Raw genomic sequence first — 144,179 nt, 5'->3', positions numbered from 1 at the left:
TCCTTAATCTGCCTTATTTCCTCGTCAAGTCTAGCCAATTTACTGGCCTTTCTTTCAAGAAGAAATCTCAGGAGACTAATGCCTGCTTCATTAAAATGCTTATACCAGCCTTCCAGGTCAATCTCTCCCTTTTGGGGACCCACATCCCACCTGAGACTCCGGGGTACCATATGTTTTTTAACATATGTTTCTAGAAAAGCGATATCCCATTGCGTGTGAATCTCAGAAACTAACAGATTCTTCAATCGTACAAACAACCCACCAATGTCACTATCGCCATTCTTAAAGGGTTCAAAGACACCTTCAGTATTAACCACCCTAGTGGCTCTGAATTAAAATATATCCATATCAATGGTTAGGTATTCAAATCCTCTTATTAGGAACCAACTACAATGTCGTTAGCAGCAATAAAAAGTATAGAACACGGAAATAAAAAAAATAAAATACTGCATTAACAATCATAAAATGTGTGAGCTGTGACTAAAGTGTTATACAGCACAATCAAATATAAAATAGTAAAAAAAGTCGCGCTAATGGTGTGATACAAGCAGCAAATAAATGCCTTAGGAACTTATACCAAAATATAAGTAAAAATATAAGCAATAATCAATATATACAATGAATGTGTACCTGGATTTTGCAAAGGCATTCGATACAGTTCCACATAAGTGCTTAATCTACAAGTTGGGGTCTGCAGGCATGAACCTTAAGGTTTGTTCTTGGTTAAAAAACTTGTTATGGGACGTGTCCTAAGGGTAGTGATAAATAACGTATACTCTGACAGATCTGGAGTGGTAAGTGGGGTACCCCAAGGTTCTGTCTTGGGACCAATTCTATTCAATTTATTCATAAATGATGTAGAAATGGGATAAATAGCTCAATCTCTGTTTTTGTGAATGACACAAAATTAAGCAGGGCAATAACTTCACATCAGGATATAGAATTTTTACAGAAAGACCTGAACAAAATAATGGCGTGGGCAAATACATGGCAAATGAAGTTTATTGTGGAAAAATGTAAAGTAATGCACTTGGGGGCAAAAAAACATAAATGCAATCTACTCACTAGGGAACCTCTAGGGAAATCAAGGATGGAGAAAGATCTGGGGGTCCTAGACAGATTGAGCAATAGCATGCAATGTCAAGATGCAGCTTCCAAAGCCGGCAGAATATTAGCATGCATAAAAAAGGGAATATAGTCCAGAGATAGAATGATAATGATGCCACTTTATTAAACTCTGGTTAGACCACATCTGGAGTATTCTGTCCAGTTCTGGTCACCCGTCCTCAGAAGGGATGTGCTGGAACTGGAGAGAGTCCAAAGAAGGGCAACAAAATAATAAGGGGAATAAATTGACTGAATACTCTGTGCTAAAAAAATTATATAGATTGTGGTGTACACTGAAACCATGTAAAATGATCAAATTAATAAAATTAATATAACTAATAAATGGATATGATATACACATAAAACCAATTTAAAGTACCTCGTGCATAACAGTGTTTAAAACCATAAACATAAACAAATAATATATAGGAAAACTGCTCCTGTGCAATATATAGTGTCCAAATATGTCGTAAATGACCATGCTGAAAGTAAACAACACTGCAGGGGATATGTGATTCAGGTCATAAGATAAAGTGCTCATGTGCATATAAATCGCAACCAAATCGCCTCCAACTGCGTCTCTAGTAACGTGATAAAAGTTTGTGTAATTCAGGGACAATAAAAAGTGTGATCCAAGACGTGCTGGGGTGTCTTCACTCAGGTGCCCTCCTTAAGTAGTAAACGCTCACCTTAGAACGTGCGACTTTGTGATTAAGCTAAAAGCACGTATGTGAACCACCTCTGGGCTCTTTAAAATGTCAGGCTCCTGGGTTCCTCAGCATAGTTATCTGGGATATGTGAAAGGAAAAACTCAATAGTGCAATGACGTTTTAAACAATTTATTTCACTAAAACAAAGATTCCCATCTGGGGTACTTACACCTATCAGGTGCGTCAGTGCACCACTCTATGATGAACATGTAGTAGATAATAACAGGGTGGTATCGAGCGTCCTCCTTAGCCTACAGGATGTCTTGTCGTGCCATCCTGACCCCTCCCCAATGCGTGTCGATACAGGGATATTGTATCTACTTCAGGGGGAAATATAACATATACTTCATATACTTCAACTTGTTCAATTAAGCTTTGACAATAAATCCTGGAAGCTGACTGATTTCTATGCAGAGATGCACCAGTTTTTGCGCACTCCAGTTTTAGTAAATCAACCACATTGACTAGAGGTTGGGTTATCCATTCCTTGTAAATTATTAGAGAAAGCAGGCAGTGAAATCTCATAACACCTGATGTACATTAACTTATGTTGGGTCATTGGTAGAAAAGAGTAGTGGAAAATCCAATCCACCTGGGATTCAGCAAGGTGGAGTCCATTACCTAGGGCAAATATTGAATTTATTATTGAACTGGTAAAAAGTGGTCCAAAGGATGCAAAGGTGCAGAGTGCAGGCTGGGCCCCCTTACAGAGAGGGACAATTCCCAAACAGCATGGCATTCTTCCTCCTAAAAGACTTTAGTTATTTCCCAGTGGGGATCCAACTTTTAAAACGTCAATGAGTTATGGGTCTGGATAGAACCTCCTGTGATGTCAATGGCCTAATAAGAAGGTTGTATACGTCTGTATTAGGTACAATCCTAAAAATGAAGTATTTACTTATTAGTCCTAGTGCTAATTCTAATAAATGAGGAAATTGTAACAAGGAATTTCTTCCTAATTAGGGCAGTGATGTGGACCTATCTTGCTCCATAACGTAGTTACATAGTTACATAGTAGGTGAGGTTGAAAAAAGACATAAGTCCATCAAGTCCAACCTATGTGTGTGATTATATGTCAGTATTACATTGTATATCTCTGTATGTTCTAGTCGTTCAGGTGCTTATCTAATAGTTTTTTTTTAAACTATCCATGCTCCCCGCTGAAACCACCGCCTGTAGAAGGGAATTCCACATCCTTGCCGCTCTTACAGTAAAGAACCCTCTACGCAGTCTAAGCTTAAACCTCTCTTCTTCTAATCCTAATGAGTGGCCATGTGTCTTATTAAACTCCCGTCCGCTGAAAAGTTTTATCCCTATTGTGGGGTCTCCGGTATGGTATTTGTAAATTGAAATCATATCCCCTCTCAAGCGTCTCTTCTCCAGAGAGAATAAGTTCAGTGCTCGTAACCTTTCTTCATAACTAATATCCTCCAGTCTATTTATTAGCTTTGTTGCCTTTCTCTGTACTTGCTCCATTTCCAGTACATCCTTCCTGAGGACTGGTGCCCAGAACTGGACAGCATACTCCAGGTGAGGTCGAACCAGAGTCTTGTAGAGTGGGAGAATTATCGCTTTATCCCTGGAGTTAATCCCCTTTTTAATGCATGCCAATATTCTGTTTGCTTCATTAGCCAATATTCTGTTTGCATGCCATTGCTGACCCTATCATCTACTAGGACCCCTAGGTCCTTTTTCATCCTTGATTCCCCCAGAGGTTCTCACCCCAGTAAGTAGATTGCATTTATATTTTTGCCACCCAAATGCATTATTTTACATTTTTCCACATTAAACCTCATTTGCCATGTAGTTGCCCACCCCATTAATTTGTTCAGATCTTCTTGCAAGGTTTCCACATCTTGTGGAGAAGTTATTGCTCTGCTAAGCTTAGTATTGTCCGCTAATACAGAGATTGAACTGTTTACCCCATCCTCCAGGTCGTTTATGAAAAAATTAAATAGGATTGGTCCCAGCACAGAACCCTGGGGGACTCCACTTTCCACCCCTGACCATTCCGAGTACTCTCCATTTATCACCACCCTCTGAACTCGACCTTGTAGCCAGTTTTCAATCCATGTACTCACCCTATGGTCCATGCCAACAGACCTTATCTTGTACAGTAAACGTTTATGCGGAACTGTGTCAAATGCTTTTGCTAAATCCAGATACACCACGTCTATGGGCCTTCCTTTATCTAGATGGCAGCTCACCTCCTCATATAATGTTAATAGATTGGTTTCCAATCCATGAATCCATGCTGATTACTGCTAATGATAACGTTTTCATTACTAAAATCTTGTATATAGTCCCTTATCATCCCCTCCAAGAGCTTGCATAGCTTTTGTTGTTAGGATAACTGATCTGTAATTCCCAGGGATGTATTTTGGCCCTTTTATAAATATTTTTTCCAATCAGCTGGTACCATTCCAGTCAGTAGACTCTCAGTTAAAATTAGGAACAATGGTCTGGCAATTACTTGACTGAGTTCCCTAAGGACCCTCGGGTGCAAGCTATCTAGTCCCGGTGACTTATTAATGTTAAGTTTTCCAAGTCTACTTCTAATTCTGTCCTCTTTTAGCCATAAGGGTGTTTCCAGTAATGTGTCATGAGGATAAACAGTTTTGGTTACTGAAGCCCCCCCGATTCTTTCGTGAAGACTGAGGAGAAAAATAAATTCAATACCTTTGCCATCTCCCCATCCTTTGTAACCAGATTTCTTTCCTCATTCTTTATGGGGCCAATATGGTTTGTCCTCCCTTTTTTACTGTTTATATACTTAAGTAGTTGCCGACCCGCCCCACCGTCATTTGATTTCATATGACGGCTTCCTCGCAGCCGCGGCTCTTTAACCATGTGATCGGCTGTGTCCAATCACAGCCGGTCACCTGTAAACATGGAGATGCCGGTAATCGTCTCTTCTCGCCTCACACTGACAGAGTGTTTGGCGAGGAGAGCTGATCAGCGGCATCTCCACGCAGGGGGACATCTAGGAATGTAATTAGGGCACTGATCATCAGAGCCCTGATTACAATATAGCAATATAGTGTCACCAATCAGTGCCCACCATTGCCCACCAATGCCAGCAATCAGTGTCCACCAGTGGCAGCAATCAGTGCCCACCACTGCCCACAAGTGCCACCAATCAGTGGCCATTAGCGAAGCTAGTCAGTGCTGGCTATCAGTGCCGCCTATCAGTGCTGCCCATCAATGCCCATCACTGCTGTCGATCACTGTCCATCAGTGTCGCCCATCAGTGCAACCCATCAGTACCCATCAGTACCACCTATCCGTGCCGCCTATCAGTGCCCACCAGTGCCGCCTATTAGTGCCCATCAGTGCCACCCAACTAGGGATGCACTGACACCATTTTTTTTACAATGAGTACAAGTACCGATACTTTTTTTTTTAGTACTCGCCGATACCAATTACCGATACCTACCGCAACTGTTTTGTTTTACCTTCAGCTGTCAGCAATGGTACAAAGCATTGAAAAGTTATTTACAAATGAAATAAATAGATTTTTTTTTTTAATTTTGCGCTTTTTCAATGTGAAATTTTCAGCTTTCAGTGCTGTTGCAAATTGAATGACCATTGCTTGGTCATGCTACACTGTACCCAAACAAGTTTTGTATCATTTTGTTCCCACAAATAGAGCTTTCTTTTGGTGTTATTTGATCACCTCTGTGATTTTTATTTTTTGCGCAACAAATAAAAAAAGACAGAAAAAAAAAAGTTTTTCTTTGTTTCTGTTAATATTTTTTGTAAATAAGTATGTTTTCTTCTTAAATGATGGGCACTGATATGGCTGCACTGATGGGCACTGATAAGGCAGCACTGATGGGCACCGATGAGGTGGCACCAATGAGGTGGCACTGATGAGGTGGCACTGATGGGCACTGATGATGGGCACTGATAGGCGGCACTGATGGGCACTGATAGGTGGCACTGATAGGCAATGATAGGTGGCACTGGTATGTGGCACTTATGGGCACTCATAGGTGGCACTGATGGGTACTTATGGGTGGCACTGATGGGTACTTATGGGTGGCACTGATAGGTGGCACGGATGGGCACTGATGGGTGGCACTGATGACACTGATGGGTGGCATTGCTGGACATCATTAATTTTTATTGTGTCATAGATGTGCCAGTCAGTGCCCATTTGTGGATCATTAATTTTCACATGTGGATGGCCATGGGGGATGTACCTGGCCATCAACGTTAGGAGCTTCCCTGGTGGTCCTAGCGGCTTCCCTGGAGGGCTAGTGTGGGCATCCGAGGGGGGGCTGCACTGATAAACAATCAGCGCAGACACCCCCTGTCAGGAGAGCCACCAATCGGCTCTCCTCTACTTGCGTCTGTCAGACGCGAGTGAGGAAAAACCAATCACCGGCTTTTCCTGTTTACATCGTGATTAGCCGTGACTGGACACGGCTGATCACATGATAAAGAGCTTCTGCTTGAGGCTCTTTACCGAGATCGGTGTAGCGGTGTGTCAGACTGACACACCGCACCACCGATCGCCACAATGCCCAGTGATATGACGCCCAGTCAGGATAACTGAACCACCGCCCGGCCCCGTTAAGGGGTTAAACAGAGGAACATTTGTTTATCCCTTTGATCTGCAGATGAAGAAACAGAAATATACAAAAAAGAAACAATGTTTCTTTTTATTTCTATCTTTCAGGGCTGAGCAATGTTGTTAATAAACATTGCCGGTTGCTTTTTTTTTGACAGCTCCAATTACCGGACTTCTTTAACACTGGGGAGACTCACTGACAGCTCAAAGAACCGAGCCTGAAAGTATCGGTTTCAGGTATCGGTGCATTTGCACGAGTACTGATACTTGTGCAAATACTTGGTATTGGCACCGATACCGATACTAGTATCGGTGCAACCCTACACCTAACAGTGCCCATCAGTGCCGCCTATCAGTGCTCATTAGTGCCACATGTCAGTGCCACCTATCAGTGCCCATAAGTGTGGCATGGGAGCTATTCCTTTCTTCCTGACTACTATTCTGGGACGGCTGTGAGTGGCGGGATGTGAGACGGAGAGCCAGATCCACGGATATCCCTCGGGGAAGGTGAATCGCTTCAGGAAACCCATCCTCTCTAACAGAGCATTATCTATCTGCCTGATTCGGCCCATTGGGGGCCGCTACTGGAGGTGAGAGGCTGGGGGAAACAATTGGTGTGTGCACCGGAATTGAAGTAGAAGAACAGCACAAGTCACCGTTATTTGCTCTTCATAATAGACTGTTTGGTGTGGACACCAGAAGTCACATCTGCATGACAATAACATTGGTGTGGACTGTATTGCACTATTGTCACTTTTTTTGGACCACAATATTTATTTTGGATGTTGGGTGTTTGATTGCATCTCAAGCTGCAGGGATGCGTGTATGACAATATTATTGCACAATTATCACTCTCTGTATAATAGTACTACTTATATGTTGATGCGGGGTTGTTCCTCGCATCCATAGTCGCAGATAATTACTTATGAGTATTTTGCTCATTGGGCTACTTTTGAATTTTGACTATTTTTTCATTAATTGTTATATTTTAGAGAGGAGTAGTACACATTCTATATTTTATAGCACGAGGAACCATACAATATTTTTTGCACTTTAGTAATTTCTTGGGCTGTATTTCCAGTCACATATTATGTCACTTATGATTATTTTGCACATTGACTTATCTTTATGTGTTTTGGTTATTGCATGAGGAATCGCACTCTGCACAAGGCACTTTATTAGTTTATGCATATTCAATATGTAGATTCACAAGTCTACTATTGTTACGCAGGGATTATACTGTGGCATATTTTAAGATCTAAGCACGGTGCACTTATTAGTAAGAAAGTCATATACTATTATTATTGTGATAGTAATCATAGTTTTTTCCGGTTTTTGGAGTGGTGGTAAGGTGTACTGCTACACACCTATATTTATAATAGGAGGACTGTACGTATACTGATTGTTACAGCATTGGTAATCTTGTTTTCTGCAGTTTGGTATTGGAGGATAGAGTAGCGCCACATACTATATCTGATTTTAATTACATATTTAATGGGGTGTGGGAGTGCACCCATCTATGTTGGCAGCTTCTTATCTAGTACCATTTTTAATGCTTAGGTTGGTTATTTCATTAATGAGGTTGTGGTTTTGCACATTAGTCCTTGTACTCTGGTTTTTGTTATAGTGCCCATAAGTGCCGCCTCATCAGTGCCCATAAGTGCCACCTCATCAATGCCCACCAGTTCAGCCTATCAGTGTCCACCAGTGCTGCCTCATCAGCGCACATCAGTGAAGGTGAAAAAATTACTTAGTTACAAAATTTACTGACAGAAAAAAAGTGAAAAACTTTTTTTTCAAAATTTTTGGTCTTTTTTTTTGTAAAGAATAAAAAACCCAGCAGTGATTAAATACCACCAAAAGAAAGCTATATTTGTGTGGAGAAAATGAAAAAGAAGTTGTTTGGGTACAGTGTAGCACGATCGCGCAATTGTCATTCAAAGTGTGACAGCGCTGAAAGCTGAAAAATGGCTTGGGCAGGAAGGGGGTGTAAGTGCCCTGTAGGCAAGTGGTTAAAGAATTTCTTTTTGCTCTCCTCCGCTATGTGTCTTTCATGTTCTATCTTAACTGCCCTAATTGCACCCTTACATTTCTTATTGCATTCTTTGTAACGTTGGAATGCTGATGATGATCGCGCAGCCTTGTATTTTTTGAAGGCCTTCTCCTTTGCTTTTAAATGCATTTTTACATTGGAGTTAAGCCATCCAAGACTTTTGCTCGCTCTTTTAAATTTATTTCCCAAGGGGATGCACTGGCTAATGCCCTTATTTAATATGCTCTTAAAGCAAACCCATCTCTCCTCCGTGTTCTTTGTTCCTAAGATTTTATCCCAATTTATATCTTCTAGCAAGGTTCATAGTTTAGGGAAATTTGCTCTTTAGAAATTCAGTGTCTTTGTATTCCCCTTATGTTTCCTATTTGTGTGATTTATACTAAAGCTAATTGACCTGTGATTGCTGTTTCTTAAATTGCCCCGTATTTCCACACCCGTGATAAGGTCTGTATTGTTGGTAATCAGTAGGTCTAGTAACACTTTCTTTCTAGTTGATGCATCTACCATCTGACCCATGAAATTGTCCTGCAAGACATTTAGGAACTGGCGAGCCTAAGATGAATGCGGGGTTCCCTCCGCCCAGTCTATGTCTGGATAATTAAAATCCCTCATTATGATGACACTTCCCATCCTTGCTGCTAATCCAAATTGTGATAGGAGGTCCGTCTCCCCCTCCCCCCCCAGGTTAGGGGGCCTATAGCATACTCCCAGTTTTATTTTCCCCTTAGTTTCATCCCTTTGGAGCTCTACCCATAAGGATTCCACCTCCTCCCTAGCTCCCTTAGTGATTTCATCTCTCACATTCACTTGTACATTATTCTTGATATACAGACAAAACCCCTCCCCGTTTTTTACCCTCTCTATCCCTGCGATAAAGGGAACACCCAGTCAATCATGAGAGCTGTTAAACCAAGTCTCTGAAATTCCCACAAAATCAAAATCCTCTTCGTGCAACAGTATCTCTAGTTCTCTCATCCTGTCTGCCAGGCTCCTGGCATTGGTGATCATGCCACATAGTTTAGACCGGTCGCATACTGTCCTCTTATTGGCTGCTCCGAGATTGCAAATAGGACTTATAACTGTACTTACTTGGGTTTATGTGCTTTAGTCAACCTACCACTAATGCCCCCAATACTACGCTCTGGAATATGTTCTGCGGTTACTATCTCTACCTCTGGACAATCCCCCATTGCCTAGTTTAAAAGCCCCTGTAACTTTTCGGCCATCTTCACTCCCAGCAGATCTGCACCCTCCTCATTTAGGTGCAGCCTGTCCCTTCTATAGAACTGGTGACCGACTGAGAAGTCGGCCCAGTTCTCCAGAAACCCAAACCCCTTCTTAATACACCAGCTCCTCAGCCACTTGTTTACTTCCCTAATCTCCCTCTGCCTGTCTGGTGTGGCTCGAGGTACCAGTAGCATTTCTGAGAATACTACCTTAGAGGTCCTTTTCCTCAATTTAGCTCCTAAGTCCCTAAAATCGTTCTTTAGGACACTGCATCTGCCTCTGACTTTATCATTTGTGCCAATGTACACCTTCTGCAGGGTTAAAAGCTGGATCACCCAAGGCGATTGGAGGTCACTCAGGTAGATTCCTGATTTGGAAACTGGATGCTTGCTCTGCTGGGGGTGAACTGGTATCTTCTTCTTAAGATTGCTTTACCAGTCCTCTAAATGCACCCGTCCATCTGAATTTATGTTTTGCATAACAGGTCTGATTCTCCTTGGACTTTGTGTGATGAAAACTTTATCAGTCATGCCTACTTAATAACTCTCCAAGTATTCCAAATTCTAAAAGTCAGAACTGTACACCGCCATATTTTTGTATTGACAGGCTCCTTCTGAGGGTGTCTAAACACACAAATTTCTGCAAAACTAAATGTTTTCTCAAGCAAAAACTTTTTTTTGTTAGATTTAAGTTAGATTAGGCAAGGTTTATAACCACTGTCGGGTTTGATTGCTGCCTGTGCCCCTGCTGGGAATATTCAACTCCTCTATTTGTACTGATGGCCATAACTGTATTTCTCTCAAAACAAGTTTATTTCAAAGTAAAGAAAAATAAAACTGTCAACTTTTATTAAAAACAGTTTGATGTCAAGATCGTATGATATAGAAGTTGGCATACAAACAAAATAACTGCACAATGGTATAGTGCTGGGATTTCTTCAACAGAATTGTGTTTATTGGCTAGTTCACCATCTGGAACTAGCAAAAGATGGCTCTACATTGTATGGAAAATTATGTTTATTACACCCAAAGCCTAAAAATAGAACAGCAAACAAGAATTTTTACTTTTGTCATTCATGACTGAATTCTATGTTTTACCTAGATGTCCCTTTTAACTAACCCTTACAGTAATTATTCAGTCCATGTATGTATTTAGGCATTTTCCATTCTTCTTCTCATACAATGATAAATAACACAACCTGAAACATAAGTTGCTGTAAAGGAAAAAAAAAAAACAGAGAATGAAATATGTTCCCACTAGTAAGGTATAAAACTCCCCAGACCTTGTTTTTTCATGAAGTATATAAATCTAGCCACGAGCGTTGTTCGTTTCCATGTTTTATGTACATTTATATGGCATATACAGAAGAAGACGGCGTAGATCAATCTGCCTATTGGATTTGTCCAGCCAGGCGTTTGATGTTACATGAACGTAAGCGATTGCAGAGGTTGTTAATTGCCCATTGTGCTGATCAGCTCTGTAACTCAATTGATTTAACAGGGATCAATGGGCTGATTTACTGTCTTACTAACTCCCGGTCTGGACACCTCATCAATAGATGGTTACTTAGGGATGATCAGCGCATTAAGTGAAGAACAGATGCTAAACATCACCTCTCTATACCTGCTCAGTGGCTTAAACTTTTCCAGCTGTTTTTTCTGCAGCTAGTGCTGAATTGTAAGGTATACTTCTGCAAAAATATCTCTTATTAAATCCCTGACAATATGCCCATAAGGGGGCCTTGCTCCACTGATCACCAATATAAGGTGATCCTCCTCCATTGACCACCAATGTAAGCCCTGATTTACATGGCAGTTGGCGCGTAGTAGAAATGCCCGATTGAACTGTGATTTACCCCCCCAACTGCTCTCACTTCTGTTGCAAAGGCAATGGACCCATGCCACAGCAGTACAGCCCACTGCATGCAACCCATTTACCTGAATGGGCCATACCACAACTGCCCTGCATTGGGTGACATAATGCCTTCTAACTTCCTGTCATATGCCCTATGAAAAGCAATCCACCATGTGTCACCCTGCAGCCAACACATGTATAAACCAGCCCTAATGAGCATTTTTCCATTGACAACCAATGTTAAGCAGCCATTTTCCCTTGACATTGAGGGAGTGGGGGGGTCTTCTCCCATTAACCACTAATGTAAAGGGTCCTTCTCCCAGTGGCCACCGATGTAAGGGAACACTTTTCTGCTGACCACCAGGACATTACACTTAAAGGATAACTTCACTTAAAAAAAATACATGTACATTTGTTTGCAGGTAGAAAAGAATGCATTTTCTTTTTTTTTGTAGAAGCCTAGCAAGCATTACACCCTTGATCAGCAGATCACAGGTGCCATGATGGATTCCTACAGACTATCAGCGTAAGCTGTCTGCCCATACATTGTAATGAACTACCTGAGTGCTCAAGAGTGCCCTGGTAGTTCATTGAGAACTACAAGCAAAAGCTGTCGACACTTGTAGTATATTCATTCATAGGGATCTGTTAATCAATGATGTGGCTATGTGGGACAAGCCCTGCACAACCGTGCTCTTTTAAAATAGTGACAGAAGGTATGGGGAGAGGATCCCCCGCCTGTTGTCACGGAGAGTGCGGGGTTCAGGGAGCGGCTGCAGGATTGGAAATGTTACATATTCCACCCCAAAAATGGGTGGAACATGTGACATGTTCCGGAAGGTGAATTTATTCTTTAACAGCAAATAAACAGCACAGGTTTCACACTGAAGAGGTTCATTTATGTATTTATTTTTTTAATTATATACATACAAGTTAATGCTCATGTAAATCATACTTTAAGCTGTAGATATAGTCATTTTTGTGCAGAGGTTTCTTTAGACCTGAAAATTACTTCAAGGATTCATTCAGGATAAAACAATTGGAAACTGTTGATTTCCAGTTTACATATAAGTCTTACCAAGGGCAACAGTTGGTTGTCATGCTTATAAATTACAGGCATACCCCACTTTTAAGTACACAATGGGGTTTATTTACTAAAGCTGGAAAGTGCAAAATCAGGCTCACTTCTGTATAGAAACCAATGAGCTGCTGACCCCAGCTTGTTCAATTAAGCTTTGGTAATAAAACCTGGAAGCTTATTGGTTTCTATGCAGAAGTGAACCTGATTTTGCACTTTCCAACTTTAGTAAATAAACCCCATTGCATACTTAAAAGTGGGGTATGCCTGTATCTTGTTATACGTCTAGGCCATTGAAAATGAGCATATCATTATAAAATGCTTACTGGGTTTGATTTACTAAAACTGGAGCACATAATATGTACTAAAGGAGTAAGAAGTCGGGGTTATTTACGAAAACTGCATGGTAAAAAATACGGTGCAGCTGTGCATGGTAGCCAATCAGCTTCCAACGCCAGCTTTTTCAGTTAATCTTTGACAAAAAACCTGGAAGCTGATTGGTTTCTATGCACAGCTCCACCAGATTTTTTACCATGCAGTTTTAGTAAATAACCCCGACTTCTTACTCCTTTAGTACAGATTATGTGTCAAAGCAACCAGTAGATCTTGAGTCAAGAAAAAGAATCTTTATGAAAATCATGACTTTTCTTGTAAAAGTTGCCCACATCCCCTACTGCCACCCAAGCTTCCATATAAGTCTTAATTTGATAGGCAGCCTTACTGGTTAATAAGTAGGTTTGGGGAAAAAATAATGGAGCTGAGGGTTTTTATATAAATTCAACTGCTAATATATCTCTGACTCTACAAATTTTTTTCATGTACAGTTTGCACCAAAAATAACCTCTACTAATGCATTTTAACTCACATCAGTTTGAAATCCCCAGAATCATGAGAATTTTACTTTAAGTGAGGTTGGAACTTAGATATGGCTTTGCCACGATGTACAACAGAAACCACAATCTGCAGAAAGGTCAGTTGACTGCTCCCAACATGCTGATTAGAGGCTGGTAGGTGTGATTGTCCTAAGACAGTGATGGTGAACCTTGGCACTCCAGATGTTTTGGAACTACATTTCCCATGATGCTCAACTACATTGCAGAGTACATGAGCATCATGGGAAATGTAGTTCCAAAACATCTGGAGTGCCAAGGTTCGCCACCACTGTCCTAAGATATAGTGAAGGAGTGTACATCACTGGAATGATTCTCTTTGTTGTGTACAGCATTGGAAACTGTGAGCCACAGTCTCTTGCAGGAAATTGGCTAATACACTTCCTCTTACTTTAGGGGTCAGAGGATTCTCACTTGAGAACACTCACTTGCCCAACACTCATATTTACAACCTGTGGAGTGTTCCCTAAGAGACTGAGCCCAGAAGAATGTAGTGAGATCAGTGCATATGTATATTACCCTTTATCTGTGCTATCCTGTGCTAAAGGAACTCAAGAAGTAGTTAGTTTTAGTTTATTTCGACCATATAAAAAAGAAAAACATAGAAAAAAAAATCATTTGGTAGTAGACAATCCCAAAACAACTAGTTACAAGATAAGACAAAAAGAGAACTATAAAAAATTATTTAGTTTACATATCCAAAAAGTAACATGCATATGCAATAAACGCCATCTGCGTTCCTCCCAAGATCTCCTGCTCTCTAGCTCCCTCATCACCTCCTCCCATATCCGCCTCCAGGACTTCTCCCGAGCCTCGCCCATCCTCTGGAATTCCCTACCCCAATCTGTCAGACTGTCTCCAAATTTATCCACTTTTAGGCGATCCCTGAAAACTTTCCTCTTCAGAGAAGCCTATCCTGCCTCCATCTAACAACTGCACTATTTTCTCTATTAGCTCATCCCCCACAGCTATTACCCTTTTGTATAACTTGACCCTCCCTCCTAGATTGTAAGCTCTAACGAGCAGGGCCCTCGTTAGAGCTACGTGGTACAGAGGTGAGGGGATGTAAGTGATCATCCTAAACTCAGACAACAAACCGCAACAAAAATGACAGTGATCTGTAATTGTAGTAATATGACTGAACAGAGGTGACTCCATTTTGGATTCATATATCTTAACTTGTATATTTAGACTCTATTTAAAGTCAACCAGTTAATAACAGGTTCTCTATAAATCACACAAATAAGAAAATATAGCTTACAGCAGCATCTTTGTTCTGTACTTTTCTATATAAAGCTTGTGTGATGAAGAAGCTGTCTGGAACACTTTCCTGTGTAAGGAGGAACACCAAAGGCATGACTATGAGTCATGGAAGCAGATGGCATGGTTACTATAGTTGCTATGTCAGCCATGTTTAAGGGGTTGGGCATTTGAGTATTAAAGATATGTAATGATATCTAATGATATGAAATGTACACCCCTGTATTGACCACCCCCTTGTTCCCTACTATGATTGGCTAATGATAACGTATATAAGTTGTATACCCGCCCAGAATTAAATCAGATAGCTTTGAACATAGATTCTCTCTCATCTCTTTTGTGTTCACCAAGAAGCTTTCTCCTCAGTACTGAGAGGGTTTTGTGAGTGTGGTAATTGCTGTGATTATACCTAGCTGGTCTTGTCAGGTACATGGAAGTACTATTTGATTCCACTTCAGTAATGACCTGCTTTTTTCCCCACAATACATTCTGATTGTTTTGCATATATTACTGAAAAACAAGAATGTTAAATTCAGATGTATGAAATTATAAAGTTGTTATTTTGCAAGTGGTATTTATTACTAGAAGAAAAAAAAAGAAAAATGTGTGGTCATCCCCACAACCCTTGCCCGGTGGTTGCGGGGGTCTACGGGCGGGGGGCTTATCGGAATCTGGAAGCCCCCTTTAACAAGGGGACCCCCAGATCCCGGCCCTCCCCCCTGTGTGAAATGGTAAGGGGGTACAAAAGTACCTCTACCATTTCACAAAAAAAAGTGTCAAAAATGTTAAAAATGACAAGAGACAATTTTTGACAATTCCTTTATTTAAATGCTTCTTCTTTCTTCTTTCTTCTATCTTCTTTCTTCTTTCTTGTATCTTCTATCTTCCTTCGGTTTCTTCCTCCATCTTCTTCTTCTTTTGGTTCTTCTGGTTCTTCCTCCAGTGTTTTCGTCCGGCATCTTCCTCCGTGGCGCCGGCGTCTTCTTCCCTTCATCTTCTGGGCCGCTCTGCATCCAGCATGATGGGAGGCTCCCGCTGTGTGACGCTTCTCCTCTTCTGACGGTTCTTAAATAACGGAGGGTGGGGCCACCCGGTGACCCCGCCCCCTCTGACGCAGGGTGACTTCCCTGTCCGCCCCCTCTGACGTCACAGGGAATGCCACAGGGAAGTCCCCATCAAGTCCCCGTGCGTCAGAGGGGGGCGGGGTCACCGGGTGGCCCCGCCCTCCATTATTTAAGAACCGCCAGAAGAGGAGAAGCGTCACACAGCGGGAGCCTCCCATCATGCTGGATGCGGAGCGGCCCAGAAGACGAAGGGAAGAAGACACCGGCGCCGTGGAGGAAGATGCCTGACGAGAACACCGGAGGAAGAACCAGAAGAACCAGAAGAAGATGGAGGAATAAACTGAAGGAAGATAGAAGATAGAAGAAAGAAGAAAGAAGAAAGAAGAAAGAAGAAGCATTTAAATAAAAGAATTGTCAAAAACTGTCTCTTGTCATTTTTAACATTTTTGACACTTTTTTTGTGAAATGGTAGGGGTACTTTTGTACCCCCTTACCATTTCACACAGGGGGGAGGGCCGGGATCTGGGGGTCTCCTCGTTAAAGGGGGCTTCCAGATTCCGATAAGTCCCCCGCCCGCAGACCCCCACAACCACTGGGCAAGGGTTGTGGGGATGAGGCCCTTGTCCCCATCAACATGGGGACAAGGTGTTTTGGGGGCTACCCCAAAGCACCCTCCCAATGTTGAGGGCATGTGGCCTGGTACGATTCAGGAGGGGGGGGCTCACTCGTCCCCCCCTCTTTTCCTGCGGCCTGCCAGGTTGTGTGCTCGGATGTGGGTCTGGTATGGATTTTTGGGGAGACCCCACGCCATTTAAAAAAAAAAAAATTCCCCTTAAAATCCATACCGGACCTGAAGAGTCTGGTATAAATTTTGAGGGGGGCCCATGCCATTTCTAAAAAAAAAATTTTGTCCAGGGTTCCCCTTAATATCCATACCAGACCTGAAGGGCCTGGTATGGAATTTAGAGGGACCCCCCACGTCATTTTTTTTTAAATTTTGGTTCGGGGTTCCCCCGTGGGGAATTCCCATGCCATTTTATTAATGAACTTTTATGTGTATTGTCGGACCGGCAATTCATTAATAGCCGCGAGTAGTTTTAAATGACTTTTTTTCCTTTGAAATGTCATTTTGCTGTCAGACTGTTCTAAACACGGGAAACATGCGCCCCTTTACAGGCATACTATAGACACCCCCCCAGGTACGAAATTTAAAGCAATATTACACGTTTATTGTTTCACTTTAAGCATTATTAAAATCACTGCTCCTGAAAAAACGGCAGTTTTTAAAACTTTTTTTTGCATTGATCCATGTCCCCTGGGGCAGGACCCAGGTCCCCAAACACTTTTTATGACAATAACTTGCATATAAGCCTTTAAAATTAGCACTTTTGATCTCTCCCATAGACTTTTAAAGGATGTTCCGCGGCTTTTGAATTTGCCGCGAAAACTCCAAATTGTTCGCTGTTCAGCGAACTCAAAGCTCATCCCTATTTATAAAATGTAAACTGAGGCATTGGCTTGCATTTACAGTAGATACAAGAAGAAGCAAGCACTGTTCTGCACAGATAGCACAGCATGTATACATTGATAGCACAAACGGCTGCATCCAATTCACACACAGTACCTAATTTCAAACTATAAATGCAATGTTCTTCATGCACTGGAATTATAAAGAGTCTACTTATTTAAAATAACAAAGTGATAGTATGCTTTGAACAGGTAGGTAGCACTTACACACCTCTATAAACTTTTATATGTCTACATTTCACAAAATACCAGTTTAAAGTTATTAATATATCAGTTTGCTTTTTTGTTTCTCTATGACCATTTGACTTTTGCTGAACTTTGTAGTTATGTATGCTCTTATGAACTGACTTACAGTGGGCCATTTCAAGTGGTGGACTATATAGACCAAAGGGTTACCATAATCAAAGCGTAGGCAATCAGCAAGGTAAGATACAATCGGAAGAATAATGTATCTAAAACATATGCAACACAGAGCCACTCATTATTTTCTTCTCCTGGCCTTTTCAGATGTTTCAACGTGGTCTCAATCTCCTTCACAATGCTGTTCATTGCTTCTATGGGGTCAGTATATCTCCTTGTCTCTTGTTCCAGCACATTGCAGTCATATGTTCTTTTGTTGCAGTAGGTAGACAGGCTGTCTGTGTACAGAGGAGTAAAGAATGAATAAAAATAGTTTTACGTGGAATTAGGAAGCCATGCATGGTGATGAATGCACACTTCTACGTATGAATTGATGCAATGTTTTTTCTAATGCCCCATACACACGATCGGCTTTTCCGACAACTAATGTTGGATGTGAGCTTGTTGGCTGAAAGTCCGACCCTGTGTATGCTCCATCGAACATTTGTTGTCGGACTTTCCGTCAACAAAGCTGAGTTGGACAATTCAGCAAATTAGAATTTGGATGAAAGGTTTAACACTGGGAAACACTTTTTAAAAGATATAAAAGTGCATTCATAGGCGTGCGCATGGGGTGTGCCGGGTGTGCCTGGGCACACCCTAATGCCCAGGCACACCCCAGGGCTTTTTTTGCAAGAAAGATCTCCATTCTGGCACCTCTACTGATGGACAATGGGAACGGTGCGACTATACGAGTGGGACTGTTTTTTATTTGGCTGTATAACTCCTGTGAGTACAGACACTGAAAGCAGAGTGAGCAGGCAAGCGGCCGCATTTTCTGATGCTACTTCTATAGTTCCGGCTACTGCATCCCTGACGGCTGAATATCTCTCCGCCGCCTGCTGTCAGGGATGCTATAGCCACAACTATAGAGGTAGCATCGGGCTGGATTAACCCCACTATTTTTAAACAAGACCTGCCCGCTGCCACCACGGGGCTTCCAGTCCACCACTGCCCTTTATCCGAAAAAAGTATTTGCCAGGACCGTCCCAGGCAGAGGAGGAGGAAGTAGCTTTTTCCTCCCTGCTACGCCTCCAAGTGCCCCGCCACCCAGCTTCCACCCTGCAGTGCCGACAACGCAACAACCTGGAGGTGAGGAGGATGCGCCAGGACTCAGGAAATGTCACTGGTAAGGGGGGAGTTGGGGGCACAGACTTTAGCAGTGTGTGAGTGCGCGGCTCTGCAGCAGGCAGGGAGAGAGGGGGTGTAGTGCTTTTCATCTATCCTCTGAATTCTTTCATTTGTTGTATTGAACAGCTAGTAAGAAGTGTGTATCACTGTTCACATGTTCAGGGATGTTCTTCTCATCACCTGAATATAAGCCAACATGCTCTTTGGTTCCCAGTCACTGTGCAATGTTCTGTACCTGAAGTCCAGGATATGTCATGGGTAACCTACCCATAGTACAGCCATGTTAACTTAATGGCATCCTATTGTAGTAATAGCCTTACAAGGGCCTAATTAGAGGGTATAAGTACATATCCTGTGTAAATATCATCACATCTCCTGCAGAGAATAAATATTGACCCCCCTGTCTTGAGGATTAGTAAGTCATTCTCTGGTAAATGTGGCTGCTAATTGCAGATTTATACTTTCTTGGGTTGAATTACTCAGTCGGCAGATGCTGCCAAGCACAACTGTACATTAAATATTTACCTGAACTTATATATTTATTTTTACAAAAAAAAAATTAAAAAAAAAAAAAAATATATATATATATATATATATATATACGCACTTTTTTGCTGACAAGCCGGGGTTCATATAGTTTTCATTGTATATGTAATATATATATATATATATATATATATATATTTTACACTATATTTATTTATATATATATATATATATATATATATATATATATATATATATATATATATATATATATATATACACACACACAGACACACGTGTGTTTGAGCATTGGTTTGAGGTGCACACCGTAATGCAATTGGCTATGAGTGCATTTTATATACAACTATATAGATCAGACCAAAATGAGGGACAAATGAGGAGGAAAGAGGGACAGAGGGACAAAATCAGGGACAGTCCCTTGAAATCAGGGACAGTTGGGAGCTATGTGTATAATAACAGTGGAAGCAGGTTGGAGGCGGCGGGCATGCACGCCCCAGACTCGGAAGTGTCAGATCACATACTAGGTACGTGATCCAGCACAGCAGGGCCACCTTCTCGCCACATAAGTAAGTTATAAGAGCGGCAAGTGGTTAAAGTGGTTGTATACCCAAATTTGACATTTTTACCTACAGGTAAGCCTATAATAAGGCTTACCTGTAGGTAAAATTAATATCTCCTAATCCTGTACGATTTAGGAGATATTCCCTTTGCATGCAGCCGCTGATGTCAGCGGTGCATGCGCTTTCAATGCCCGGCTAAAGGTCTGGCAGACGCTGCCGGACCTTGCCAAGAAGAAAACTCCCGCGCGCATGCGCAAGAGTGACGTCATCGCGGCTCCGGCCACTCAAAGCGCTGGAGCTGCGAACCCAGAAGACACGCTGAGGGCAAGATGCCAGCTCCCTCGGAGTGGACCGGGCTCCGATACGGGGGCTTTGTTCTGAGGTAAGTATTTCATAATGAGCTAGTATGCACTGCATACTAGCTCATTATGTCTTTGCCTTGCGGGGTTTTTTTTTTCTTTTAATGTGCGGGTATACAACCGCTTTAAGTGAGTTTTGCATGCCCATAGAACTGTATGGAAATGCAATTCTCATTTGAAGCGAACAAAAGCCCATAGACAAAGTCTCCAAAGATGAGTGAACACTTTCAAATCTAATCCCCAATGATCACCATAAAAGGTTATGTAGGAAGGTGAGGGGAGGGGCAGAGGAGCTTTGCCAGCACAGACACTAATATGACACTCACAGAAGAGGAGATTCTTCCTGAAGTAGTAAAATTTACGAGCAAGTTCAGAGGTCCAATAACCAACACTTATAGCAAGGAAAAACACTGCAAGTAAGCATTTAAAATACTTGATATTTGTGCTTTCATCTGCAATTTTAAGTTGGTGACAAGATCTCTTAAGAGTTTTTAGTGGCTGGATTTAAATCTACTTTAACAGCTACATTTTGATTTTGTGCTTACACACTGTAGTATGTATTCTAAATTAACTGTATAAGGGACAATGATTAATAATACTTGACCCTTTTAAAATGTCTATCCTCCCAAAATTGCTATTTTATTTTAGATCTTTACCTCTTTATGTATCCCGTTCAACAATAAAGGCGATTCAGGCCGAGCTGTTCAAATTTATCCGGCAGAATAAAAAGCCTCATATGGGCCACTTGCTGATGTATAGAGCCCAAGCTGGAGGAGGCCTTGGTTGTCCGAACCCTGGAAATACTTTTTGGCTGCACGACTGATACAATTACCACAATGGCACAATCCCCCACCCCACATACCATGGGTTCAATTTGAAAGGATTTCAATAACCCCATTTTACCTCCCGGGTCTCCTCTGGTCACGCTCTATTAGCCCAAGAGACATCATGCCACTTAATAGAATTGTAAGTCAATAACTTTGCCTTTGGACTCTCTATAAAGAGAACTTCAAGCTGCTTGGCCTCCTTTTTACGTGACTCGAAGTTCCCCCCAGCTTTTAACGCAGGGTTGGAATTTACCGGTTGGGCAGCACATGGCATGGTGACATTAGATTCACTACTACATGTCTTCAACATAATTATGCCTTCCCCGGTTCTGAATTTTATAAATATCTACAGATTTGCCACGTCTTTTCCAACATCCTCATACAGGATGGGGAAGAGGTCAAGTCACCATTTGAAAATCTATGTGGCGTGGGTTCTTGAGATAAGGGGACCATCTCAATCCTATATCTATATATATATAAGTACCTCAGTGACCATGATATTATAGCAAAGTCAACGGAAATGCAGGGCTGGGAAACAGAAACCGGTCAGGAACTTTCAGCAGAGGATTGGCATGACATGGTCTCTATCATGCATAAATGTACTCACTCTTGTCATCAAATAGACTGTGGTTAAGCTTCATAACCTCTAGTAGTACACCCCATTTAGGATACATATAATCTACCCATTAATATCGGATACATGCTTCGGGGGGTGTGGTGAGAGGGGTACACTCCTTCATACATTTTGGAGTTGCACAGTTCTACGGTCTCTATGGCAACAGACCATTATGAAGGTGTTGCAGATAATAGACATACCTATACAATTGTCCTGTCAGATGTGCATTTTGTTTACTGATATTTCAGATGTCCCACCACCCCCCGGTCAGAAATTGGCCAACACACTGTTCAGTGCTATTCAATGGGCTATAGCCCTTAACTGGCGTTCCCCATCAGTCCCATGGTCTCAGGTGCTTCTCTGAATGGTCTATTAAACTTATGGAGAGGATACATCATACTCTTATGGATTCCATGCGGATATTTGACCGCAAATGGGAATACTGGTCAGCCTATTCGGTAAACACTATGTTTGAGATTCTTCCCTATTTGAATTTACCAGCCATGTTGGAATGCCTGATAGCATAACCTTTTGTAAGATGCCAAACCTTCCATTATGCAGATGCAATATTGTCTTTTTCTATCCATGCTTTATTATTTTCTTTTCCTGTTATTATTATTTTTTTAGGTGCGATGTAGAGAGATGCTCACCAGAGAACTTTTAACTTGTTTTTTGGATGTAATTTTTGCAGTACTCTCTATGCTCATTATATTTTTGTATTTGTCCAAATACTTCAATAAAAACTTTAGTAAGCAAAAAAATAGCACTTGACCCTTTTGATGAATTATGGGATACTATTACATGACATGAGGCATTACTTGTGATGTGCAGTATAATGCCTTAAGTATCTGAATTTTCCTTGGCCACTTCTAGATGATTTTTTTTTGTAATTTCAAATGTGTGGCACGTTATGTTAAGTTTTTGGGAAAGTTTGTAAAGCTAACATTTTTCAGCAATTCTATAACATTTTTAATTTTAAAGGTACCTTACACTGGTAGATGATGTTGTGGTTTTCAGTTAGTCTTTTTAAGGGTGATTCTAAATGCATTTTTAAAATAACAAACATGGTATACTTACCTGCTCTGTGCAATGATTTTGCACAAAGCAGTCCTGATTCTTCTCAGGTCCCCCACCTGTGCCTCTGGCTCCTTCCCTCTGCTGACTGCTCCCCATAGCAAGTTACTTGCTCTGGGGGCACTCATGTGTGCTTGCTCCTGAGTCAGCTCTTTGTGTCTATTGACATACAGAGTGCAGCTCTGCCCCGCTCTCTCATCACTGGCTGTGATTGAAAGCAGCAGGAGCCAATGGCTTCCGCTGCTGCCTCTCTGCCCAATGAGGAGAGAGAGCCTCTACTGTCATGGACATCGCTGGATCGAGATTGGGCTCAAGTACTGTAAGTATTTAGGAAGATTTTTGTTGCCTTAATGCATAGAATGCTTTAGGGCAGGGATTTGCATTTAGCGGATCTCCATCTGTTGCAGAACTACAACTCCCATGAGGCATAGCAAAACTCTGACAGCCACAAGCATGACAACCAAAGGCGGGGGCATGATGGGACTTGTAGTTTTGCAACAGCTGGAGGTCTGCTAATTGCATATCCCTGCTTTAGGGTAAAAAAAAAACATTGAATCTTAAGAACCCTTTTAAAGTGATTGTAAAGCTTGATTGAAAAAAAAAGGCAACAAACATGTCATACTTACCAGCTCTGTGCAATGGTTTTTGCACAGAACAGCCAGTGTCCTCCTTTCTCAGGTGCCCCGCTGGTGCTCCTGGCTCCCCCACCCCCCCAGCTAGTGCCTAGGAAGCTGCTTACCATGGGGGCACTCGTTTGTCCTCGATCCCAAGATAAGCTGTTTGGGTTTGTTCAGACCCACAGCCTGGCTCAGCCCCACCTCTTGCTCTCTGCTCACAGGCTTTTATTGACAGCTGCAGGAGCCAATGGCTCATGTTGCTCTCAGCCAAGCCTGTGAGAGCTGGGAGAGAGTAGAAGAGCTGCTGCAGATGTGCACAGCGCTAAACCGAGATTGGGTTCAGGTGAGAATTTAGGGCGGCTGGTGAGGAAGCCACAATTAAAAGTTTTTTTTTTAAGGTAAAAAAAAAAAAAAACTCTTACCTTTAGAACCACTTTAAGCCTGTATAAAGCATCTGTTCTGTTTGAAATAATATGCCTGCTAGCTACAATTGGTACATGAGGTATACACATCATTCCTTTCTGCCCCTTGGTCAGCTGTACATCTTGAACCACTAGCTCAGAGCAGTCCAATATCATAGAGCCTTACGTCCAACCTACAGCTGTTTCCAGCTTATCATTACTATCTTGAACATGTATTGTAATCTAAAAACATGAATTGGATTCCCCTTGGGTTTGGAATTTAACAGCAACTTAAATTCATGTAACAATCATATTACATATGATTGTTACATGTATTTAAGTGCCATTAAAGTCCAAATTCTAGGGGAATCCAATTTTTGTTTCCAATTTAGGATGTTGTCACTATGAAGTAATCACTGATACCCTCCATATGTAATGTAATCTTACAATTTCTTCAGTGATATCTATGGAGTAGGGCTTGGGAAAAATTAAAAAGATTTATTATTTTTAACTTTATGGATCCTAAGATTGATTAGATATAGTTATACTTCAGGCTCTTGGAGTCTATACTGTACGTGTAACCAGGTATCATAGCAATATTTTTGTTAGCATTCCTCAACAATTTAGAATGGTCAATATTTACTGGCCAATAGCAGCAGATAAGAAATATATGTGCAAATTACAATCACAATGTGATGATGAGTGACAGTGCAGTGATTACCGATGAAGGTTCTGTACAGCACTGCTGAAACACATAGGAGATGTTGTGAGATGATGCTAAGGGAGAAAAAAATCACTAGTGAATGTTATGAACAGCTCTATTGATGTACTGAAGTCTGGTGGAAGTGATGCCTGAGCGTGTCATGTGATAACATGGTGCAAGGGAGCCAAGCGGAGCAGCAGAAGTTTTGTATGCGGATCTGTGGGATGGGAGCAAGGCAAGCTGGGAGTGGGACTGACAATGCTGTTTGGACTGGAGTGGACAGATGGGTCCTCCTGGCATGGGGAGAGACTGTCACTGTGACTCAGGAGGGGACGTGTCGTGTAGATGAGGTGTCATCATCATCATCATCTGTGCTGCTGCACACTGCTGGCAGTGTCACCGTGAGAGTCAATTTTATGCGTGTGTGCCACCCATTCTAATTTCTTGCCCTACTGAGTCCTGCCCCTAAGCTACTTACCTATTTTATCAAAAATTAAATCTATTTTGCCCTAATATCAACCTTAAATCACATTGTAAATTGCATATTGTACTTGTATGTTGCCTAAATACTGAAATTTGCACTTATAACTGTATTTTGTAACTTTTGGAAATGCCAGTAAAAACTTGGCTGTCCCTGTAAGTTCTGGGTATCATGTCAGTAAATTGCAATCTGGTAGGTTGTCAACACTGAAATGCTGATGACACAAATTCTCCTGATTGGCTTGTGGTTAGGGTGGAGAGGAAGGGGGAAAAAGAAGGATGACTGCATAGCAGGATAGAGGAGCTTACCACATGTCATCCCCAACATTAACAAAACTTTTGGCAAGAAATAATGTGATAATTGGCAGTCGTTTGGGAATATCCACCTTGTGCAAAATAGGTTGAGCTAGCTGATCCAGTCATCTATATTTACCCTTACCATTACTATCTTGACCTTGCTGATGTAATCTCACTATTTCTTACCAATATTTAGTTCCTCTGTCTTGCCAGATGTTTCACTTTTAATGCTGCACGATGCAGAAATCTTGTCTTTTATGTAGAGCGCTTGAGCCATCTTCTCTAGTACCATTTTTTTTAACCACTCTGGAACTTGTGGAAAGAGACTCTTCTTATGACAAATTCTGACTATAAAGATACTTTCTGCCAGACTTATCATTAGCAGCAGCATACACAATAAAAAGTAGATGCCTACAAGAACAGGACAAACTGTTTAGGCTTAATTTACTTAAGAAAAAAAACCTCATCAACATAACTAATACTCATCGTGTATTTAGCGCTATAACCATTAATAATAATCATAGTACATAAATTGTATCTGTATTTAACTAAAAGCATTCTGAACCACCACCTACTCTCACTTGGCAGGATGATCTCATTCATGGAAATGAATGGGTTTAGCTTACCAGAAATAGTCTAGGTTAAATAAGTATAGATGGATTGGAATGGCTTACAAATAATGAGAATGGTAAAACAGGCATTTTATGAAAACAACTGGATTTTTTTCTACTCACTGTAAAACTCCTTTCTTTGAATTCAATGCAGGACACAGCCCGGCAAGAATCATGACCATGGAGCTATAGCACCACATCCAGGAGTAGGACACTAAGCAGAAAATATAGCAAAGCACCACCTATGGGCAGCTCTTACCAGTGGGCAAACCCTCAATCTGCAATAGTCAGCTCAGTTAGTTACAAAGCAGTACAGAAAAAAATAACAGAGGGGTGAGAGCTGTGTCATTAAATGAACAGGATTTTACTGAAGAAGCCAAACCGTCAATCTTGTAAAACTTAGTAAAGGTATGAACAGATGATCAGGTAGCTTTGCACAACTGAGACACTCATGCCTGATGCCTTAAAGCCCAAGATGCACCAAAAGCCTTAGTGGAGTGTGCTGTGATGGGAATGGGAGGAGTCTGACCCCTGATGGCATAGGCCTGTCTAATTCAACAGGAAATAGTAGCAGAAGAGGCCACCAAACCTATACGCGGACCATCCGTAATCACAAAATAGGAGTCTATCTTTAAGTCTGCTTAAAGCTGCTGTAACAGATAGATACACATACATCGCCTGAACTACATCCAAGAAATGAAGCCCAATTTTCTTAGGGTGTGAAGGGCACAGACAGAAGGACTTAGGTGAAAATCAGATACCACCTTCAGTAATAAAGAAAGAAGAAGATGAAGAATTACCTTATCTTTTTGCAAGACCAAGTGGGGGGATTTGCAGGACGAAGCTGCCAGCTCTGACACCCAGGGCTCAGAGGTGATGACCACAAAAAAGGTGACCTTTGAGAAAAGTCACCAAAGGAAGATTCCTAATATTTTCAAACTGAAGCTTCTGCAGGACTGACAGAACTATGTTCAAATCTCACGGCGGCACAGAAAATGCATAGGAGAACCTACATGTCTAACACCTTGAATGAAGGTACCCACCATTAAATGCAAAACTAGTGTATATGAAAAGAAAACCATAAAGGCTGAAATCTGGCCCTTAATGGTACTCAAAGCAAGTCTCTGATCATCACCCTGCTGGAGAAAAGCTAAGATCCTAGCCACTGAGAAGATGCATGGGTAAAAACCTGTAGACTGTCACCATGAAATGTAGGCCTTCGGGGTACAATGGTAGATCTTCTACAAAATGGATTTACGTGCCTTCAACATGGTAGGAGTAGCAGAGGCTGACAACTCTCTGCTTCCTAAAACCTTTCAAAAGCCAGGCTATCAAAGCCAGCGATGGTAAAGCAGAGTGGAAGATTGGTCCTAGGGACAAAAGATCCTCTCTCAGAGGAAGATGCCAGGGGACAGCCACAATCAGTCACATCATGTTGGGAGCCAGGGTTGACAAGTCAAATCCAGAGCTACCAGAATGACTGCAATCCCCTCAGCTTCTGTCATTTGTAGCAGATGTGGGGGAAGATTTAAATGCAGAAAGGCATAAATGAGGCTCTATTGGCTCCACTACACCACAAGGGCATCCATTGCATCCACTCAAGGACCCCTCTTTCTTGCCACAAACTTTGACAACTTTCTGTTGAGATGTGACACCAAGTGATCCATGTCTGGGGTGCCCTACCATAGGTATATCTGCTGGAAAATCTTCTGATATACCTTGGTAAATACCTGGGGGGCAGAGGCCAGACCAAAGGAAAGGGGGACAGATTGTTAGTGATCTTCCCCTAAAACAAATCACAGTAAACGTTGGTGCCTTGCACAGTCTGGGACCTGCATGTGTACATCCTTAATGTCTATGGAGGCCAGGAGATGCCCCTGACTGAGAGAGGCCACAAAAGAATGAATAGATTACATCTTGAATTTTTGGACCTTCACAAAGATGTTGAGAGCGTTGAGATTTAGAATAGGTTGAACCCCTTCCTACTTCAACACTTTAAACAGATTAAAGTATAAAACCCTGAGGCCCCGTTTATACTTAGTGATAAGGAATTGCGTGCAGAATCGCCCACAATTCCAAATCACAGCAAATGTGCATTTGGGTGCCATTTATTCTGAATGGCACCCCAAACATGGTTCAATTTTGCAGCGATTGTCGCACGACAAAACACACGTGCAAAATCATGCCTAGCTGAGGGACAAAATTTGGTCCCGAGCTTCTTTGGCATGACAAGCACACATAGGCAATCCCATTGAAGTGAATCAAATCGCTAGTGTGAATTGGCAATTCGATTAAGTAATATCTGAACGGGGCCTTGGGGCCTGGGACCAGAGCTATCGTGCCCCAATGATGTAAGCCATCAACTGCTAGCTAAAGATCACATAGACTAGATTGCAAAAGGCTAAGATTGGAGGAAATGAATTTGGTGGATAGGAAAGAAACTCTATCCTGTAGCCCAACATAATCAGTTTGCGATTTATTTGTTGGAGAGGCGAGATTCTCAAAGATCTGCGAATCACTGAAGATGACCCCCCACCTTGGTGTTAACAGGTGGGGGCAAACCTCCATGCCTTGGAGGACTTTTCTGCAGGTTTAGAGGACTTGTCCTGCCAGAAGCATTTTGGACCACCAGTGGGGGCCTAAGAAGAATAAATCCCATGTCTGAGGTGCCAGCACATGTAGAAAGATGGTCCTTGCTTGCACAGTACTTCCTTGTCCTTCTGAGATTTGTGGAGGGAAGCTGCTCTTATTACCTGTGATTCTTGATAATGTTACCCAGAGTGACACCAAAGAGCCCCAGGAGTCCCAGGTAGGGCCGACCAGCCCTAGGGCCCGAACAAGGGACACAGAACAAGAAGACCTAAAAAGAGATTTCTGAGGCCCACTACCCACCTCTGGGGGGAGTTGGAGGGGTTAATACTTATCACACCACCTAAGAGAATGGGTACCTCTCCCTGGACAGTCTACCTTCCATTGAGGTGGGGAGCTGTCGGCCAAGGGGGGACAGGAACCATCAGAAAAAAAGGTCTGGTCATATGTGTCCTACGTAAGAATTCTCGCTGGCACCCCCACTGCTGGACGGGGCTGTTGCAGCTGACCCCAAACATAGCTAGGGGTCTGCATGCGCTCAGCTGGGATGACAACTTGGATCTACTGTATATTATCCAGCCTGTCACCCAGCTTGGCTGTTGAATGAAGATCATTCAACTAAAAAAAAAGATGTTAAACCTTCTAAAAAGGAGAAACTAATGGCCCCAGCAGAGAACTAGGTCTTTACTTCACATTCCTCACCAGTCAGCTAACCTCTAGTCTCTGCCCCCCAGCCATGCCGTGAACTGAATGGGTGGCTGCGAAGAGGCTGAGTGGGTGGCCGTGGGCTCCAGGAAAAGCCCAGCTGGGCAGCCACAGGCTGAAGGGACAGCCCTGCTGGGCAGCCGCGAAAAAGGCTGGGAGAGCGGTGCGGGATTCAGGAACAGCCCAGGATTTGGTGACCCCTGGAAAATTGTCATTCGACCCCCAGGTTGAGAACCACTGCTCTAGAGGATGTAGCATACCAGAAATAAGCCAATAAAACTAGGATGTCCTCTTGCCAGTTAACAGAGACATACTGGGAACATATAAAGTGTGTTCAGTGTCAGGATTTGCAGTGTCAGGAGAAAACACCAATAAGGCCAATAACACTTGTAAGTGGCACAGGAAGGTGAATTTGGGGATATTAAACACAACCACATGATCTTGCTGAGAATATTGCCGGACTCTCTATATCATTCAGCTTATTCTTTGTGCATTATTCAGTGGTGATTTATATTGTGTTAATAGTTTTAATAATTTAATTTGTTTTTGTTTTTAAGCAGCAATTGTGGGCAAAATGGTGACTAGAGCCCAAGACTGCAGATTGGGATGGCTAAGAAAACATGCCCTATGACCCAGGATGACCCACAAAGATTCCTGGCAGAAAGGAGGAGCATCACATTGATGTTTGGCCCAGATTTGAGGAACAATGATGCCTTAAAAATGTTATTCCAGTTTTTTTTTCTTTTATATATACAGTATAATATCCTAAATATTTGACCTTACCTATTAACGGTGCCCCAACTGCTGGTAATGTCTCTGAAGCAATTACAAGGAAGACAGAGTAACCCAGAAGCAGTGTGATTTTGAAAGATATTCTCTCGCCACTCTCAGGCGGTATGAAGAAACCAATTGTGTCCATGATCATAAGAATGGCACTGGGAAAAATAACATTCACAACATAGAACATAGGTTTTCTTTTGAGGATAATCTGTTGAAAGAAAGTTGCGCATATCTGAGTTTTGGTAATCTTATATAACTTATTCATATAACTATATTATATAGCTAATGTCATATAGCTTATTCTAAAGCTCATAAATGCAGCATTGGATAAGGCAGACTGGGTGGGTTTATGCATTGCATTTTGCAAGATTAAAGCCTTATACACTTGGGTAGCAGCTTGTATTGGAATAGCAAGCTTTAACGGGGCATTTCCAAAGCTTTCAACATACTTCCAGTTGCTTTCTTGGATTCCTTTAAAGCACCTTTTTGTTCCAGTTTGGAATGTTAATTGCAGATCCTAATTGTGCTGCTGACTGTCACTTGCAGTAAGCAAGCTACTAACAGATTTCATGGAATTTTCAGTCACTGAAGCCTACTAACAGCCTGTTTAAAGTGATAGCTCAGCACTCCCATTAGCTAATAGCAAATAAACAACTGTTTTAGCTGCCAATGAGTTTGTTACTCTGTGCAATGAGGCCTGTGATTGGCACACCCTTGTCACATTGCATTGCCAGGCAGATGTTACCTCTATTTCTTGCTCCAGTCTTACCTCTTACAATGTTATGTCTTCCTTTCCAGCCTGCGCATTGAACAATGAATCAACATTATCATCACCTCTGTCCAATAAGAAGGCAGGTGATCAAAAAAGCTGTAAAGCTGTACAGCTGTAAAGCTGAACTAGAAGTACAATTGTAGTAGAAAGATGCCCCTGGCTATATTGTGTTGTGTGAATTAGGACTCACTACCACATTGCCCTGTGTGTTACTGCAATGTGCGGTAGCACACCATGCACACGTTAGTGCATTAAGGTTCCATTTAATATGATTTCATTTCATTTTTGAATGGCGCTTTAAACTCATCCAGAACGCAGCTTTGTTACTGCACACAGAAACACACCACAACAAATGACGTGCATGGTGCACTGTGATGTAAAAAACAAACAGCATGACCTATATTTTATTGTGCATTAAGCTGAATTACAGCCCATTTATTTTGAATTGGTTGTGTAATGCAGTGCGCCGCAATGAACCTCCGTTTGCAAACACTGGATTGTGTTGTGACTAGGACTCTGCACATTATTATTATTATTATGCAGGATTTATGTAGTACCAACAGTTTACGCAGCGCTTTACAATAAAAAGTGGGACAGTACAATTTCAATACAGTTAAATACAGAAGGTCCCTGCTCGTGGAGCTTACAATCTAAAGGGAGGGGGAGGTAGTACAAAAGGTAATGACTGCAGGGGATTATCTGATGAAGGGAACTCAAGTACAGTTCTTAGGTGGAGGTAGGGTAGGTTTCCTTATATAAGCGAGTTTTCAAGGATCGCCTAAAGGCGGACAGGGTAGGAGCTGACCGGACATACTGGGACAGGGAGTTCCAGAGGATGGGAGAGGCTCTGGAGAAGCAGAAAACAAACATTCCTGCGCACAAGTGGATGACCAGACAGTCTATATATCGTGATGATGAATGTCACAGGCCTTGCTGCCCTCAAGGATAGGGATATCCTAATAGTCAAAAAGAAAAGAAAAACAAGGGCGCACCAGCCTTGTGCATTATCCTTTGGATGTATTTTATTAAAAGTAGATAAAAGGAAAACTACTCACAAACATCTATAGGAATCAATGTAAATAGTCTCCGAATGACAGCAATAGGTGTAGGACAAATAATGAACTCCAGAGGTCGCGGAGGAGATAACATGGGCCACTGCCGGCTGACAGGTTTCGAAGGATAACCTTCTTCCTCAGAGCCCAGCAGTGTGACCTCCTTCAGCAGTCCTTATATATTGATATATGCACCCTCAATCAATCAAACAAGGAGGTCTCAGAAGGACCTAAAGGACCCTCCCACTTCCGAGGCCACAAGGATACGCCCACAACGGGTGGCACAGCCCTTATCACAAACAAATGCACAACTAGTACCGCAGATTTGAGAACTGACGGGCAGGGAATTATCACTGTACAGGCTCCGCAGTAAGAAGCGTATGAACACTGAACCTTATCAAGTCCAATTTTGCTGAGAATTAGTAAGAGACCTACAATGGCCTCCCACAAATAGATCACCCTGGCCATGTAACCACGGCACAGCGCACCATCAATAATAGCCAATCTTACCAGTCGGAGATTGTTGAATCTATAACGCCATGTGTGGGAAATCCCACCATAGCAAAAGTGTCTCTTCTAGCCTTCTCCTGCGTCTGGAACGCACGCTGTCATGTTTGCGTTCCAGGCAAGGGCTGGATGGGGGCGGGAACCACAGGAGTTAACTTTTTTCATTAAACAGCAGGTAATTGGTTGCAATCCTAGCAACCAATTACCAGCCTGTTAATGTGAAAAGTTAACTTCAGTAGTTCCCGCCCCCATCCAGGCCTGTGATGCCGATCTCAGATGCTCTGCTTGCTGTACACCTGTGTAAGGTATAAGAATTCTACCTACACAGTGTCTGTTTGTGTGTTGGGGTGCAGGGGACAGAGGACACTACGGTGGGGTACAGGGGACAGAGGACACTGCAGTGGGGTGGGGTGCAGGGGACAGAGGATACTACAGTGGGGTGGGGTGCAGGAGACAGAGGACACTACAGTGGGGGGTCCAGTGCTGGGCACAGGTGAGGCTGCATTGCTAGGCACTGGTGAGGCTGCATTACTGGGCACTGGTGAGGCTGCATAGATGGGTACAGCTGAGTTCTGCATTCTTTATGTAGCCAACTCCTGAGCCCTGGGGCTCTCTGGGGACCCTGATGTAAGGGGAGGCTCTCTGGGGACCCTGATGTAAGGATGGGGGGCTCTCTGGGGACCCTGATGTAATGAGGAAGGCTCTCTGGGGACCCTGATGTAAGGAGGAATCCGCAGTCAGATATGTAACAATATTATATATTATATTCTATACATGTGTATGCCCACCCAAGCGTATGACTTTCATTACTTCGCTGCTGTGGGCTCTAGCCCCGGATCTTTTGTAGACCTAGCAATGCCCCTGCCTGTAGCCAAGCATGGGAGGAGGTAACAAGGGAGCTAGAGAGCAGGAAGTCCTGGGAGGAGCAGAGAGGATGATTTGGGTGATATCTGCAGAAGAGATTAGTGATGTAGCTGGGGGTGATGTTGTGGATGGCCTTGTATGTTGTGGTAAGTATTTTGAGTATTATACGGTGGGGTAGGGGAAGCCAGTGGAGAGATTGGCAGAGAGTGGCAGCAGTCATGGATCGGTTAGTAAGGTGTATTAGTCTGGCAGCAGCATTCATGATAGACTGAAGGGGGGGTAGCATGTGTAAAGGTAGGCCAGTAGTTTAGGTGGGGGAAATAACCAAGGAGTAAATAAGTTGTTTTGTGTCGTTAGTTAGGAAGGGCGAATTCTGGAGATGTTGCTGAGGTTAAGGCGGCAAGATTTAGCCAATGATTGGATTACAATTATTGAACTGATTTTCTAATCCTAAACGGTAAAACATGTAACCTATGCACTGCTGTGCAAAAGTTTCAGGCAGATGTGGAAAAAATGCTGTAAATATAGAATGCTGTCAGAAATAGAAGTGTTAATAGTTTATCTTTATTAATTAACAAAATGGAAACTAAATGAAAAAAAGAGAGATCCAAATCGAATAAATAATTGGTGTGACCACTGTTTACCTTCACAACAGCATCAATTCTTCTAGAAACAATTGAACACAGTTTTTGAAGGAACTCAGCAGGTAGGTTGTTCCAAACATCTTGGAGAACTAACCACAGATCTTCTGTGGATGTAGGCTGCCTCAGATCATTCTGTCTCTTCATGTAATCCCAAACACACTCAATGATGTTGAGATCAGGGTTCTGTGAGGGCCAAACCATCACTTCCAGGACTTCTTGTTCTTCTTTACGTTGAAGGTAGCTCTTAATGACATTAGCTGTATGTTTGGGGTCGTAGTCCTGCTGCAGAATAAATTTTGTGAGAATCACATACCTCCCTGAAAGTATGGCAGGATGGATAAGTATCTGCCTGTATTTCTCTGCACTGAGGACACCATTGATCCTGACCAAATCTCCAACTCCATTTTCAGAAATGCAGCCCCAAACTTGCATGGAACCTCCACCATACTTCACTTTTGCCTGTAGACACTCATTGTTGTACAAACTGTGTCCTGCTACAGCCAAATATTTCACATTTTTATTCATCCGTTCAGAGCACCTGCTGCCATTTTTCTACAACCCAGTTCTTATTTTTTCATACATAGTTGAGTCACTTAGCCTTGTTTCCAAATCAGAGGTATGGCTTTTTGCTATGAAGACCACTTGTAGCCAGACTTCTCCTGACAGTAGATGGGCATACCCGTGCCCCACTGGTTTCTGCTAGTTTTTGTCCTGATGGCACTGCTGGACATTTTCTGATGTCAAAGGGAAGTAAGCATGATGTGTTTTTCATCTGCTTCATTACGTTTACTTGGCTTTGCGTCTGTGGTCCTCAACGTTGCCCGTATCTTTGTACTTCTTCAAACGAGCTTGAACAGCACATCTTGAAAGCCTAGTCTGCTTTAAAATCTTTGCTTGGGAGAGACCTTGCTGATGCAGTATAACTCCCCTGTCAGTGGCACCACTAGGGTTGGTGTCACCTTGTGCGGTAAAACATGGTGTCAAACACCCCCCCTCAGGCTCTCTCCTGTCTAGCCTGCCACAGTGCCCTGCATAGCGCTGAGCAGGCTAGTTTGGGGTTCACATATATGGGGTTGATATCATCGTGGTTGGATATCACTTCCTGGTTAATGGTGTCAACCCTCTGGCGGGTGTCACCCAGGTGCGGTCTGCACCCCAATAGTGACGCCACTGTGCTTTGTGTCTTGGTGTTGTGCTCAGTCTTACCATTGTATATGACCTGTGACATGAAACTGTCTTCCACAACCTCACTGTAGTAACAGAGTTTGGCTGTTCCTCACACAGTTTTAAGCCTCCTACACAGCTGTTTGGGAGGCAAAAAATAATCCCCTCTGTGCATCAATCTACATTGCAAGGATTTGACCTGTTTTACCTGTTTCTCCTCTGAAGAAAAAACTGTTTGCTGTCTGTAGAGTGAATCTAAATGGGAGTGAATTTTTCATTATTATTCAGCTGATGCACTTGCAGTGGTCTGCAGGGTCTGCAACCCTTTATAAGTGATTAACCCTTTGGGAGGATCTCACCAAAAATACAATTGTTATTGCCCAAAATCTGACTTGTATCTGTGCAGACTTCTGGAAAAACCAGAGAGCCAATCACACTAGCAGGAAATTACATTTCTGGGGGTGTTCCGTACACCAGTGGTGTACGGAACACAGTGTGAATAGTAAGAATAAGTGTAGCACTAGCCCTCTGAGGTAGTGATATAATTTGTGTAATGCAAAACACTGTCTTCTCATGTGAAAGTCATGTGACTAGTGATGAAACACGTCTGGTGGAGTTTTGTGACATCATCATGCCGAAGCAGGAAGTTTATCCTGATCTCACTGAGCCAAGCCACTGCAAATATCTAGATCAGTTTTAAGGGAGCCATGCACCCAATAAAGTGTCAACTGTTCTACCCAAGTGCACTATTGATTGTTTTTAAATAAAACATTGATTTTATGCAGTTCAGCACTATGTTGGCTTTTTTAACCCTTTGAGCATTACCTGCATGAAGATTACTGCACAATCAGAAGCAAGCCTCCCTAGGGCAGGAGTAGAGTTGAGATCCCCTAGAAGCTGCTTGCCACTGGATAAATATCCCTAAGGGGAAGGCTTTTTTAGACCTTTACCAGATCTGAATGTGAGGTGAGTGCATATATTGGCTGATGGAGGGACACAAGGTGTTTGTCTACTAAGAATGAGTGTACACAGGGGAGCATTTAATTACAAGGACACTGTTCACTTTTAATGTTTTAATGTAATGGTACTTTATACACCCAGTTTTATTGTCAGGAGGTGTCACCATGACTTTTTTTGTATCTATTATAATTGTCACAGCTTGTATGTGTTTATGCTACCATTATAGGTATTTTCACTTTGCTTTGAGTCATGCAGTTTTGGTTATTGGGGGATTCCACCATTGTTGTATTTGTTCCTTTTTTTGCAAATTAATACCATTATTCGTTTTTTGCAATTATAACACTATTATACAACTTATATCACTATTACAGAGGGCTAGCACTACACTTATTCTTACTATTCACAATTTGTTATATGTGGGAAAACTTTTTTGTGTATAGAAGCAAGCCTTTTTACATGTATAATTGGATTTTATAGAGTTAGCACATAGTAGCGTGGGGGAATCAGACACGCAATGGAGTATGGAGGTTGCCATATTGCATTGAATTTTACAGAAAATTACTGCACTACAGATGGAATAGGAAATGTCATTTTTAATAGCATTCAGTTACAATATGGCTTGTGTAGCAATTGTATATGCTATAAAAAAATTTTTTTTTGCTATTTTTTTCCCCACGAAAGTAGTTACCCTTTAAAGAAAAATATCCAATAGAATAACTTTAGCTGTAGTTCATGAATAAACACTATACTTGCAATGACGTTACTGATAAAGCTGCTTTTATATTGTTGAAAAAAATATAATAAACTTACATTATATGTTATCTCTCCAAATATCCTGTCCGGCTCATTGGATTCTTTGTAGTTCCGCACCACCTCGAGAAGGTCCCACTCTCCTTCAGTTACATGTGTGTTTATAATGTTATGAGACTCATGTGGCATTCTTGCAAAAGATATGTTTATATCCTGAGCTGTAAGATAATTTTAAATTACTAATACTATTTCCGACTGTATAATGGGAAAGAGTTAACAACTCGATGTTGATCGATGGAGACAAAGAATGACATTGTTAAACATCTTTAACTCAATGGAGCTGATAGACAAAATAGGGGTGGTATGAAGACAACTTCAAATGCATCATAATGGCTCAAACAGATGTGATTCAAAAACAGTTAGACAAAATAAAGGAAATAAAGCACCTGGACTAGATGGCTTATGCCCACATATCCTCAAAAAGTTGAGCTCAGCTACTTCTATTTAAAAAATGTTTAGAGGCTTTTTTTATCTTTACCAATGGAGTTGGAGAGGAAAAGTGGTGCTCATATTAAAAAAGGGATCACTGTCTTCACCTGTTAACTACAGCATCCTTTTTCAACCGGGGTGCTTTGAGGTTTCTTCAAGGGTAGCTTGGCAAAATGCCTAAAAATGTATCAAAAATTGTATACAAGCCAGCAGGTGAATGAAGCCTGCCTTTTAGTTACACAAAGCCATGTGGTTTCATTATGCACCATTATGGCTTTCTAGACACTGGCATCCTAACAATCAATGATGTCATCAGTTGATAAGAAGAATATCTGTTGCCTCCACAGCATCCTTGTTTGACCCTCCTCTGCCCCTCTCCCTCAGCATTGTGGTCACATTAGCTGACTGATGGAAACAAGAGAAACAATAGGAATACTAGTCAGTACCAGTGTGCAACAGTGTGTAGCACTGCCCCCTAAGGGGCTGCTTGGATTTACCTGCTCATCTGCACTGCATGACCTGATGAACATTCCAACCCACCTGACACTCTGGGTTCAGACATCTTTGTACCACCTTAAAGCAATAAGTCAGACAACTCTGTGCGTTTATGTTCTGATAATGTTTACTAGAACATTTCAAATAAGATATTGTGACAAAGAGGAGGTAAAAGATCTGCTGAGTTTTGGGCAACAGTGCCAACTCAGCAAAGGAATTCCTCCGAATAACACAAGCCAAGATATTTGCAGGTAAAACAGTCTATTATATACACGTGTATAGTGGAGTTCTGCTTGCACCTGACAGGATAAACAAAGTTAAATGGTTATACTGACAAATTTCTAAAGGGGAAACCTTGGCCAGCCTATAAAACTTTAACCCTAATGAGAGGTCAGACTTAATGGCAATAGTATAAGGATCCTTGTAGCAATAATGACAGCTCAATAATTGTATCCAATAAGGTGTAATAGCAAGCAATAAAGTTTCTTAACCACTTCAGCCCCGGAGGATTTTACCCCCTTCCTGACCAGAGCACTTTTTGTGGCATTTTAACTGACAATTGTGCGCTCGTGCGACGTTGTATCCAAACAAAATTGATGTCCTTTTTTCCCACAAATAGAGCGTTCTTTTGTTGGTATATGATCGCCTCTGCAGTTTTTATTTTTTGCGCTATAAACAAAAAAAGATCGACAACTTTGAAAAAAACTCTTTTTTTTTTACTTTTTGCTATAATAAATATCCCCCAAAAATATATAAAAATTTTTTTTTCCTCAGTTTAGGCCGATATGTATTCTTCTACATATTTTTGGTAAAAAAAATCGCAATAAGCGTATATTGATTGGTTTGCGCAAAATTTATAGCATCTACAAAATAGGGGATAGTTTTATGGCATTTTTATTTTAATTTTTTTTTTTTATTAGTAATGGCAGCGATCTGCGATTTTTATCAGGACTGCAACATTATGGCGGACAGATCGGACACTTTTGACACTATTTCGGGGCATAGTCATTTATACAGTGATCAGAGATAAAAATAGCCATTGATTACTGTGTAAATGACACTGGCAGTGAAGGGGTTAACCACTAATGGGGCAGTGAAGGGGTTAAGTGTGTCCTAGGGAGTGATTTTAACTGTGGGGGGGCTGGGCTACAAGTGACACAACAGCGATCACTGCTCTCAATGACAGAGCAGTGATCTCTGTCCTGTCACTAGGCAGAACGGGGAAATGCTTTGTTTACAAAAGCATCTCCCCATTCTACCTCTCCGTGGCACGCAACTCGGGCACCCTGTGGACATCGAGTCCGTGGGACCCACAGTCACGGTCACGGAGACCACGGCGGCGTGCACGCGCTCGCAACGCCACTTCTCAAAGGGGACGTACCTGTACGCCCTTTTGCCTACCAGTGCCATTCTGCTGACGTAAATCGGCGTGCGCTGGTCGGCAAGCGGTTAATGGTAGAAGCTAAAAGTGTCTATGCACAGTGTTCAAGATAGGTTCAGTAAAGTATTCCCAAGGTAAAGATGTGTGTGCAAAGTGTCCCAGTGAAACTGTGAGAAAATGATTTGTAAAGGTGGGTGATTGCCCTCTCGCCAACTACCAGGCGATTTAATGCCCTCCAGACAGCAGTACCTGTAGTGACACGCATGCAGTGGATCTGCCGTATCGATCTCCCGATGTGAAGCTCAGAACACAGGTTGGCAGGCGACCGAAGTGGTGCTGAATGGATGTCTGATGAACAGCAAGCAGTGCTAGGCCCCACTCATCTGGGTTGGAATGTGGTACACCGCGTGGTAGGCCGCGACCTCTCTCTCCACGCACGGAGCGGTCCGTCTTGCATCAGGCCCAGGAGGAAGAGACCGCAGGGTGGAGCTTTGGCTTCTTTTATAGCTCCTCCCAAAAATCCCTCTGATGGTAGCAAAGATTCCTGGGATATGTAGTCCAGGTGCAGAGTCATGTGAAGGAATTATCAGTCTGGGAAACTACTCATCCCACAACCCCTTTAGTTTGGCTCACAAACATGATGTCAGTTGATAACACTGGGCATTAGAGGGACATGCGATGCATAGAAATACCGGGTGATCACTGTAATTTATAATTGTAGTCCACATTGCTACAAGTGTATTTGCTTTGGAAGAATAAATCACCTCTAACATTGGGTGCCCTATGTGTGGATGTTGCTGCATTATGTAATACTATTAGAATAGTTTTTAAATTTTAGAATAGGGTGCCACAAGGCTGTTCATAATTTTAAAGGGTGCCTTAGCTGAAAAAAGGTTGAGAAACACTGAACTACAGATCTGTAAGTTCATTTTGCATTGTAGGAAGATATTTTAGGGTTCGATAGTGGACCACATATATGAGTAACTGCTAGAAAACATGTCATGAGTGGTAGCCAGCATAGATTTATGAAGTTAAGAAATATATTTACTTTCTAGTAATAAGGAGGAAAGCATAAACTTAGACAAAGGGGCAGCTGCACACAGTATCTCACAAAAGTGGGTACACCCCTCACATTTTTTGTAAATAATTTATTATAACTTTTCATGTGACAACACTGAAGAAATGACACTTTGCTACAATGTAAAATAGTGAGTGTACAGCTTGTATAACAGTGTAAATTTGCTGTCCTCACAAAATAACTCAACACACAACCATTAATGTCTAAACCGCTGACAACAAAAGTGAGTACCTCCTAAGTGAAAATGTCCAAATTGAGCCCAATTATCAATTTTTCCTTCCTGGTGTCATGTGACTTGTTAATGTTACAAGGTTTCAGGTGTGAATGGGGAGCAGGTGTGTTAAATTTGGTGTTATCGCTCTCACTCTCTCATACTGGTCACTGGAAGTTCAACATGGCACCCCATGGCAAAGAACTCTCTAAGGATCTGAAAAAAAGAATTGTTGCTCTACATAAAGATGGCCTAGGCTATAAGAAGATTGCCAAGACCCTGAAACTGAGCTGCAGCATGGTGGCCAAGAAAGGGATTTAACAGGACAGGTTCCACTCAGAACAGGCCCCGCCATGGTCGATCAAAGAGGTTGAGTGCACGTGCTCAGAGTTATATTGATTGTTTTGGGGAAATAGATGTATGAGCGCTGCCAGCATTGCTGAGGAGGTTGAAGGGGTGGGGGATCAGCCTGTCAGTGCTCAGACCATACACCGCACACTGAACCAAATTGATCTGCATGGCTGTCGTCCCAGAAGGAAGTCTCTTCTAAAGATGATGCACAAGAAAGCCTGCAAACAGTTTTGCTGAAGACAAGCAGATTAAGGACTTGGATTACTGGAACCAAGTCCTGTGGTTTGATGAGACCAAGATAAACTTATTTGGTTCAGATGGTGTCAAGCGTGTGTGGCTGCAATCAGGTGAGGAGTACAAAGACAAGTGTGTCTTGCCTATAGTCAAGCATGGGGGTGGGAGTGTAATGGTCTAGGGATACATGAGTGCCACCGGCACTGGGGAGCTACAGTTCATTGAGGGAACCATGAATGCCAACATGTACTGTGACATACTGAAGAAGAGCATGATCCCCTTCCTTCAGATACTGGGCCACAAGGCAGTATTCCAACATGATAACGACCTCAAACACACCTCCAAGATTAGCATTGCCTTGCTAAAGAATCTGAGGGTAAAGGTGATGAACTGGCCAAGCATGTCTCCAGACATAAACCTTATTGAGCATCTGTGGGGCATCCTAAAATGGAAAGTGGAGGAGCGCAAGGTCTCTAACATCCACCAGCTCCGTGATGTCATCATGGAGGAGTGGAAGAGAACCCTAGTGACAACCTGTGGAGCTCTGGTGAACTCCATGCCCAAGAGGGTTAAGGCAGTGCTGGAAAATAATGGTGTGCACACAAACTATTGACCCTTTGGGCCCAATTTGGACATTTTCACTTAGTAGTGTACTCACTTTTCTTGCCAGCGGTTTAGACATTAATGGCTGTGTGTTGAGTTATTTTGAGGGGACAGCAATATTACACTGTTATACAAGTTATACACTCACTACTTTACATTGTGGCCAAGTGTCATTTCTTCAGTGTTGTCACATGAAAAGATATAATAAAATATTTACAAAAATGTGAGGGATGTACTCACTTTTGGGAGATACTGTATATAGTATACTTTGAATTTCATAAAGTAATTAATCCAATTCCCAACAGATGGCTAATTTGTAAGCCAAGATCTGTAGGGTAAGAAAATGTCATTTGTAATTCGAACTTACAGTAAATAAGACCTGGCATGAAAATAGAAGGTCTGCTTTTTTTCCTAGGACCCCACCCCTTGAATAAAAACCGCTAACACTCTGGTACTGTAACTGGTAACTCTGTAGTTCAGTGGTTGTATGCAACTTAGAGGTCTAATGCCCTGTACACTTGGTCGGATTTTCCAATGGAAAATGTGTGATAGGACCTTGTTGTCGGAAAATCCGACCGTGTGTAGGCTCCATCATGCATTTTCCATCGGAATTTCCAACACACAAAGTTTGAGAGCAGGCTATAAAATTTTCTGACAACAAAATCCGTTGTTGGAAATTCCGATCGTGTGTACACAAATCCGATGCACAAAGTGCCACGCATGCTCAGAATAAATCAAGAGACGAAAGCCATTGGGTACTGCCCCGTTTATAGACCCGACGTACGTCACCACGTTCAGAACGATTGGATTTTCCGACAACTTTGTGTGACCGCGTGTATGCAAGACAAGTTTGAGCCAACATCCGTCAGAAAAAATCCATGGATTTTGTTGTCGGAATGTCCGATCAATGTCCGACCGTGTGTACGGGGCATTAGACATAATCAGGGGAAAATTCTGCATGACAGTTGAATGCAAACTTACCTGTGTGTAACCAACTGCTGAACGACATGGAACAATTTACAGCATCAAACGGAAAATAGTAAACATCAAGCTTGCAGGCTGTTGTAATGTGTATAGGAATGTTGTTGATTACCCTACCATGGTAATTTACATACACGTAAGGGACATCTGGAGAATCTTTAGAGCTCACTCTGAAAATAGAGAATATTTAAAATACAAATGGATCAAGCATGTTTCTTAAAATGTAAACAGGTATAATGGTAGCACCGTATAGAAGTCTAGCATGAAATCAGCAGCCAAATGTTTACACATGAATTGTTTGCAAAATGATGTTACAGTAAAACCTTGAATTGCAAGTAACTTGGTCTGCGAGTGTTTTACAAGGCGGGCAAAGTATTTTTTATAAATTTTAACTTGATAAAGGAGCAAGGTCTTGCAAAATGGGTAGCGTCACATCACAACTGAGTATAAAAGAGAAGAGAGGTGTCTCTAATGCCTCGTTTCCACTGAGCGGATCAGTTCGGTACGGTACGCTTTTTTGGGTGTTTCCATTATGAAATTGGCCCATACAACCGAACCGTACCGCTCCATTCAGGGTCCTGCTTCAGATGTGGGGCCATAGAAAATGGAACGATTCGGTTAGGGCGGAGCTACGATACATTCCACTGATTGGCTGACAGAGAACCCTCTGTGCTATGCTGAGACATTTCTACTAAACCCTGTATAGCCCCTTGTGGTCCCACTTGCAGTGGAAACGCTCACCAGAATAGCCGGACCATTCTAGGCCATTCAAACTGTACCGACCCGAACCAATCTGCTCAGTGGAAATGAGGCATAAGTGTAGCAATATGGTTACATTTAATGAAGGTACAACATTTAGGCTCGGTTCATACTGCCGCGACTTAGGATCTGACTTGTGAGACTCCAAATCGCGTGACATGTGAAATCCCATTTTAGTCAATGAGAGCTGTCTTAGTTAGCACTACTGAAGGTTCCTGTACTACTTCAAGGTGACTTCTATCCGACTTGTGCCCATAGACTTTAATGGAAGTTGCCTCCAAGTTAGATCCTCATCTTAATTAATGTGATTTGGATCCGACATTACAGGAAGATTACCCAGGCTTTCACTGAAGTTGCCATGAAGTTACATTGCATTCAGTGTATGATTAAAAGGCTCAACTGATGGTGTTTATTTATACAAAGCACTTTTGATGAGGGTCTTTAGGTAAAGATAAATTAAACACCGCAAGTACAGCACTTTTTGTTACATGTGTACCCACCATTATTTGCACATAAGATGATTGATTTATATATGATTGATTGCAGATATTGGTTCCATTGTTATATGTTTGGTATATTGATTTTAACTGAGTTGCATGTATACATAAAGGGCATTCCAATATTTTAGATGGTTTAAGAATAGATTTATTATAACTAGGGCTTACTAGCATTGTAGCAACATTTCATCAGGAAGGTTTTTTAATTCCTATGTCTGATCACTGCATCTTCAGCACTTTGGCCAGCTCCACAGAATAATGCCAAGGCTCCCAAACTGTTCAAGATAGTTTTATTTTTTTGGATCTGATATCCATGAAAAGGAATTTTGAGTTTAAACAAATTAAAACTCATTTGTGGAGTAACAAGAAAGACTTCCAAACTCTCATCACTCCTTGTAAAGAATAATCAGAAGTCAATTTCACTGGTATTTACATGGTGGATTGATATCCAACTATTTACCTCCAATGGTGCTCATAAAAAAAACTACTATTATGGTCACATAAGATACTAAACTTTACCAGAAGAAGTACAGCTTCTACTGGAATGCATCATTTTAGCCTCTAGTAAAACCTGGGAGTTGAGGAAAGGATGATCCATCTTTGTATATAGTTGCAGATTGGGTGTTTCCAGTAATATTTTATTCATCGGATAATATTGTTAAAATGGCTCGGTAAATTGTTACATTATTCATTTAAAATGTTCTTGTATTAAATTAAGTTTGTAAAGTAGTACAACTGAACAACTTAGGACTATGCATGCAATATTGTATCCCTTACTGTATAGGAAAGTAGGTACAGTAGGTACAGTAATACCCATTTAAATTTAAACTTCAGCTGCCACCTCTTTAATGTGCTGTGATCTGTGGTCGTCTGCTCCCCTTCTCATGTACAATGCAGGGTTAATAGCCATGAGCTGCACATGATGATGCCGAGAGACCACCTACAACCTGGGGCTTGGAGCATGCGATAGTAAGAGTAATCAACATTATCCCTGCACCCCAAGATTAAACGAGCATTTAAACGTTGCAGTGCGGTGGGCCCACTGCAAGATTAGATTTCATCCCAGAGTTCAGCTTTAGGGTCACTGAACAGCTTTATGGATTTTAATACCATTAAAAACCTATTAAGGGGGTTTGTTTATGAAATAGTACACCAAATCTAACCTACAAATTTACAGGCATTATGAGGAGGGTGCAGATCTGCTGGGAGTAAATCGAGGAAAGGGGAGCAAAGGAAGTGGGACTTTGAGTGAAGCACATAGTAGCGAAAAGGTGGTTGAGCTGAACAAGGGAATTTTATTTATATACACACTTATGACCATACATATAATGTTGATATCAAATAGTTGGTAAATACAATAGCACAAGTACCCGTAAATGATAACACAAATATCTCAAATTGGGATCATTGATGTCAAGAATAAAAAGTTTATACATAATAATAAAGTGATTAAATTGATGATACAATGTCATGATAAATATCATAAAAAAATTCAAAGTTCAACATGGACAAAGTTAGATACAAATATGGTTGCGAGATAATGCCTGCAGGACCTAGGGCCTCACTAAGCTTGTAGAGGTACAAATTGTATAGTAGCTTGAAGATCTAGGTATAAGTAAATTAAAACACGGCATCAGATAGCTCTATGCGTTTCGTGGCTGATAACGCCACTCGTCAGGAGCATGCACGTGATAGTCTAAAATGGGAATAATATGAGGAATAATCAGTCATCATTGAAGAGGTATAAGGGGGTAGGGTAGAACCCCAATTAGCACCGAAGTGCGTACCTACCGGTTGAAGCCCATCAGTCCACGGTGCGATAACAGGGCGCCAAAAGACACCGGAACACATCTCCAACCGGGGGCCGTGGTAGACAGTCCAGCGGGGGGCGACCAAGCAGGCAGCAGTCAGGGCGGGCACGGGACCACGAGACATCTCTAGGGGGGAGTGGAGGATAATATGGAGACAGGAGACCCCAAAGCACCCTCCCTATGTTGAGGGAATGTGGCCTGGTATGGTTCAGAAGGGGGGCACGCTCTCGTCCTGCCCTCTTTTCCTGTGGCCTGCCAGGTTGCGTGCTCGGATAAGAGTCTGGTATAGATTTTGGGGGGGACCCCTACGCCATTTTTTTTTATTTGGAGCAGGGTTCTCCTTAATTTCCATTCCAGACCTGAAGGGCCTGGTATGGATTTTAGGGGGACCCCTACGCATTAAAAAAAAAAAAAATTTGGTAAGGGGTTCCCCTTAACCACTTCAATACAGGGCACTTATACACCTTCCTGCCCAGACCAATTTTCAGCTTTCAGAGCTGTCGCAATTTGCATGACAATTGCATGGTCATCCTACACTGTACACAAACTAAATTTTTATCATTTTGTTTCCACAAATAGAGCTTTCTTTTGGTGACATTTGATCACCTCTGGGATTTTTAAACAAATAAAAAAATACCGAAAATTTAAAAAAAGAAATGTTTTTTTTGTTTCAGTAACAAAACTTTGTAAATAAGTACGTTTTCTCCTTCACTGATGAGCACTAATGGGGCTGCACTGATGGGCACTGATAAGTTGGCACTGATGGGCATCGATGAGGTGGCACCAATGAGGTGGCACTGATGAGGTGGCATTGATGGGCACTAATATGCGGCACTAATATGCGGCACTGAGGGGGCACTGATAGGCGGCACTGATAGGTGGCACTGATATGCAGCACGGATGGGCACTGATAGGCAGCAGGGATGGGCACTGATAGGCAGCACGGATGGGCACTGATAGGCGGCATGGATGGGCGCTGATAGGCGGCACAGATGGGCACTGATCAGTGGCACAGATAGGCACTGATAGGTGGCATGGATGGGCATGGATGGGCACTGATGTACTGTAATGTATGTTACTGATGGATGCCAATCAGTGCCAAACAATAATGCCTGCCAATCAGTGACGCCCATTGTGGGCACTGATTGGCATCCATTGTGGGCACTGATTGGCATCCATTGTGGGCACTGATTGGCATCCCTGGTGGTCTAGGGTAGCATACCTGGTAGTGACATTCCTGGTGGTCCTAGTGGCATCCTTGGTGGTCCAGTGTGGGCATCCTTGGGGGGCTGCACTGATAATCGATCACCACAGACCCCCCCTGTCAGAGAAGCAGCCGATCGGCTCTCCTCTACTCGTGTCTGACAGTGAGGAAAAGCCGATCGCTGGCTCTTCCTGTTCACACTGTGATCAGCCGTGATTGAACACTTTACAGGCATACTATAGACACCCCCCAGGCACGATATTTAAAGGAATATTTCATTTTTATTATTTCACTTTAAGCATTAAAATAATCACTGCTCCTGAAAAATGTCAGTTTTTTAAACATTTTTTTGCATTGATACATGTCCCCTGGGGCAGGACCCAGGTCCCCAAACACTTTTTATGACAATAACTTGCATATAAGCCTTTAAAATGAGCACTTTTGATTTTTCATGTTAGTGTCCTATAGACGGTGTTCCATCGGCTTTCGAATTTGCCCCGAACACCGCATATTGTTCAGAATACCCGAACAACCAAAGTTAGGCCCAAACTTATGCTCTGGTCGAACCGTTCGCCCATACCTAATCAGCATCTGCTATGAGTCCCACAGTATGGAGCAGTCCTTGCTGGAAATGTGGCATATGGGCCCTTAACATGGATCCCAGAGTCTTTGTGTTTTTGGGAGACATGAACTTGAATCCAAAGTAACATTACTCCAAGGGTCCCCAGGCATACGCCTCACAAAAAATAGTTTTCCCTTAAAGCCATAGTCAGTAGGCAAGAGGCTGGCATTCAGTCCCCTCCTAAAGCCTTTGTCCCAGGTGAGTTTATCACACCCGACACAAATTTCAGGCTGGTTTCATCTCATGCTGATAACAGAAGAACGGAGCAGCAGTAAGACACTGGACTTAGGGCTTTGGAGATATAAGTAAACACTACAGATAGATATGCCCAGGTCAAATTTCATGAATGGGGTTGCATCCACTTTAAGCTTTGACAATAAAACCTGGAAGCTGATTGGTTTGTATGCAGAGCTGCACCAGATTTTGCACTCTCCAGGTTTAGTAAATCAACACCTATGTATTAATTTACTTATGTTAATACATAACATTATCATTATACTCATTTCTTTTTTAAACACTATGCCCGCACATTACAAAAGTTAAGTAATCATACTTACGCTTCTTCAATCATAATGTCTGGAAGCCATATTGATTGTGTTGGAATGGAAATACGAGTCAAGTTGTCAAACTTGGTTGGATCCCACTGAAGAAACTCATCCACCCAAGACTACAAAAAAAAAGTTTATTTTGACAGCAGACACATGCCCTTATTAAAAGAAACCCCATCAAATACCTTAGGATTTAAAACTGTCAGGTCCCTGCAGTTGAAGACAGGATATGCTTACTGTACCTTTCCAGTGGCCCATGTCCCCTACCTACCCTTTATTCCAACACAGCAGCCTCTGAAAACCTATTCAGCAATTGACACTTCTGGGAAAGGCCCCCTGCCATGAAGTGTTATTCTTTTCTCTTAACTTTACATCGCTGTAGAGTCATATTGTGATGTAGGTGTCAGAGAAAAGAACTTGTTTATGATGATGGACATATTATATATAAATGTGCAGCACTAAATAAGAATGGTCATAATGAATAGGACTTTACACAGACAAAAGATTAATGTTAAACACTCTAAATAATAAACATGTGAAAACATCAATGAGTGTATAAAATAAAGTCCACACTGTGATAGTGAATAAGTGAAAATAATCCACGGATAAAAGACTGAGATGTGAGTGATGTTGATCCAGGTAGATGAATATCAACTGCCAGACTTCAATAAGAAAACAAATGTGAAGAGAAGATAATGGGAGAAGCCACCACCAACATAAGAGAAGCTTACCAGAGCTAATGGACTCAACAAGGCATACACCAAATGAGTCGTCAAGATTGTGGTGACAACGCACCAGTACACAGGGACATCCACGTCTGGGGATGTTGACACAGGAAAATGATATTCACAGTGTCCCTCAGGGAACTCACAGCAAGGAGGGAAACTTAGAGGTAGGTAGATCAAATCCTTTTCATATGCCCAAAGGATGTAACCATAAATGAAATAAAAATTCCACATAGTGTGAATCCGCATAACAAGGAAATTTATTTCAAATCTGAGGAACACTCACATTGGAACAAGCCTGCTGATTCCATTGCATTAACCTTCAGTCTTTTTACAAGCGCTTTTTTATCTGCTCAAATGTGAGAGTTCCTCAAAATTTAAATACATTTCCTTGTAATGTGGATTCACACTCTGTGGAATTTGTATTTCATTTATGGTTGCATCCTGTGAGCATATGAAAAGGTTTGATCTACCTACCTCTGAGTTTCCCTCCTTGCTGTGAGTTCCCTGAGGGACAGTGTGAACATCATCTTCCTGTGTCAACATCCCCAGACGTGGATGTCCCTGTGTACTGGTGCGTTGTCACCACAAGTCTTGACGACTCATTTGGCGTATGCCTTGTTGAGTCCATTAGCTCTGGTAAGCCTCTCTTATGTTGGTGGTGGCTTCTCTTCACATTTGTTTTCTCATTGAAGTCTGGAAGTTGATATTCATCTACCTGGATCAAAATCACAGCTCAATCTTTTATCCATGGATTATTTTCACTTATTCACTTTTACAGTGTGGACTTTATTTTATACACTCATTGATGTTTTCACATGTTTATTGTTTAGAGTGTTTAACATTAATCTTTTGTCTGAATATGGTCCTATTCATTATGACCATTCTTATTTAGCGCTGCACATTTATATATTATTTTTTCACCTGCGATTGTTATTTGCTGTGCTGGCTGTTGTCTTGTATTTAGGTGACAGCGTGGTATTGTTTACTTTCACACATGATGATGGACATAGGCATCCAAGACTTTTAAATATGGAAGAGGATTTCAGAGCTGGTACAGAGGGGGAGTAATATAGACAGACCACCATAGAGGTGAGTATTCTGTCTTCAACTGTGGGGACTGTAAATATTTAAATACCTGATAGAAACTTTAAAAAAATGTGTACTGCGAGAAAAATGTAGGCCACCATTTCTAATTCTTTCTTAATCGCTAGTTGCCTGGTTTTGTGAGTCACTTCCAGGGTCAGGTATTAATATCAGGAAATTCACAGCTGCTGATCTGTATACTAGTTCCAGGTCAGTAACCCAAAACATACAAAAGCCATTGGATATCATGACAACCAGGGAGCTCAAATTTTCATAATTAGGGGAGGATCAGCCATAACAGCAGCGGCTACAGTAACTGGTTGAGAAAAATGTTCTAACAAGCCCAATCAACAGAAGTTTATAATTAGGTTGAAATTTTATACATCTATTCGATATGTATATTGTTTTTGCTAAGATACTAGTCCAAGAGTCTTTTAAAACTATCCATACTTCCTGCCGACACTACCGATTGTGGAAGAGAGTTACATATCCTTACGGCCCTGACAGTGAAAAACCCTACGCAGTTTAAGGTTAAACCGCTTCTCCTCCAGTCTCATCATGTGGCCCTGTGTCTTCCTCCCTGACACTCCCTGGGACTGAAAAGTTTCATACTTATGATGGGATGACCGTTGAGATATATTTATATTGCTATCATATCTCATCTCAAACGTCTCTTCTCCAGGGAGAATACATTTAGCGCTTGTAGTCGTTCCTCATAATTTAGGTCTTCCAACCCCCATATTCATTTAGTTGCCCTTCAATCAGACAAGAATTTGTAACTGTTGGTTCACCTACGGCCCTAAATAGGAATGATTAGGTTGCATGATCCTTTATGACAGGGAGAAGGGAAAGACGTGCAGACAATCCCATTACTGCCTTATTTTGGGGAATATTACAGAATTTAGACTTTTTACTCCTGAAGGCATGCATGACTGTTGTAGACTGCCTTTTATAATGTCTGCATACACCTTTACAATCATTCTGTGTTAATGGACACCTACAATTTCTTTCTATGCAGAGATATAAATGATGAAACTAACATATGTTTAAGTGCCGAAAATATTACCTGGTTGTACCAAATGTAAGATTTCAACAGCTGGTTTATCTCATCCTGAAAAAATAAATACATGTGTTTGCATTAAATACAGTTCTCAGAAATTGGCTCATTCCAAATCTGAACCTCAGATGAATGAAGAATATCAAGATTATAGTCCTACTCAGCACTTAAACCAGTGAAAAGTTCATGTATTTCCAGAAAATGACTAGATACCTGCAACATCTGGGATCAGCTCATTGGTGGTATGGGGACACAGTGGAAAAACCTTGTCAACACCTTATTTACACTACTACTACACTTTTTAGGCACTACTAATGGTTGTTACAGAGCCTGAGGTGAGATGGCTCCCCTGTAACTTTGCGATCTTTGCCCTAACAAACAGCCTATTATTGACAACACAGTTTTAACCACTTTCAACCTGATTTCAATTGCAAAATGACCAAAAATGAAATAAAGCAACCTACCACCAACATTGTTGATAGATTTACAGTTGGTAGTAGGTTATATTCATCCATTTGGTCCTGTTTTGCCATCAAAAACTGATTGAAAGTGGTTGAAATCTGAAAATGATGCCTGATTAAAATTATGCACAAAGGAAGCATATGGTAACTTAATTGATAGAGTAACGGGGGGGGGGGGGGTAATTCAGGTCATATAATTCTCAGTGACAACATCACTTTTTTCACAGTCATTGATTTTTTTTTTAATTCATAGTATAATAATCTAGTGCCAAAATAAAATACATTTCAATAGCAGGTCCCTAAGCAACTTTTTTTTACTAATTTCTTCAATTTAAGCATTATTTCTCCTCGAAATCGTCGTCTTTAACCCTGGACAAACCCACTGCATTTGAACTCTTATGTGCCCAAGGTCCTCATCAAACTCACCTTAAATCATCCATTTATAAAATCCTTCATGATGCTATCCCACTTACTGACTCCTTCCACTCCTACATGAAAAAAATGGGCTCAAATCCCCCAACAACCCATTTCTCTCCCACAATGGCAGAAAATATGGGACTCTGTTTCTAAGGACTGGAGATGCATGGAGCAGAGAGAGACAACTTATACGTTTTACTCTTCGGTATAGAACTCCAGAGGTTCTTCACAGATACAACCCTGTGGTTTCTCTGCTGTGCTGGAGATGCCATCAAGACGTGGATGCACACTATCATATCTTTTGAGACTGTCCTATTATCCAACCTTTTTGTACTTTAATCCAGTCCCTTCTTCAAAGCCTCCTTGGGGTAAATCTCCCCCTAGACCCAGTCCACTATCTATTAGGACTACCTATCTCTGGCATCTCCAAACACACCAAGAAATTGGTTGCATTTATTTTTTTTAACTGCTAAATGGGTTATACCAACCTGAGGGTATAACCCGTTTAGCAGCTAAAAAAAAATTAATGCAACCAATTTCTTGGTGTGTTTCCCCTCCCACGTTCTCCCAATTATTACAGGCTATTGTATATATACATAGAATGGAACACCTTTGGGATAATATTGAGCCTCCTTTATTTTCACACCATGCCCCCCCCCCCCATTTTCTTTCCCTTGATGTATTCTTTTGATGTTATCATACTGAGAAGCCTCTATGTGGCCTAACCTACGAACTGTGATAGGTTTATGTGATATCTTATTTATACGAACAATGCCTGCTCTACTGGTGTCCACCTCTGTAAAATCTATGGCATTGCTTTGTCCTCATGTTCCATTAGCACTCTATATCCTCATATTACCTAACTTGGAATGCCCATGTCATTTGTTATATATTTTGTTGTTAATTTTTTCCTTTGTATTGCTTTGGAAAAACTCAATAAATACACAATAAAAAATATACATTTCAGCCAATTGATTAACTTTAATTTTCTTTTTGGCATTCACCTTATGCACTGGCTGCCCTGCTATTCTAATTACTGTTGTTGCTAGTATCCTAATTGAAGATGAACACATAAAATAGGAGTTAGATTGCACATCAGAGAATCATGCTGCAGACCCACTTAGAAATCATGTGAGAATTCCAATATATCTGTCTTTGGCATTTTTAAATATGCACAGGGATTGATTTGCTAAAACTAGGGAGTGCAAAGTCTGATGCAGCTGTACATGGTAGCCAATCAGCTTCTAACTAGCTTGTTCAATTAAGCTTTGACAAAAAGAAAAAAAACTGGAAGCTGATTGGCTACCATGCACAGCTGCACCAGATTTTGCTCTCTTTAGTTTTAGTAACTCAACCCCACAGTTTTAGTGTTTCCTGAGTGACAGTAGTTTACATATGTATTTTATTTATTGCCCTAAATTGCTTCAGTTTTTATTTGACTGCCTTTTCTACTAATCAGATCACCAAAATTTGTATATATAAAATAAAGTATTGGTTATAAAATGATTTAGCTGTACATGTATCATTAAAAACATACTTGTAGCATAGCTAATATTTTTTTCTGCCAGACCAGTTATCATTTACAAACTATGCAGACCAGACTTTAAGGGCTTGTCAATCAAAAAAAATAAATAAATAAATAAAGAGCTTACCACTCCAAGAATGGCATATATGGAAATCTTTATATACACTGTAATAGGCTTTCTCCAGTTTTTCACAGGTCTTACGCCCTTGTTGTACCCATTCATCAAATGTTGTGAAAGTTCCACCATGGCTGATTTATTGGTCAATAATTCATGAGACTCTTGCACTCAAAGGATAAAAACGATGTTGACAAAATTAGATGAAAAGCCAAGGATGCCCAAAATATTTGACCAAAGCATTTTTTTCATCAAGATAATGTTTTAAGTAATTTTGAATGACCTATCTGATCTTGCCCAATGAAAACATCATCTGTTCTCTAATGTAAAAAACATATTAGGTGTGCATTTTTGGATAAACAAAGACATTATTGGTGCTATCATAGTTCATTTTGGCAAAAATTTAGATTTTTTCAGTACTGCTGATACAAGTTTGTGGGTCTTCAAGGGTACTCAGAGACTGTATAGAAAATAATCCTACCCTATTTTTTCAGGGAAATCACTTGAAAACCTTGGAAAGGAACCCTATATGTGTCCATGTGCATATTTACAGTATCTCACAAAAGTGAGTACACCCCTCACATTTTTGTAAATATTTTATTATATCTTTTCATGTGACAACACTGATGAAATAACACTTTGCTACAATGTAAAGTAGTGAGTGTACAGCTTGTATAACAGTGTAAATTTGCTGTTCCCTCAAAATAACTCAACACACAGCCATTAATGTCTAAACCGCTGGCAACAAAAGTGAGTACACCCCTAAGTGAAATGTCCAAATTGGGCCCAAAGTGTCAATATTTTGTGTGGCAACCATTATTTTCCAGCACTGCCTTAACCCTCTTGGGCATGGAGTTTGTATTTTTAACAAACTTTTGTTTGTTTTCATCTTCCTCTCCTGCGAGAAGAGGAAGATACAATTATTAGACATGTGCACACTGAAATATTTCGTTTCGGAATTTCGTTTTCGTCCGAAAAATATATTTATTTAGTTACTCCCGAAATTCGTTTTTATTTATTTCGTTTTTCGTTAAAAATTGCATTTGTCCGAAAATCCAAATTAGGGTCGAATCTGTCATTGAAGGCTTATGGTGTCTGTCGAATGTTCAAAGAAGATTCGACGGAGCAGCTAAACTGTACGACGCCGTATAGTTTACCTGCTCCGTCGAATCTTCTTAGAAAGTTCAACAGACACCATAAGCCAAAGTACGTGTGTACTTAGTTCTAGCTATTTTACTGCTCCTCCTATTTTTATTTATCTTTTCTCCCCTACGTCGAATCTTTTCTCCCCTACGTCGAATCTTTTCTCCCCTACGTCGAATCTTTTCTTCCCTACGTTGAATCTTTTCTCCCCTATGTCGAATCTTTTCTCTCTATGTCGAATCTTTTCTCTCTATGTAGAATAATCTTGGACTAATAGAGTTAAGGTTAGGCACAATCTACTACAGGTTTGATGGACACAGATTGTTATTGTCAGCCTCATGTTGAATCTCCTATCTATATCGAACTGTTATAGCAACAAAAACGAAAAGAAAGCATTTGTTTATGTCGGATCTTTTGTTTTTCGGATTCTGCACTTTCGTTATCGTTTGTTAAAACGATAACGAAAATACCTGAAATTCGGATGAAAATGCATTCGGACGAAAACGAATGCACATGTCTAACAATTATGTTAATTAACTAAAGGCAAATATACTGTGCATTAGAAGTGCACTGGGAAGTGCAGTTGCTCTAGATTTGAAGGGAATCTGTGTTGACTTCTATCATCCAATCATGTGCAAACAAAAATGCAGTTTTTTATTTTCCTTGCATGTTCCCCTTAGATCTAGAGCAAGTGCACTTGCATTGCACTTATGGGTGAACTTGTGGGTGCACTTGCAGTGCACAGACTATTTACCTTTTGTAAATCACCCCCAATGTGTCTTTCTCGACCTTTCAGAAGAGGAAGTAAAAACATGGGGGGGGGGCTGAACAATGACTGATCACTGTGATAGCCAATCAGAGCCAATCAGGTGACCTGGAACCAGGAGAGCCCAGTCTCTGTGCCGGGAGCATGCTGTGCGTCACATTTCCAGCACAAAGACATATATAGCCGCTAACAGTATTCACATTCCAAAAATCAAACAGGCTTGTACTGAAGTTGATCAATGTATCAACTTCAGTGCAACCAGCCTGCTCATACATAGTTTGAATCTTGGCTGCTCCCAGCTGAAATTCAATCAATCTATGGCTGGCTTTAGAGAGCACATCTCTAATTAATTTCCTCAACTTTACTACCCATCTAGTTGTTCATCTAACTCTCAATCTGTCTAATCATATATGTCTCCCAAGTACAGTTCTATGTGGCATATTTCAATATTTAGAGATAAGAGCATCTGAGGTTTCCTAAACATGAAGAGATCTACAAAAAGATAAACTATAATAAAAAAAATATATTGCTAAACATAAAAAATGTAGGTGCTCATGATGGTAAAGTAGATCTAAACCCAATCATTAAAGTCTCATATAAATTTTAAATTGTTAATGCAATATTTGTTTTTAGTCGTGCAGCCCAATCTCTGCAGCTTTCATTAAAATAATGATTGTAATCCTGCCATGAAAGTCTCTGTTCAGGTACCAACACTCTGTCCCTGTCTCCCAGTGGTGCCCTTGTGTTGACAACCTGTCATATGCTCCCCTGGTGGAAACTACAAGCAGCTGTACCAACACACATTGTTCAGCCATCCAGTATCCACTGTTGTCACCAAGATCAAGACCAAAGATCTATAAAGAATGTTATAGCTAGCATATGTAGATAGGACATGTCTGAAAAAGACTGGAGAGAATCATCAGCACTGGGACCCAAAACAAGCATAAAAATAGGGAAAAACAATATTTTTTAATAAATAGGCAATTGTTTAAAGTACATAATGGTGGAGAAAACTAAACATCCAGTTAGGGTTTACAGGCTAAAAAATACAGCCTATGACTAACTAGATTGTTATGCGATTATTTTCTGTTTACATTCTATTTTCCTATCTATCTTTCGATCCTGAATATATATATTGATAAACTCACCTAGAGGTATCACAAGTGTTAAAAAGGCAAATACAATCCATAGGTGATCCATTGAGATCACAATAACTTTTCACCAAAGCAGAATCTTGATTCTTCTTTAAGCTTCTGATCTAATTATATATCTGCTGGGACATCAACTCTTCTGTGTTGATCTTCCTTTTTGCTATAAAATTTGCTTTAAAGCTATTAGCTTTCTTGTTCTAAGTCTGTTACCCTTGATAAATCAAGGGTGTAGATTACCCTCAAAGTGTTCAATGCCTATTAGTTTTTTGTTTTTTTTGTTAGTCCAATGTTATAGTGAGGTCCATGCCTTGCTGTCAACACCAATGTGATGTCTGCATTCTGCTTCCTTTCTCTGATATTTTAAGCTCTTCCATGCTTTATAAACCTTTGCACTTGACTTCCCCCTTCCTGGCAATATTACCAAAGCTACCTTATATGGCTCCTCCCAAATGTTTATTATTGCTTAGACACATAATTCACATTACTATTCTTTTATGTTTTCTCTAATGCAGTCCAACTCATTGTAGACAAGAGATTTTGTATATGTATCATAAATACCTAAAAGTATGCAACAGACTTAAAAGGCTGAAAGAAAATAGTATATTGTAATTGTACAAATATATTCCTAATAAACAAAGTAAGATATGTAACTATTAATATATAATAAAACTTAATGGATTTAAGTGAACTTTAAGCCAAACAGGTGTAGATTACTTATATTTATGTGAACTGTTTACTTGCCATTTAAATTAGTGAACAATCAAAGTTTGGTTTGCAGGAAATGTGGCAAGCCCAGGAAAATATCCAGTAAACCTGAACATAGCATTGAACCCTTTTGAAGTCAATAGGAGCTGAGTGTTGTTACTTGTGTCTGGCCCTTTTCAGTGTTCTTTTGCAAACTTTTCTTCAACCACTAGCCTACTGGACACTCTTACCCCCTTCCTGTGCAGGCCAATTTTCAACTTTCAGTGCTGTCACACTTTGAATGACAATTGCGCAGTCATGCAACTCTGTACCCAAACAAGATTTTTATAATTTTTTTAAACAGATAGAGCTTTCTTTTGGTGGTGTTTAATCACCACTGGCTTGTTTTATTTTTTGCTAAAACCCCAAAATTTTGAATACCTCTTTTTTTCTTAGTTTCTCTCATAAAATTTTGTAAACAAGTAATTTTTCTTCTTCACTGATGTGCGCTGATGAGGCTGCACTGACGGCACCGATAGGCGGCATTGATGGACACTGATGAGGTGGCACTGAGGGGCACTGATGAGGTGGCACTAATATGCAGCACTGATGGACACTGATAAATTGCACTGATAGGTGTCATTTCTAGCAACTGATAGGCGGAACTGAGGGACACTGATAGGCAGCACTGGTAGGAACTGATAGGCGGCACTGCTGGGCACTGATAGGTGGCACTGATGGGCACTGACAAGCATCACTGATGGACACTGAAAGGCATCACTGATGGACATTTAAAGGCATCACTGGTGGGCTCTGATTGGCAACATTGGTGGGCACTGGTGGGCACTGATTGGCAGCACTGGTGGGCACTGTTGAGGCTGCACTGATCATCAGGACACTGATGATCGGGGCCCTGATTGTCAGTGCAGATGTCCCCACTGATGAATGTCACTTACCGGCTCACTTCTCCTCAAACTTTGTCAGTGTGAGGAGAGGAATGCCAATAACTGACATTTCCGGTTTACACTGTGATTAGCTGTGATTGGACACAGCTGATCCCAGGGATCAGCACACTGCATGCCCTCTTGGATGAGCATGAGCGGTGAGAATTGAGGGACGTCATATGACATCCTCCCAGAACGAGAGTGCTCCAGCCTGTCCATCATGTTACTATACGGTAAAGCAGTTAAGCAATTAAAAGGGCACATTTATCTGAGTGTTGCCATGGGGGCATATACCAATAAATTAAAAAAAAAATGTATACAAAATACTGTTCAGTGGGGTGAGGTTCTGTTAATGTGGCTTAAAGGGAAACATTGAAAATACAACATTTGTTATGTTTATGTTTGGGTAGTTTGGAAGTTGCAGATGCACTCTTTTAAAGGGACAATTTCTATATACAAACAGCATGTAGAGATCTGTCATTTAGTGGCAGCATCAGCAGTGACAGTAGCAGTACCACTGTTAAATGACAGATTGCTGCCTACTTCTGTTGGTCAACACGCTAGGGGATCTATCACTACTGCCTTTAAATGACAGATTCTTCTAAGTGTCTGTTTGTAAGCAAAAGGGATGGAAATCCTGGTTGATGTCATTAACCAATGACACTAACCTGGAACCCCTGGCCTTTTTTTACATTCCATTTGTAACAGGAATCTGTCATTTGTAAATGAGTAGCATCAGGGCAGCATCAATGTGATAGTGGATCAACATCTTCAAGCATCGCTCATCGTGACTGATGTTGATCTACATCTCTGGATGACATGATTGACATTGTCGTTACACTAGGGGACCTTTGTTTTTGTTTTTTACGGTACTGCTCATTTTAAAAAAATGATATGGGGTTCCCTTTACAACCTTTACAATCCAAACTTGTCCTGTATGCAAGCATACAAACTTGCTTGCCAGGAGGTGGAGGGGGGGAAGTGAGCATGTCCCCCCCCTGAACTATTGCAAGCCATATGTCCTCAACCTGAAGAGGGTATCTTTCAAGGAAGGGGGTGGTCAATCCCCCCCCTTGCAGGGCACCTTGTTACCACGTTGATGGGGACAATGGCCACATCCCCACATCCTGATTGTCTGGGGGCTTTAGAATAAGGGGGCCCTCAGATATTTGCCATGTCATGGTATGGCTTTTTGGCCGAAATTCTTCCATAAAGGCCACTTCTGGACAGACTTCTCCTGACAGTAGATGGGTGTACCTGGGTCCCACCAGTTCTGTGCTGATGGCACTGCTTGACATCTTCCAATGTTGGGAAGTAAGCAGGATGTGTCTTTCATCTGCTGCATTATGCTTTCTTAACCAGCTACTGCACTTACGGTCTTCAATGTTGCATGCTAGTGATGAGCTTTGAGTTTGAGTTAAACGTAAGTTCGAGTCAAACATTGGGTGTTCGCCCATTCGCCGAACAGCGAATTTTTATGGGGCGTTTGCGGCAAATTCGAGCACCCCACCGCAGTGCATTGCTGTATGATGATTGGCTGAAGCATACACCTGAACTGCATGCTTTGGCCAATCACAGCACGCTCCTCAGCAAGAGCCATAATTGGCCAAAAGCAGTGTGCCTTTGGCCAATCATGGCTCAGTCCATGCCCAACACTATATAAGGCTGCTTACACAGTGCCCGTATAGCGTGTTATAGTGGACGGAGATTGAGCTAGATTAGGCAGGCAGGCAGGGTACTTAGTTAGTGGCAGTGTATTTGATATATATATATATATATATATATATATATATATATATACATTCAGACTAGTATATATCAGAGGCGTCGCCAGGGGGTGGCTATCGAGGCTGGAGCCCCGAATGTGGAGCCCATAGCCCCGAGTCTCAGTGGGTGTGGAGGAGAGACAAGCGGGTGGGTCGCGGCTGCGGCTGGCGGCTTTGGAGGTGAAGGAGAGAGACGAGCAGGCATGTACAGGCACTGAGCCATCGGACCGCCACCCCCCCCCGCAGCGCTCACCTCTTCTCCCTGCTTAGTTATGCAGCGCGGCTGCATACAGACATGATCCTAGGAGTGGACACTGATGAGCTCATTGTACAATGCAGGAGACATGCAGCCGCACACAGCTGTGACATGAACTTCCTCGGCACTCGTTCACTTGTTCTTTCCTTCCCCCGCTCTCATCTAGATTCTCCGCGGCAGCAGACAGGATGGAGAGTGGAGGAAGGAAAGAACAAGTGAACGAGTGCCGAGGAAGTTCATGTCACAGCTGTGTGCGGCTGCATGTCTCCTGCATCGTACAATGAGCTTATCAGTGTCCACTCCTAGGATCATGTCTGTATGCCTGTCTGTGTACTGTCGTGTCTGTATGCCGCGCTGCATATCTAAGCAGGGAGAGGAGGTGAGCGCTGGGAGGGGGGGGATAGAGCAGCATGGGGGGGAATAGAGGAGCACGGGGACCAGAGCAGGGGGTTACCAGCAGAGCACATGTGGGAACAAAACAGCATGCAGGGGATCAGCGGAGCATGCAGGGGACCAGCGCAGCACACAGCACATGGGGGACCAGCGCAGCACATGGGGGACCAGTGCAGCACGCGGGGGACCAGAACAGCACGTGGGGGACCAGAACAGCACGTGGGGGACCAGAACAGCACGCAGCACATGGGGGACCAGCGCAGCACATGGGGAACCAGCACAGCATGCGGGGGACCAGAACAGCGCTTGGGGGACCAGCGCAGCACACAGCACATGGGGGACCAGCGCAGCACATGGGGGACCAGCGCAGCATATGGGGAACCAGCGCAGCATGAGGGGGACCAGAACAGCACACAGCACATGGGGACCAGCGCAGCACATGGGGACCACAGGAGCAAGGGGGATCAGGAGAGGAATGCAGAAGCATGTGGGGGAACAGAGAAGCAGGGGGGGACCAGAGCAGCATGCGGGGGACCAGAGGAGCACAGGGGGACCACAGGAGCACAGGGGGACCACAGGAGCAAGGGGGACCAGAAGATCTGGCATGGGTGAGACCTGTCAAAGTTGGCCGGTCTGGATGAAGTCCAGGGCCAAATTTTTGTCCCAGTCCAGCCCTGGAGACGAGCGGTCAGACGAGCAGAGATGACATCATCTCTCTCCGCCCACCCGTCACCACTCTTCCGCTCTCACAGCCGGGATTCAATGTGGGAGCGATGTGCGGTGGGGAGCAGAGAGGTGACGTCATCTCTCACTGCCTGCCACACATCAGCGCTCTTCTGCCCTCACAGCGCGGGCCTCTTCAATGTTGGAGGTGTGGTGGGGAGTAGAGAGATTACATCATCTCTCACTGCCCGGCCCGCATCTCCGCTCTCCTGCCCTCACTAAATGGGCCAGTGCTGCCAGCCTGCCACCAATGCAGCGAGAATGCACATTTGGTGGCACTGACTGGCATGGCAAGTGACAATCTGCAAATGGTGGCAAGTGACAATCTGCTAATGGTGGCAAGTGACGTGGCAAGTGACAATCTGCTAATGGTGGCAGGTGACATGGCAAGTGACAATCTGCAAATGGTGGCAAGTGACGTGGCAAGAGACAATCTGCAAATGGTGGCAAGTGACAATCTGCAAATGGTGGCAGGTGATGTGGCAAGTGACACGCCCAGGGCTCCACTTCATTATATAACAATATACAATATACAATATAACAATAGAAACAATGCGCTTCGATCACCCTGACACCATATCAACCATGGTGCCATGATGATTGAAACGCCAACACCAGCCTTCCTTTGCCCGCAAAAAATTGCTTACCACCGGCGGTCCCCCCCCCCCAAGGTTGGTGACCGCTGCTATGGGCTCTAGCCCCAGATCTTTTCCAGACCTATCAACGCTCCTGGTATATATAAATATTTATATATATATATATATATATATATATATATATATATACTCTGCATTCAGCGTAGCCTATATATACAGTGTAAAGTCTATTTCCTGGTCATACCTCATGTCAGCACACAATGGGTTAACGCCTCATCTGGTGCCCACATGACCACCTTTTCTTAGCTGAATAAAAGACAGCCCCTCCCCCAGTGACAAGTTCTTTTTTTTTGGTCTGCTCCAGGCCACCTGTGGATTGCAGTGGTAAGTACTTTGTTTGCTGCAAGGATATCCCCCCTACCGCACCGCCCCTCCATGTTCAGCCTCCCATGGAGTTGGAAGACCCAGAATGTTGGACGGTAAAGCCTCCGGAAACTGGGTATCCCTTGTGCCGGGTCACGGGCAAAGTTGCTTAGATAGCACGAATATTTTACAGGTGTGGTATAAGTAAGATCTGCAATGTCACCATTGGGGTTTTCCTATCTTGTATAGGCAGCGTGACGCTCTCCTGGCTTTATCTTCAGTCTGAGAGTGGGGGTGGATGATATCACAGAGGGCAGAGAGACGGGTGGCGTGGGGTAGCGACCGCCAGTCACCAAGCAGCAGCTTAAACAGTCTTAGAACCTCCGGACAGTAGAGGTGTAAAGTTCTGACTTAATAATTGTATGTATCTATAACTGGCCTCTGAGCGAAGTCAGTTCTAATCTGTTATTTAACACCATGTTGTAAGTCAGTAAAGATCTCCAAGCTTTATCCAATGAAGCTGGCTGATGCATGTTTAAGCAATGCACTTCCAGGAGTGGATGGGGCGTGCCAGCATCAGGTGTGCAAGTGTCTTTGCCTTTTAATACCTTTCAGGAATCCCACGGGTTGAAAAAATGTACTTAAGGCTGGTTCACACTGGATGCAGTCCAATGCGTTTTTGTTAAAGTCAAAAATGCATGAACAGCGTTTACCATGTATCCCAATGGCCTACATCACACCGGTGCTGTGTGTTCCAGTACAGTCAACTAAAGGAGAACAGGTGGCATTTTTTCTCTATGGAACGTATCTATAACCTGGCAAACGCATTGAAAAATCACCGGAACACCTCAAAAGTGTGCATGCAGAAAAACCTCTTCAACTCAGAAATTGTGGTGAACTGGCCTGCAGACTTGCAGGCAGAAGAAATGTCCAGAATGTGGTCACAGTCTAACAAGAGGAAGCAGCAGTCTTTTTGCTCAAATTTGCTCTTCAGAAGGGTTCAGGAGGCCAAATCCAATAGGCCAGGCTGAAATTTACCGGATCACAATGAAGGGGGCTCAAACTTCCTGTGTACATGGGATCCAATCCAGAGCAGGCTGCCAGACATTTGAAAAGTCTTTTGAAGGTGGACCCATCTAGTGTCTTCCAGTGGGAGCCAGGGTAGCCTCCTTTTTGGAGGGTTTGGGCTACAAACATCAAAGACAGTTAGCTGGGAGTACAATCACCAAATCCTTTCATTCATGACCAACATATCTCAAGAAGAAAGAATTAATGCAAGATTACATATAAGAATTATACTGCAACAAGTCCATAATGCTAGTGCCTCTAAAAGAACAAATCTGGGTGTTTCTCCCCATTTTTTTCTAGTACCCAAGGCTTCAGGAGCTTTTCCTACTGTCTGAGTTTGAAGAAAACGAATGGGTACATACACAACAAAAGGTTCAAGATCGTGTCCATGCAAACAGTCATGGCGATAGTTCAGTATGAGGACCAGTTAGAGTCAATCGACCTGCCGGACGTATACTTTCATATACCAATCAGTGTGAGAGACATCTGAGACACCAGAGACATCTGAGATTTGCAGTGACTGGCTGTCACTTCCAGTTTAGGTGTTTGCCATTTTTAATACTTGACACGGCACCAAGAAACTTTTTGAAGGCAGTAGTGGCAGTAATTCATCTTTGAGGGTAAGGCCCTGCCATTACTTGGACAATGTTTTGATTGTCGTAGGTGTAAGCCAGGAGCTGGCAAAGCATCACAATCTTGTCCTAGAAATCCTTTTCCAAGTTCAGTCGACTAGTGAACAAACAGGAAAAGCAGTTAGCCCCTTCTTAAGCTATGAAGAATCTTGGAGTAGTTTTTCATACCTAAATATGTCAAGAGGTTTTCCAAAACAGCAAATGAAAATCTGCGTATGAAGAGTCATGGTGACAGCATTTATGTCAGCGAGGGATTGCATTGTCCCCAATGGGACATTGTACAGCCCAGAAACATTTTCCTTTTTTATCCTACCTAAAACACACTGACACTAACTGACACTGATACTAATTTAAAAAATGCTTTAAAAAAACAAACAAAAAAAACTACCAAAAATATACTGACCCTGACCATTGACCCCAACCTTGATCCTTGCCTCGACCCCAACACCAACCCTGGCTCTGACCTAGATCTAACCTTGATCTAGCTATTTTGTTTCTTTTTTTTTTTGTATAATTTTTTTTTTTAACAAACTTTTGTTTGTTTTCATCTTCCTCTCCTGCGAGAAGAGGAAGATACAATGATTTTGCTTTACTAAAGGAAAATATACTGTGCACTAGAAGTGCACTAGGAAGTGCAGTTGCCCTAGATTTGAGGGGAAGCTGTGTTCACTTCTATCATCCAATCATGTGCAAGCAAAAATGCAGTTTTTTATTTTCCTTGCATGTTCCCCTTAGATCTAGAGCAAGTGCACTTGCATTGCACTTATGGGTGAACTTGTGGGTGCACTTGCAGTGCACAGACTATTTACCTTTTGTAAATAACCCCCAATGTGTCTTTCTCGCCATTCAGAAGAGGCATTAAACACATGGGGGGCAGGTGCACAATGACTGATCACTGTGACAGCCAATCAGAGCCACTCAGGTGACCTGGAACCAGGAGAGCCCAGTCTCTGTGTCGGGAGCATGCTGTGGATCGCATTTCCAGCACAAAGACAGGTATACATATATGCGGCTGCATATATGCTATAGCCGCTAACAGTATTCACATTACAAAAATCCAACAGGCTTGTACTGAAGACAACCACCCTGCTCATACATGGATCGAATCTTGGCTGGTCCCAGCTGAAATTCAATCAATCTATGGCTGGGTTTAGAAAGCACATCTCTAATTAATTTCCTCAACTTTACTGCCCATCTAGTTGCTCATCTAAATCTCAATCTGTCTAATCATATATGTCTCCCAAGTACAGTTTTATGTGGCATATTTCAATATTTACTGATAAGAGCATCTGAGGTTTCCTAAACATGAAGAGATCTACAAAAAGATAAACTATAATAAAAAAAATATATTGCTCGACATCAAAAAATGTAGGTGCTCATGATGGTAAAGTAGATCTAAACCCAATCATTAAAGTCTCACATAAATTTTAAATTGTTAATGTAATATTTGTTTTCAGTTGTGCAGCCCAATCTCTGCAGCTTTCATTAAAATAATGATTGTAATCCTGCCATGAAAGTCTCTGTTCAGGTACCAACACTCTGTCCCTGTCTCCCAGTGGTGCCCTTGTGTTGACAACCTGTCATATGCTCCCCTGGTGGAAACTACAAGCAGCTGTACCAACACACATTGTGCAGCCAGCCAGTATCCACTGTTGTCACCAAGATCAAGACCAATGATCTATAAAGAATGCTATAGCTGGCATATGTAGATATTACGTGTCTGAAAAAGACTGGAGAAAATTATCAGCACTGGGACCCAAAACAAGGATAAAAAAGGGGAAAAACAGTATTTTTTAATAAATAGGCAATTGTTTATAGTGCATAGTGGTGGAGAAAACTAAACATCCAGTTAGGGTTTACTGGCTAAAAAATACAGCCTATAACTAACTAGATTGTTATGGGATTATTTTCTGTTTACATTCTATTTTCCTATCTATCTTTCGATTCTGAATATATATATTGATAAACTCACCTAGAGGTATCACAAGTGTTAAAAAGGCAAATACAATCCATAGGTGATCCATTGAGATTGGTAATCCTAACTTTTCACCAAAGTAGAATCTTGATTCTTCTTTAAACTTCTGATCTAAATATATATCTGCTGGGACATCGACTCTTTTGTGTAGATCTTCTTTTTTGCGATAACATTTGCTTTAAAGCTATTAGCTTTCGTTGTTCTAAGTCTGTTACCCTTGATAAATCAAGGGTGTAGATTACCCTCAATGCCTATTAGTTTTTTTTGTTTTGTTAGTCCAATGTTATAGTGAGGTCCATGCCTTGCTGTCAACACCAATGTGATGTCTGCATTCTGCTTCCTTTCTCTGATATTTTAAGCTCTTCCATGCTTTATAAACCTTTGCACTTGACTTCCCCCTTCCTGCAATATTACCAAAGCTACCTTATATGGCTCCTCCCAAATGTTTATTATTGCTGCTTAGATACATAATTCACATTACTATTCTTTTATGTTTTCTGTAATGCAGTCCAACTCATTGAAGACGAGAGATTTTGTATATGTATCATAAATACCTAAAAGTATGCAACAGACTTAAAAGTCTGAAAGAAAATAGTATATTGTAATTGTACAGCTATATTCCTAATAAACAAAGTAAGATATGTAACTATTAATATATACTAAAAATTAATGGATTTAAGTGAAATTTAAGCCAAACAGCAAAAAGGTGTAGATTACTTATATTTATGTGAACTGTTTACTTGCTATATAAATGAGTGAACAATCAAAGTTTGGTTTGCAGGAAATGTGGCAAGCCCAGGAAAATATCCAGTAAACCTGAACATAGCATTGAACCCTTTTGAAGTCAATAGGAGCTGAGTGTTGTTACTTGTGTGTGGCCCTTTTCAGTATTCATTTGCAAACTTTTCTTTAACCACTCACCTACTGGATATAGCGATCTGCAGCAGTGATTACACTCAGGTGCTCCCCACCCCAAGGTAATAGCCACTGTGAGTACCTTATAATAGGGCTTTGTTTTGAACACGCTGTGACTGGAACCCGCTATGGCTAAAGACGCTATGACTGGAACACGCTGTGATTGTAACATGCTGACTGGACACACTATGTCTGGACACGCTAAGACTGGACACGATACGACAGAACACACTATAACAGAACACGCTTTTGACAGAACACGCTTATGGCAGAAGCACACCTGATAAAAAAAATTGTTACTCGAGTTTAAATAGCATATATAAAGTGACTAATGATTTGCCCATTGCTAGTCAGCAGTATGGCCGGCATACTGTGTGGATACTGCTTTCTACTCTAGCTTTTTATCAACATCTGCATGTTTCTTGTATTTTGAGAGGATTCTTGAAAACTGCAATGAAAGCCTCTAATCTAGCCACCTTTGGCAGCGTGAGCCTGGAGAAGTGGGTAGAAGGGCGTGTGGCCCCCCTTGATGATGCCGGTGTGAGCCTGGGAGGAGAAGTGGGTGGACGGCAGGTCGCACTGGAAGAAGCCAGTGGGGCAGCCCCCCCTTGATGATGCCGGATGAGCACCGGGAGAAATGAGTGGACGGCAGGCGGCCCCCCTCTAGGATGCCAGCATGAGCCCGGGAGAAGCAGGTGGGTGGACAGACGGGTGGGTGCCCCCCCCAATGATGCCTGACGTGAGCACCAGGAGAGGAACCGCCACGAGACTGCTGCAGTCGACGGCCGCTCTGCCAAGAAACTGGAAGCGATGTGCGTTGGCTGTGACCCTACACCCTGAATGCGAGGCCAATGCCTGATCCGACAGAGGAGGAGGGATCTATACCCCGTCCGTCCATCTGTCTGTCTCGAACTCCATTAGCCAAAAGGTCTGAAGCAAAGCCTGAGCAGCAGAGCTGACCAGAGAGCCAGGTGGATTGGTATTTTTGTTTATTACTACATTACTGCTGTGAAGTTGAAACCCCGGCTTGGGAATTCTGAATGAACATTTTCTTTCTTTAATAAAAGTGGGCCTACAAGCCCTTAAACGGCATATCTGACGTGGACTCCGCTCCCTGGTAAGCTCTACACTGAAGCTAAATAACCCCCAATATTACAATTGGTGCTCGAATGCGGGCAGAACTGAAGATCCTTGCGTATACCAGTGAGCTATTGCCAGAAACTGCCTGTGCTCTGCAGTGTGTGCAGCAGGTGGTGTACCTGGAAGGGAGAGGCCCCTTAAAGAGACAGTGCTCCTGTTGTTGCTCTGTGAAGTGACTGCGAGTATGGAGAGTCCACCAGTGTTTGAATTTTTTTGCATTGATCCATGTCCCCTGGGGCAGTACCCTGGTCCCCAAACACTTTTTATGGCAATAACTTGCATATAAGCCTTTAAAATTAGCACTTTTGATTTTTCATGTTCGTGTCCCATAGACTTTAACAGTGTTCGCATATTCGCACAAATTTTTTGTCTTTTCGCAAGTTCTGGTGCGAACCGAATTGGGGGGGGGGGGGGGTGTTCAGCTCATCCCTATTGCCTGCTTCTTTGTGCAAAAGAGCTTGAACAGCACATCTTAATATACCAGTCTGATTTGAAATATTTACCTGGGAGAGACCTTGCTGGTTCAGTACAACTACCTTTTGTCTTTTTGCTGTGCTCAATCTTGCCATGGTGTATGACCTGTGATATGAAACTGTCTTCCACAACCTCACCTTATTAGCAGAGTTTGGCTGTTCCTCACCCAGTTTTAAGCCCCCCACAAAGATCTTTCTGTTTTGGTTAATGACTGAAATTGATGATTATTAGCACCTGCTTGATCTATTTGATTAATCATACACCTGACTCCAATCCTACAAAATCCCTGATTTTGTGTAAAGCCTAGTACACACTGCTAGTTTTTTTTCGTTCAATTGGCTAAGAGCGGGATTGGGAGCCAGTAGGCTGACATTTTTAGGTCATGCCCCTTCGACAGAAGCCGGCGGAACTGGTTGCATTGCACATGGGCCGAATGGTGCCTGACATTCGGCCCACGTGTACGGGGCTTTAGTGTACAAAGAGTGCAAATGAACGAATTGATGCTGGTTTGAAGACAAAGGGTTATTGACGCTCATTATTTTTTTCTCTTTTTTCCTAATTTGAGACTTTGAATAGTCCTTAAATACCACAGTGATTTGTTTTATTGGCTCACTCTACAGCATCTCCGGATCTCTCTGTCCTTTCAAGCCTGGCTGCCGTTGTTTGATGTGACCTCGCATTTTAAGTAGGTTTGACCATAGCATAGCCTTTTTGGGATTATGGATGTATGTCTACATCCTTTTTCTTTTTCTTTATATATATATTTTTTCATTATATGTGTTTTCTTACAGGAGTCTCGTTTTGTAGGCCCCATTACACGTGGCCTCGCCACAAGCAGGGACAAAACCCCTCTCTATTGATTTGGGGCACAGTCCTTATATATTTTTTCATTATATGCTCTGGGCTGGAGATACCTCTATTACAGAGATTCACTTTAAGCAGCTAAAATGTGGGCAGGACAGTTGCAGGACTCCATGTGACAGTGTCTTTCTTTTAAAATGAATATGGATGATCTCATGTATGTGCAATTGAACAAGATGTAAGATGCCAGCACTTTAGGCCCTTTTTTGGCTATGCATTACGGGATGGATGTACTAACTTACTGTTGATTATCTGTATTTGAATTTTATAAATTATATATTTCCTGTTAACCCCTGACGAAGGAGACAACACTCATTTCCGAAACGTGTTGGGTGTAGGATTTTTGTATCATCAATTTGCATATCTTGATTCTTCAATTTTCATGACTTTGTTCAATATTTCATGTATTTTTCTACAAATTAATTAAAATTATTATTCTTAATTTTTATTGTCTTTTGGTAGTGCCTATAAAATCCCACCCCTAGGGGTTCACTTTTTCTCTATTTCTCATGGGATGTGACACACTTTTGAAACCTTACATATCAGAATTCCATTTTCATGAAGACAAAGGGTAGTCCCACCAAATATTGATTTGATTTCGATTTTTCTTCTGTTCTCTCACTTGTTCACTCACGCTGCATTTTGTAAATCAATAAAAAAAAAATTATAATATATATATTTTTTTAAAGCAATCTTACTTTACAGCATTTCTTCACACATGCCGAAAACTTTAGCACAGTACTGTAACTCTGTCTAATCATATCTATCTCCCAAGTAAAGCTCTGTATGACATATTTTAATATTTAGAGATAAGAACATCTGCGGTTTCCGAAAGATGCAGAGATCTACAAAAAGATAAACTATAATAAGAAAAAATGTATTACTCGACATCAGAGTAAAGTTGATGTTGATGGGGCCGAGGGTCACATCCCCACATCCTGCCCCCGAAAGTAATGTGGACCTCTGGTGGGCTTATCGGACACTGAAAGTCTCTCTTAGAATAAGGGGGCCCCAGATATTTGCCCTGCCCCCACCATGAATGAGCATGGTGTACAAAAAGAAATGGTTAAAAAAAAACAAAAAAAAAACACACAAACAGTACAAAAAGTCACTTTAAAACAGTAAAACAGTAAATAAATAAACAATGTGCCCTGATGTAAATTCAAAATCAATCACGTCATCCAGCGATGTAGATGCATGTCACAATAATGCTGCCCTGCTGCTACTCCCATCACAAATGACAGTTCCCTGGCTCTTCTGAAATGTAAGCACAGCGCCCAGGAATGGGTGATATTATTGGATGATATAATTTCCAGTGACAATTTCAGACAGCAGTTGGCGGGGATCTGTCACTGAAAGGCAGCAACAATACTGCTACTAAATGACACACGTCTGGCTGCATCCATTGGATATGTAATATTTTTTCATGGTATAAAGATTGTTTTATAAAGATTGTATTTTAATATTTGCCTGCAGTTTCCAAACCAGTGGCTCTCAATTTTCTTTGCCTAAGGCCTCACTAGATGACTTAAAACAGCACCACTTAATTAAATATCCTCTCCAAAATGAAAGGCAACATAAGATGTATTTTTATTGTTTTTATTACAGTCGAAATGCATTTCAGATTATTTCAGAGGATTTTAGTTGTGACAAGTGATGCTTAAAGCTGTTGATTAAATACCATTCTTTTTTCTCTCTATTTTTAAAGGTATTAAAGACAGGGAAAACCATCTTCGTTGCTAGAGTAAATACAGGTATCGGTGTCATAGCTGTTCATAAAATAACACCAGGGTGGTTTGTAAGAGATATAAGAAAGAAATGACTAAATTGCATATGGATATTTGTAAGTATAAGAGTGGCATCTAAAGGTTTTTTTTATTGATTGCACCTGGCAGTATCCATGAGAGGTCAACTAGGAGGTCTTGAGAAGAGGCACTGTTTACTTTGATATCCGCATCGCCAACAGCTAAATCACAGGAATGGAGAAAAAAGAAAAAGGACAAGCTGCTACTGCATACCAATCACACAGATCCTGCAGTGAGTTTTGCTCATTAGGACTGTTTTCAAATCCCTTTACTATTAATATCAAATGTCCCTTTTCAACGCTTTTTAATTTTTTTTGGAGAACTTAAATTGTTACTAAATCCACATCAGTAAAGATCAGTAAAGCCTGTATATGTAGTAAAGCATGCTTGTTATACTCACTGTGGAACCTAAGGGGTTAATCCTCTGCATTGTGTAAAAAGGCTGTTTGATCCTTTCTTCTCTGATCCTCCCCTTCTTCCACAGTCCCCAATTCATCGCCTGATAATACAGATCCTCGGGGACACTCTGCACATGCTCAGTTTGGTGTGTATTGCTAGAGAGTTTTTTTCTTTTTCTTGGGAGGGTGCATGTGATCAGCACCCAATTAGCACTGTCCAGACAGAGGGTCAGGGGTCCTGCAACCTCATGGGACAGTCAGGGGAGAATGAAAACTCCTCCTACAAGCTTTAACCAGACACTGATAAAAGTCACAAGATGACACACAGTACAATACAGTACTGTACAGTACAGTACAGACGATGATACAGTATACTGCTGATGAAAAAAAGATATTTAGCAGTTTAAATTTAATAAAATAATTGCATTTCCGTGCACTGTGGGAGACCAGATATAGTAAATGCAAAGTCCTGGGTTTAGTAACCCTTTTCACAACTGTCTCAATGAGTATAGCTTTGAGCAGGGCTTTTTTTCAGGGGGAACTTGGTGGAACTCAGTTCCACCACCTCTGTCTCAGACCCTTTGGTGCTTGCTCACCACAATCACTTGTAAACACAGAAGTCCGGTTTCTGTGTTTACAAGTGACAGCTCTGCACTCTGTATGTAATGCAACTCTGATATTTAATGCCCCTTTAAGACCCTTCTACTGTTTGTGAAATATGACCATACCCACTATTTGATGTGATTTGGAGGGTGTGTGTGGGGGGAGGGGTTTTGGGGGGTCGTGGTTGAGTTCCAGCACCTATTGTTTGAGAAAAAAAGCCCTGGCTTTGAGTATGTGCTTGACAGATCATTTTGTTGCTACTGGACGCTGTAGTAATAGGTCATTCCCATTGTAAGCAGTGATAGACTCTAATGCCTAAGTCTGGAGGACACTGAGTCCATGAGATCCTGGGAGGAGGACTTTTACATTTTGTATTCATAACCTCACCCATGGTGTGGTATGCTGTACTGAAGCTATTAACTGCCTGTGAAGATCTTCTCTCTCCATTTATTCTAGTAACCTTCGTCATTGGAAGCAAAAATGAAAGTGGTTCTAAAGCCTTAAGTTTTTTTCACCTTAATGAATTCTATGCATTAAGGTGGAAAAAAACTTCTGTGCTGCAGCTGCCCCCAGACCCTCCTTTTCCTTACCTGAGCCCATCAGATCCAGCCATGTGCATGAGTGCAGCGGCTCCCATTGCTGTCTCTCTCCTCATTGGAGAGATTCATAGCAGAGGGAGCGATTGGTTCCCGCTGCTGTCAATCAAAACTGGTGACACGGTAGCAGGGGGGCGGCGTAGAGTCCCGCTGTCTGTGTTAATGGACGCAGCAGCGGGACTCGGGAGCGAGCACGCATTGTACCCTCTGGGAAAGCATTTTTTCCTGGTGGCACCCGATGAAGAGGAGGGGTCTGGAGCACCAGCGGGGGAACACAGGAAGAGAAGGATCAGGGCTGCTTTGTGCAAAACTATTGCACAGACCAGGTAAGTAAAGGCATGTTTGTTATTTTTATATATATATATATATATATATATATATATATATATATATATATATATATATATATATATATATAAAGCTTTATAACCACTTGAATCCAAAATACTGAGTCTGTCTCCTGCACAGGAGTCGGAGGAAAATCTTCTAGGAATTCTCTTGCTCTGAAATTATGAAGAGAGGATTTCCTCCCACTTCCTGCTGTGTCTGTAGTGCAGGAAATAAGGGAAATCTCCCCAATGAGACTAGGATGAATAAAAAAAACTACTGTATGAAAAACTAAAAAAAAAAGTTTGGCTTTAGCTATACTCTGGGGTCTATTTATTAAAAAAAATTGCTTTGAGAATGTCTCAACATTTGTGCAAGTATAATGAATTATATCCGTAATGTTTGTAATATTTGTGTAATAGTGTCTTTGTTGCCTTTCACTGGGTGAATGTAGCATTTCTTAACATTCGATCTTAAGAGAAAAATAGCCATAGAGAAAAGAGCTTAACAGCTATAAGAGTGTAAGAGCTATATATCAAGAGTATTATTACCATTAGCTTCTTCTTGGTTGTTAGGGAACTGGCATCCGCCAGTGTCCTAACAACCAGTGACTCATCCCTACCTGGCACATTCAGCTGTCAGCCAGGAATTCAAATGAATGTAAACAAACAGTGGAATAAGTGTACAAAAAACGAAGAACACTGTGGGTTAACCCCCATAATTCATACCAGGTCCTTTAGGTACTCAAAAAGAGCATGAGTTCCCCCAAAATCTACACCAGACTCTTCAGGTCTATTTGGTCAATAACACCCATACAATCCCTGGAGTGTCATTGACATGCATGGTCATGTGTCAGTAACCCAGAGCCCCAACCCCTTTGTTTACATTGTGGAGGCAATAACCAGATGACATTCAGCTGGAGTCAAGTGACTGGATCAGACATGTCAGGGGCGGCAGATTTTTTTTTTCTTTCAATGGGTCAGCAGGCATCGGTTGTTGTGATTCATGTGGATCTGCATTGCTATATGACATGATTGACAGTGGTTTCACATTGTGAGAGGTTATGTGTGTTTATTTAGTATTTACTTTTTTATGAATGAGTAGGGGTACTATGTACACCTCATTGACTTGAGGGGGGTGGTATCTGGGGGGGCCCCTTATTTTTAAAGAGGGCTCCCAGATTCTGATACACCCCCTGCTCACAGACCCCCACAACCACTGGGCCAGGGTTGTGGGGAAGAGGCCCTTGGCCTCATCAACCTGGCAAGGTACCCCCACCTTGTTGAGGGCATATGGGCTGGTATTGTTCAGGAAGGCGATTGCACATTCAACCCCTTTCCTGGCTCCCAGGCTGCATCTCATGCTTTTTTTCTGATTTTGCAAAGGATCCCCCTTAAAATCCATACCAAACTTGAAGGTTCTTGTATAAAAATTGGGGGGGGGGCTATGCTATTTTGTTTGTCTTTTTTCATGGATTTCCCCAATAAAATCCATTCCAGACCTAAAGGATGTAGTATAAATTTTAAGAAGGACTCCACACCTTTTTTTTTTACACTCTCCCTGCTATTTGTTTATCTTCACCTATCTAGAATCTCCAGCTGACAGCTGAATGTGTCGGGTGGGGATGAGACATTCGTTTTTAGGATGCCGGTGGGTGCCGGCTCTCTTATAACAATAAGGAAATCGTCAGATTTAGTAATGGTAATAATGCCACTGCTAAATGTTTCACATTACACTGCAGCTGGAGGTTCGCTCAACTGAACACCGTTTGCACAGGAACCTCCATAGCATGTGCAAAGTGCAGATACACACATATTTTTTCACCTGTTGGTCGAATGTTCTTAGCCTACAGTGTCAGACTATTGTTTATATTTTTACTCATTTGTATTTTTGAATTTTAAGAATACAGTACAAGATATTATATTGATATCTTCTAGATGGCGCATTGCGTACAGTTTTGTGATTGCATTTTTTTTATGTTTTTATGTTTATGTCTTTATAAAATAAAGGTTTTAGAAAGACTTTGCAGCCTTTTGGCTCTTAACAGTGTTACAGTGGGTATAGAAAAGAATCACATTTTGTTGTTCTGCAGCCTGAAATGAAGACAAACACAGTGTTTGTTTTATCCAGCTGTATTTACTTATAACTATTTACTTATAACATCCAAGTAAAAGATATAACACCAACATGTTAGAAAAAAATAAAAACCGAATCACTGGGATGAAAAAAGGATCACCCCCCTTGTGTCAATATTTTGTTGAAGCACCTTTTGCTTTAATTACAGCTATTATTCTGTTGGGATAGGTCTCTACTAGGGATGAGCCGAACACCCCCCTGTTCGGTTCGCACCAGAACATGCGAACAGGCAAAAAATTTGTTCGAACACGCGAACATCGTTAAAGTCTATGGGACACGAACATGAATAATCAAAAGTGCTAATTTTAAAGGCTTATATGCAAGTTATTGTGATAAAAAGTGTTTGGGGACCCGGGTCCTGCCCCAGGGGACATGGATCAATGCAAAAAAAAAGTTTTAAAAATGGCCGCTTTTTCGGGAACAGTGATTTTAATAATGCTTAAAGTGAAACAATAAAAGTGTAATATTCCTTTAAATTTCATACCTGGGGGGTGTCTATAGTATGCCTGTAAAGGGGTGCATGTTTCCCGTGTTTAGAATAGTCTGACAGCAAAATGACATTTCCAAGGAAAAAAAGTCATTTAAAACTACTCGTGGCTATTAATGAATTGCCGGTCCGACAATACACATAAAAGTTCATTGATAAAAACGGCATGGGAATTCCTTGAACCGAAATTAAAAAAAAATTATGTGGGGGGTCCCCCTAAATTCCATACCAGGCCCTTCAGGTCTGGTATGGATATTAAGGGGAATTCCGGGCAAAATTTTTTTTAAAAATGGTGTGGGGTCCCCCTCAAAATCTATACCAGACCCTTCAGGTCTGGTATGGATTTTAAGGGGAACCCTGCGCCAGAATTTAAAAAAAAATGGCGTGGGGTCCCCCAAAAATCCATACCAGACCCTTATCCGAGCACGCAACCTGGCAGGCCACAGGAAAAGAGGGGGGATGAGAGAGCGCCCCCCCCTCCTGAACCATACCAGGCCACATGCCCTCAACATTGGGAGGGTGCTTTGGGGTAGCCCCCCATAACACCTTGTACCCATGTTGATGGGGACAAGGGCCTCATCCCCACAACCCTTGCCCGGTGGTTGTGGGGGTCTGCGGGCGGAGGGCTTATCGGAATCTGGAAGCCCCCTTTAACAAGGGGACCCCCAGATCCCAGCCCTCCCCCCTGTGTGAAATGTTAAGGGGGTATAAAAGTACCCCTACCATTTCATAAAAAAGGTGTCAAAAATGTTAAAAATGACAAGAGACAGTTTTTGACAATTCCTTTATTTAAATGCTTCTTCTTTCTTCTATCTTCTATCTTCCTTCGGTTTCTTCCTCCATCTTCTTCTTCTTCTGGTTCTTCTGGTTCTCCCTCCGGTGTTCTCGTCAGAGGGGGTGGGGTCACCGGGTGGCCCCGCCCTCCGTTATTTAAGAACCGTCAGAAGAGGAGAAGCGTCACACAGCGGGAGCCTCCCATCATGCTGGATGCGGAGCGGCCCAGAAGAGGAAGGGAAGAAGATGCCAGCGCCGCAGAGGAAGATGCCGGATGAGAACACCGGAGGAAGAACCAGAAGATGAAGATGAAGGAAGAAAACGAAGGAAGATAGAAGAAAGAAGATAGAAGAAAGAAGAAGCATTTAAATAAAGGGATTGTCAAAAACTGTCTCTTGTCATTTTTAACATTTTTGACACTTTTTTTGTGAAATGGTAGGGGTACTTTTTTGCATTTATCCATGTCCTCTGGGGCAGGACCCAGGTCCCCAAACACTTTTTATGACAATAACTTGCATATAAGCCTTTAAAATTAGCACTTTTGATTTCTCCCATAGACTTTTAAAGGGTGTTCTGCGGCTTCCGAATTTGCCGCGAACACCCCAAATTGTTCGCTGTTCAGTGAACTGGCGAACAGCTCGATGTTTGAGTCGATCATGAGTTGGACTCGAACTCGAAGCTCATCCCTAGTCTCTACTAACTTTGCACATATTGACTTTGCAATATTTCCCCACTCTTCTTTGAAGAACTGCTCAAGTTCAGTTAAATTTGATGGTGACCCTTTGTGGACTGCAGTTTTTAATCCATTCCACAGATTTTCAATGGGGTTTAAGTCTGGGCTTTGACTATGTCTTCTTCCCATTGACAACTTTCTGGCCGAGTGCAGCAGATTTTCCTCATGAATTTGATGGTATTTTGCCCCATCCATTTTTCCTTCTATCCTGACAAGTGCTCCAGTCCCTGCTGCAGAGAAACACCCCCATAACAGGATATTACCACATCCCCCCGTAGCATAACTATATGTGCCCTGTGCCTGTGTTATATAAAAAAAGATGCCGATCTGTACCTATATCAGAGCGTCTCCTGGCACTCACGTGACTCCTCGGCTCCGTCCTCACTTCTCCTCGGCTGACAGCTTTAGGGGGCAGACCTGAGCACTGCCGCTGACTTCAGCTGGGAAAGAGGAGAGAAGAGAGGAAGCCGAAGAGTCACGTGAGCACTGGGAGACGCTCTGATATAAGGTACAGCTCAGCAGCTTTTTATATAATACAGGCACAGGGGCACATAGCATTATGGTACAGAAGGGGATGGAACGATTTTATTTTTGTTATGATAGCAGCAGGAGGGGAGGGGGCGGGCACTGACACAGAGCAGACAAGCAGGGAGGGGGGGAGGACAGAAAAGGACAGAGGAGAGCTGCAGATGACAGGGGCACGTAAACTGATCACAGTGTCAGGGCTCAGCAGCCATGATAAATTGTGGTCAGTTTACAGGGGGAGGGTATAGCCAGGCAGGATCAGCCAGGATTTTTTGGTGCTACAGGGGGCCAAATTACACAGCACAAGCACTGTGTTGTATAACATGCTTTAAGGAAACAGGATCTGTGTTTTTTTTGTTTTAGGGTAACAAATACTTTAAGGCATATCAGCTTTGATAGTCTTTTGGGGATCTTCCATCAACATCCAATCATTGTGAGTTTGAGGACCTTGACTCCCCTTATCACTGAGCGCAAAGGTCAGCATGCAAACAAGCTTTGCAGTAGGTTGCAGTTACCCCTCAATAGCTAAGAACGTCTACAGAGGTAAGTAAAGGTCACCCCCCTCATTTTCTGATCTAACAATGAAATAATTTAATAACTACTGTACCATGAAGGATCCCTCCCTGCTGCCCTATTCCTCTTTTCCTGCGCCTCCAGTTTTTTATGGTTTGGAGATAACACACTGAATGAAAAATACAGTTTTATTCTTTTGATTTTATTTATTTTTTTATTTCTTTTCACACATGTAATCCTAAAATACACACATTGTATATTATAAAATATATATATTTTAAATGTACCCCTTTTAGGAAGCAAGTAGTGTGTTAGCTGTTGCTAAGGTTTTCTGCCAAGCTTTATTCTGTGCTGTGAAGACCATATATTATAAATGCATGCTTATCAGAACTATTTAGAACACACAATGCTAAATACATAAGAGGAGAAGTACACTTTATTGCACTTGCTAGCTCATATAGATCTATATGAATTTTTACTTATATAGAGGCAAAGCAGGTAAAAGATAGTGCTGGGCATTCACATGAGAAAGCTCAGCACACTCTGCAACTAAATTGTCATGGAAGCATAGAGTTGCCACCTGCCTGGGAATCACCCGGACAGTCCAGGTTTTGAATCATGTGTCTGAGTTTCAGATTGCCTGAAATCCGGACACATTATTCAGACTGGACTGTGGCTCCCAACATAACCGAGTACTATAACCCGCCTAGTGCATAGGTGTGCACATGGGACGGGTGTGCCTGGACACTCCCCAATTACCAGGGTTGCCAACTGTTCAGAGGGGTGGCTGCAGTTGTCTAAATGAGTCTCTATGGTGCCCTCTCACACTGCCTAGAACCAGCACAGAGAGGGCTTTATCTGCTCCTCCTTCTCTCTCCCCTACCCCTCTGTGTCTGCCCACTCATACTCCAATCCCCGGCACGCTGTGCTTCAGAAAAGGGAGGTGTGGGTGAGAGATTTAAAACCCAGCAGCTGGAAGACACATCGTGTATGAAATGCCTGAGTCTCCATCCTCAGGTTAGTGAGCTCACCATCCACTGTCTGCATAGGTGTGCGCAGCTTGTTGCATTAGGGTGTGCACCAAAAATGTATTAAAACATGGACAGCCTCAGTAGGGCAGAGGTTGGTGATAATAGGGCAGTAGACGGTGTCAGAAGGGGCAGTGGACAGTGTCAGTAGTGTTTTATTTTTATTAATATTATTATTTTTTTTAATCTTCTTTACATTTTTTTAGGAGCCCCATTGGGGGGCTTTGGTGAAATATCAGCAGAGGGAATCTGAGCAGCACAAGGTAATTAAGGTGTGCCCAGGCACACCCGGCACACCCGGCACACCCCCTGCGCACGCCTATGACTGTCTGTGACTGAAGTCTCTCCCTTCCCTCCTTTCTCTCTCCTGCTTCCGAATGAGTACACTAAGGTAAGGGGTGCTCTGTGGACTCTGATGTAAGGGAGTCCTGATTTAATGGGGATGCTGGGAACTCTGATTTAAGACAACAAAACATTTTTGTTGCATCCTGTTGGCCCAGATAGGGGGAAAAAATTGCAAATACTCCGCTCAACTAACTATGAACAATTATTGGTGAGATTTCTGCCTGTGCATGGCCTGTCTTACCTACCAGTACCTGAAAATTAAGGTTAAGAAGTTATCTTTCTATTCTTGCATCTTTTAGTAGTTTTTGAATTTCTTGGCCACTATGCAGCACAAGCATTTATACATTTTCATTCATACTTGTTCCTACTGCTCAATAAAAAGGAAGGATATTGTCCCACTCTTCTTCTTCATCTTGTTTTTAGAAGTGAGAAATCCCCATTTGTGAAATTTACCTTCTTCGATGAATCATTGTTATCGCCCCCTAGAAAGGGTATCCATAGAATAATTGTTGAGTGAAATGAATGACTCAAGAGCATCACTTGAAAATGATGTGATACTGTGAGGAACAAAACATTTTTCATGACTTTGAATTTGCAGTATGCTATTTATTGTAAATGTAAAAAAACAAAAACAAACCCCCCACCCACCCCCCTGCTCGCTTCTCCTCCCGGCCAATCTGGTCGCTTCTCCTCCCAGCCAATCCGGTCTTAGTCCGGTCTTCCTGTCCTGATTGGCCAGGAGGAGAAGCAGGAAGACAATAGCAAATGTTGGTTCGCAAATGTCACAAGTGGGTGGGCTCAGGGTGCACCTTTTTGAAGCCAATTCGAGCCTCCGGCTCTAATCATGTGCTTCACAAAAACAAAAAAAAAACTCAAAGAACTCTATGCGTGGAGATTAGGGGCCAGCACCCCTGCGCCCCTTATGGATGGGCCGCCACTGCCTTTCTGTCTATTTACTAAGGCTAGCATCATAATGACTAAAAATATTGATTGAGAGAGTTTAGTGATGCTTCAAGTTCCTTGTAGACCATGAAGACATGACCTGACCAACCACAGACACCACTGATGCCCATCATGCAAATTAAACACAAATACTTTCCTTGGCTGAGCATTCATAATAATAGTTATGGAAAGAAGAATAGAGTATTGCAGATGGGTGTGTAGCAGATGGGGCTGGGTCCACATCTCTCAGGGGGAAACAAGATATCTGTTTGACCCCATGGACACAGCATTGTCATCCAGCGCTGCTTTTTTTGACTGGATCAGGGCTACTGTCATCTCATGTCTGAAGACATATAAAATGTTCTTTCCTGGGTTTTTTCTCAGAGGTTGCTATTCCTTTAAACACTTCCCAACTGCAGGACATCAAATGATGTCCTAGAGCAGGGATCTGCAATTAGCGGACCTCCAGCTATTGCAAAACTACAAGTCCCATCATGCCTCTGCCTCTGGGTGTCATGCTTGTGGCTTTCAGAGTCTTGCTATGTCTCATGGGACTTGCAGTTCTGCAACAGCTGGAGGTCCGCTAATTGCGTTAATAATGCCTGTAGCTGTAGCTGACCAAATTGTTGGCCAGTAATGCTTTTTAACGTAAAATTACTCCTAGTGGCTAAATAGTCATTGAATTTGCCATTAAATGCAGCAGAGGGGGCTCTAATCCTCCAACCCCCAAAATGTTATTCTCTAGGACTTATATATATTACACATACATACATATATATATATATATATATATATATATATATATATATATATATGTATGTATGTATATATATATATATATATATATATGTGTGTATATATATATATATATATATATATATATATATATATATATATATATATATATATATATATATATTAGGGGAAACATTGTTTTTAGCCCACAAAGCTGTGGCGCTTAAGTGAGTTCAATCTACTTGCCCTTTTGTTTGTAAATGGCTACAGGTGGTGAATCGGGTGTTGCCCTATGAAAAGCTAATTTTTAAACACAGGGGATGCCCTCATAAATACAATAGGATGTGGGATTCATGGTGCTCTTCTACCTCCACCATTACCAATGCTTGAAATGTTTGCCAAATATACTAGGCAGTAGGCAATTGAGTCCATGGGAGTGTCCCTTTGATTATTCTATGTGTGGGTATTATTTGACTGCCTTTAGCCTTAATAATTCCGAGAGGGAATTTAGTTACTGACCTTTATCAGGACTGTTGTGTTATAATATACATATGTCAGTATGGAATTATCCTCATGTTTGTGTAATGTACTTTATATCGCATTATGCTCATGTTGAGCGTTTTTTGGTTATTGTACCAATATTTTGTATCTTCGCCAATAAAAAGAATAAATGTATATATACACACATTATCTCACAAAAGTGAGTACACACCTCACTTTTTTTTTAAATATTTTATTTGATTTTTTAATGTGACAACACTGAAGAAATGACAGTTTTGCTACAATGTAAAGTAGTGAGTGTACAGCTTGTATAACAGTGTAAATTTGCTGTCCACTCAAAATAACTCAACACACAGCTATTGATGTCTAAACCGCTGGCAACAAAAGTGAGTACACCACTAAGTGAAAATGTCCAAATTGGGCCAAATTGACCATTTTCCTTCCCCGGTGTCATGTGACTCCTTAGTGTTACAAGGTCTCAGGTGTGAATGGGGAGCAGTTGTGTTAAATTTGGTGTTATCGCTCTCACTCTCTCATACTGGTCACTGGAAGTTCATCATGGCACCTCATGGCAAAGAACTCTCTGAGGATCTGAAAAAAAGAATTGTTGCTCTACATGAAGATGGCCTAGGCTATAAGAAGATTGCCAAGATCCTGAAACTGAGCTGCAGCACAGCAGCCAAGACCATACATGTGGTTGAACAGGACAGGCTCCGCTCAGAACAAGCCTCGCCATGGTCGACCAAAGAAGTTGAGTGCATATGCTCAGCATCATATCCAGAGGTTGTCTTTGAGAAATAGACGTATGAGTGCTGCCAGCAATGCTGCAGAGGTTGAAGGGGTGGGGGGGTCAGCCTGTCAGTGCTCAGACCATACGCCACACACTGCATCATATTGGTCTGCATGGCTGTCATCCCAGAAGGAAGCCTCTTCTATAGATGATGCACAAGAAAGCCTGCAAACAGTTTGCTGAAGACAAGCAGACTAAGGATGTGGATTACTGGAACCATGTCCTGTGGTCTGATGAGACCCAGATAAACTTATTTGGTTTAGATGGTGTCAAGCGTGTGTGGCGGCAACCAGGTGAGGAGTACAAAGAAAAATGTGTCTTGCCTACAGTCAAGCATAGTGGTGGGAGTGTCATGGGCTGGGGCTGCATGAGTGCTGCTGGCACTGGGAAGCTACAGTTCATTGAGGGAACCATGAATGCCAACATGTACTATGACATACTGAAGCAGAGCATGACCCCCTTTTTACGGAGACTGGGCCACAGGGCAGTATTCCAACATGATAGCAACCCCAATCAAAGACGACCACTGCCTTGCTAAAGAAGCTGAGGGTAAAGGTGATGGACTGGCCAAGCATGTCTCCAGACCTAAACCCTATTGAGCATCTGTGGGGCATCCTCAAACAGAAGGTGGAGGAGCGCAAGATCTCTAACATCCACCAGCTCCGTGATGTCATCATGGAGGAGTGGAAGAGGACTCCAGTGGCAACCTGTGAAGCTCTGGTGAACTCCAGGCCCAAGAAGGTTAAGGCAGTGCTGGGAAATAATGGTGGCCACACAAAATATTGACACTTTTGGCCCAATTGGACCTTTTCACTTGGGGGTGTACTCACTTTTGCTGCCAGCGGTTTAGACATTAATGGCTGTGTATTGAGGGGACAGCACATTTACACTGTCATACCAGCTGTACACTTACTACTTTACATTGTAGCAAAGTGTAATTTTTTCAGTGTTGTCACATGAAAAGATATAATAAAATATTTACAAAAATGTGGGGGTGTACTCACTTTTGTGAGATACTGTAACTTTTGTTTCAGTAGCCATCCAAAATATTACTGTACTAGTATAATGTTTCTTTAACTGGTTCCCGACCGGCCGCCGCAGTTGTACTGTGGCAGGTTGGCTACCCTGGGCGAGCCGCCATAACCCTACATCAGCCCTTTAAGACGCTGTAGGAGGAGGGCACCCACAGCGTGTGCCTAGAGCCGATGCGAGTGCCCAGCGATGACTGCCGGGCACCTGAGATCTCTCGTGACAGAGCGAGAACCGGGATCTGTGTGTGTAAACACACAAATCCCGATTCTCTCAGGGGAGAGGAGAGAGATTGTGTGTTCATACTAAATTTGAACACCGATCTCTCTCCTCCCCTAGTCATTCCCATCCCCCATACAGTTAGAACACACCTAGACTTAGGGAACACAGTTAATCCCTTGATCGCCCCCTAGTGTTAACCCCTTCCCTGCCAGTGACATTTATACAGTAATCAGTGCATTTTTATAGCACTGATCGCTATATAATTGTCAAAAGTGTCCAATTGTGTCCGCCGCAATATCGCAGTCCCGATACAAATCGCAGATCACTGCCATTACTAGTAGAAAAAAATAAAAATGCCATAAATCTATCCCCTATTTTGTAGATGCTATAACTTTTGCACAATCAATATACGCTTATTGCGATTTTTTTTTTTACCAAAAATATGTAGAAGAATACATAGCGGCCTAAACTTTTTATTTTTTTTTTAAATTGGGGACATTTATTATAGCAAAAAGTAAAAGATATTGTGTTTTTTTCAAAATTGCTGCTCTTCTTTTGTTTATATAGCAAAAAAATAAAAACTGCAGAGGTGATCACATACCACCAAAGAAAGCTCTATTTGTAGGAGAAAAAATACGTCAATTTTGTTTGGGTACAGCATTGCACGACCGCAAATTGTCAGTTAAAGCAACGCATGTGCCGTATCGCAAAAAATGGCCTGGTCATTGAGCAGCCAAATCTTCCGGGGCTGAAGTGGTTGTATGCAAAAGAGGGAACATTTTATGATTTTTAATACCACAAATCATTATCTATCAATGTCACAATTATGTTATATAGAATGGAACTGATAGCACCTTGCTTCCACTTTGAGAGCAATGACACTCAGTAGAGTGTTTTACACCTATACCTTGATGGACCAAGCAGCAACCAATGAAACTTCAAACATGATCATTACAAATAGATAAACACGGAAGATAAACATATCTAGTATGTAAGCAACTTGCAGCCATTCTTTTGTGATAACATCATCATTGTTTTTTACATGCTCCCTGATGGACACAATTTCTTGGAGAATCTTGGATAAGAGACGATAATTTTCTGCAACTGGCAAAGTCACATCCTTCAGCATTGGGCTTTCTCTTGGACAGATACTGTTCCCTATTTCTCCTGTAGGGGAAGGAAAGTTCATTAGCGATTTTTCTTGTTCCTTTTAGTGTTCAGAAATTATTTTAAATTCAAACCAGAACGTTATTGCTGATAAAATATATTATACAAGTGTGTTTAAATCAGACCCTGGATCAAAATTTTTATTTTTCACTTGACTGCCTCCCCAACAAGCAAAGTGCAGCATGAAACAGGGAACAAAAAATTCATACTTTATGAAAAAAAAATTAAAATATACATACCTTATACCCAACTTATCCCCAAAATGTATTGTTTTCCTTTTTAATACAGTGTTTTTTTCATGGGTAAGAAGCAGGGATCTAATGAAGAAGTGGACCTTACCATTTGATTCAAGATGTGCTTTAGGTTTAAACTGCTACATGGAATAAGTCCCAAATGTTGTGTCTGGGTGTCAGTTCTATGGTTTCAAAAATTCCTCTTTTGAACTGGCTACTACTGAAGAAGTTATCAAACTATTCTCAGATGCACACCTAACTAATTGTCCCCTGGATCCCTTTGCCTCGCAACTACTACGGTCGCCCTCTTCTTCTATCCTATACTCTCTCACTCACATCTTCAATCTCTCCCTCTTACTGGCACCTTCCCCTACCCTCTCAAGCATGTACAGTTCTCTCCCATATTTAAAAAGTCCTTACTGGATCCCACCAACCTGAACAATTTAAGACCCATCTTATTGCTCCCATTCACCTCTAAACTTTTAGAAAGCTTAGTCTACAACCGTCTTCACTCTTATCTGAATGAAAACAACCTTCTTGACCCCTTACAGTCTGTCTTTGGCTTGCAGCACTCCTCAGAAACTGCTCTCCTGAAATTCACTTACTGTAACTCACTAACGATTTACTAACTGTTAAAACCAATAGTCAATAGTCAATACTCTTACTACTAGACAGCCTTTGATATTGTTGACTACCCGCTCCTTCTCATTAAACTCCACTGCCTTGGCCTACAAGATTCTGCTCTACCCTGGTTCTCCTCCTACCTCTCACAACGCTCCTTTAGTGTTACCTATAACTCTGCCTCCTCCTCTTAACTTCCTCTTTCTGTAGGGGTTCTCTAAGGCTCTGTTCTTGGACCCCTTCTCTTGTCTATCTACACCTCCTCCCTTGGTCACTTGATAACCTCCCATGGTTCCAATACCACCTCTATGTGATGACACACAAATCTATCTGTCTATTCCTCACCTCACTCCTTCAGTCTCCTCTTACATTACTAAATTACTAACTGAGATATCAGCATGGATGTCACACCATTTCCTTAAACTAAATGTCTCTAAAATTGAGCTGAAAATATCCCCCCCTCCCCGCCCCCCTCTATGACTTTTCCATCAAGATCAATAATGCCACTATCAGTCCCTCCCTCACGCCAGGGTACTAGGCTTTATCCTAGACTCTGACCTGTCCTTTCAGCCCCAAATCCAATCGCTGTCAAAAGCTTGTAGACGTCACCTCGATAACATCTCTAAAATTTTTAACTAATGAAACCGCCAAACTACTCATTCACTCCCTTGTTATCTCTCACCTTGACTATTGTACCTACCAGCTCTCAAATTTTTGTTGTCAGAAATTCCGACAACAAATGTCCGATGGATCCTACACATGGTCAGAATTTCCGACAACAAGCTCACATCGAACATTTGTTGTCAGAAATTCCGACCATGTGTAATATACTGCAGTTATTATCAGGACTTCTATATTGGCAGACATCAGCATCTAGGTGTGTCAATATATTGATCAGCATGATCTATAATGGCTCTGTGTGTCCACATAAAAGATTAAGGGAGTCCACACATTAATCATTTTTTTTTGTTCAACCAGTAGGTTGAACAAAGAAAATCATCTGATTCCACATCCACACATTTGACGTGTACTAGGGAATCACTCCCGCTGTGTTATTGTTGGCTGACGTCATGGAGCCTTCCCCACGACAGAATGCAATGATCAGTACTGCCGGCTGCCAGCGCATTGATCGAATAGGAATAACCCGACAGGCTGGTTATACATAAATCAATCGGTAGATCAACTTCTGTACAACCAGGGCGCTCATACATGGATCAAAATTTGGCTGGTCTCTGCTGAACCGGCTGAATTTCAATCCATGTATGGCTGGCTTTAAGTACCTCTTGTAGGCTAAAATCTGGTGTAAAGGCGTGGGTAGAACTAGGTACAGCCTGGGACCAGAATCCTAGAAACACCACAGAGAAGATTCTTTTGACACTTCTACTTAGCCTTTAAAAGCATTTCTGAAACGTACCAATACCATCTGTCTCCTCCTCCTGAGGTTTATATGAGGGCTTATTCCGGAGTTCTTCAAACATTTTATTTTGGATACCCAGTACAGAAACTAATTTTTCCAGAACCAAATGTTTAAGCCATTTGGGAACTTCTGCATGGACATTGTGCTGGTGGACCATCCGCACTATAAAGATGCTCTCTATCAAACTGATCATAAGAAGTCCCATGCACATTACATAGTAGATACCTTAAAGGTTGAGATAACAAAAAAAGTAAAAATTTCAACCAGTGTACATTTAGTATATCATATAATGGCTGCACATTCACTGTCCAATGATAACTGTGCAATGATAGTTTACTAAAATCTGCCATTCTTAAAACACCAAAAAATGAAACATTTATTTATTGTAAGCACCAAGTACAGTTTACCCTAACTGAATGGCATTCAGTTTATGCTAAAGCACTGTGTATCATGAACAAATGCCGATGTAGCACCCTGATGTTTAGGCAGGGTTGCTCCTAAATTTACCTGCCAGGTGTAGTTACCTTGGCTCATTGTTAGGGATCAATTTGTTTCGCCCTAAATCTAGAATTGATGCACTTCTCTCTTTGTCACTAGATGTATCTGGTGACAATAGATAAGACAAGGGCAAAGCAAGGACAGATTAGGAGTATATGGGGTATCTCAGCCAATGGGCAGGGATTTTCTTAAATCCCTTGGCCTGCTGGGAGAACCTATATATTTGGGTAGAGTGAGGTGATCACGGTTCTGTGCCACCCCGACGGCTGTCTGGGTGGACGTGTGTTGAGCTGCCTGGGCTGCTAGGCCAGAGTTTGGGCCTATCCCGGGCATATCTGGCTGCTAGGCTGTTTGAGGACCTATCCAGAAGCAACAGAGCAGCATAGGGTTGGGACTGCGGCTTGTAGTCCAACCAGAAGTGATGGTTCTGCCGACCAGAGAACCTGTCATGGTCGGAGGTAGAGGGGAAGCTCCTGCCACTAAGGGACCAACCACCTTATTACCAGGGACCACAGTGAGTAGCTGAAGCAAGTACCGGAGCAGTATTCTCACCAACCGGGGACGGTGAAGAATTGGGAAACTTCAGCAGGTGTCAAGCCAGGGACCCAGACAGCAGAGGTGATGCTTGCAGAGCAGCTTTGTGTGCCAAGACAGGGACCGAGCAGGCCAGTGGGGTGACACTTGAGGAGTATCTGGAGTGCCAGGGACCCAGCAGGGAAGTGGGGGTGACGCTTGAGGAAGATACTAAAGTAAGAAGATTGGAAGAGCTTATAGGATTCAGTGGCAGTGAATCAGCAAGTCTAGTGAGAGAGACTGGTAGCTCAGTCGGCTGAGAGTCTACAAGAAGTGATTGTTTAGAAAGTAAAGGAGTTCGTTACAACTTGTGTTAGGAACGGTTCTAAGACTGTTGCCATAGGAGACAGCGCTCCCACACATGCAGATGGGGTGTCTTGCTGGATGCCTTTCCCTGCATGGCTGTAGAAGTCTTGGAGTCTGCCAAATAACCTTGCAACTACCTAAGGGTGTCTTGGCCCAAAACCCTCTCTTCCACAGTTCTGTTCAAGAGAAAATAAATCTCTTTGCATTCAAGAAGTGTCTGGCACCCATGAATCTAACCTGCATTACACCCACTATGCCTTGCGACCCACTCTATATAGATGGGTGTCAGCTGTCCCTGGCTCTGGAGGTTCTCATTAGACTAAAGGAGGCCTGGGACCTCGCTACACCATTATTAAGAACATATTGTTTTTACATTTCCATCTTTTGCTGAAGCTCCTGCAGCTTCTTTTCAGCCTTGTCTACATATACATAGGTACATAGTTACATAGTTACATAGTAGGCGAGGTTGAAAAAATACACAAGTCCATCAAGTCCAACCTATGTGTGATTTCATGTCAGTATTACATTGTATATCCCTGTATGTTGTGGTCGTTCAGGTGCTTATCTAAAAGTTTTTTGAAATTATCGATGCTCCCCACTGAAACCACTGCCTGTGGAAGAGAATTCCACATCCTATCCGCTGTTATGCCCCGTACACATGATCGGACATTGATCGGACATTCTGACAACAAAATCCATGGATTTTTTCCGACGGATGTTGGCTCAAACTTGTTTTGCGTACACACGGTCGCACAAAGTTGTCGGAATTTCCGATCGCCAAGAACGCGGTGACGTACACCACGTACGACGAGACTAGAAAAGGCCAGTTCAGAACCAAGCGCGGCACCCTTTGGGCTCCTTTTGCTAATCTCGTGTTAGTAAAAGTTTGGTGAGAGACGATTCACGCTTTTTCAGACTCGTGGTTTTCAGATCGTTTTCTGCTGTTCAGTTTGTGCTTGTGGGTTTGTATCTGCTCTTCAGTGCGTGCAGCAAGTGACGCGTGACTCTTGTCATTCTGTTCTTGTTCGTTCGTTACTGTTTTTCAGGTCACTTTTCACAGGCCTTGCTGTTCTTCAGTGCGTTCTGTTACTTTGTTCTGAGCAGCCGATCGTTTTCTAGCCATGTATACGTACTCCTCGTAGAGTTTGTGCTGTGCGGGGGCTTGGTGTTGGGGTCCTGACCTTGACACAAGTCCAGTCCATGAACAGGGTGGGGAGGAGTTCATGGACCAAGAATTGGTTGCTTCAGCGTGACCAGTTCTGTCATATCTCTTTGCTCCATGAGATCAGTGAGAATAATCCTGATGATTTCAGGAACTTTCTCCGGATGACAGATACCATATTTCACCGTTTGTTGGCTTTGCTGACCCCTTATATTAGCAGGCAGCATACCTGCATGAGGCAAGCCATCACTCCAGAGCAGAGGCTCGTCGCCATCCTGCGGTACTTGGCGACGGGGAGAAGCCTGCAGGACTTGAAGTTCTCGACAGGCATCTACCCCCAGGCTCTGGGGATCATTATCCCAGAGACCTGTTCTGCCATCATACAGGTCCTGCAGAAGGAGTATATGAAGGTAAGATCTTTATCCTTTAATATCATATTTTATTGTATATAATGTTTGCTAATATATTGTATTTCTTAGCTCATTCCCTAATTACCATGATTGTAATATGCTGTGAATGTCCCCTTTGTCCTCATGCATGCTTGATATTTTTTTGCTCCTTCTTACATATTTGCCTTCACTTACCTCCCCAGCATGCTCTCCTGGCCCTATAATCACCTCATGTAGTCACTTAACAATGTATTTTATCAGCTCCATAGTAGTGCTTTACCCCAAACACCCCTAAAATGTGTTGAAATGTGATTTGTGCTTTAAATTCAGGCAGAGTGCCAGAGGCTTTTATTGGGGGGTCCCCAAATCATTTGGAACCCTCCCTCCCCCCAACTGCTAAGTCAGCTGATACCAATTCTCTATCTATCCTCAATCATCTATCTGCTGACTTTGCCAAACCCATACACACTATACCTACCTCTTTTGTGGTCAGATGTATGGATGAATTCCCCAAAGCATGTAGTGCAAGGGCCTGCCTGTATACTTTCAAATGGTACTGTTTAAAGTTTGGGTATCCTATTATTATCTTGATAGGTAATAGCAGAATGTCCAAATGTGCTAAAATGTGTACAATGTGTATTTATATCTTTGTATTATGACACTTCTTACCTGTCCAGTGGGCTGTCAATAGTGTAACTAAGGAGGGGCTGTTCCAAGTAATACACATTATTTAGGCATTCATCTCTCAATGAAGTGGAGAGGGTTACCTGTCCAAGAGCCCCCCCCTATAATAATGTTAGAAATGGCCCATGGGGGGGGGGGGGGGGGATCTGATAGGTGGACCTTATACTTTGGTCTTTAAAAATTCCCATAAATAAATGTTATCTTGATGTTGGCCAAGAATGTTTGTGTTTAATCTGCTTTCCATGTTTATGTGCAAAAAGACTAATTTTTTTTGTTTTCCTCCACAGTTTCTTTTCACGCCACAGGAATGTCAGACTGTGGCCTCCCACTTTGCCCAGCGGTGGGACTTTCCTAACTGCGGAGGGGCACATCATCCCACCACCCACATCATCCCACCACCCAACTCAGGGTCGTACTATTATAATTATAAGGGGTTCAATAGTATTGTGATGTTGGCAGATGTGTGGGCTACTTATGAATTTCTGTATGTGGATGTGGGGAAGAATGGCCGGATGTCCGATGGTGGAGTCATCGCCCAGACGGAGTTCTACAGGCGTCTCCAGAATGGCAGCTTGGACTTGCCACCTCCAGAAGACAATGTGGAAGGACTCCCATTCGTCTTCGTTGCAGATGAAGCTTTTGCGCTGGGGGACCATCTTATGCGGCCATTCCCGATGAGGACCCTCACCCTGGACCAGAGGGTTTTTAATTACTGGCTGGCCAGAGCCAGAAGAGTGGTGGAGAACACGTTTGGAATCATGGCCAGCTGGTTCCGCCTATTTCTTACACCCATACATATGGCGGAGTACAAACTGAATCACATTATCCTGGCGTGCTGTGTTCTACACAACTTTTTACGGCAACATTCTGCCAACTATGCTGGCTCAGTTGGGCCTGAGGCCGGAATTCAAATTAAACCAACCCTGACGGCGCTTGAAAGTGGCCGTCCTGGCTTGCCCCCCCTGAGTGCCCGTGATGTCCGGCTAAGATACCTTGAATTCTTTGCGGGTAGGGGGGCTATCAATATGCCAGACAATGTGTAAAACCTTTTTCAAATAAAAAAAAAAACAAAATAAGAAAATCTTTGGTGACATTTACTGCTTGTGTTTGTTTTAGCTGACCCTGACAGAAATGTGGTGAGTCCTGAATATGGCGTGATTGTGTAACCTTACAAAGCACTGTTGGGTGTTATTTACTAAAGGCAAAGACACTTTGCACTACAAGTGCAGTTGAAACTGCACTTGTAGTGCAAAGTGGATTTGCCCTTTGGAAATAACACCCATTGTCACAGAAAACAGCAATTAGAGCACCCCAAAAGTGTTGTAGCGTTGAGACAATAATCCACACATTCTTGATTAACAATCTTTTTAATACCTGCACAATCACATGTGCATTTAGAAAAGGTTTTTAAAACAAACCAACATGTTTGTTGTATAACAATTTTTGGGGTCACATTAGAAAAAGTAAAAATGTCCATTTAAGATAAAACAGGCATGTTTAAAACCAACAAGAAAGACACAAATCTTGAACTTACAAAGTTCACATTTGGTAGAACTTGAAGGCAATATCAGACATGAGTATTTACAAACTGTGTTTTATATTGCATTCAGATGGGGTGAAGTTACCCCTGGAAAAGCCAAATTTTGAAGATGCACACAAATAGCCGAATGTCAACATGTGCTAGCTGCCATCATGGGGGATCAAGGGACATGTTTTGGGGGAGCAACCCCTTCCTCTCAGCTACTTTATTATTGAGGAAGGGGTTGCACCCCCAAAACGCATCCATTGATCTCCCGTGATGGCAGATAGCACATGTTGACACACTATGTACCTCTTCAAAATTTGGCTTTTCTCCAACTTGACAAAAAATGTAAAAAAATTGTAGCTCACCATAAAACAAAGGGATTTGGAGGGGTTTTAAACTCTCCCCAAAACATCAACGATGTTCTTATTTTTTGAAGAACATCATTGATGTTTTTCTGGATGTTTTCCAAGTTCCTATTACACCCCATGATCTCCCCAATCAGGATCTGTGCACTTTCCGAGGTGACAGGATCTGGATCCACAACGTCACGATCACCTAAAAAGATAGAAACCAAAAAAAAAACATGTATTATAAATATGCCGGCATCCATCTCTTACCTGAGCCTGTGGTCGCAGACACTCACCTGTTGTGGTGCCAATTTCCATCACGTCTTCGTCCTCCTGCTCTGTTTGTCTTGGGTGCATTTTCCCTTCTTCCAGAGGTGGGGGGTCTCTGGTCTCCTCGGATGAGGGGTGTCCTCCAAGTCTTTTCTCCCCTATGTAAAAAAAAAATGGTATACTTAGCACACAGATATTTGAGGGAAGTACTATAAATATGAAACATTGCTTGGAAGTGGGGTACAATTGTCTGTTTAGGCAGAGTTCCAAGATGTAGAATTTTTAGTGTCCTTTGTCAAGCTTCAATACTTTACCTGTTTTGTACAAGCTTCACAGATGGAGACACCCCTATAGTATACACTGGAGCACCTGTGTGGGCCCCCTAATAAAAAGGGTGTTCTTGTGTCCCAGACTAGTGCTCCAGCGTCCAGATGTGTAAACAGCTGCTGAGTGTCCTCTCCTTACACAGAATCTAGTTTGCATTTCATTCTAGTAACAGACACATCTACACAACCAAATTATTTTCAGACAAATAGGCCCTAAAAAATGTGGGCAAATGCATATGGCCAAAACAATGTGTTTTATAGGCCGAAAGAAAAATGTTTGATACGAACGAATAATGTGCCCATGAACATGAAAGTTGACATTTTAAACTGGATAACAGTTAAGAAAAGTACATGGAGCAGCACGAACGTAATAAACACAAAAAGACTAGGAACACAGCACAACTACTTACTTTTTTGCAGCACTCTCCGGATCTTTCTGTACTGCTCGTGCTCTCTCAATGTTAGGTCCGACCACCGTTTCCTGAGCTGATCTTTTGATCGATGTACCCCGAAATTCCGGTGCAGACTTTTGACCACTTTTGCCATGATCTTGGCCTTTAAGAGATTGGGGTTGGGGTAAGGTCCATACTTCCCGTCATAGTTGGCCTTCTTCAGGATGTCGACCATCTCCAACATCTCCCCAAAGGACATATTTGATTCCTTAAATCGTCTCCTTCTGGATCGGGACATTCTGCCTCCGGGATTTCCTCCTCCTCTTCCTCATTGGTGTAAATATCAGACACCTGCTCTGACTCCGCCATGTGCTCTTCCCCACTGCGCCGAACGAGAAGGGGCGGGGAATAGACTAGAAAGAACGTCAGGGCAGGCGGAGTTTCGCGCATGCGCAGTGTCTATAAAGCGTAACATGCGTGCGTAGTACGTACGATCTGTGAGCGGAGGAAGGAGTAACGGTAAGGTAAGATTTAACATTGGGCCTATACTGCTTCTAGATTGAGGCCTGTATTTGCACAAGTTTAGAAGACTTTAGGCTGACATTAGGGTTTGTCTTGTGTTGTGTCTTGCAGTGAAAATGGATATCTTGAAAGATAAGGACTTTATGGCAATCTTCATTGATATGTTCAGGGAGCTGCCCTGTCTGTGGCAGATAAACCACCCTGATTATAAGAACCAAACAAAGAGGAAGGCAGCTCTGGATCAATTGCTGGAATTTGTGAAGACAGTGATCCCCACGGCAGACATCACCTATTTGAAGATCCTAATTGGTGGCCTGAGGAGCACTTATCTAAGGGAGCACAAGAAGGTCCAGGATTCCCAGAGATCCGGAGCTGCAGATGACATTTATGTCCCCAGGCTGTGGTACTATGACAGACTGCATTTTCTAGAAGGCCAGACTGAACCCAGGTCAGCACTCTCCAGTCTTCCTTCCACGCTTCCTTCCCCCCCAGCTGAGGCTTCTGACGCCCAACCTGGGCCTTCCAGGCAGCAACATGTGGAGGAGCCCAGCTTGAGTCAGGTATAGCATTCTTCTAAATATTTCTGCTTGTCCAATCAATGATGTTAAATAGATGTTAGTTTGGAGTACTAATTTATGATTGTGATTGATGATGCAAAAACTACAACCATGTCCCTTTTTCATACACAGGGAAGTCTCAGCCAGGAGGTGGCCGGGCCAAGCAGGCTGCCTGATACCCAGGTCCCTCCCCTACACCTTCAAAGACAAAGTGGCAGGAAGAGGAGTAACCTGGAGGAGGCTGCCATAGGCCTCTTTTGGAAGGTTACAGAGGCCCTGAGAAGCCCCCACAGTGTGGAGGAGGACTTTGCTGGCATAACTGCCTGCAAAATGCTGCAGATGGAGGAGGGCCAACGACTCCTGTGTGAGTCCTTAATTTTGGAAGCTCTCAATAAGGGGTTGAGGGGCCAAATAACATGTGCTACCCACATTTGTAATCTCACACATAGTCCTCCTCCTCCTCCAGGTCCTACTACTCCTCCTCCTCCTCCTCCTCCAGGTTCTACTACTCCTCCTCCTCCTCCTCCAGGTCCTACTCCTCCTCCTGCCACATCTCCAACACCAGAGCCACAGCGTGGAAAGAAGCGTGGAAAAAAGACCAGAGAGTGATGACCCTGGGTCCAGTCTGGTCTGGCAAAAGATGCAGCCTCTTGTAGTACCACAGCCTGGGGACTAGGATGTCATCTGCTGCTTTCATGATCTCTGGGACTTCTGGACCAGACTGCACTCCCTTAGATATGGACTCCTCAGGCCACCAATTTTGCATGAAAAGATTTGATGTCTGCCCTGGGGGTCCAAGGCTTCGCCAATTTCTGATGTTTCTCCAGCGTTGCCTCCCTCTTTGTTTGGTTCTGAGCCCTTAATAAAGGATTTTTTGTTTCAATTATACTCGCCTATGTGTTTTTTCCTTAAAAAAGGACAGTTTGTTTGTGAGGATTCAGGTACATTTCAAAAATACAATGTGAAATTAACAAGGGACACCAACACCAAGCAATCTTCTTGAGATTAACTAATACAAGATAATAATGGTGTTGTGGTAACTTGACACACAAAACACACACAAAAATATTATGGAGTAAAACTAAAAATAAAATAAAACAAAGATCAGCCTTGAAAAAAATACAAACCCAAAAAAAAAAAAAAAAAAAAAAAAACAGCCTTAAAAAAAAAAAAAAATTAATAAAACAAAAAAAAGAAATTTTGTCAGATGTGACAAATCAAAATATATTGAGGGAATCTTGATAAATAATAAAGAAAGAAGTTTGTGAGAAGTCTGTGTGAATATGAGCAGCAAAACTATTTCATTCTTCTCACATTATAAAGAAGAAGAGAGTGCACTGTATTAAACCATTTTTTACATTGCAGCGTGACGAAAGTGCTGTATCCATTGCGAACGCTAATTTTACCAGACCGAGCTGTTCCGTCTTGGAATTTCTTCTGAGCATGCGTGGCACTTTGTGCGTCGGAACTGGCCACACACGGTCGGAATTGACGCGATCGGATTTTGTTGTCGGAAAATTTTATAGCCTGCTCTCAAACTTTGTGTGTCGGAAAATCCGATAGAAAATGTCCGATGGAGCCCACACATGGTCAGAATGTCCGACAACACGCTCCAATCGCACATTTTTCCTCAGAAAATCCGACCATGTGTACGGGGCATTACAGTAAAGAATCCCCTACGCAGTTTAAGGTTAAACCACTTTTTCTTCTAATTTTAGTGAATGGCCGCGTGTCTTATTAAATTCCCTTTTGCAGAAAAATGTTATCCCTATTGTGGGGTCACCAGTACGGTATTTGTACATTGAAATCATATCCCCTCTCCGTCTCCTCTCCAGAGAGAATAAGTTCAGTGCTCATAACCTTTCCTCATAACTAATATCCTCCAGATATTAGCTTTGCTGCCCTTCTTTGTACTCCCTCCATTTCCAGTACATCCTTCCTGAGGACTGGTACCCAGAACTAGACAGCATACTCCAGGGGCGGCCAGACCAGAGTCTTGTAGAGCGAGAGAATTATCGTTTTATTTCTGGATTTAATCCCCTTTTTAATGTATGCCAATATTCAGTTTGCTTTGCCTGCAGCAGCTTGGCACTGCATGCCATTGCTGAGCCTGTCATCTACTAAGACCCCCAGTTCCTTTTCCATATATATATACAGTCCAGAGATTTCTGCATTGTATTTTAGGTTGGGTTTCCCGATGGTGACAACATTGGACCATCTATGTATAATATTTGTAGAATGGCCACTTGTAGTCTCTATCAGAAGCCCAAGTGATAGGGTGACACAGGATCACTAGGTATTATTTCAATAAAAGCTGCAGATTTAAACATGTTGAAAAGTAAGCTTACATGAGATTTAAGTCATTTAATTAATTTACATCTACTTTTAATAGTATTATTATTATTATCATCATTACAACTGCTACTGCTAACAACTACTAAGACATAATGCACATGAATGGCGAGAGGCTGAAAATATGCTGAGGGTAAAATTTGTGGTGTTTTCTTGCACCCTGGGAGCCTCAGGTGCCACTTACAGCCATTCACTTGTATAGCAGGCTGTACACCTGCTGCTTCCTGAGCATAGAAAAATACCTGGAATTTTTCAATAGACCTATTTTCAGCCTCTCACCACCCATGTACATGAGGCCTAATGAATGATATCTGTCAGTAGTAGTAGCTACTGCTGTAGAAATAACAACTCTATAAGTAATAATATAAACTATACCGTCCAAGCCCATTGGACTAAATTGTAAATGAGATGTTTTATGTTTCTTTGCTTAGAACGACAGCTTTTTGTGTATGTTCAATAGGAATATATTGAGAAAGCTGAGGATGGTGACAAAAAGCAATTATTTTACAAGTTCTGGGTTTACTGCAGGCTGGGGCTCTGATGACGAAGGTCTAACTGCCAAAGTGTTAAAGGTTGTTGCTCTTTAGGTTGAAAACTTTAGAACAAAATGATGATACTCAAATGTACAAACTCTTTCAGTCTTACTTTTCATCTCTGTTCACTTAAAGTGATTGTAAACCTTCATTTTTTTTTTTTTCTAAATAACAAACATGTCATACTTACCTCCACTGTGCAGTTCGTTTTGCACAGAGTGGCCCCGATTATCCTCTTTTGGGGTACCCCAGTGGCGCTCACAGCTCCGCCTCGCATCGGTAAACCCCCTAGGAGAAGCTCTCTCCCAGGGGGTTACCTTGCGGGCGTGCTTCCGAGTCCAGCATTTGCATGCATAGACACAGAATGCCGGACTCGGTCCCGCCCCCCGACTCCCGCGTCATTGAATTTAATTGACAGCAGCGGGAGCCAATGGCTGCGCTGCTATCAATCTATCCAATCAAGAGCCAAGCACCCCGGGCTGGGGGGCCGGTCACTGTCAGAAGTTTTTTCACCTTAATGCAGGATGCATTAAGGTGAAAAAACACAAGGGTTTACACCCCTTTAATTTGCTGATACATATGTGAAAAATTGGGAAAAAATTAAGATCTGTTTTATCCATTTTAAGACCTCATTCACATGGATGCACATGGGCGTATTACAGCGTGCATTCATGTGTGGGCCATGCCTGCCCACATGTGGATGCAGTGTACCGTGCATCCTCATGCAGGCAGTCCCATTCATCCCAAGTGGGACGCAACGCCTCCATGGATACATCCGCTGCTCCCATTTTGACATCTGTGTGGCTGTAGGTACATGGCCCGAAAAGCAGACAATGTCATGATGTGAATGGGACTGCCTGCACAGGGATGCACAGAACACCCATGCATCTTTGTGCAGGTAAACATGGCCCTAATGCGGGTGTACTCTTAAATACGCATGTGTGAATGAGGCCTAAGACGACAAGATAGATGAGAAAGCTGAAATGAGGCATTAGAGAGCACTCAATGTACCCAGGTCTCCCAGTCTCCCTTACTAGTACAGAGGCTGCCAGTCACACAAGCTTACTCTCATGCACACTGACAATTCAGGCTAAGTTTAGGGGATGTCTTTTTAGTATTTATTGCTGAAAAACATCAACTGGAAGGGGGTTTAGGGTCACAGGATACTCCAAACAGATTAGTAGCAACAATAGGGGAACAAACCTCCCTCTAATCTTTCAATAGCAGCTTTTCTGGAGGTAACAGGGAATGGCCAGTATATCCAGAACCCTACAACAGCAGTCCAAATAGCAAGCTCTGGCACTTAGTTCCCTACTGCAACTTGCACGACTAATAGTCTCCAGCAAGGTCTTTACTCTGCACACCAGTTTCTATGTTTTCATTCATAGTTGAGTCACTTAACCATGTTTCCATGTCCTATGCACCAAAACATAAGAACTGGGGTTCAGAAAAACAGTGAAGCATGGCGGAGGTTTCCGCAAGTTTGGGTCTGCATTTCTGCGAATGGAATTGGAGGTTTGGTCAGAATCAGTGATGTCCTCAATGCTGAGGAATACAGGCAGATACCAATCCATCATGCCATACCATCGGGGAGGCGTGTGATTGGCCCCACATTTATTTTTCAGCAGGACACCGACCCCAAACTTTCAACCAATGTCATTAAGAACTATCTTCAGTGTAAAGAAGAACTAGAAGTCCTGGAAGTGATGGTTTGGCTCCCTCAGAGTCCTGATCTCAACATTATAGTCTGTCTGGGATTACACAAAGAGACAGAAGGATTTGAGCAGCCTACATCAACAGAAGATTGGTGGCTAATTCTCCAAGATATTTGGAACAACTTACCTGCTGTGTTCCTTCAAAAACTGTGTGCAAGTGTACCTAGAAGAATTGAAGAAGTGATGCTGTTTTCAAGGCTAATGGTGGTCACACCAGATATTGATTTGAATTTCGCTGCTGTTCATTTACTTTCTATTCTGTTCATTTATAAAAATAAACTATTAACACTTATATTTCTGAAAGCATTTTTTCACACCTGCCTAAAACTTTTTGCACAGTACTATATTTGTATACTGTATTATATTGCCATGCAATACATTTGATGTTGATAGATTAAAGAAGATTAAAGAAAAAATGCACTTAGAATAATATGGAGTCTGCCATTTTTTACCTACTTTTTAGAGCACTAGTTGCTTTGCAGTCTCTGGTTTTAATGCTGTCAAGTCACTGACCTTGAACACGGGTGACCTTGAACTAGAGTGAAGTCAGAAAACCTGAATTTGATGTGTATTAGTCAGTAGTACTGAAGCCACTGGATTTTGCATGACTGCAACTAGCTTTTACAGAAAGATAGGTCAGTAACGAAAGCTTCCATATTCTCTATTGGTTTATTTTAACAACATTGCTTACAGCAATGAGAGAGAGCGTGAGAATGGAAGACATTAAAAGTTCAGCCAAAAGTAGAATCAATGTTAGTTCAAGACTCATGGTTCTGAAAAAAGGAGTAGCACAATTAAATTTCCTACCTATTAAGGGAGTTCCAGTTGCAGGTAATGTTTCAGACACCATTATGAGAAAAACAGAGTAACCAAGAAGAAGGGTGATCTTAAATGATATTCTTTCACCACTCTCTGGTGGGAGGTAGAATCCAGCAACATCCATTACCATGATAAATAGACTGGGTATAATTAGACTTACTGTATAAAAGAGGGCTCTTCTTTTGATAACTATCTGTTATAACACAAAAATTAAAGATATTACAGGTCAAACATACAGTAGAAAAGTAATGCCTTAAACCAATGCAGAACATAAACATACAGGATTTTGTCTTTAGGTATGGAGTAGCTCATAGCAGAACGATGGGCAAAGAAAAAAAATGACATATATGATGTACAGTAATCTGTCAATAGCATTAACACAGTAGTCTTTGTTTTTCTGAGTCCCCCGTAACATAGTTTTATTACCTGGCCAAGTTGTCAAACCAAAGTAGAAGTTAGAAGGTTGAGACAAACCATTTAACATGAACAGTTATCAATCACCTGCAGGGCTTTAATTAGGAAAATTGCAGGGTCTGCATCCCTTTAGATGTGATTTCCTTAATTTTTTTTTAATAATCTTTATTTATGAAAACATGTTTACAATTTTTATAAAACATATACACATCCATTACATAATCTATATTGTATTTAAATTATCTTCTACTTTCCTATTCAAATCATTATTCATATCTCCACCTAGCTATTACAAAATATGTTCAAAGATGTATACCCCAGTTAATTTAAACCTATTGCTTGTTAACTCACTTATACATCAAATCCACACCCACCTATTCATACACACTCACCAAGATCCCCCACCATTCACAAAAAAAAAGGGGGGGTTAACACCCCATTCCTTTCTCTATTCAGCTAAAATTTACTCTAAGTCCTATATTTCCCTCAAAAGCAATGAAGAGGCTCTAAACTCTTCCCATATTTGCCAAGTTGTTATTATCTGTTTTTTTAACCCTTCTTCAAATACCATTCTTTCTTCCAGGGAACGCATCTCGCCCATCTCACACTCCCACTCTTCTATAGAGGGCGCAATCGTACTTTTCCATTTTATGGCTATAATAGTTCGCGCTGCAGTCAGAAAATATTTTAAGATTCCTTTCTTAATACTTTCACCGATCCTGGGATCATAGATAGTACTGCCACTTGTATATCTGATTGTAAATCTATCTCTGGCATAGCCTTATATATTTTAAATATTTTTTGCCAGAATAGCTGAACCTCTGGACAGAAGTACCAGATGTGAGACATTGTGCCTTTTGCCACGCAACATCTCCAACATACATCTTCATTATCGGAGTTTATTTTATACATATCTACTGGGCACCTATACCATCTGGCTAAGATTTTATAATTTCTTTCTTGGTGTCTGGCAGAGATCGATAACTTATGTGTTAATATAATTGCCTTTTCCCATTTTACTCTGGGGATAACCATCCCTAGGTCTTCCTCCCATTTTTTTATATAGAGTATCTCTTGTTCTTTATTTTCTGAGATCAGATATTTATAAACATTAGACAAAATATGTGCTGGTCTATGTTCTTGTAAAAATATTTTTTTCTAATTCTGTCAGTGGTCTATCTAGTATGGACTCCTTCATTAAGGAAAAGATGTATTGTTGAAGTTGCCCGTATTGCATCCATTTCTTTTTATGATCAATACCCAAGGCCTCTAATGGAAGGAGTCTATTCCCCTCCATCGTCTATACTATCCTCGTGTCTTTACATCTCTGCCATTTAAGAAATGTTTTGGATTCCATTGCTAGTGGGAATTCTGGATTGCTAAATAGAGAGTCATTGGACCTCTGTATGTAGATCCTATCCCTCGCTTTATCAAATCGTCCCACACTTTCAAAGTTGATACAACTAAAGAGGGCATATCCCCTTCCAACGGTCTAAATTCCTTCTTAATCCATGGTAATGATTTCAGTTTTATGACTGTGATCTCTTCCTCTAGCTTCACCCATTGTTTGCAATCTGCATTATGGAACCAATCCACAATCCTAGTTATAAATACTGATCTGAGGTACATCGATATGTCTGGGAGAGAAAGACCTCCATCCTTTTTTAATCTGTTTAGTATTGCTCTACTAATTCTGGCAGTTTTATCTGCCCAAAAAAAATTCCCTATAGCCCTACGTAATTGATTCTAGATGCTTGTTGAAGGAAAAATAGGTATCGTTTGAAATATATATATAATTTTAGGCAGAATGTCCATTTTTATAATGTTTATCCTACCCATCCAGGAAAAAGTTCCTTTATCATACTGTTGTAGTGTTCTAGTTATTTTTTGCAGCTATCGGAAGATAGTTGTATTCCTGCAATTTCCTTAAATTTTTGATGCAGGAGATGCCAAAAATCTGAGTTGTATCTTAGTGCAAACTTCTGGGAAAATCAGTGAGCCACTCACACAAGCAGGAAATTACATTTTTTAGGGGGTATTCTGTTTTTGTACAGAACAACTCCAGGTAGCCATATTGCATTGCATTTTACAGAAAATTGCAGAGCTGCAGATTGAAAAGGAAAGGTATTTTTTAACCACTTGCTTACTGGGCACTTAAACCCCCCTCCTGTCCAGACCAATATTCAGCTTTTAGCGCTGTCGCACTTTGAATGGCAATTGCGCAGTCATGCAACACTGTACTCAAATGACATTTTTATCATTTTTTTTCCACAAATATAGCTTTCTTTTGGTGGTATTTGATTACCTCTGCGGTTTTTATTTTTATTGAAAAAGACTGAAATAAAAAAAAAATCAAAATTATATTTTTTTTATATTTTGTTAAAAAATTTTGCAAACAGGTAATTTTTCTCCTTCATTGATGTACGCTGATGAAGCGGCACTGATGGGCACCGATAGGTGGCAGTGATGGGCACTGATGGGTGGCAGTGATGGACACTGATGGGTGGCAATAATGGGCACTGATTGCTTACACTGATGGCAGCACTGCTAGGTGGCACTGATTGGCACCACTGGTGGGCATTGATAGGTGGCACTTGTGGGCATTGATAGGTGGCCCTGGTGGGCACTGGCAGGTGGCACTGGCAGACACAGATGAGCCATATGTGCCTCCTCCCTCTTCGGGACCGATGTCCCTTTTAACATAAGCCGGTGATCTGCGATCTGTGATCATCCGAGTCTCCGTGACTCGGTGAACACAGCGCGTGCACCGCGCACCCTGCAGGGTGCGTGCGGGGTGCGTGCACAGGGGAGGACATACTATGATGGCCTCCCAGAAAATGAGGTCCGCGCTGTGGCCGTCATTCGGCTATGGCCCGGACCTCAAGTGTTTAATAACATTCAATTACAATATGACTTGATTCGCAATTGTATATGCTATATTATAATTTTTTGTTGCTATTTATTTTTTCCTACTAAAATTGAGTTACCTTTTAAACTAATTTATACCTGTATTATTTTTAGTCCAGACACTTTCTTTGGATCTTACTATATATATAAATCCTTAGATTTGTATAAAACATCATTTTTTTTTTCAACATTAGTATTTTATTGAAGTTTTTCAGGAAAAACATAAAACACAAACATACAAACAAATGACGGACGTTGTCTGTCATGCAATGGAATATATTAACAGAGATAATCTATCAAATGAGATTGACCACTTCCATAGAAGTAAGTTGACGAAGAGTTAGTTTTCAAGTTTTGTAACGAGGTAGCGTACAGTGTCTTTCCCTCCATGCACCCCGTGTGGGAGTAAACTGTGCCCTAGAGGGAGACCTATACGCCACTTCCTCATTTTGGTAGATTGTGATAGGAGGTTTTAAGTATTATAAAGGCTTGTTTCTATTATTGTGTTACCTGTGAGCTTACACATTAACCACTTGACGACCAGCCACCGTCGTTACTGCCACCGTCCTGTGCGAATCGCAAAACCTGTACGGCGGCTTGCGCAGGCGCAGTTGCGGGCGGGCGTGCGCCACCACCACGCTGTGGGAGTGTGCCCGTGGGTCGGGCTGACTCGATGTCCACCGGCGACCTGTGATCGCCTAGTACAGAGGCAGAACAGGGATCTGCCAGTGTAAACAAGTGGATCCCCGTTCTGACAGGTGACATGTCAGAGATCTACTGTTCCCAATGATCGGGAACAGTGATCTCTGTCATGTCTCAGTAAGCCCATCCCCCCTACAGCTAGAACACACCCAGGGAACACAGTTAACCCCTTGATCGCCCCCTAGTGTTAACCCCTTCCCTGCCAGTGTCATTTTTACATTAATCAGTGCATTTTTATAGCACTGATCAATGTAATAAAGTCACTGGTCCCCAAAAAGTGTCATTTGGGGTCAGATTTGTCTGCCGCAATGTTGCAGTCCCGCTAAAAATTGCGGATCGCCACCATTAGTAGTAAAAACAATAAAAATAAATAAAAGTCCCTAAATCTATCACATAGATTGTAGATGCGATAACTTTTGAGCAAACCAATCGATATATGCCTATTGCGTTTTTTTTAATCAAAAAGATGTAGAAGAATATATATTGGCCTAAACTGATGAATAAATGTGTTTTTTATTTATATATATATTTTTTTTGGATCAAAATTCAAAATTGTTGCTTTTTGTTTGTTTATAGCGCAAAAAATAAAAACTGTAGTAGTGATCAAATACCACCAAAAGAAAGCTCTATTTGTAGGAAAAAAATTTTGTTTGGGTACAGCGTCGCACGACCACGCAAATGTCAGTTAAAGCGATGCAGTGCCGTAGTGCAAAAAATGGCCTGGTCATTAAGGGGGCAAATCCTTCCGGTCCTTAAGTGGTTAAGTGAGACTCATGGTGTCTATAAGTAAATCATGACTTTCAATTGCATAGATTGTATCCCTATATGCTTGGGGATTATGTTAGTTTTACTGTCTTAATCCAGTTTAAAACATAAATTTTAAGACCAATATGACCATCTTGCCTTCACATTATTTTAAATTAAAATAATTTGAAGTATGCTTGTTTCTCATTAAAATATTGATTTCACCCCTTCGGCCTCTATAATATTACACTAATAGAGTAAGACTTTATCTTCAATGGATGCATGCTGTGCCATTTCCAGTGCTGCCCCTGAAGACTTACAGGACCATGCTGAATATTAGGAGCACCCCCTTTAAAAGCACCATCATAGCATTCTGAGTCTCCAGGCTCTTTTGCGTCAGTGCTACTCTAAAAAGAGTGTGCAAGCCATATTGTAGCTGATTTGCCTGTTTTCCATTCTCCTACTGTCCCAACAGATGATGTCTTAGTGGACGAAACGTTGGGACGTATTGTGTTGGCTCCATGTTATCGCTCTCCATACTATCCTCCTTTGTGATTACATATATACAGTGCCTGTATCTATCCATATTGATGTAAGTGCATTACTTATTCAATAAAACTATCTGGTTAAGGATTTTATGCTATGTTGGCGTTTTTCCTCCTCCAATTATATGCCTGGTTGAGCCTTGGATTTCTTGGACACTGTGTTGGAGTGGCTACATTCCCTCTGTGCTGGTTCCATGTGTGCTGGTTCCATGTGTGCTGCTTCCCTTGTATGCTGGTCCCTGTGGAGTCCAATCTACTTTGGTTTCTTTGCGCATTTGGCTGCCTGCTAGTAGCCCACTGGATCTGGTAAGAGTACCCGATCATTGTGTCTGGTGGTGGCTACACATTCAATGTCAATTTCCACTCCTGGTGGTCCTCTTCACAAGCACATCAAACTTCTCCCCAGAAGTAGAAGTTTGAATTCATATTGAACTGTTTCTCACTCCAATCACCTACTTCCTTTCTTGGAATTTTTATGTTTGCTCACATGCAATTTTATATGGAAACTATGAAACATTGATGATCAAATTGTTTATCAGTATTATGTCTGTATGATCTACATTCTTTATTGGTGTTAGTCACATGTATATATATATATATATATATATATATATATATATATATATATTTTATTTTTTTTTATTTTTTGGCATCTTTATTTTGTTTGCATTTTACTAGCACTGCACCTTATATCACATCAACTAATAGTTGGAACTACACATATATCACAAAATTCAGTGATTTTATATATACACAAAAAATACACTTGCAATCTCTTGTGAAATAAAGCACAATAACGGTGTATATCTCCGGATCATGCAAAAAAATTATTAAATCTAAGTCCAAAAAGCAACAGTCCCACAATAACAGAATATGAGTTTTTTTTAAAGCGGTAGTAAACTCAGGCAAAGCGATTGAGAAAAATACCTTTTTATATCATTCCACCATGAAAATAACCCCCCTAATTTCCATCTTACTGTTTTCCTGCTTATTTTTCTTTATTCTTCTCCCTTCCGAAGCCGGTGCCATTGCTACTGCTGTCCTCCGCATCTTTGCATTCTTTTTTTTTATATAATCTTTATTGTATATTTTTCAAATATAACAAATAATAACAAATAATAACACAGAGGGTATAAAAAGAAAAAAGGAGAAAAAAAAAAAAAAAAAAAAAAAAAAAAGGGAGGGGGGGATCCAATAAATCACAATGCAGTACCATAAAGGTATACAAATACCATACATATGAAAAGGATGTGTTTTAAAGATTGAATAGAAACAAATGGTGCAAGCTTATACTAAAACCTCGACGAAAGTGTGTCACGTGAGATACTTATGACTTCCTCATCCTGCGTCCACTCTTGTAATAGAGGTGGAATCTATGGTTGAGACCACTTTCATAACTAGTCAGGTTAACAGTAACTGTGTTAAGAAAACAATATCCTGTTAGTGTCTAAGGATTTGACCCAGGCAGGAAATAGGGGGGGGGGGGTGGAGATGGGGGAAAAAAAAAAAAGAGGGGGAAAATTGGTGGGGAAGGTTGATGGGTATGTATAAAAATCACTGATACATCTGCCTAAAGGCTAGCACAGCTGTGTGCAGTAAAAGTGCAATATCATTATCATTATGTGGATCCTGGTGGTGAATTAAGTACGCCGTGGCCCTCACCCTCTGAAGCCGTTTAAAAAACAGCTCCAACAATGTCCGACCTACAGGAAGCGGCCCCGGGGGAAACCTGAAGGGGGGACGCCCTGTCCTTAGACTTATAATGTATCCATGTTGCCCAGATTGCATAAAATTTGTCAAACTTATCTTTACATTTTGCCATCCACTCCTCCGCCGCCATAACCGAGTCAATCAGGCCCATCCACTCAGTACGTCCCGGAATATGGGTTGATTTCCAGTGGACGGGGATCAAACGCCGTGCAGCATTTAAGAGATGTGGGAGTATCGACTTCCGGTATTGACTTAGTGGGGTGGATGGCACATGCAGTAGGAACTCCAATGGGGAGTCCGGTAAATCCACGTCTAGGATAGCCTTTATCTGGGCTCTGACATCTAGCCAGAAGGGTCGGAGCCTCGGGCACTCCCACCAAATATGTAGGAAAGTGCCCCGGAGCCCGCAGCCCCTCCAACATGCCTCCGAAGCTGTCGGATAGATTTTCGCCAATTTCGTTGGTACCTTATACCATCTGGTTAATAGTTTGAAACAATTTTCCTGCGTTTTGGTGTCTATTGAGCTTTTATGAGTGAGCCGATAAAGGTTATTCAATTGGACCTCAGTAAATGTGTATCCCAGGTCCCTTTCCCACTCCCTAATGTATGTGGGTTTGTTCTGAGATTCCGCAGACTGCAGCATCTCATAAAGCAAGGAAATTGAGTGAGAAATGGGACCCTCGGATTTACATAGTTTTTCAAAGAGGGTTAGTGATGAGGGGGGTCGCACCGGAAAAGGTAGACTCTTAATAAAATGCTGTAGTTGTCTATATCGCCATCCATCCATAGGAAAGCTACCAAACTGGGATCGGAGCCAATCTAAGGACACCAAACCCTGTTCATGAATAAATCGTCCACAGCGAACCTCCCCATCATTGGTCCAATTGCGAAGGTATGAAAGGTGTTCCCCCGGAGTGAACCAGGGAAAGCCTCCTAACGGTGCGAGCGGGGATGTTGGCTGTGACAGCTGCTTCTTTGAGTTGATGGCATCCCACAGTCTCAGCACATGTATAGTGATCGGGGAAACAAAGCTCGAGAGACCTCTGTTCTCTCGTGGGAGCCAAGGGGCATGGGACAGGTTGCGCCCCGCCAGAAATTTCTCGAGTGGAACCCAGGCCTTGGTGAAGGTGTGGTGGTGCCAGTCGAGAACTCTCTGCAGGGCCACTGCCTCGTAATATTTGCGGACAGAAGGCACTCCCAAGCCACCCATATTTTTAGGGCGTTGTAGCGTGCGGAGGGCTAAGCGGGGTACATGACCTTGCCAAATAAATTTAACAAATAGGCTGTTGAAGGTTGAGAAAAGAGATCTGGGCAAAGCAATAGGTATCATCTGGAGAAAAAACAGGATTCGTGGTAGTACATTCATTTTCAGTATGCTGACCCGCCCCATCCACGAAAAGGAAGTGCGATCCCACCTAGTTAAATCAGTTTTGATAGTTGCGAGTAATGGTGCAAAATTGCATGAGTAAAGTTGTGTTATATCTGCTGGGAGGTGGATCCCCAGGTATTTTAAGGAAGAGCAACACCACGTGAAGGAAAAGGAGGCCTGTAGTTGGGAGCGCATCGCATGAGGAATATTGAGGGGGAGAATCTCGGACTTGCTATAATTAATTTTGAAATTTGATAAGGTACAGAATCTTTTTAATTCGGCCATGATGTTAGGTAGGGAGATCAGTGGGTCTGTAACATAGAAAAGAACGTCGTCTGCATACGCCGATAATTTATGCTCCGTCGTTCCCACCGTGAGCCCCTTAATATTAGGGTTTGCTCTGATTATGTTGAGTAGAGGTTCTAGAGTGAGGGCAAAAATCAGGGGAGACAAAGGGCACCCCTGCCGTGTACCGTTTCGAATAGGGAAGGGGTTAGAAAGCGTTCCATTTACTTTAACCTGCGCTTCGGGGGAGCTGTATAATGACCCTATCCATTGGAGCATATTACTTCCCAGGCCCAATCGAGAGAGTACCGCCTGCAGGTAGGCCCAGTCCACCCTGTCGAAGGCCTTCTCCGCGTCCGTAGACAAGAGAAGACAGGGTGCACTGGGCCGTCGCAAGTTCGCCCAGTGTATCAATTGTATGGCTCGGTTGGAATTGTCTCTAGCCTCCCTTCCTGTTATAAAACCCGTTTGATCTGTATGAATCACCGAAGGGAGGATAGGTTTGAGGCGATTGGCTAATACTTTCGCGAAAATTTTGATATCAGTATTCAGCAATGAAATCGGCCTATAGCTGCTAGGGATGGAGGGGTCTTTGCCCTCCTTTGGAAGGACGGTGATGTGCGCCATCAACGCGTCCCTCGGGAGGGTGGTACCTGAAGCTAAGGCATTGAAATACGTGCACATTCGGGCAGCCAGGAGGTGAGAAAATTTGCGGTAGTACGCATTGGTTAGCCCATCAGGACCAGGGCTTTTCCCATGCGGAAGATCTTTAATGATTGCTTCTATTTCCTCTACCGCCATAGGCTTATCAAGCTGAGCACTGATTTGTTGCGATATTTGTGGTGTGAGAGCCTCCTCCAAATATTGCGCAATACAGTCCGCCTTCTGAGAGGGCGTATGTCCTACAAGTGTGGCTGGGAGTTGATAAAGTTGGGCATAATAATCGCGAAAGGCATCTGCAATTTTAGAGGATAGTACAGTTTGGGATCCCGATGGTGTTTGAATTTTATGGACATGTCCGGATGCACGTTGCCGTTTCAGGGCCCTGGCCAGTAATTTGCCACATTTATTACCAAATTCATAGAATTTATGTGAGACGTATCGGAGTCTATCACGGGTTCGTTTTTCTAGTAGGTCTGAGAGCTGTGCCCTGAGGGCTGTTAATTTCTCGTATAAAAGAGGGGTCAATTGCCGTTTGTGTTTGAGTTCAACTGTGCGCAATTGTGTCAGCAAGGATTGGAGTTCCCCACAGCGCGCTTTTTTGAGCCTAGCTCCTTGTGCAATAAATTCTCCTCTTATCACAGCTTTATGTCCCTCCCAAACATATGCCACCCCAGTTTCTCCCGTCGCGTTTTCTTTGAAGTACATAGAAATCGCATCTGTCACCTGAGCTAGCGCTACTGCATCATCTAGCAGGTTTTCGTTCAGGCGCCAAGTCCATTGGCGAGCCTCTGAAGACAAAGGTGCCAGGGAAATGGAGATGGGTGCATGATCGGAAATCGTCATAGATCCGATTGACGTGCCAGAGAGCGATTCCAGAAGGTGTTGATCTACCAATAGAAGATCTATCCGCGTGTACACTTTATGTGTTGCAGAGTAGTAGCTGAAATCCTTTACAGTAGGATGTGTCACTCTCCAGCAGTCAATCAGATGACTAGCGTGTAAGGTTTTACGGAAGCGCTTAAGAAATGCAAAGGAGTGCGTAGAGTGGCCTGAAGAGGTGTCCAACTGCGGGTCGGGGCATACATTAAAGTCCCCTCCCACAATGAGACGCCCCTCGCGAAAATCGGAAAGGGAATCTAGGACCCTCTCCAAAAAGTTCAGCTGCCCAGAATTGGGAGCATATAGCGCTACAATTGTAAATTTTTGGTTGTATATAGTGCCTTTCAAAAAAACAAATCTGCCTTCAGGATCTACGCGGTGGTCAATGGTGATAAAGGGGCAGTTTTTATGGATCGCCACCGCGACTCCACCTGATTTAGATTTGGGTGAATTGCTGAGGAACCATTGATTGTATATGTGTGTGGGGAGGCGAGGGACTGAGTCAGCTCTGAAATGAGTTTCCTGTAATAATAAGATATGTGCACCAGATCTCTTTGTCTCAAGCCACAACTTACTGCGTTTGGATGGAGAACTCAGGCCCCGTACGTTGTATGACACGACTTTCAGATCAGCCATTGCTGTTTGTCAGTAGGGTCCCCCAAAGGGCGTGAAGAGGACGAGGAGAGAGCCACGGCGTATCACCCGGCAAATCTAAAGTGCTGATAAGAAAAACAAATGAGTATAACCCATGTAACAGACAGACAACCCTTCCATAGACATCATCATGAAACATTAGGGAGAAAAACAATAATAAAAAAAAAGAAGGGGGGGAGAGCATTGAAAAGAAATTAAGAACATCAAGAAAACAAAAAACGTAATAACCTGTGGGTATTTAATAACCTCTAGGTGCAACGGTGCAAAGATCGCCCGCCGGCCTAATGGCAACATAAAATGCAGGCGACCATCGCGTCGCGCACTTCCTTCTACAAGGAATGTAACTCTCATGAGTTTACCTATGGGGGGAAGGTGGAGAGTCACTAAACAGGAGCCCCAACTGAGGGGACCCACTCCTTCATGTGAGCACCTCTAAAAATCAGATGCATGTGAGAATTATCTGCAACAGCAAAAGTTGAACCAGCAGAATTTAGAACCAAAACACGGACATAGCACCAGTCCTGTAGGTAGAAGGTTGAAGCCTCTAAAGTCGTTCCTCCGCCTCAACGTATAGTTGGGGAAGATGGAGGACCTTGCTCCGTTGCATCAGCTTGTCTGTTCCGGGGCTTGTTGCGTCGTCTGCGGCGGGCTTGCTGCCAAGGTTCCTGACGGGCTGGTAGTGGAACTTCAGAGGAAATGCGCCAATCAGGTATGTCCACAGGGGGGAGGCCAAGGCGTGAGAGGAAATGAGGAAGATCTGACTTGTTCCGCAAAGTGATTTGTTGGCCATCTTTTGTGACGGAAAGGCTGAAGGGGAATCCCCAGCGGTATACCAAGTGTGCCTCCTGTAGGACTGCCAGCAGAGGCTTCAAGGCCCTGCGCTGCATCAGCGTGCGTCTGGATAAGTCCGGAAATAAGGACACTTGTGCTCCATCAAAATCCACATGGCGCATACCCCTGACATGAAACATGATGCGCTCCTTCACAGTATATTTATGCAGTTTACAGATAATGTCTCGTGGTTTGTCAGGGTCTTCTGAGGGAGGTCTAAGGGCCCTGTGTGCCCGATCGATCTCTATGTGGTCGGGAGCTTCTCTCCCCAGGATCTGGGTGAACAACCCCTGAAGGGAGGGGATTATGTCCCTAGGGCCTGTGGCCTCTGGCAGACCTCTAATACGAATGTTGACCCTGCGACTTCTATTCTCCACATCATCAAGTTGATCGAGCAAAGAGTCAATCCGTTGGTCCTGCATTTTACTGTGTGCTTGTAAAGCCTGTAGGGAAGGGTTAATGTCCTCCACTGTCGCCTCTAGGGCCTCCACCCTACCTCCTATGTGGGCAGTGTCAGCTTGTAAATCCTCAATGTCTTTTCTGAAGGCCTTCTCCATGCGGGCCATGAATCCTTCAAGGTCTGCCCAGGTAGGGAGGGCAAGGATATGGGACCTGAGGTCGCCGTCATCTAGGGCTATGTGTGGGCCTCTGGGCCCTGAGGCCGTGTGTTGGGAAAGTCCGGAGGTGGGGGAGGGAGAGGCGGCCGATCGGGCCGGGAGAGCGTGCAGCGGGGTATGATCATGGCTCTTCCCTGCATCTCTCCTACCCGGGCTACTGACCGGGCTTCCTCTGGAGTCTGGAGAGGATGGGATATGGGGGGATGCCGGTGGATGGTGCGGCGACATTGCTGGGGGTGCCGCGTGTGCGGCCTGAGAAGACTCACCCGGCGCCATCTTGGGTTCTGCTCCCGTCCGTCTTCCCCCACAGAAAAAGGCCTCAAGAGAGCTGGAACGAAGCCGTGGGGTTCTCCGGGGCTGCGGGGATGGCTTCCGCCGTGTCGGCATCGCACGGAGCCGGCGTCAGGGTCACTCTGTGCTGTTGCAGGAGCGATGTGTGGAGCGGGTCAGACGGAGCTCAGCTCACACACGTCCGCTCTGTTCCATGTCTCGGCCACGCCCCCCCGCATCTTTGCATTCTAATGCCGCGTACACACGAGCGGACTTTTCGAGGGACTAGGTCCGGCGGACCGGACTCCTTTGGACAATTCGACCGTGTGTGGGCTCCAGCGGACTTTTTTTCCCCAAAAGTCAGATGGACCTAGAAATAAAACATGTTTCAAATCTTTCCGACGGACTTGAGTCCGGTCGAAAAATCCGCTAGTCTGACGGACTTATGCCCCGTACACACGGTCCGCATTTGTTCTCACATTCCGACAACAAAATCCTAGGATTTTTTCCGACGGATGTCGGCTCAAACTTGTCTTGCATACACACGGTCACACAAAGTTGTCGGAAAATCCGATCGTTCTAAACGCGGTGACGTAAAACACGTACGTCGGGACTATAAACGGGGCAGTGGCCAATAGCTTTCATCTCTTTATTTATTGTGAGCATGCATGGCACTTTGTCCGTCGGATTTGTGTACACACGATCGGAATTTCCGACAACGGATTTTGTTGTCGGAAAATTTTATAGCCTGCTCTCAAACTTTGTGTGTCGGAAAATCCGATGGAAAATGTCCGATGGAGCCCACACACGGTTGGAATTTCCAACAACACGCTCCGATCGGACATTTTCCATCGGAAAATCCGACCGTGTGTACGGGGCATAAAACCAACGCTAGGGCAGCTATTGGCTACTGGCTATGAATTTCCTTATTTTAGTCCGGTCGTGCGTCATCACGTACGAATCTGTCGGACTTTGGTTGATCGTGTGTAGGCAAGTCCATTCATTCAAAAGTCCGTCGGAAAGTCCGTACCTAGTCCGTCTGTGTGTACGCGGCATAACACTTCCGCCCTTGAGATAATGGCTGGAATCCTGAGCGTGTGTAGTGAATGCTAACCAAGCAAACAGCAGATTGCAGCTGGCAAATACACTCTCTCCGCTCCGAATATCCCTGGATCTGTCCTGCTGTTTACACCCCCATGTGATGTAGCACGTCACATGGGCTATATCAGGAACCTGTGCATGGGGCTGTAGTCTCGTGATATTGCAATGCAATGCTGCAGAGAGTGCATGACAGAGGCACAGCATCGAGCAGAACACAGTAACGCCACTCAGTACATGCCCTAAATAGCCAAGATATGCGCATGCGCTGGTGACGTCATTCAAGTGCTTCAGCCTCGATTGCAAGTGAACTGAATAGGTTAGCACAAATGTAGAAACAGCAACATACTGTATATATATATATATATATATATATATATATATATATATATATATATATATACAGTAGTAACCGAAAGTATTCAGACCCCCTTAAATTTTTCACTCTTTGTTATATTGCAGCCATTTGCTAAAATCATTTAAGTTCATTTTTTTCCTCATTAATGTACACACAGCACTCCATATTGACAGAAAAACACAGAATTGTTGACATTTTTGCAGATTTATTAAAAAAGAAAAGCTGAAATATCACATGGTCCTAAGTATTCAGACCCTTTGCTCAGTATTTAGTAGAAGCACCCTTTTGATCTAATACAGCCATGAGTCTTTTTGGGAAAGATGCAACAAGTTTTTCACACCTGGATTTGGGGATCCTCTGCCATTCCTCCTTGCAGATCCTCTCCAGTTCTGTCAGGTTGGATGGTAAATGTTGGTGGACAGCCATTTTTAGGTCTCTCCAGAGATGCTCAATTGGGTTTAAGTCAGGGCTCTGGCTGGGCCATTCAAGAACAGTCACGGAGTTGTTGTGAAGCCACTCCTTCGTTATTTTAGCTGTGTGCTTAGGGTCATTGTCTTGTTGGAAGGTAAACCTTCGGCCCAGTCTGAGGTCCTGAGCACTCTGGAGAAGGTTTTCGTCCAGGATATCCCTGTACTTGGCCGCATTTATCTTTCCCTCAATTGCAACCAGTTGTCCTGTCCCTGCAGCTGAAAAACACCCCCACAGCATGATGCTGCCACCACCATGCTTCACTGTTGGGACTGTATTGGACAGGTGATGAGCAGTGCCTGGTTTTCTCCACACATACCGCTTAGAATTAAGGCCAAAAAGTTCTATCTTGGTCTCATCAGACCAGAGAATCTTATTTCTCACCATCTTGGAGTCCTTCAGGTGTTTTTTTAGCAAACTCCATGCAGGCTTTCGTGTGTCTTGCACTGAAGAGAGGCTTCCGTCGAGCCACTCTGTCATAAAGCCCTGACTGGTGGAGGGCTGCAGTGATGGTTGACTTTCTACAACTTTCTCCCATCTCCCGACTGCATCTCTGGAGCTCAGCCACAGTGATCTTTGGGTTCTTCTTTACCTCTCTCGCCAAGGCTCTTCTCCCCAGCTCAGTTTGGCCGGACAGCCAGCTCTAGGAAAGGTTCTGGTCATCCCAAACGTCTTCCATTTAAGGATTATGGAGGCCACTGTGCTCTTAGGAACCTTAAGTGCAACAGAAATTTTTTTGTAGTCTTGGCCAGATCTGTGCCTTGCCACAATTATGTCTCTGAGCTCTTCAGGCAGTTCCTTTGACCTCATGATTCTCATTTGCTCTGACATGCACTGTGAGCTGTAAGGTCTTATATAGACAGGTGTGTGGCTTTCCTAATCAAGTCAAATCAGTATAATCAAACACAGATGGACTCAAGTGAAGGTGTAGAACCATCTCAAGGATGATCAGAAGAAATGGACAGCACCTGAGTTAAATATATGAGTGTCACAGCAAAGGATCTGAATACTTAGGACCATGTGGTATTTCAGGTTTTCTTTTTTAAAAAATGTGCAAAAATGTCAACAGTTCTGTGTCTTTCTGTCAATATGGGGTGCTGTGTGCATTAATGAGGAAAAAAAAATGAACTTAAATGATTTTAGCAAATGGCTGCAATATAACAAAGAGTGAAAAATTGAAGGGGGTCTGAATACTTTCCGTCCCTACTGTGTGTGTATATATATATATTTATAGTAGGGATTATAAGGCAGCAAATTTTAAATTCTGAGTTTACTAGCACTTTAATAATAAGGAACTGAAACACATCTTTATAAGTGTACTCATCAAGGGAGTACATATCCTCCACCTAAAACTGAAATGCCACTCACCAAACTCTTTTACCTTTCTGTTTAAGGAAAGGTAAAATGTTTTAAGACCTCCATGGCAGTACTCATCACAATAAAACTGTGCCCTACCCCTATACTGCAAAGATGATATGCTAATTTAATGTCTATGGGGTACAGGAACAGGCAGGATTACTTACCCGATTTTCTGCTCCAGCAGGCTTCAGTGATGCTCTTTTTTCCTGAAAGCTCCAGTCTGTGTGTGATCCCTCAGTGTCATTATGTACAATGCAGGGCTATTAACCCTGTGTTGTACATGGGGAATGCCTTAGACAGGCTGTGGGGGACTGGTTGGTAAACCGGATTCCCAGCACCAGAAAACCAGTGCGGACCTATGCTCATACTCATGCTCATGCTTGGGCGCATTGCCCACATGCTCATACTTCTAAACAAAGGGGCAATGTTAGATGTATTATTCCAGTTTGTCATGCACGTTCACGTGCTCATACCAATTAGCATGCGCACTTGGCACCCAGTGGCCCATTTAAACTGGATTGTCACTATGAGTAGATGTTGAATGGTCTTCAGCTTGTCTCTGTGTTCCTGAGACCTGATTTGCTGTACCTTGCTTACCTGTGTATAATATGGCTTCCCCTAGGACTTCACTGGCCTCCATTGTGTTCATTTTGATTATTCTGACCACAGCCTGTTTACTGGACTTGTCTTTGCCTGCTATTTTTGCACTGCTTTGCCTGGCTGTTACCAACCCTGACCTACTTCCTGGATTTGCTCTGCCTGCTGAATTGGTCGCTGGCTGTCTGGCTGTCGCTGACCACTGCCTGTCTCCTGGTCCTGCTTCTATCTTCTGCTCTGGTGCCAAGCTGCTTCTGCATCCTGTTCTGAGGACTGTGACTACCAGCTCTACCGGCCTAATGAGCGGACATTACCAGCCAGCTACTCTAGCACTCATGCTACTCCATGCCCTCACACGCTCTATCTTCACCTTCAGGAGTTTTGAACAGGAGGTGCAAGAGAGGGCTCCACAACCTTCACCAGGTACGTGATACCACTGTAGTTCATTGCTGAATCTCCACCCCTCTGTGATGTCACCAGACTCTGTCCTGTGGTGGTGTGCATCAAGTGGACTTGACCTAATTTCAGTGTAGAAGCTGGGGATTGGTTTAATTTGTTTTCATTTGTATCTTTCTGTTTAGTTTGGGGATTGTATTTTAGAGCAAAAAGTTTCCTTTTATCTATCAATAGTTGAAACTACTTCATACTTACAATATATTCTACAAATCCATAGGTTGTTCCACGATCTTTGAGAGTTCTGTAACCGGAGGAAACATTGATAAGATCCCATTCACCGTCACTCATGTACTTACTCTTGAATTGCTTCGGCTCACTTTTTTTTTCCGCAAGATCTAAATTTACATCTTCAACTGAAGATAAGCAAAGCAGCATTTAAGGTTATGTATAACATTTGGTACTATTACACATAAAACCAATTCGCATAGATTAATTAAAGTGGACCCAAACTCAGTGAAATTTTGTTCACAGGGAGTACGTGGAGAAGTTAATTGTGTCTAAGAAATACCAAGAAAAATGTATAAAATTGCTCCTAAAACTAGCAGTGTTTTCTTGTGCCTTGGCATTCCTGTGCCTAAAGCTTCATAGCTGCACATCTACAATGTATGATCATCTAACACACCACTGCCTCAGATTGCTACTTTTATGAGATTTGGTAATGTCTTCAGTAAACTTCACTCTTCTCCTTCATGGAGGGGAAGCAGTGCCTGAGGACCTGCAGTGCAAGGATCTTCCTGCTTTTGCTTCATCCATTTGTTAAATCTGTACTTTTTTGCTGCTGCTTGAATATTCGCTGTCAGTTATAAGATCCCCAGTTACGATTTTTTGAGCACAACTTGCAAAGTTCAGATTTTCTTTACAATATATGGACATTTGTAATTCAAAAATTGTTATGAAGAAAAAAGTGACACAAAATATCTCCAACAGGGGTACAGACAAAAACAAAAACATGTTTTAGTAGAGTGAGAGAGGGTTTCTAACAATATTGTGTTTGCTATCTATGCCTTCTAGGCTGGGGATAACCATTTCTTGAATTGAACTGTTTTGGGAAACAGTTAAGTTGGTGAATTTAGTTTCATTTCAAGTGGTGATGGGCAATGCATTAAGGGATCAATTTAGGAGTTTGGTTAAGTGTTTATAAGGGGCGTGTTAGCTCTTTTCTTTTCAGAGGGGGGCTACAAGGTCATTCATTTGAGAAATGTGCTGAAAATGACCAACACCAAAAATATATCTTCAAATAGTAGGGGTCTAAAGGAAATCTGTCATCAGAGAAACGCAAAGGCAGCCATTGCTGTTTTTCCCTTCTAAAAATAATTTTTGCTTGGCTATAATGCTAAGCCTTTATACTTAACGAATAGAAACAGGTGTGTAGATAAGGATTCTAACTTCTCTCTGACTTTCCTGATCAGCATACTTATATCAGGACAGCAAATCTGAAAGCATTCAATCCAAAGAGTTAGCATAACAGCCAGTTAACTAGCATTTTGAGAAGGAAGTAAGCAATGGCAGCACCAGTACACAAGACATGGCTTATTGGTTGTTAGCATGGATCTAGTCAGTGGTGGCCCGTCCATAGGGGGCGCCAGGGCACCGCCCCCCCCCAGGCAGTCACAAAAGCTATGAAAACATTTTTTTTCAACATGGCCCTTTAAAAAAAAAAAAGTCCTTAAGTGCACTGTTTTTGGGCACCAGACACAGTGCACAATGGGAAGTGCCACGTCTATGCAATCACGAGATTGCAAACAAGGCACTTCATTGGCGGGGTTTGGAGCTGCTTTGTGGCGCAGTCCATTGCACCGAACAGCTTCCGCCCAGCGCCTGTAGTGTATCACTACGGCCGGGTGCTTTGTTCTCAGTGTGAGAACAACATCACTTTCAGGGGGCTACAAAAAGATGGCCACCGTGAGGACTAATCCCCTTGTGTTCAGTGGAGAGGGGAGGCCACCGATGTAAGGAGGGATTCCGCAGATGGGGACACAGATGTGAGGAGGACTCTGCTGCTGGGGGCACCTTATGTAAGGAGAGACTCCACTGGGGATACTGATGAAAGGAGGGACTCTGCTGGGGGCACCTGATGTAAGGAGAGACTCTGCTGGGGCACCTGATGTAAGGTGGGACTCTGCTGGGGGCACCTGATGTAAGGAGAAACTCTGACGGGGCACCTGATGTAAGAAGGGACTCTGCTGGGGGCACCTGATGTAAGGAGGGACTCTGCTGGGGGCACCTGATGTAAGGAGGGACTCTGCTGAGGGCACCTGATGTATGGAGGGACTCCGCTGGGGAACCTGATGTAAGGATGGACTCCGCTAGGGCACCTGATGTAAGGACGGACTCCGCTGGGGGCACCTGATGTAAGGACAGACTCCGCTGGGGGCACCTGATGGCTGCTTTGTGGTGCAGTCCATCGCACGGAACAGCTTCCGCCCGGCGCCCGTAGTGTAGCACTACGGCCGGGTGGTTTGTTCTCAGTGTGAGAACAACGTCACTTCCAACGGGCTACAAAAAGATGGCCACTGCCACCATGGGGACTAATCCCCTTGTGTTCAGTGAAGAGGGGAGGCCCCTCCCCTCTCCACTGAACACACGGAGAAAGCTGGGAACTAGCTGCTGCTGCTGAAGGGGAGAGAGACAGACGTGGCATGAATGAGTGCTGTGCTGCCAGGGACACATGTGAGGAGGACTCTGATCTGCTGTTGGGGACACATGTGAGGAGGACTCTGCTCTGCTGATGGGGACACATGTGAGGAGGACTCTGCTCTGCTGCCGGGGACACATGTGAGAAGGACTCTGCTGCTGATGGGGACACAGATGTAAGGAGGACTCCGCTGATGGGGACTCAGATGTAAGGAGGGGTTCCGCTGATGGGGACACAGATGTAAGGAGGGGCTCCGCTGATGGGGACACAGATGTAAGGAGGACTCCGCTGATGGGGACTCAGATGTAAGGAGGGGCTCCGCTGATGGGGACACAGATGTAAGGAGGGGCTCTGCTGATGGGGACACAGATGTAAGGAGGGGCTCCGCTGATAGGGACACAGATGTAAGGAGGAGCTCTGCTGATGGGGACACAGATGTAAGGAGAGACTCCACTGGGGACACAGATGTAAGGAGGGACTCTGCTGGGGCACCTGATGTAAGGACAGACTCTGCTGGGGGCACCTGATGTAAGGAGGGACTCTTCTGGGGGTACCTGATGTAAGGAGGGACTCTGCTGGGGGCACCTGATGTAAAGAGGGACTCTGCTGGGGGCACCTGATGTAAGGAGGGACTCTGCTGGGGGCACCTGATGTAAGGAGGGACTCCGCTGTGGGCACCTGATGTAAGGACGGACTCTGCTGGGGGCACCTGATGGCATCTGGTGGCAGGCGACATGGCAGGTGACACGCTCAGGGCTCCCAATGATTCTGCATAATGGTGAGTTATATGAGTAATATGATATAATAATAATTTCATTTTATATTACAATCTAATAATAGGAATAATGCGTTTCAATCGTCCTGACGCAATAACAACCATGGTGCCGGGATGATTGAAGTGCTAACACCAGGTGTTTGGAGTATCTTTATCTGCTGATTGTTAAACTTTCTGGAATACACATATTTTTATTGTTGTGTAGGATCTGGTCCTGCTGTCCCTCCATCCCTCTCTCCCCCCCTCTTCCTCCATCCCTCGTTCATCTCAGACGCTAACCACACCCCTTTAAGTCACACCCACTATTTTGCCAAAACCATGCCTATTTTGTCAAGTGGGAGGGGTCAAAAAGGAAGGGCGTGGTCTGGCGACCCTCATCCTAAAACTTCAGCCGCCACTGGATCTAGTATCTAAAAATACCTTGATACACCCAAAAATATACATCCAGGCTTATCTAGTATGTACAAAGGAATAAGACATACTTATGAGTTTGTATTATTTTGTACTGCTTATTCTAAATGGAAAATATTTTTTACATACGTGTGTGAAGCCAGCTGGTAAAGGAGATGGAGCACCTTTGTATATCAAATGGGAAATAGTAGATATTGAGGCTGCAAGCGGTTGATATAACCAAGGGTTTTTGGTTTTTTACTACTCCTCGGTAATCCACATACACATAAGGAATATCTAAAGCCATTGCTGTTTCAACACTGAATAGAAAGGAATAAACTTTTATTATAGGCACCCCGACAATCACCACATCAATAGGTGAAAAGCATATCAAAATATTGCCTATATGTCCTGAAGTTCTGAAGACACAATCCACTCAGTTTTGTAAAATATGTCCTTACTGAGAACTGTCTTTCCCCAACAGATACCAATTAGCTTCAAGTCTGCTCTCAAAAATGACAGTTGGAATCTGAGAGTTTGAATATGATTAGTTGCTGTGATTATGATAGTTCCATAATGGTGGCCACTGGCCACGAACACAACAACAACCATTCAATGGATCATGCAATGCTACTAACCTGATCAAATTGAATAAAGATTGAAAGCCAAAAACCCTCTATAGGATCAATTTAGTGAGCTTTTGAATAATTGCAACTTTGCCAAGTCAATCTGCCATGGCACGATTCAGTTGATTGCTTCATATTGATCAAAGTTCTGCATGTGTGTCAGAGCACAAATCAAAATTCAGATCAACTAAATCATTGATTTTGATAGATCACTTCCATCTATGAACTGATAGATTGCATTTTCATCAATATTTCCAGATCAAAATATGTGGAACAATACTGTGTGTGGCATCATTCAATTTTTAATGGGCGAGAGATCATTTGTTTGGGTTCACTCATAGCTAGATTGATCACAAATTGCGACCTAAATGGTCATTAGAGATAAGCAATTATGTCTGGGTTTGGTTCATGGGACATTTTGTTGAACCCGTCATGAAGTCTAAATATTGTAAACTTAAATCCCTATTGGAATCTAAGGGGAGGGAGTGATTCTTAAAAATCAGTTCTGCCCATTTTCAATGCTATTAGGAAAGGGATTGTCAAAAAGTACATGGGAAGCTGGCCATGGAAGACATGTACCAATGAAAAAACAAAAATAAAAATGTTGAAAAGACCCACCTTTAATACAACTTTGACATGAGAAAAATAGCCATCTGTTCAATTACCTGATTGGGAGGTGTCTTTATTCCATGGGCTGTATCAGAGATGATGTGCTGTGTCATACCAGCATCCTTTAGATTCTACACATTGTTAAAGTATACAAAATGGGGACTTTTTAGGCATGTACAAAGTAACAGAACTACAATGAAAAGACTATATCAATATCAGTTTTATTGTACATGAAGCAATAAAAAAAAAGAAAACAGTGCTTCTACATAAAACGATATGGCTGATGTATATTATGGATATGTCACCGTGTCCCCTCTACTACCCAATATTCCCATATGTACTCTTGGTCTAACTGGATAAACCACCAATTTTCTTGAATGGGAATAGTCCAATGTGTTTAGAAGCACCTTCTTCATCAAGGTCAAGTGGTAGATTATCCAGGTGATCATATGCAAGTGGCTGATAAGTGTTTTTGGTCACCAGATTTCATTCAAGAAATTGAAAATGGATGGTTTATCCAATGAGGTCAAGAGAGCATATGGGATTATCGGGTAGTAGAGAGAACATGGTGACAAATTAGTAATATACTATATCGGCCATAATGCTTTATGTACAAGCACTGCTTTCTTTTTTTAAATTGCTCCATGTACAATGCACTTGACATTGAGTCTTTTAAATATAGTTTTGTTACTTTGTACATGCCTAAAAAGGCCAATTTTGTGTACTTTAACCATGGGAGATGCCTTTAAGTTGTATGTAGTGTTAGGTAACTATACAATCCTCACAGACAGTGTTAGTGACACCATATTGTGGCATCACAATGGATGTGTAATTGATTTTTGTAAATAGCAGCAGAGCCCCAATCTGTTTATTTGCAATTTGAAATAAATGCTATTTTTAAAGATTTGGCTGCAACAGCTAATTTTTATTTATCCAGCAGTAAGAAGCCTGAATTGACCAGTGAAAGTAGCAGCCACAACAAATCTAAAAGCTGTAGAAAAGACTACTCTTAAAAAAGCTAAAACCCTTAACTTTGCACCACCTGGTCAGTGTCAAAGCAGTTTCATACTATAGTTTAGTACTTTTTTTCACAGAACCACACCGCATTGTGTTAAAAGTTTAATACAATATCAATTCAAAGTAGACAAAAACACTTCAAAAACACAGCCCTACATTTCCCTTCCCCCTTCCAACCCCATAGTCCCAATTATTCCCAAAGTATTCCAAATACAGACTTCAGGTATGTGATTGTAGAGTTGGCTAATGTCAACACAGTATGCGATTGCTTGAATAGGCAACAAATAGAAACAGACAAGGCAGGTTTTGTCTTATATTATTATTTGAGAGAAAATAGCCACTTTGGCCACATGTGGACCGCCCCATGCACATATACTGCAGCAGTGCAGCTGCTCTGTGCCAGATCACATACCTAGTACGTGATCTGACACTTCTGGGTCTGGGGCACGCGCAGGAGCCAACCAGCGGTCTGGCAGATGCAATGTCTACCGGGACCCACCGATTGTTCAGGAGACAGGCAGAACGGCCATCTCCCTATGTAGGTAGAAAACAAACTTAAAAGATGGATCTCAAACTACTGTTGATTTTTTGGGGGCAAAAAAGAAACCAATTCCTCTAGTATAGATGGGTTACCTCCACAACTTAGGCAATTAGTTCAAAAAATTGTGAAAAGAAACAGGAAAGGGGCAAGTAGTTAAATGGAGGACCAAACCATGGTATTCATATGCCAAATAAACTTTATTAAAGCAAAAAATATAAAGATAAAAAAAAATACCCTCTAAGCACCATAAAATTGTGTTTAAAAAAGAGAACAACGTCGTCACTCTAAAATATTGGACAACCAAGACATAGCTATAAACATGTAAAATAACCGCATAATACATGAATCACGTATATTTCCATGTATCTGAGCCACGATGGTCTATAGGTGGATTTTATCCTGAACACAGAGCCATACTTGTCCCTTTCAGGGCTGGTTGTATGCTACTAGGGATGAGCTTCGAGTTCAAGTCGAACATTATGGGGCGTTCGTGCCAAATTCGAGCGGCGCGTCACGCCTCATAATGCACTGCGTCATCGCAGTGCATTGCTGGCTGATGATTGGCCAAGCATGCACTATGACCCGCATGCTTTAGCGAATCACAGCACCGTCAGCAAAGAGAGCCATAATTGACCAAAGGCAGGGTGCCTTTGGCCAATTATGGCTCAGGGGGTTAAGACCACGCCCCACACTATATAAGGCTGCCTGCACGTCGGCCTTGTGTAGTGTGTTGCTGGCGGAGAGAGATAGAGAGAGAGTGTAATTTCATTTACTTTGAGCAGGCAGTTTATTCAGTTAGCTAGATCTCACTGCAGACCGTTCCTGCTGTACTGTTTCTAATATATTTCAGGCAGGTAGTTGATTCAGTTAGCTGTAGTGTATTTAGTATATATATACATCCTGGGTTTGTGTATATATATATATATATATATACACTGTATCCAGTTTAGCTAGATCTCACTGCAGACCGTTTCTGCTGTACTGTTTGTAATATACTTCAGGCAGGTAGTTGATTCAGTTAGCTGCAGTGTATTTAATATATATATATATATATATACAGTCAGACTGGAATATATATATATTTCCACTGCATACAGTTTAGCTAGATCTCACTGCAGACCATTCCTGCTGTACTGTTTCTAATATACTTCAGGCAGGCAGTTGATTCAGTTAGCTGCAGTGTATTTATTATATTTTATACAGGTTTGTGGTTTCGGAAAGGGAAACACCCTTAAAGTAGGCACCTCATCCCAGATAAGGATTAGATAAGTGAAAAAGGAAGGAAAGGGATTTTTACGGTGCAATTTATTCAAATATAAAAGAGAAGGCTATATGTTTTTTTCACTTTCTGTTAAAAAACAGTTTTATTGTTTACATTAAAAGCAGACACATATGTCAATAATTTGTGACAATACAATTAAAACAGCGTGGTCAATAATGGAGGATAACATATAGGATATACGCTACGAATTCACAAATAGTCGTTATTGCATACTAGCCCGACATGTTTCGCATTAGTCGCTTTATCAAGGGGTATGCAATTGAGTAGCGAGTCATCCAATACTTTTAAATTATTCTACAAAAGAAGAAAAAGGGTTTTACATATAGAAAAAATATATTTTGCAATAATAATACAACATGAGATAAAGAATGTGTTATCACTCTGAGGCACCCATAAAGGCTTACCCCCAAAATAATTGACCCTAGGTGGACTCGTCAGAACCAGTGTATGCAGACACAGCCGAGCGGGATAGCAAGGGAGGCTAAATATGCAACCACAGGGAGCAGTCAGGAGAAGCTGTTGTACAAAACAAAGGGGTATTCAATATAAGGAGATAAATATCATTGTATAAAGGGTTAATTGGATTTGTAGAGAATATAAAGTTAAGTGAGTATCACTTACGTCAAAGAGTTATTATAAGTTGCATCTGCGATCCGAGAGATGCAGTTAAACGCCAGAAATGGCAATAGCCGGAAATAGGAAAATGTAATATACGTTTGGAACTGGGAACCAGGACCTAAACACAATTTGCACAAGGATATGGTTAAAGTTTGGATATAGTCATAAAAATATAACTCTAGAATATGGAGCAAGGTATGGTGATAAACACCAGTCACATTACCTAGCTTAAGTCTTCGCTTGCAACCTCCGGCGCTGGCAGACATGGCTGTCAGATTAGCCGGTTTAAATACTGCTCCCCATCGAGACGGCGTGTGACGTTGCCGGCTCGATGCGGACGTGATGGCGCTACTGCGCATGCCCGGGAAGCCAAACCTCGTCGAACCTCAATCCCCACAAATCACCGCGCCGGGGGAGACAGCCGACATGCGTGCCAATGCGCATGGTAGCTCCTCCCGCACAATGATCACGCGGGGACGGAGGGGGCGGGGAATGGTTGCGATGGAAACCAGCTCTACTGAGGGCGACGAATGCCGTCGCCTGTCGAGAAGCTGGCTTGGAGGGGATGCACGGCGCGGGTTGGGCACATCAAAAAGGTGTGCCCCGGGCGTCCGTGTGGATGCGGCAGCCCCTCTATACCATATCCCAACAGGACCGGCCTGAGGTGGTCTAACTGAGAAGGGTCAAAGGGGTAATCGATCGACATGGGGGGACCACAGACCAGCCAATTTCGATCGGTGCTACTGAGGGACAACACATATTGTATCTATCAAATCATGAATACAATAAAGAACATGGTTAAGCAGTGAGACATCATTTAGACAGCAATTACACATTTACACAAATATATCAATAAGAGATAAATAAAATAAGCTAACGTGGATATTCACAAATAACAAATTATGAGAAAGGCATAGAGGAAAGGGGTAGGGGTGGGGGAGGGAAATGGGGAAGGGGTAGAGGGATGAAAGGGGGATGGTGTCAGTTGGAAAGTGACATCATTACCCATGACATGAGCAGCTTAAATCAGAGGAAGGGTCTGTAACTAAGGCATTCATTGAAACCTGGGAAGTGAGTGGCTTGGAGACTGTAAATCCAACGGGCTTCAAGCTGGAGGAGTGTCCGATCGACACTTCCCCCTCTTTCATCTAGTGGTATATGTTCCAAAGCATAGAACTTTATGGTTCTGGGATTGAAGTTGTGATATAATCCTACATGTCTGGCAATGGCTGTGTCCATTTGTTTTTTTAAGATTGGCTTTATGTGATCTCTAATTCGTTTGTATAGTGGTCGTTTTGTTTTACCCGTTTTGTTTTACCCACATAGAATCCACCGCAGATACATTGAGCTAAATAGACTAAATAGACTATGCCTGGAGTTTGACATGTAGCCTTAAATTTTATTAAATGCCATTGACCATTGGGAAGTGAGAATTGTGATGTATTTTCCACATAGGGACATTTTGTTATAATGTTTCTAATTTTTTTATGTTGACCAGAATAGCGAGTGATCAATCTGATTTTTAAAAAAACACTCAAAAAAATCTGACACGGTCAGATTGATCACTCGCTATTCTGGTCAACATAAAAAAATTAGAAACATTATAACAAAATTCTGGCCTCTCTTGTCTGCTGACCCAGCTGTCAGCAGACACATCAATTCGTTTCCTGAAATAACCTACAGACGTGCCCCGTCATTGAAGGACCGTCTAGTCCATAGTCATTTCCAAGACACCTCAATTAACAATAACCCTTCCCACACAGGTATCTCCCCGTGTGGCAGATGTGACATATGTCCCTATGTGGAAAATACATCACAATTCTCACTTCCCAATGGTCAATGGCATTTAATAAAATTTAAGGCTACATGTCAAACTCCAGGCATAGTCTATTTAGCTCAATGTATCTGCGGTGGATTCTATGTGGGTAAAACAAAACGACCACTATACAAACGAATTAGAGATCACATAAAGCCAATCTTAAAAAAACAAATGGACACAGCCATTGCCAGACATGTAGGATTATATCACAACTTCAATCCCAGAACCATAAAGTTCTATGCTTTGGAACATATACCACTAGATGAAAGAGGGGGAAGTGTCGATCGGACACTCCTCCAGCTTGAAGCCCGTTGGATTTACAGTCTCCAAGCCACTCACTTCCCAGGTTTCAATGAATGCCTTAGTTACAGACCCTTCCTCTGATTTAAGCTGCTCATGTCATGGGTAATGATGTCACTTTCCAACTGACACCATCCCCCTTTCATCCCTCTACCCCTTCCCCATTTCCCTCCCCCACCCCTACCCCTTTCCTCTATGCCTTTCTCATAATTTGTTATTTGTGAATATCCACGTTAGCTTATTTTATTTATCTCTTATTGATATATTTGTGTAAATGTGTAATTGCTGTCTAAATGATGTCTCACTGCTTAACCATGTTCTTTATTGTATTCATGATTTGATAGATACAATATGTGTTGTCCCTCAGTAGCACCGATCGAAATTGGCTGGTCTGTGGTCCCCCCATGTCGATCGATTACCCCTTTGACCCTTCTCAGTTAGACCACCTCAGGCCGGTCCTGTTGGGATATGGTATAGAGGGGCTGCCGCATCCACACGGACGCCCGGGGCACACCTTTTTGATGTGCCCAACCCGCGCCGTGCATCCCCTCCAAGCCAGCTTCTCGACAGGCGACGGCATTCGTCGCCCTCAGTAGAGCTGGTTTCCATCGCAACCATTCCCCGCCCCCTCCGTCCCCGCGTGATCATTGTGCGGGAGGAGCTACCATGCGCATTGGCACGCATGTCGGCTGTCTCCCCCGGCGCGGTGATTTGTGGGGATTGAGGTTCGACGAGGTTTGGCTTCCCGGGCATGCGCAGTAGCGCCATCACGTCCGCATCGAGCCGGCAACGTCACACGCCGTCTCGATGGGGAGCAGTATTTAAACCGGCTAATCTGACAGCCATGTCTGCCAGCGCCGGAGGTTGCAAGCGAAGACTTAAGCTAGGTAATGTGACTGGTGTTTATCACCATACCTTGCTCCATATTCTAGAGTTATATTTTTATGACTATACCTATTGAACTCTGGTTGAGTCTCTAATTTATCTATAACTTTTCTCCCTTTTAAGTTAATTGAAAACTCTATACTCTGAACAAACTTTCGTTATGATGTTGATTGACAACATCATTTTTCAATACTTTCTTTATGGAGCATAGTCTTAATTCCAAACTTTAACCATATCCTTGTGCAAATTGTGTTTAGGTCCTGGTTCCCAGTTCCAAACGTATATTACATTTTCCTATTTCCGGCTATTGCCATTTCTGGCGTTTAACTGCATCTCTCGGATCGCAGATGCAACTTATAATAACTCTTTGATGTAAGTGATACTCACTTAACTTTATATTCTCTACAAATCCAATTAACCCTTTATACAATGATATTTATCTCCTTATATTGAATACCCCTTTGTTTTGTACAACAGCTTCTCCTGACTGCTCCCTGTGGTTGCATATTTAGCCTCCCTTGCTATCCCGCTCGGCTGTGTCTGCATACACTGGTTCTGACGAGTCCACCTAGGGTCAATTATTTTGGGGGTAAGCCTTTATGGGTGCCTCAGAGTGATAACACATTCTTTATCTCATGTTGTATTATTATTGCAAAATATATTTTTTCTATATGTAAAACCCTTTTTCTTCTTTTGTAGAATAATTTAAAAGTATTGGATGACTCGCTACTCAATTGCATACCCCTTGATAAAGCGACTAATGCGAAACATGTCGGGCTAGTATGCAATAACGACTATTTGTGAATTCGTAGCGTATATCCTATATGTTATCCTCCATTATTGACCACGCTGTTTTAATTGTATTGTCACAAATTATTGACATATGTGTCTGCTTTTAATGTAAACAATAAAACTGTTTTTTAACAGAAAGTGAAAAAAACATATAGCCTTCTCTTTTATATTTGAATAAATTGCACCGTAAAAATCCCTTTCCTTCCTTTTTCACTTATCTAATCCTGTATTTATTATATATATACATCCCGGCTTTGGATATATATATATATATATATATATATATATATATATATATATATATATATATATATATATATATATATATATATATACACACTGTATCCAGTTTAGCTAGATCTCTTTTTTTTCGTTTTTCGGGTCATTCATTATGATCGCAATTCATACATTCGTAAATTCGTAAATTCGTACATTCATACATTCGTAAATTCATAAATTTGAAAATTTGAAAATTCGTATATTCGTAAATTTGTACATTTGTAAATTAGAAAATTCAGAAATTTGTAAATTCAAAATTTGAAAATCCAAAAACCTGAAAATTCGAAAATCTGAAACAGTAACTAACTATTAAATTATAGGTATTGTAATTTCCTTTCAAATTTGGCTGTTAGTCAACGTAACAAATATGAATTTTTCCGAAGTTACGAATTATCCGAAATAACAAATGCTGCATCTAAACAAATGGAACGGAACAAATAATAATAAATAATAATAATAATAATAAAATGTTTTTATTAATATTATTGTTATTTATTATTATTAATTCATTACGTTCCATTCGTTTGAATATGGCATTCGTTATTTCGGATAATTCGTAACTTCGGATAAATTTGTATGTGTTATGTTCACTAGCAGCCAAATTTGAAAGGAAATTACAATACCTATAATTTAATAGTTAGTAATAGTTAAGTTATTATTAGTTAATTATTATTTCAGATTTCCAAATTTACGAATTTACGAATTCACTAATTTACGAATGTACGAACGTGCGAATGTACAAATTTATGAACGTATGCATTTACGAATGAGCGAATGTACGAATTTACGAATTTACAAATTTTCGAATATTCAAATTTATGAATATTCAGAAAAATTTGTTAAATGGGTTTTTGTTAATTCGGATATTTGCAAATTAACGAATTTGTCGAAATTAGTTAAAAAACGAATTCAGAACAAAACGAATTGCACATGTCTATTATTCAGTGATCTGCAGTGCATTAAATATATACTGTCTCCTACATATATATCCACCGCATTCTAGTCTAGCCAAGCCTATATCTGACTGCAGGTAGTTCCTGATGTACGTTTTTAAATACACTTTCAAGCAGGCAGGCAGGTGATTCAGTGATCTGCAGTGCATAAAATATATATACAGTCTCCTACATATATATATCCACTGCATTCCAGTCTAGCCAAGCCTATATCTGACTGCAGGCCATTGCTGGTGTACGTTTTCAAATACACTTTAAGGCAGGCAAGCAAGTGATTCAGTGATCTGCAGTGCATTAAATATATATAAGTCTCCAACATATATATATCCACTGCAATCGAGTCTAGCCAAGCCTATATCTGACTGCAGGTAGATCCTGGTGTACGTTTTCAAATACACTTTCAGTCAGGCAGGCAGGTGATTCAGTGATCTGCAGTGCATTAAATATATATACAGTCTCCTACATATATATATATCCACTGCATTCAAGTCTAGCCAAGCCCATATCTGACTGCAGGCCATTGCTGGTGTACGTTTTCAAATACACTTTCATGCAAGCAGGCAGGTGATTCAGTGATCTGCAGTGCATAAAATATATATATATACAGTGTCCTACATATATATATATATATATATATATATATATATATATATATATATATATATATATCCACTGCATTCCAGTCTAACCAAGCCTATATCTGACTGCAGGTAGTTCCTTGTGTACGTTTTCAAATACACTTTCAGGCAGGGGGGCAGGTGATTCAGTGATCTGCTGTGCATACAATATATATACAGTCTCCTACATATATATATCCACTGCATTCCAGTCTAGCCAAGCCTATATCTGACTGCAGGTAGTTCCTGGTGTACATTTTCAAATACACTTTCAGGCAGGCAGGCAGGCAGGTGATTCAGTGATCTGCAGTGCATAAAATATATATACAGTCTCCTACATATATACATCCACTGCATTCCAGTCTAGCCAAGCCTATATCTGACTGCAGGCCATTGCTGGTGTACATTTTCAAATACACTTTCAGGCAGGCAAGTGATTCAGTTATCTGTAGTGCATTAAATATATATACAGTCTCCAACATATATATATATCCACTGCATTCCAGTCTAGCCAAGCCTATATCTGACTGCAGGCCATTGCTGGTGTACGTTTTCAAATACACTTTCAGGCAGGCAGGCAGGCAGGCAGGCAAGTGATTCAGTGATCTGCAGTGCATTAAATATATATACAGTCTCCAACATATATATATCCACTGCATTCCAGTCTAGCCAAGCCTTTATCTGACTGCAGGTAGTTTCTGGTGTATGTTTTCAAATACACTTTCAGGCAGGCAAGTGATTCAGTGATCAGCAGTGCATAAAATATATATACAGTCTTCTACATATATATCCACTGAATTCCAGTCTAGCCAAGCCTATATCTGACTGCAGGCCATTGCTGGTGAACGTTTTCAAATACACTTTCAGGCAGGCAGTCAGGTGATTCAGTGATCTGCAGTGCATAAAGATATATATATATATATATATATATATATATATATATATATATATATACACAGTCTCCTATATATATATATATCCACTGCATTCTAGTCTAGCCAAGCCTATACCTGACTACAGGCCATTCCTGGTGTACGTTTTCAACAACACTTTCAGGCAGGCAGGCAGGCAGGTAATTCAGTGATCTGCAGTGCATAAAGATATATATACAGTCTCCTACATATATATTCACTGCATTCTAGTCTAGTCAAGCCTATACCTGACTGCAGGCCATTCCTGGTGTAATTTTTCTAGTAAACTTCAGGTGGTGTTTTGCTAATCCAATTTTACAGCATGTCTGGAAGGCCACCAAGGAAAAGCAGATGCTCACAGGCCACTAAAAGAGGGCAAGCAGGCTCTGTGTCTACAGCCAACAGTTCTGGTCATGGACATGATGCATCCTCAGCACATGGCTGTTGTCCTTTTTTTCGACAGCTGGCCATGTTGAGCCACAACATGCAGGAGAGTTGGTAGAGTGGATCACAAAGCCGTCCTCATCCTCCTCATCCTCTGTCACCCAGGCTAAGACAAGTTTGGCTGCCAATGCAGCTGCCAAAGCGGCCTATTCCATCAGCTCAATGGCATCAGTCACTCCTTCCCTAGCCCCACCATCATGTCCTGAGGAGTCCCCCAAACTGTTCGACCACAGTGTCGGGTACATGCTGGAGGAGGATGTGCAGCGTTTTGAAGGCTCCAATGATGGTACCCAGGTTGAGGATGAAGGCAGTAACGTGAGAGAGGGGGTGCCCAAGAAGGACAAGAAACTGGCAGTCATGTTCCCCCAGCTGCAGCATACTGCCAGATTTGCTCCAGTGGCGAGGAGGGAGGGGATGATGAGGTCACTGACTCTAAGTGGGTGCCTGATAGAAGAGAGGAGGAGGAGGCGGCACATCTCCAATGAGGCAGGATGCCCCCCAGGGGCCAGCTTAAGGACAGCCAACCGACTGCATCACACCGCAGAGCTTCGCATGTGCAGGGCGCTGCTGACTCTGTGCGTTTTTTCAAAAGTTCTTTGGTGTGGGCCTTTTTTGAAACGTGTGCAGCAGATCACACCATTGCTGTTTGCAACATATGGCTGAAGCGTATCAAGCGTGGCCAAAACAGCAGCCACTTGGGCACCACATGCTTCACCAGACACATGTCGAGCTCCCATGCAGTCCATTGGCAACAGTACTTAAAAGACCCACACCAAAGAACAAGGCGGACCTCTCCTTGCTCCTCATCAGCTGGGATCTCCAACCCCACTATACCTTCAGTCCTCTCAGAGACCTGCTTTGAGAGGAATGAAGATGTAGAATTAGGTGTCCCAAGCACTTGCACACAATCTGCTAGCGGTACATCTAAATCCGATTGTAGCAGGCAAATTTCCCTACCCCAGTTGCTAAACCGTCAAAAGAAATTTGGTCCCAGCCATCCACATGCTCAGCGGCTGAATGCTAGTTTGGCTAAATTGCTAGCACTCCAACTGCTGCCTTTTCAGCTTGTAGACTTTGCCCCGTTTCGAGAATTTGTGGAATGTGCAGTACCTCAGTGGCAGGTTCACAAACACCATTTTTTTTCTCGGAAGGCCATTCCGGCTCTCTACCGGCATGTGGAAGGCAATGTCTTGGCCTCATGGACAGGGTGGTCAGCGGTAAGGTGCATATTACCGCTGACTCATGGTCCAGCAGGCATGGACAGGGACGTTACCTTTCTTTCATTGGGGGTTGGGTAACCCTGCTGGCAGCTGGGAAGGATGCAGGACAGGGTGCAGTAATGTTGCAGCTTGTTTCGCCACCACGCCTCCAAAATGCTGGTAGTGGTGATTCTGCCACACCTTTCTTCTCCACCCCCTCCTCTTCTTCTTCCTCTATGCCTTCTTCCTGTGCAGATTTGTCCTCGGAATCAGTGGTGCTCCGTAGGCATTCTAGGGGCTACGCAAGCACTCAGGCAAAAAGATGCCATGCGGTGCTTGAGTTGGTCTGCTTAGGGGACAGGAGCCACACTGGGGCAGAGATTCTGGCAGCTCCGCAGGGGCAGGTTCAGAGGTGGTTGACACCACACCATCTTCAGGCAGGAATGGTGGTTTGCAACAATGGCACCAACCTCCTCTCCGCCCTTCCGACAGGGACACTTGACCCATGTTCCCTGTTTGGCTCACATCCTCAATTTGGTGGTGCAGTGGTTCTTGTGCAGGTACCCAGGCTTACAGGATCTCCTGAGGCAGAGAGAGAAAAATATCACCGCTCTGAAAGAGGTCTGTGAGGAACAAACATTTTCTCCATGCTGGAAGTTACAGGTGCAGGCAATGCTGGTAGTTGAGAGGTAAACGAGAAATCCTGGACAGCCGCACTCAAAAGTAATCTTCGATCTTTATTTAAGTATAATCATAAAAATACATGCCACAGCATAACAAAGCAGGAAAGCTGACGCGTTTCACAATGTAGTCAGTGCTTAATCATAGCTTCCTGAGGCAGGCCAGGAAAGTCTGTGGGCATTTCCGCCGGTCATATAATGCCAGTGCTCGGCTGGCTGACCTTCAAATGCATCCTGCCCAAGAACCGCCTAATCTGTGACATGCCTACCAGGTGGAACTCAACGTTGGCAATTCTGCAGCGGCTGCACACACAGCAGAGGGCCATCAATGAGTACCTGTGCAAGTATGGCACCAGGACAGGATCAGGGGAGCTTGATTTTTTTTCGCCGCGCCAGTGGCTTATGATCAAGGATGCATGCACTGTCCTGTCACCATTTGAGGAGGCCACGAGGATGGTGAGCAGTGACAGTGCATGCATCAGTGATATTGTCCCTCTTGTCTTCCTGTTGGAGTACACGCTGCATGGAATAATGGACAGAGCACTTGAGGCAGAACAGAGGGAGGAAAAGAAGGACTTCCTTACGTCTCAAGGCCCCTTTATTCAGACATTATTCCTGCTGGCCTGCCTATCACACAGGAAGAGGAGGAGGAGGATTGTGTCAGCATGGAGGTGGAGCCTGGCATCAGCAGCATTCTTCAAGGGATCGTTTTCAGTCCTCAGAAACCTATGGACTTGTATGTGGCTTGGAGGAGGTTGCTGCGGATCATGTCATCCTAAGTCATATCCATCTATGACTTAATTTAAGTCTGTTGCTCTGTTAGAAATCTCACACACATTGAATCCTGATTTACATTGGATAGATTTCCTTGAGCTAAATGGATCCACTCAATCTGGGTCACTCGGACTAGTTTAATCCATGTATGTGTCTACTGGCCATTTCAATATAATTTTTAGGAGGACATTTTCTCAACTTGATTTCACAGCCATGACACTTTATTTAACTGGATTTTTCTAAACGGGATCCCCATTTCATGCAATACAGTCGCTAAGCTATTTGCACTAATACCTAAGCACTTCCTTTTAATAATCTATGCATAACTAATTGGTATTCAGCTGTAGTCTTATGCTACTGTTTAAAATCAGTGGTGTACTATTTCCTCAGGTATCAGGAAGCCCTGGACAATTAGTCCTTCAATTTGTCGTCATCTGTGGAAATCTTTGACACATGTAGCATACAACGAGCCTGAAAGGGACAAGTATGGCTCTGTGTTCAGGATAAAATCCACCTATAGACCACCGTGGCTCAGATACATGGAAATATACATGATTTATGTATTATGCGGTTATTGTACATGTTACAGCTATGCCTTGGTTGTCCAATAATATTAGAGTGAGGATGTTGTCTCTTTAACATATTTTTAAACACAATTTTATGGTGCTTAGAGGGTATTTTTTCTATATTTATATTTTTTGCTTTAATAAAGTTTATATGGCATATGAATACCATGGTTTGGTCCTCCATTTAACTACTTGCCCCTTTCCCGTTTCTTTTTCCTATGTAAACAAGGCAGACCGCTGTTCTGTGAGAGGGGCATGTACTGATTCTGTGTTTCTTCTAAGCAGGAACACGGATCTTTACCTTCCCCCAGTCAAAACACCTCCCCCACAGTTAGTAAGCACTCCCAGGGAACACATTTAACCCTTTGGTAGCCCCTGAAGTTAACCCCTTCTCTGTCAGTGTCCTTAGTACAGTGACGGGACATGTTTTTTTAACACTGATCACTGTATTAGTGTCACTGGTCCCCCAAAAGTGTCAAAAGTGTCAGCTAGGTGTCCGATTTGTCTGCCGCAATATCACAGTCCCACTATAAGTCACTGACTGCCGCCATTACTAGTAAAATAAACAAATAAATAAAAATATCTCATAGTTCATAGATGCTATAACTTTTGCGCAAGCCAATCAATACACGCTTATATTTTTCAAAAAATATGTAGCAGAATACATATTGGGCTAAATTGATGAAGAAATTAGATTTTTTACATTATGTATGTTTTAAAGCAGAAAGTAAAAAATATATTGTTTTTTTTTTCAAAATTGACGGTCTTTTTTTTTTTTTTTGTGTATAGCGCAACCCCAAATACCCCAAAAGAAAGCTCTATTTGTGGGAAATAAGGACAAACATGTTTTTTGTGTACAGTGTCGCACGACCGCGCAATTCACAGTTAAAGTAATGCAGTGCAGTATTGCAAAAAATGGCCTGGTCATGAAGGGGGGTAAACCTTCCAGAGCTTAAGTAGTTAAAATGAATGGGTTGTTTTACAATGTAAAGGTACACGTATTCTTAAAGTATTGCTGAGCTGAGTAACTGATATTTTGTGTATTTCTATCAAGAAAGGCGCATATGCTACTTGGTTAGCATTATGGCTTGTAATATTGTGTCCTGAACACAGTTCCCTCTAGGATACATGCACTCTGTATTGATTGAACTGTTCTTGTGTTTGCATAGGTTTCCTCCATGTGTTTTGGTTCCTTGCAAGAAAATATTCTGGTAGGATATTTGGGCCCCGATTAACCTGGCTCTAGGGCATGTATGCTTATCTGACTGTGATTGGGGCTTTAGATCATAAGCTTATTTTTGGCTAAAGACTAATGTGAAATGTTTTCATGTTATTTATTATCAATACTTACAACTCCACAACCACTATATCTGGGATCCAGATGAGTTGTCTAGGAATGGAAATTTGAGTGACATTGTCAAATTTTGTTGGATCCCAGGTGAGAAATTCATCAACCCATGACTAGAAAAAGCAAACAGAAAGATAAGCATGGAAAAAAATAAAAAGCATGACATTGAAAATCAAATAAATATAACTAGAAAATCGGGTATTTACCTCTCTAAACCAGAGGTAAGTTTTCAGCACTTGACTTTTTTCTTCCTGTTAAAAAATAAAGAAAATGTAATTTCCTAAAACATTTTTAAATGACAATTTATATGTTTTGATACAAAAATTCAAGAAAAATAGTTTCTTAATAAACGTGTGCATTTCTATTAAAATGTATATGACCTTATAAAAGTCATCCCACGTTTCCTTCCTCTCTGGGAGTATGGGATCCATTCAACTCATTCATCACAGTACGTTTTATGTGCAGAGGCAGCCACAGGCTAAGGCATAGTCATTGTTCCTTGAGACTTTCAGTGTACCGTTTGGGCTGTTGGTTTTGTGCTCCACTCTATTTGCCATATACAATGACACTTGATTTATACTGAGCCCTCCTGACCATAAAGCTGCTTATACAATTAGATAAACATATTTTTTCTTCACTTGTTATGCATAATGCAATTGGTGAACGCTTTGCTTCAGGCTCTATCTCCACACAAGTGCTGGAAAGCCACATCTACAGTGCAAAATGTGGATCTCTCTAGTGGATCTGTTAGCTTCCTAATAATGGTTGTTATATTATCTATATATCTATTAAAAAGTGTAAGTTTTGAACAGCTGTTTGAAAATAATTTTTTACTGCTTGTCTCTGTGTGTGTGTGTGTGTGTGTGTGTGTGTGTGTGTGTGTGTATATATATATATATATATATATATATATATATATATATATATATATTTATATATATATATATATATATATATATATATATATATATATATATATATATATATATATATATATATCTATAGATATATAGATATATATCTATATATCTATAGATATATAGATATATATATATCTATATACTATATAGATATATATATATATAGTATACATCTATATATCTATCTATAGATATAGATATATATATATATATATATATCTATATCTATAGATATATATATATACACACACACTATATTACCAAAAGTATTGGGACACCTGCTTTTACACACATATGATCTTTAATGGCATCCCAGTCTTAGTCCGTAGGGTTAAATATTGAGTTGGCCCACCCTTTGCAGCTATAACAGCTTCAACTCTTCTGGGAAGGCTGTCCACAAGGTTTGGGAGTGTGTCTATAGGAATGTTGAGGTCAGGACTCGGTGCAGGCCAGTCAAGTTTCTTCACCCTGAACTTGTTCATCCATGTCTTTATGGACCTTGCTTTGTGCACTGGTACGCAGGCATGTTGGAACAGGAAGGGGCAATCCCCAAACTGTTCCCACAAAGTTAGGAGCATGACATTGTCCAAAATGTTTTGGTATCATCTTAAGAGTTCCCTTCACTGGAACTAAGGGGCCAAGCCCAGCCCCTGAAAAACAACCCCACACCATAATACCCCTCCACCAAATGATTTAGAGGGGTGGCCCAATACTTTTGGCAACCCTATACAACACCTTTGGGATGAATTAGAGTGCAGACTGCGAGCCAGGCCTTCTCTTCCACATCAGTGCCTGACCTCAGAAATGCGCTTCTGGAAGAATGGTAAAACATTCCCATAGACACCTTCCTAAAACTTGTGGAAAGCCTTCCCAGAAGAGTTGAAGCTGTTATAGTTGCAAAGGGTGGGCCAACTCAATATTGAACCCTACAGACTTATGCCCTGTACACACGGTCAGACCTTGATCGGACATTCCGACAACAAAATCCATGGATTTTTTCTGATGGGTGTTGGCTCAAACTTGTCTTGCATACACACGGTCATACAAAGTTGTGGGAAAATCCGATCGTTCTGAAAGCGGTGACGTAAAACACGTAGGTCGGGACTATAAACGGGGCAGTAGCCAATAGCTTTCGACTCTTAATTTATTCTGAGCATGCGTGGCACTTTGTGCGTCGGATTTGTGTACACATGGTCGGAATTTCCGACAACAAGGTCCTATCACACATTTTCCATCGGAAAATCCTATCATGTGTACAGGGCATAAGACTGGGATGCCATTAAATTTTATGTGCGTGTAAAGGCAGGCGTCCCAATACTTTTGGTAATACAGTGTATATATAAAAATGTTTGTTCTTATATACACATTGTTTGTTATATGTGATATTTTTATTAGACTTGTGTCCTCTTTACTATATACTTCACAATAAAAATTGGTATTGTTTTTTTAATTTCAACTACTCTGTTTGCATTCTGCCCTTAAAGTCCCTGAGGGACTTTTGTATTTGGGATGGTGGCAAAAACCTTATACACTCTACAAAGCTCAATATCCTAATAAAGCTAATGATGGGAAACTGGCATCGATAAGATATATATTTGTCACTGGTATTCTTAGTACGGCTTAGGACAGCCTGAAAAGGAAGACTTAGTAGCAATCTAGCAAAGCGTAGTATGGCATTTAAAGTACCAAATGTTATTTAGATAAAAAAATGCAAAATGAATATGATTTTAGAAGTAAGGAGCCAATTATTCAATGCAAAATAACTAATACAAAATATTTACTTGCATTTGGTAAATATCTGTAAACATACATATCTCTTAATATGGAAAATAAGAAAATGGATGTCACCTCCTGGTTCATATCATGCCATAACCTTCTAAACTGAATAAAGGGATTTGTTGTTTCTTAAACAAATCACTAAATGCTTTAAATGTATTACTGCTTTTATGCTCCCTTGTTTATTATTATATCATTTAAATAATGACTTACATTTGGTCAATCTCTTCCTGTGGTTAGTGTCTGTGTTGTTTGCATGAGGTTTCCTGTAAATTTGAATATTATATCTAAAGAATTTATTAGGACATGTATTTAGATATTCATTTGTTTTATTACAATTCAGTGGTCAGTGGTTTTACCAAAGAGGACAGGCTACGCAAACAATGAGCAAGCACACTAAAACTTTACAGGAAAAAGCCATGGACTGCCAAGTCAAAGAAAAGATTTGGTGCATTAAAAAAAAAAAAAAAAAAAAAAAAACAGAGGACAAAATGGAACAAACAATGAAGGGAAACTTACTATTCCCAAAATGGCAAATATAACAATATCAATATCCACTATTGTAGTGTTTCTCCAGTTATGAACTGGTCTTGTCCACTTCTTATATCCCTCCATCAAGTGGTCTGAAAGTCTTATAAGGGTCGGCTTTGTTAGGTCTGAGCCATTGTTTTGTTGGGCTGAAAAGTAAGAAGAATAAAATGATTAAGAACTTGTTTTTCTGAATAAAATATAATGGTGTAGTCATATTAAAGAGTCCCTGTCACCACAGAGTACTTTGTGATTAAAAATCAGGATGACAAAGTACATTTAATCCAATGTATTTTCATGTTATTAATATTTAATAGTTAATATGTATTAAAAAAATGACCTTTTCATGACCATTAAAACCTTTTTGTTTATTGGCAAATTTGACACCTCCCAGAGGTGTTTTACTGCTCTCTACCATCTCCCGCATCTACTGTGTCCTGTGTTGTCTGTGCGGTTGTACCTACACTGCCTCGGAGTGTTTAGAATAGCAAGCACTCTATGGGGTGGATTTACTAAGGGCCAAATAGACTGTGCACTTTGCAAAGTACAGTTGCACTCTGCAAGTGCAGTTGCTCCAGAGCTTAGTAAATAAGGTAAAGCTTCACTTTGCAAAGAGTACCCAATCATGTGCAAGGTAAATACAAAAATTGCATTTTTGCTTGCACATGATTGGGTGATGAGAAGTCAGCAGAGCTTCTGCCCATTTACTAATCTCTGGAGCAACTGCACTTGTAGAGTGTGCAGTGTATTTGCCTTTAGTAAATCAACCCCTGTGTCCCATATTGCACCCATCCGCTGATGCAGCCTCCACTTGCAATACCGGCTCCTTCATTTGCACATTACAGCCATCTCCTATGCCATTTTCGCAGTTCCCCCCCCCCCTCCTCTCATAAACCCAACTTTAGCCTCTCACAATTTATTTACAATTCCTCCATCCACTGCACCATACACTCCTTCTCTTTCTCTCACATTCTCTCTTTGAACTTGACATACACTATTAGAATTTTGTTCAAAATGTTTTATTTTCAGAATGCTCTTTTGATTTTCTAATAGTGGGGTCGAATCAGCATTCTTTTTTGACTGTAGCAATGAGAAAATGTGAAGAAGCAGGATGGAATTTTTTTCTCAAGGAATATGTTATATTCCTTCAAGAAATCCATTCATACCAAGTCTAAATGTTAAAAGTAAATGCTTAGGTATTTCCCTTGAGAATAGCAGATAGATAGGCAGATCCCTTGAGAACGTGCTTTTGCACAAAATGTGTCGGAAACGGCCTACACACTGATGCCATTATTGACGATGCCAAGCTTCAGGATACCAGTTTAAGGCTTTCCAAGGCTTTCTCTCTGATGAGTGCATAGAATGGTGGTGGGTTACAGTCACTAAGGAGCACTGTGGAATATTTTGGAATTTCAGGCACATATACCGTATTTATCGGCGTATAACACGCACCCCAAGTTTAGGAGGGAAGTTTAAGTAAAAAAACTTTTAGGAGGGAAGTTTAAGGGAAAAAAACTTACATTTTAAATGCCCATCAATGCAGCCTTGCACACTGTCCACCTGCAGCCTTCCCCAGTGTCCACCTGCAGCCTTCCACTGTCCACCTGCAGCCTTCCACTGTCCTCCTGCAGCCTTCCACTGTCCATCTGCAGTCTTACAGTTTCCATCTACAGCATGTATTTGTTTTAAATTTAGCGCCACCGCCGCCCCCGCCGCCGAGATCTTCGGCTCCTCTTGCGGCCGACATAGACCAAACCGAGCTGAGTGTACTCGTGTACTTAGCTCCGCTCGCAGTAACGCCCCCGTCCCACCCCTTGGCCCGGCTCCAATGAGTGACACAACACCGGTCCAATGGCAGGCCGTAAAGGCTAGGAGGCGGGACTGGGCGTGACTGCGAGCGGAGCCGAGTACACAGTACACTCGGCTCGGCTCGTTCAATGTCGGCGGCCCTCACAGACAGCGGAGATCGGCGGGGATCGGCGTATAATACACACCCACGATTTTCCCCTGATTTTAAGGGGAAAAAAGTGTGTGTTATACGCCGATAAATACGGTATTCACTCTTTGGTGAGTATTTTGGCACATTGCACTGTCATAATGATTCCTGGAAGTCTAATACAGTTTTCTTCATATTATTGATTCACCTGCGACTTTTTATTTATGGACTTTCAATAATGTTTATATTTTTAGCGCTGCACTTATGTTGATTACACTGCACAATACACTCCTTCTCTTTCTCTCACATTCTCTCTCTGAACTGGACACACACTAGTACAGTGATGGCAAACCTTGGCACCCCAGATGTTTTGGAGCTACATTTCCCATGATGCTCATACACTTTGCAGTGTAGTGGAGCATCATGGGAAATGTAGTTCCAAAACATCTGGGGTGCCAAGGTTTGCCATCACTGCACTAGTAGTTTTATTCAAAGTGTTTTGTTTTCAGAATGCTCTTTTGATTTTCTAATAGTGGGGTCAATTTAGCATTCATTTTTGACGATAGCAATGAGAAAATGTGAAGAAGCAGGTTGAAATTTTTTTCTCAAACACAGGCATTTCTAACATTGTATGTCACATTCCTTCAAGAAATTCAATTGATACCGAGCCTGAATGTTAAATGCAATTTTGAAATATTTTTGAATGACATTTGCCACGTCTCTGTTGGCCTTATTTAATGTATTGAGGAGATTTTTTTTGTACAAACATTTGTTTGAAAATCTACCATTATATGGTCAACTTTATGTAATAAAAAGTATTTACATATAAAATAAAATGAAAAAAAATATTGTATCCAGTGCAAAGTGCAGTAAATGCACCTAAAGTGACATTAAAACTTCCTTTTTTTTAATAATTAAAATAACAAACATGCTATACATACCTGCTCTGTGCAATTGTTTTGCATAGAGCAGCCCCGATCTTCTTCTGGGGTCCCCCGCTGGTGCTTCAGACTCCTACGCCCTACCCAGTGCCCCCATAGAAACCCGCTTTTCATGGGGGCACCTGTGCATGCTCGCTCCCAAGCCTCCCTGTCTGCGTCTATTGACTTAGCCCCGCCCCCCACTCTCTTGGCACAGAATTTGATTATTTGCTATCAACTATCAACTTGCCCATGGAGGAGGGAGACAGCAGCTGGGGCCACTGCTCTTGTACACATCGCTGGTTTGGATTGTGCTCAGGTAAGTATAGAAGGGGGGCTGGGGGGATTTTGCAGCACAGAAGGTTTTTCATCTTAATGCATACAATGCATTTGGTTGAAAAACCTTAACGCTTTAGAACCACTTAAAGTGCATATACACATGTATGCAGAAAAGCCGTTCTTAAGATTAAAGTTCATCCATGTGCATACAAAATAATTAATCCTCCACCAACAGATTCAAATGAATACTGAATCTTCCAGTGAATGGGCAAACGCCGCCACCCAGTGCAATGGACACTCACCAGATGTCAGTGCTACAGCCAGTGTATCTTTTAGAGTTAAGAACCATCCAGTCACCTCCTCTTCCCAGACATGGATGCCAATACAGGCTATAGCAACAAAGTTCACAAAAAGAACAGACAGAATGTGGCAATAGTGCAATATTTTTATTAAATAAATGCATAAAATCCACTGCATTTAGAATTTTCCATGGAACAAAAAAAAAGAACCGCTCAACACATACGAAAAAAGTCGGTACCGACAAGATTATGCACCGGCATGACATCAGCACATAGACTCCTTTACATGGCTGACGTCTTGCCACTGTACAATCCTGTCGGCACCGGTTTTAGATGTATGTGTTGAGCACCTATTTTTCATTTGTTCCATGGAAAATTCACAATGTAGTGGAATGTATGCATTTATTTAATAAAAATACTGCA

The 144,179-nt window shown here is 42.1% G+C and overlaps 2 protein-coding genes across 2 annotated transcripts; both read right to left on the bottom strand.

The window, feature by feature from the left end:
* Nucleotides 1-29,670: 29,670 nt before the first annotated feature.
* LOC141110102 (5-hydroxytryptamine receptor 3A-like) lies at nucleotides 29,671-53,497 on the bottom strand. The gene is made up of 6 exons (XM_073601318.1): nucleotides 53,378-53,497; nucleotides 50,857-50,901; nucleotides 47,989-48,098; nucleotides 42,539-42,708; nucleotides 36,776-36,933; nucleotides 29,671-30,210 (listed from the first exon to the last, which is right to left on the bottom strand). Exons 1-6 carry the CDS (start codon nucleotides 53,495-53,497, stop codon nucleotides 29,896-29,898), a joined length of 918 nt encoding a protein of 305 aa, XP_073457419.1. The 3' UTR covers nucleotides 29,671-29,895.
* Nucleotides 53,498-63,773: 10,276 nt separating this feature from the next.
* LOC141109874 (5-hydroxytryptamine receptor 3A-like) lies at nucleotides 63,774-140,466 on the bottom strand. The gene is made up of 9 exons (XM_073601131.1): nucleotides 140,314-140,466; nucleotides 137,305-137,349; nucleotides 137,102-137,211; nucleotides 120,989-121,158; nucleotides 117,234-117,391; nucleotides 100,101-100,305; nucleotides 87,140-87,367; nucleotides 84,612-84,871; nucleotides 63,774-63,947 (listed from the first exon to the last, which is right to left on the bottom strand). Exons 1-9 carry the CDS (start codon nucleotides 140,407-140,409, stop codon nucleotides 63,774-63,776), a joined length of 1,446 nt encoding a protein of 481 aa, XP_073457232.1. The 5' UTR covers nucleotides 140,410-140,466.
* Between the last annotated feature and the right edge of the window lie 3,713 nt (nucleotides 140,467-144,179).

The sequence above is a fragment of the Aquarana catesbeiana genome, linkage group LG10 (genome assembly GCF_042186555.1).
Source record: "Aquarana catesbeiana isolate 2022-GZ linkage group LG10, ASM4218655v1, whole genome shotgun sequence".
In the NCBI taxonomy this organism is placed as follows: domain Eukaryota; kingdom Metazoa; phylum Chordata; class Amphibia; order Anura; family Ranidae; genus Aquarana; species Aquarana catesbeiana.
The sequence above is the reverse complement of the archived record's forward strand: the minus strand, read 5'-3'. Positions and strand labels throughout refer to the sequence as shown.

Bases quoted from the DNA above. Each gene is read 5' to 3' on its own strand.
- LOC141110102 (XM_073601318.1), bottom strand. From the start codon at position 53,497: ATGGTGGAACTTTCACAACATTTGATGAATGGGTACAACAAGGGCGTA. The intron at 50,902-53,377 runs GTAAGCTCTTTA...TTATTTTTTCAG, and splicing joins TATATGCCATTCTTGGAGTG to GATGAGATAAACCAGCTGTT. The intron at 42,709-47,988 runs GTAAGTATGATT...CTCTATTTTCAG, and splicing joins GACATTATGATTGAAGAAGC to AGTGAGCTCTAAAGATTCTC.
- LOC141109874 (XM_073601131.1), bottom strand. From the start codon at position 140,409: ATGGAGGGATATAAGAAGTGGACAAGACCAGTTCATAACTGGAGAAAC. The intron at 87,368-100,100 runs GTAGGAAATTTA...TCAACCTTTAAG, and splicing joins AACTGGAACTCCCTTAATAG to GTATCTACTATGTAATGTGC. The intron at 63,948-84,611 runs GTATAGGTGTAA...TTTGTTCACTAG, and splicing joins TTGCTGCTTGGTCCATCAAG to TCGACTGAACTTGGAAAAGG.